General features: G+C 41.1%; 20 protein-coding genes and 6 non-coding genes across 34 annotated transcripts; 11 read left to right on the top strand and 15 right to left on the bottom strand.

The window, feature by feature from the left end:
* Window positions 1-3,022: 3,022 nt before the first annotated feature.
* LOC102716421 (calcium-binding protein KIC-like) lies at window positions 3,023-3,698 on the bottom strand. The gene has a single exon (XM_006656332.3). It carries the CDS (start codon window positions 3,601-3,603, stop codon window positions 3,214-3,216), a length of 390 nt encoding a protein of 129 aa, XP_006656395.1. The 5' UTR covers window positions 3,604-3,698; the 3' UTR covers window positions 3,023-3,213.
* Window positions 3,699-5,758: 2,060 nt separating this feature from the next.
* Window positions 5,759-10,233, bottom strand: LOC102715949 (beta-glucosidase 25). 3 transcript variants are annotated; one of them, XM_006656330.3, is made up of 14 exons: window positions 10,058-10,233; window positions 9,904-9,970; window positions 9,758-9,816; window positions 9,006-9,081; window positions 8,858-8,929; window positions 8,670-8,757; window positions 8,322-8,577; window positions 8,113-8,228; window positions 7,797-8,020; window positions 7,681-7,712; window positions 7,458-7,560; window positions 7,266-7,374; window positions 6,615-6,801; window positions 5,759-6,439 (listed from the first exon to the last, which is right to left on the bottom strand). In XM_006656330.3, exons 1-13 carry the CDS (start codon window positions 10,172-10,174, stop codon window positions 6,615-6,617), a joined length of 1,506 nt encoding a protein of 501 aa, XP_006656393.1. In that variant the 5' UTR covers window positions 10,175-10,233; the 3' UTR covers window positions 5,759-6,439. The 3 variants fall into 3 exon arrangements, with proteins under 3 accessions (XP_006656393.1, XP_015694129.1, XP_006656394.1); XM_015838643.2 differs by lacking the exons at window positions 9,904-9,970; window positions 10,058-10,233 and having other exon boundaries at window positions 5,760-6,801; window positions 9,006-9,077; window positions 9,758-9,808; XM_006656331.2 differs by lacking the exons at window positions 9,758-9,816; window positions 9,904-9,970; window positions 10,058-10,233 and adding an exon at window positions 9,523-9,591 and having other exon boundaries at window positions 5,760-6,801.
* Window positions 10,234-12,111: 1,878 nt separating this feature from the next.
* On the top strand, window positions 12,112-14,291 carry LOC102715672 (50S ribosomal protein L24, chloroplastic). Its single transcript, XM_006656329.3, has 4 exons — window positions 12,112-12,304; window positions 13,518-13,556; window positions 13,646-13,873; window positions 13,970-14,291. Exons 1-4 carry the CDS (start codon window positions 12,182-12,184, stop codon window positions 14,159-14,161), a joined length of 582 nt encoding a protein of 193 aa, XP_006656392.1. The 5' UTR covers window positions 12,112-12,181; the 3' UTR covers window positions 14,162-14,291.
* A 685-nt stretch (window positions 14,292-14,976) lies between these two features.
* LOC102714200 (putative anthocyanidin reductase) lies at window positions 14,977-17,330 on the top strand. The gene is made up of 6 exons (XM_040525367.1): window positions 14,977-15,243; window positions 15,365-15,535; window positions 15,844-16,067; window positions 16,157-16,316; window positions 16,622-16,835; window positions 16,957-17,330. The coding sequence occupies exons 1-6, from the start codon at window positions 15,087-15,089 to the stop codon at window positions 17,117-17,119; spliced, it is 1,089 nt and encodes a 362-aa protein (XP_040381301.1). The 5' UTR covers window positions 14,977-15,086; the 3' UTR covers window positions 17,120-17,330.
* A 968-nt stretch (window positions 17,331-18,298) lies between these two features.
* LOC102713921 lies at window positions 18,299-19,902 on the bottom strand (the record flags this gene model as incomplete). The annotated part of the gene is made up of 2 exons (XM_006657195.3): window positions 18,299-19,094; window positions 19,191-19,902. Coding segments are annotated over 2 exons (1,371 nt in total), but the record flags the coding sequence as incomplete, so codon positions are not given.
* Window positions 19,903-22,569: 2,667 nt separating this feature from the next.
* Window positions 22,570-25,111, top strand: LOC102715398 (protein HEAT-STRESS-ASSOCIATED 32). The gene is made up of 5 exons (XM_006656328.2): window positions 22,570-22,867; window positions 23,736-23,927; window positions 24,021-24,231; window positions 24,399-24,622; window positions 24,754-25,111. Exons 1-5 carry the CDS (start codon window positions 22,697-22,699, stop codon window positions 24,871-24,873), a joined length of 918 nt encoding a protein of 305 aa, XP_006656391.1. The 5' UTR covers window positions 22,570-22,696; the 3' UTR covers window positions 24,874-25,111.
* A 560-nt stretch (window positions 25,112-25,671) lies between these two features.
* Window positions 25,672-31,577, top strand: LOC102714928 (zinc finger CCCH domain-containing protein 13-like). Of its 3 annotated transcripts, none has more exons than XM_006656326.3 (10): window positions 25,672-25,860; window positions 27,726-27,860; window positions 27,962-27,995; window positions 28,594-28,729; window positions 28,821-28,877; window positions 29,438-29,535; window positions 29,664-29,735; window positions 29,852-30,051; window positions 30,203-30,399; window positions 30,882-31,577. In XM_006656326.3, exons 1-10 carry the CDS (start codon window positions 25,692-25,694, stop codon window positions 30,915-30,917), a joined length of 1,134 nt encoding a protein of 377 aa, XP_006656389.2. In that variant the 5' UTR covers window positions 25,672-25,691; the 3' UTR covers window positions 30,918-31,577. The 3 variants fall into 3 exon arrangements, with proteins under 3 accessions (XP_006656389.2, XP_006656390.1, XP_015694268.1); XM_006656327.3 differs by having other exon boundaries at window positions 25,788-27,612; window positions 30,882-31,573; XM_015838782.2 differs by having other exon boundaries at window positions 25,788-27,625; window positions 30,882-31,572.
* A 1,153-nt stretch (window positions 31,578-32,730) lies between these two features.
* LOC102713647 (calcium homeostasis endoplasmic reticulum protein) lies at window positions 32,731-36,564 on the top strand. The gene is made up of 3 exons (XM_015838198.2): window positions 32,731-33,783; window positions 34,603-34,868; window positions 35,424-36,564. Exons 1-3 carry the CDS (start codon window positions 32,849-32,851, stop codon window positions 36,158-36,160), a joined length of 1,938 nt encoding a protein of 645 aa, XP_015693684.2. The 5' UTR covers window positions 32,731-32,848; the 3' UTR covers window positions 36,161-36,564.
* Window positions 36,565-37,699: 1,135 nt separating this feature from the next.
* Window positions 37,700-38,974, top strand: LOC107304450 (vegetative cell wall protein gp1-like). The gene is made up of 3 exons (XM_015838538.2): window positions 37,700-38,492; window positions 38,589-38,671; window positions 38,778-38,974. The coding sequence occupies exons 1-2, from the start codon at window positions 37,736-37,738 to the stop codon at window positions 38,645-38,647; spliced, it is 816 nt and encodes a 271-aa protein (XP_015694024.1). The 5' UTR covers window positions 37,700-37,735; the 3' UTR covers window positions 38,648-38,671; window positions 38,778-38,974.
* Window positions 38,975-40,175: 1,201 nt separating this feature from the next.
* Window positions 40,176-40,268, bottom strand: LOC121054838. Its single transcript, XR_005812122.1, has one exon. It is a non-coding gene; the product is annotated as a small nucleolar RNA snoR20a (small nucleolar RNA).
* Window positions 40,269-40,355: 87 nt separating this feature from the next.
* Window positions 40,356-40,449, bottom strand: LOC121054828. The gene has a single exon (XR_005812112.1). It is a non-coding gene; the product is annotated as a small nucleolar RNA R38 (small nucleolar RNA).
* Window positions 40,450-40,667: 218 nt separating this feature from the next.
* LOC121054840 lies at window positions 40,668-40,803 on the bottom strand. The gene has a single exon (XR_005812124.1). It is a non-coding gene; the product is annotated as a small nucleolar RNA snoR80 (small nucleolar RNA).
* An 87-nt stretch (window positions 40,804-40,890) lies between these two features.
* Window positions 40,891-40,989, bottom strand: LOC121054831. The gene has a single exon (XR_005812115.1). It is a non-coding gene; the product is annotated as a small nucleolar RNA Z157/R69/R10 (small nucleolar RNA).
* A 74-nt stretch (window positions 40,990-41,063) lies between these two features.
* LOC121054832 lies at window positions 41,064-41,161 on the bottom strand. The gene has a single exon (XR_005812116.1). It is a non-coding gene; the product is annotated as a small nucleolar RNA Z157/R69/R10 (small nucleolar RNA).
* Window positions 41,162-60,827: 19,666 nt separating this feature from the next.
* LOC102714470 (uncharacterized vacuolar membrane protein YML018C) lies at window positions 60,828-63,582 on the bottom strand. Of its 3 annotated transcripts, XM_040525603.1 has the most exons (5): window positions 63,281-63,582; window positions 62,897-63,043; window positions 62,222-62,799; window positions 61,707-62,130; window positions 60,828-61,520 (listed from the first exon to the last, which is right to left on the bottom strand). In XM_040525603.1, the coding sequence occupies exons 3-5, from the start codon at window positions 62,792-62,794 to the stop codon at window positions 61,213-61,215; spliced, it is 1,305 nt and encodes a 434-aa protein (XP_040381537.1). In that variant the 5' UTR covers window positions 62,795-62,799; window positions 62,897-63,043; window positions 63,281-63,582; the 3' UTR covers window positions 60,828-61,212. The 3 variants fall into 3 exon arrangements, with proteins under 3 accessions (XP_040381537.1, XP_006656387.1, XP_006656388.1); XM_006656324.3 differs by lacking the exon at window positions 62,897-63,043; XM_006656325.3 differs by lacking the exon at window positions 63,281-63,582 and having other exon boundaries at window positions 62,897-63,194.
* Window positions 63,583-66,599: 3,017 nt separating this feature from the next.
* Window positions 66,600-70,242, bottom strand: LOC102714195 (peroxidase 3-like). Its single transcript, XM_006656323.3, has 4 exons — window positions 69,962-70,242; window positions 69,654-69,845; window positions 69,387-69,549; window positions 66,600-67,261 (listed from the first exon to the last, which is right to left on the bottom strand). The coding sequence occupies exons 1-4, from the start codon at window positions 70,181-70,183 to the stop codon at window positions 66,831-66,833; spliced, it is 1,008 nt and encodes a 335-aa protein (XP_006656386.1). The 5' UTR covers window positions 70,184-70,242; the 3' UTR covers window positions 66,600-66,830.
* A 7,455-nt stretch (window positions 70,243-77,697) lies between these two features.
* On the bottom strand, window positions 77,698-79,025 carry LOC107304448 (vegetative cell wall protein gp1-like). Its single transcript, XM_015838533.1, has 3 exons — window positions 78,285-79,025; window positions 78,105-78,187; window positions 77,698-77,998 (listed from the first exon to the last, which is right to left on the bottom strand). Exons 1-2 carry the CDS (start codon window positions 78,976-78,978, stop codon window positions 78,129-78,131), a joined length of 753 nt encoding a protein of 250 aa, XP_015694019.1. The 5' UTR covers window positions 78,979-79,025; the 3' UTR covers window positions 77,698-77,998; window positions 78,105-78,128.
* A 2,576-nt stretch (window positions 79,026-81,601) lies between these two features.
* LOC102713917 (polyubiquitin) lies at window positions 81,602-84,179 on the bottom strand. Its single transcript, XM_006656322.3, has 2 exons — window positions 84,072-84,179; window positions 81,602-83,234 (listed from the first exon to the last, which is right to left on the bottom strand). Exon 2 carries the CDS (start codon window positions 83,232-83,234, stop codon window positions 81,861-81,863), a length of 1,374 nt encoding a protein of 457 aa, XP_006656385.2. The 5' UTR covers window positions 84,072-84,179; the 3' UTR covers window positions 81,602-81,860.
* Window positions 84,180-92,912: 8,733 nt separating this feature from the next.
* On the top strand, window positions 92,913-96,825 carry LOC102713643 (CRIB domain-containing protein RIC10-like). Of its 2 annotated transcripts, none has more exons than XM_015837938.2 (5): window positions 92,913-93,094; window positions 94,753-95,139; window positions 95,317-95,414; window positions 95,528-95,621; window positions 96,348-96,825. In XM_015837938.2, the coding sequence occupies exons 2-5, from the start codon at window positions 95,082-95,084 to the stop codon at window positions 96,590-96,592; spliced, it is 495 nt and encodes a 164-aa protein (XP_015693424.1). In that variant the 5' UTR covers window positions 92,913-93,094; window positions 94,753-95,081; the 3' UTR covers window positions 96,593-96,825. The 2 variants fall into 2 exon arrangements, with proteins under 2 accessions (XP_015693424.1, XP_015693425.1); XM_015837939.2 differs by lacking the exon at window positions 92,913-93,094 and having other exon boundaries at window positions 94,651-94,854; window positions 95,034-95,139.
* Window positions 96,826-99,121: 2,296 nt separating this feature from the next.
* On the top strand, window positions 99,122-100,279 carry LOC102713372 (early nodulin-like protein 3). The gene is made up of 2 exons (XM_006656320.3): window positions 99,122-99,350; window positions 99,454-100,279. Exons 1-2 carry the CDS (start codon window positions 99,170-99,172, stop codon window positions 100,095-100,097), a joined length of 825 nt encoding a protein of 274 aa, XP_006656383.1. The 5' UTR covers window positions 99,122-99,169; the 3' UTR covers window positions 100,098-100,279.
* Window positions 100,280-100,682: 403 nt separating this feature from the next.
* On the bottom strand, window positions 100,683-100,754 carry TRNAH-GUG. Its single transcript has one exon. It is a non-coding gene; the product is annotated as a tRNA-His (tRNA).
* A 1,770-nt stretch (window positions 100,755-102,524) lies between these two features.
* On the top strand, window positions 102,525-109,518 carry LOC102713376. 2 transcript variants are annotated; one of them, XM_015838482.2, is made up of 10 exons: window positions 102,525-104,126; window positions 104,309-104,416; window positions 104,516-104,687; window positions 105,175-105,290; window positions 105,399-105,608; window positions 106,918-107,193; window positions 107,288-107,414; window positions 107,659-107,792; window positions 109,046-109,126; window positions 109,216-109,518. In XM_015838482.2, exons 1-10 carry the CDS (start codon window positions 102,525-102,527, stop codon window positions 109,300-109,302), a joined length of 2,913 nt encoding a protein of 970 aa, XP_015693968.2. In that variant the 3' UTR covers window positions 109,303-109,518. The 2 variants fall into 2 exon arrangements, with proteins under 2 accessions (XP_015693968.2, XP_015693969.2); XM_015838483.2 differs by lacking the exon at window positions 109,046-109,126.
* A 653-nt stretch (window positions 109,519-110,171) lies between these two features.
* LOC102713093 lies at window positions 110,172-112,453 on the top strand. The gene is made up of 4 exons (XM_006656319.2): window positions 110,172-110,281; window positions 110,390-110,513; window positions 111,385-111,464; window positions 112,233-112,453. Exons 2-4 carry the CDS (start codon window positions 110,400-110,402, stop codon window positions 112,303-112,305), a joined length of 267 nt encoding a protein of 88 aa, XP_006656382.1. The 5' UTR covers window positions 110,172-110,281; window positions 110,390-110,399; the 3' UTR covers window positions 112,306-112,453.
* A 441-nt stretch (window positions 112,454-112,894) lies between these two features.
* LOC102712825 (probable glycosyltransferase At5g20260) lies at window positions 112,895-117,459 on the top strand. Its single transcript, XM_040524737.1, has 5 exons — window positions 112,895-113,139; window positions 113,306-113,664; window positions 113,876-114,030; window positions 115,303-115,666; window positions 116,344-117,459. The coding sequence occupies exons 2-5, from the start codon at window positions 113,464-113,466 to the stop codon at window positions 117,010-117,012; spliced, it is 1,389 nt and encodes a 462-aa protein (XP_040380671.1). The 5' UTR covers window positions 112,895-113,139; window positions 113,306-113,463; the 3' UTR covers window positions 117,013-117,459.
* A 5,499-nt stretch (window positions 117,460-122,958) lies between these two features.
* On the bottom strand, window positions 122,959-126,274 carry LOC102712548 (cytochrome P450 77A3). The gene is made up of 2 exons (XM_006657192.3): window positions 124,796-126,274; window positions 122,959-123,774 (listed from the first exon to the last, which is right to left on the bottom strand). The coding sequence occupies exons 1-2, from the start codon at window positions 125,903-125,905 to the stop codon at window positions 123,295-123,297; spliced, it is 1,590 nt and encodes a 529-aa protein (XP_006657255.1). The 5' UTR covers window positions 125,906-126,274; the 3' UTR covers window positions 122,959-123,294.
* Window positions 126,275-128,049: 1,775 nt separating this feature from the next.
* Window positions 128,050-133,546, bottom strand: LOC102712270 (glutamate receptor 3.5). The gene is made up of 6 exons (XM_006657191.3): window positions 132,935-133,546; window positions 130,178-131,523; window positions 129,823-130,100; window positions 129,581-129,612; window positions 129,085-129,491; window positions 128,050-128,937 (listed from the first exon to the last, which is right to left on the bottom strand). Exons 1-6 carry the CDS (start codon window positions 133,188-133,190, stop codon window positions 128,455-128,457), a joined length of 2,802 nt encoding a protein of 933 aa, XP_006657254.1. The 5' UTR covers window positions 133,191-133,546; the 3' UTR covers window positions 128,050-128,454.
* Between the last annotated feature and the right edge of the window lie 3,288 nt (window positions 133,547-136,834).

Here is a 136,834-nt window from a genome sequence, read left to right as displayed (position 1 = left end):
CGCGATGGACAGCTCACCAATCTGACTCAATCTGACTCTGATCACCACCCAATTTGCACTAACAAAACCTTTAATACTAATTATGTTTTAAAATATAAATATTTATAGTTTATTTATCATATAATATGAAAAATATATTTTTCATGTTGCTTTAGTGGTTAAAATTTTGAATTCTGGGCATCTTTTGGCTCTAAAATCGTTGAAATGATTAAAACCATGACAATCAATATAGAATGTTTGTGTTATAGTGTAAATTTGAATCTTGAAAATATTTATATTTTTAAAATCGTGAGTTTTCTTTCTCACGGGAGGCAAGGGTCACGTGTGCGTCGACAGATCACGGCGTGGAGAGAACACAAGCCCAGCGTGCGGTTGCTTTGACCGGCCAAGTTTATTCGTGGCGTGGCCGAGCCGATCGATCGATCTGGTGGTGGATTAATCAGATGATGCCGCTGCGGCTGCGCCCTGCCGCAAGCCGCGGGCGCTGCCGCCACCGGCAGGGGGACATCGTGCCGAGAATCTTAGGCGCAGCAGGCAGGTTGCAGCAGGTTTTTTTTTTTTTCTCTCGAACACTTCAAGTTGAGAGGAGAGTAGAACAACCGAGAAATTGCCTGCCGTGAGGGTAGGTGCACAGGCAGCACAGCTCAGTGCCAATCACCCAACGGATTTACTGATAAAATAGTGACCATTTCGAAGGCGTGGCAGATCAGTGCAGTAATGCCAAACATTAGAAGATGTCGAGGAGCCAGGCCAAGCCGGCAACAGCTCATGACCTGGCAACAGTTCATGGTGGACACCTCAGCATCTACCGGGAATCCTACTCCCGTCCACATCAATCAGCTCCATGAGATCACTGAACCAATCATCAATTCATCGTCCGATCAATGTGGGCCAGTTCAAGTGCAACGCACCCGGGATACATCCCGGGTGAATTCACCGCACCGGCGCCAAGAAACGTCAGGACGGGTCTCCGGCCGGTTCGCTGCACCTCCACGTTCGATCGATCTCCCCAAGTCGCCGTCGGCGCTGGGCCAAAAATATCCCCGGAGCAAGCCACGCTGACGCCCCCCCCCCCCCCCCCCCCCCCACACACGCACACGCTTCCGATATCGCATCAAATCAAACACGCACGTACTATGGTTCTCCCTCCCTAGTCAATATTATCCGGCGTTTCAGACAACAGAATTGCACTAAATCACTTATTAACCGCTTATTAGTTTTTGTGTCCTATAATATAAGGGGCTGTTTAGTTCCAAAAAATTTTCGCCTAAAAACATCACATCAAATTTTTGAACACCTAGATAGAGTATTAAACATAGATAAAATCAAAAACTAATTACACAGCTATGTAAGAAATCACAAGATGAATCTTTTGAGCCTAGTTAGTACGTGATTAGCCATAAGTGCTACAGTCCTCACATGCACTAATGATAGATTAATTAGGTTTAAAAGATTCGTCTTGCAATTTACAGTCCAACCGTAAAATTCGTTTTTTTATTCGTGTCCGAAAATCTCTTTCGATGTTCAGTCAAATGTCTAATGTGACATCCAAAAATTTTTATTTCACCAATTGAACACCCTCTAAAAGTAACGGGAGGGAGTACTATATGTACGCATGGTACACAAGGAAAGAAAAAATTGTACTGGGTTGGCAGTAGAGAGTCAACCGGAGGAAACTCCGTGTGAAGCCTAGGGTTCACATTTCCGATATGGGGTAAAACTCGCATTCAAATGTTTTCTTAATGAAATCATAGAGGAATACTACCTCCATCCCATATTAAATTTATTTTTAGTTTTTAATATAATATTTTAACTATTCATCTTATTTAAAATCTTATTCATGATTAATATTTTTATTGTTACCAGATGATAAAACATGAATAATAATTTATGCTTGACTAATTTTTTAAAGTTTTTTATATTTTTTCAAATAAGATAAATGGTCAAACTTACTTTAGATACAGAAATCGAAAAATAAAGTTATTATAGGATAAAGCTAGTGGTAAAACCTAAATTTAGTTTATCTTCTTAATATGATTGAAAAATAATAAATAGGTTATGTTACTACGGTGACGAATGCCGTTGATACATGAGCACGATGGTGATAGCACCAGTGAAAAAACAGCTCCAATTGTTTTTCTTTTACCTATGCTTATTCATACAACTTATTTGTGAAAAAAAGTAATTATTGATAAGACTTTGATATACATGTAGTTACTAATTAATTCAAAATCAAATGTTATAAAATAAACTTTTAGTAAAAAAAACTACAATAATCTTATGATCATCTTTTAAAATGTAAATTCTAACTTATATATAAATAGAGGGTAAGAGTACAGTGGCATACTGGCACGGTGGTGCAGGGGTGAGATACCGTTGTTTTGACCGCGATGCGCGCGGAGGAGGCAATCGAACGAACGAACGAACCTGGAGATCAAAATCCGTCGCTTTCCGGCTCCTTTTCTCCCGCAATCTCCCTGCGGCTTTTGAAGCTTCCGGCCACCTTTTCGGAAGCTCCCGGCCCATCTTACCGCTGAAAAATAATCTTCTCATATCCACCTCGTAAATTCCTTTGCTCACAAAAAATTACAAAAAATTCAAAATTCTGATGATTTGGATGCAACTCCGACGACGCAGCGGATCAATCTGAGCGAGACCGGGTAAAACACACTAGCTATATATGCGAGTGACGAAGCGCCAGTGAAAATTGACGATTTTGACATCGCCGCCTTCGCCGTGTTGAATCGGGCGTTTTGTTCTTCGCCGCGGGTTTGACCTCGCCGTCGCCACCACCACCACCGGAAAGCGGAGGCTGCTAATGCCTGGTTAGTCTTAGCACGTCAGGAAGAAAATGAGTGGAAGTGTGGAAGAAGAAGAAGTAGTACTTGCTGATACAGTGAGTCTTCGGAGGACGACGACCGTTTGCCAAATTGGTCATACTGGCTCCAATCTGTGAATCGATCGGCTGATTGTGTAATGCGTTGTGGTACGGATGCATGGAGAGTTGCGAGAAGAAGAAGAAGAAGAAGCTTGCTGATCAATTAATTCAGATTCCAGCTGGGAGCGAAGAACGAGCAGAGTACATGAGTAGTACACATTTGTGATGGAATCCGTGAACCAATGAGCAGTGCCTCGATGATGAATCCTCATGCTATGAACAACGAGAAGAAGAAGAAGAAAAAGAAGATTCCTATCCATGTCGAAGCTAATAATCTAGCTGGTGAAGAGGAACTGGGAGGCCTGGGAGACGGCGTCGTCGAGCCACCGGCGCGGCTCGTCCATGAGGTCGGGGCTGAGGCGGACCATGAGGACGCAGAACTCCATCTCGCTGAGCGCGCCGTCGCCGTCGAAGTCGCCCTCGGCGAGCATCCCGCGGAGGTCGTCGTCGGACATGCCGCCGAGGCCAAGCAGCGGCGCGTTGCGGCGGAGGCTGTCGAAGGTGATGAGGCCCGAGGCCGGGTCCATGAGCAGGCGGAAGCCGCTGGCCAGCTCCTGCATGAGGCCCTCCTCGCCGAGCCGCTCCGCCATCACCGGCAGGTAGTCCTCGAACCCCACCCCGGCGCCCGCGCCCGCCTGCTGCATCTGCCTCTGCTCCGCCGCCATGATCGATCGAGTGGTGGATTCGATTGGTTGATTGGTTTTTGGTTCTTGCCGATGCTTGCGAGGAGAGACGGAGATGAATGGGATGCGTTTGTGAGAGGAGGAGGGGGAGGGGGAATAAATAGGGAGGGGAAGGGAAGGGGAGGTTGGTTTCAGAGAAGTTGCGGAGGGGGAGGGCGCGAGGAGAAAAGGATGTGGTGTGGTACTCGTCTCGTTGCGCGGGATCTCAGCACGGTCACGGACGCGGGGTGGGGCGGAGGAGAGACAGGTTGGGCGTGGGCTGGAATGAGCGAGCGGGGGGGGCTTCCTGGGCGCTTCGGCTCGGGTCGGGTCGGTTCGGTGGTCGGCGGGAGCGGGAGCGGGAGCGGGAGCGGGAGCGCGAGCGCGTGTGGGCCGTGTGGGTTTCGGGGCGGAGCCGCGCCGACGCGGTGACGTGTACGTGCCTAGTACGCGGGGACGGGAGTGTTGGGTTGGGGTTGGGTTGGGTGATGCGTATCACGTCACGGTTTCGGGTGGTGTCGGAGGGCGGGTTGCGTGGATAGCAGGGCTTGTTTTTTTTTTTAACAGCTAATCGATGACTTACGGACTACGGCGGACATACCATTGTTAATGCTGCATTTTTTTTGTCAAATATAAATTCATTGATAATTTTTGCAATTTAGCATAGACTATATAATATAATATGTGTATATATATGTATTTGTTTTAAAATATATTTATTTTTAGATTATTTTCCATACACTAAGAAAATATTAAAAATTCTTGTTTAGTCACTTCATTGATCAATTTTTACATTTTGAATTAATTATATTCATTTTTAAGCATCTGATTGCTTTGAAATCATGAAAAACCAATACAGAAATACTTATACTGTGATATATAATTTGAATCTTACAAATGCTTATATATTGGAACCGAAAAGTACTATGATTATAGTGGCAATCACACTGTAATATTATGTAACCATACTGTAAATTTTGAACTCCGACATGGGCAGCTTCGATCAACCCATGATTCTTGGGAAGTTCTACGAACTTCACGACAAACTCAGACTTTGATTTGGTCAGGAGAGCGATTCACGATTTTGAGTTTTATAGGGTGAAGTTCTAACAGGATTCGTAATGTTCGTTGGACCTCCTCTGCTGCGTCGACCTGACTTGCTTAGGTCTGATTGTGGTCACGATTAAGAAGTTTCGTGTCCCGTTTTTTGGTCGCCCATGCTGGGCACGTTTTTAGCCGTAACAAGACGAAGTGTCACACATCCTTTAGCCAAAGTTTCCATGGAAGCTTCGGTTAGAAGCCCCAAAAATTATTTATGACACCCAACGGAAGATCCATACTTTACTTCCACATCGCTTTCTCGACTCCAAGTCGTTTGCTGGCTGTTCTGTTCCTACTTGGGGGTATCTCGTACGGTTCAGTTTCTTGCCCAAATCGCTTTCGGATGCCTTTAATTGAGTTTTAGGGTAGGATCGGTTGGTTCAATCCGTTTATCCACTTCAATCTATTCATAATATGCTTTAATAAATTTAAAATGGTGTTCCTAAATTTTAAATGGGTTAAATAGTTCTTACCTTAAGAACCTAGATCCATGGATGGATCCTTCTTGCTGTCATGCACACTTTGCGCACTTTAGCACGTATAAACTCAGAAATAGAATTATTAAACTCATGTTCACACTACAAAAAATTGTTAAAATTGACTGAAATTTGGTAGAACGGTTTATCATGTAAAAGATCAACTTTGTATAAATTTTGATCTATTTTTACATACGGAAACCATGTATGTCTCTTGTTTTAACAACTGGGTTACCCATTTAGTTATCCATAGATAACCTATCTATGCCGTATGGATTGACTTTATTGAATCGTATATTCATGAACTCAAAAAAATATTTAGGTATATCTATATCGAGAGAAAAATAAGATACGTAAAAAGATGTTAGTCATTAGCGTGTGATTCATTGCATATTAATTATTTTAAACTTGAAAAATGTTTAATATGATTTTTAAACAGCTTTTATATAAAATTTCTTTTGTAAAAGGCGTACTCGGTTAATAGTTAAAAAAACATGCTTACGAGAAACCAGAGGAATTATCTCCCTATCTACCAATCTCAAAGCTGTGACCAACTCTAATTCTACTAAATAAACTAAAATTTACTTTGAAAATATAATCATAAATTCATGGGCCAACCCAAACCATAACTAGTTACTCGTACCAGCCGCCGGGCCTATCTTACTTCATTTTCTGACTTTGACATCTCGACTCCAACCTCCATATTTTCCATGTGTCTTTCCTCTCTGACTACTACGTCTATCTTTTTGATGATTCTGTCACTTTCATACTGAAGCTCAGCTTAAGGTCCATTTGGTGACAACTTTAGTGAATAACTTTGCCAATTTGGCTACTATATTGCACTCGATGACTCAAAGGAAACAGGAAGATACAGCACACTTACAAAAGAAGTTAGGCTGGATAGCCAAATCTGAATGTGAAACTGCACTTGAGATGGATAGAAACAGTCACACACACACATAGAAACCCATCAGGAGACACCTCAACATTTTACTTGGAAGCACAAAGGTTGGAGCTGGAAATTTCAGAGAGAGCTGGAAATTTCAGGGAGAGGACCATTCTGACCTGAACTGAACCTGATGGGGTAAGCCCAAAGGCAGCTACCCAAATTTCCTGTCTTCATAACTAGTACTAGTACACCTTTTAAGGATCTGTCTTCACCCGAGCTAAAGTTCAGTCCCAGAAGAAAGTTCAGTCGCGGAAGTTGCCAGTAGGCTCTTCAACGCGATGCGGCAACATGGGCATAATTTTCCTGTTGAATTCTGTCACAAGAATGGCAGATTGTAGTGTATCAAAGGCAGTCAACAGCGTTGTTGACGGTCATATCAGATAATCCTATGACACATTTTACTGTTACTCCTAACGAATGCAAATATATGTGCAAAGGTTGGTAATTATGTACACTTTATGGCCATTCCTGAACCATTTATGCTCTACCTATATGATAGCCGTCTTCTGGGCTAAGACCTGGCTGAACCATTGGACTGATGCTTTGGGTATCCTTGTCAGGTTGTTCTTGTAGTCAATGTAGTAAAGGCCGAAGCGCACCGTGTATCCTGAGTTCCATTCCCAGTTATCGAGCAGTGACCATACAAAGTAACCATGGACGCTGCAACCTTCCTTCCTGCAGTATTCAAGTCAGTGTTCTTAACTGTATGCAGTCATGCTAACTGTAGAGATGTATGCAATCATGCTGGTGTGTAACTAGCTTCTCCGTGTCATTCTGGCCTGCATGTGGTGATTCTGTGAATATTTGGGAGAAGGCAGATGCAGATGTGATCATGTGGATACTACTGTTCCTGTTGTTGTCTCAGGAACTAGAGTGCTATATGTATAGTTTCTCAGATTCTTGCATCTGGTTTGCACATATGGATGCAGATTGGCGGAATAAGCTAATTTGCACCTGGTAGCAACCAACAAGGGCAGTGATCCTACTGCTGTCGTTCCCTTGTGGCGTATCTATGTGCCAATTATAGGTCCCCTATGATGGAAAATAAGCTTTTGGCATCCCCTCTCAAAACAAGATGAACTGCTGATGATTTATATGTTCCAATATATGTACTGATGTACACAGAAGTGAAACTTCACCTTATAGCATCCAGAAGATTAGACATGTAGTCATTGTGGTACTGTATTCTTTTATCATCTTGCAGGACATCTTCTAATCTAGAAAATGGATGGTTAGCATCATCCATACCTGCCATAAATTGTTAGCTATTATTATAGACTCCTTTAAGGAAAGAAATCTTATCTACAGTTAATAATCTCCAGCCAACGTACCATTTTCGGTAATGATCACAGGTGGATTCCCATACTTCTCTTTCACATGTTTCATCAACTTGAACATACCCCAAGGAACTATGTGCAGCCAACTTGATGCTGCCTGAAAGTTGATTGGACAAATTTTATTTTCAATCAATCATTTGACTAGAAATGGCATAAATGAAAGGATAGGTAATGACAAGTTTTAATCAAGAGAAAGAAACAGATAAGAAAATTTTACCGTTTCTCCTATTTTCTTCCCATGCCTATAAGCTGCCATAGTCCATGCAGAGAAGAAGTCAATAATACTGGAAATATACCAGGGTGTTTAGAATCTGTTTGTTTATCAAGACTGACCAGTTGGTATGACAGCAGAATCAGTTGAAGCATCATTCATTACAAGTTTCCTGATACGCATTCTGTCATTTCTAGCATATAATGTAGTGTAGTGGTTTATACCAACAAAATCTAGCGATCCAGATACCAATTTTGATGCCTGAGTTGAAAATTGAGGCAGCCTGTCGCCTGCAAGTTTCTGCATAGAAGGAGGATAGTGGCCAAACATTAAGGGATCCAAGAACCTGTATCCACACTAGCAAAATGTCATAATTAATATATAACCACTGGCTTTTAGTGTAATTATACAGAAATTTGATCTATGTTGATGTATCACCATCCAAGCTCAAAGTCCATTGCTCGTGCTGCTGCTTCTCTGTCTTCATCAGCACTTGAGAACGGTTCATACCATCTAGAATTAAGCGCAATCCCAATGGAGCCTCCTTGTTCTTTCTGCAATCCATACATAAAGATATGCATATTATTGTCTTTATTGCTTCTATTTTCAAGAGAAACATTACTAGAAAATTTATTCACATGGATTACCTTGAAATGTTGTTCATAAGTACGAAAAGCACCAGCATGAGCTAAAAGTACGTTGTGAGCTACAATATATGGTTCAGTTGATGATTTACCCTCTCTACAGAACACATGTGACAGAATAGAACATCTTCCAGGTGCTTGGATGCCAAGGTCATAGCCATCAATCGCAAAGTTATAGGGCTCATTAAAAGTGATCCAATGCTTCACTCTATCTCCAAATTCCTTGAAGCAAGTAAAGGCATATTGAACAAAATCCTCGCTGCATAATTAAGTTGTCAGAATCACTCAAAATGAATATAAAGAGAAATGATTATGTCAGCTAAAAAATGATGATCTGGTAGTTTTCCATACATGATTTTTGAGTTTAACCAGCCTTCGTATCTGTCTTCGAGTGCTTGGGGGAGGTCCCAGTGGAAGAGAGTTACGTATGGTTCTATGCCTGACCCACAAATATAGAGAGCACCAAGGGAAAACAGTCATAAATGTCAGTTGGAAACAGTTTGCATTACGCAGACACTGAACAGTAGAACACAGTATACCTTTGTCTAACAGAGTGTCTATGAGGCTGTTATAGTAACTCAATCCTTCTTCATTTGGTTCGCCTGTTCCATCTGGCAAGATGCATGCTGATATTAGTGAACAGTAACAAAAAGGATAGATATTACACATAATTTACTTAATGCATACTTGGAAAGATGCGTGACCATGAGATAGAGAAGCGGTACGCATCCATGCCGATGCCCTTCATTAACTCCACATCTTCCTGCCAGTTTATCCATTTAGTTGATGCCCTTGTTTCATTACAGACTTAGTCCAAGAAATAGAATCGAATGAACAAGAAGAAATGCTCCATCCAGAAAGCTTTCTTGCTGCTCTAAATGGCATCATGCATTTGGAAAGATCTCAGAAAAAGTCTTCCTGCTATCTTAATTTTGGAAGTAGCATGCCAGAGAACTTGCACAAAGTATAGTAGATAAACAGTTTAGCACACCTACAGTCTACACACCTAAATTGGAAATGGACCAGATAAAATCTGCACCGGAACAATTACCAGACAATCTAATAAACCGAATATTGATGCTTGGAGACATGAAATGAGCATGGAACGGATTAGCAATTAGTTTTTACAGAATTCTCGAAGTTGTTCAATGGAAGGTTGCCAAAATTTTGACATAACTTTCAGGTTGCATGGATTTTATCATACCTTGTTAAATGATCAGTTCAGGTTTCTTTGAAAATAATGAATTTAGGTTCCATTCGATCATCCGTAAGGCTGTAATTCAAATTTAAAATCTCAAAGTAATTGGTCAAGGCAAAGTTCACATTTAAAATCTCAACGTATTTAGTCAAGCAAAGTCCACTTCCCAGATTGCATATCAGAAACAATTGAAGAAAATAACATAAGAGATACAGAAATTCATCAATTATGGATAACTCACCTTGTAGCGATGGTAGTGATCAACAGCAACATCAGCATTGCTGAAATCAATCACCCGACCTGAAGAAGGATTGCATTGCTCATATTTCAGTCATATTTTGCACCTCAGATTAGAGTACTTCTAGAAACAAGTCCCCATTACTACACCTGGTCTTTTCGTGAGAGTATCCCATATAGTAGGTCCACGTTGGCCCTCATTCACAGCACCTTCATACTGGTAATATATTGACCAGAAACATCCATCACACATACAGCTAAAAGCATTCGGCCAAAACTAGAGATTCTTTTGGTGACACTATACCTGGTAGGCTGAAGAAGCCGTGCCGAAGACAAAACCGGGAGGGAAGTCTGCTCTGCTTATAGCTTCAGCACAGGACAAAAAGCTGACAAGGATATGAACTAGTGTTAAGAGACTCATGGCCTTCCCCTCAGTAGGTAACACTAACTACTAATGTCCATAGCCTATAGATAACTAGCAGACAGGTTAGTAAGGTATATATAGACTTTGTTGAGCTGGTGAGGTGTGGGAAGCAACAAAAGGCTGAGTTTCACTTGTCTTGGAAACCAACGTTTGTCTCTGCTAAGCAACTTTTGTGGAGGTGACGGGGTGCGATATCTCTATCACATTGGACATTTGATCAACAAAGGAAGGAAACTAATTGACATGTCCAACTCTGAAGTGTGTGAGTGTAGTAAACTAAAGCTTTACTTGAGTGCAACAATTCCAGACGCATTAAGGATTTCGCAGGATTCCAGCATTTATACTAATAAAACTTGCATAACTAAGCCAGTGTTTAAGAAGCTAAACAAGTTTGAGAGGAGTGCAAGCAACATGGACGAAACGCTGCGCTAATATCATCATAGCACATTTCATTCCAAAAATACCACCCTGCAGTATTGACCCTTTTCTTTTTCTCATGCCATGATGTTATAAGTGATAACGATGACAAGGAGCTTCGAAAAAATTATAATCAGGAAAATGCAGTGGTTTATCCAATATATTAGGAGTCTTTGTCATCTAACTAGTTTGGCAGCAGGACAAACCAACAAACAAGTAGTAGTCATTATTGATCACAACATTTGCTGCATTGGTTTAATGAGTGGATAAACCAAATCCATAGCTACGGTTAGGGCTAAATTTGTCCTGAGAATCACACTGTCACACACTTATCCTATTGGAAAGGAAGCCGTTTGCTTGCACGGCAGAGCCTTTCACAAATCAATTGAACAGATCCAATGATAGTCACACGAAAGGGACATGAGCGATTTGGTGATAGTGACCAGTAGAACATGCAAGAATGTAGTGCATGTGTTATCCATGAAATCCCTCACATATAGTACGGTTTATCACGAAATACAGCACCGCACAAATACACAATTCATACACAAGCGTAGACTTTGGAGTCAACAGCTTTGTTTATCAGAGGAGACACAGCAACACGCAAACACACTATTCATAGAAACGTGGACTTTTGGAGTCAAAGATGCTGGATGTCTCAGAATCTTAGGTGAAAAAGCTTTGAATCTTATAGTATAATGACCACTGTCAATTTGCTACCATTTGAGGTGCATTGGCTCTCAACCTCCTCATGTGGATATTAGTTTTCGATTCGAAGTGCCATCTTCGATTCACATCGACGACATCCACACCTACCCATACCCACCGCCCACCCTATCACCGAAACGAGATTGCAACCCCCTAAAGAGAAGAAAACGGCCGCAGAAATGGCGACGTCTCGATCCCCACGCAGCGTAACGGGCAACAACTCCTCAGGCGTACGCGCATCAGTAGAATCGTCACCGCGAAAGCGCCTAGGAGAGAGGGGGAATGGGTCCCAGAAAAGCCCAGAAAAGCGCAAAAAGGGACGGAAGAGAACCGGGGGGTTGCTTGCCTCCGCAACTGTCGCTTGGCTTGTGCGTCCCGCCGCCGGCGACGACGGCGACGTCGAAGCCGCCGGAAGCCGGGAAGCGCCCGCCTGCCCCCCGCCGAAGCAGCATCTCGCGGCGCGTGACGTGGTGATCCGATGCGTGCGCGGTGCGCCTCCTCGGTGTGGAGACGAAGCCGAGCGACGCGACGAGGAAGACGACGACGCGCGTGTGCTGGGCCTCATCTTCTCGGCCCATCTCAACTAAATACGTGCGGCCCACATGTTAGACCTGAGGCCCAATAAACCTGGGCCTAAACTGCGGTACGGCCCATTAAAGTTGGGCTTATGTACGTTGGGCCGGAAAGGAGTACGATTGCGTGCGGCCCATTATAATTGGGCCCAAGGTACTTTTAGGTGGGCCTTTTTGTTCGGCCGCGAGGCCCACATGTCATGTAGAAAAGCGGTTCGTCCATTATCCTGTCCGCGAGCACAGGAGGCGTTCATTATCCTCTTGCGTTTGAGCGAGCGAGCGAGCGTGCGAGAGGAGGAAGACGACGATGGCTGGGGTGGCGGCGCTGCAGGGCGCGATGGCGTCCCTCTCCGTCTCGGCGCCCGGCGCGGCGAGCACCAGCAGCTTCTGGGGGCACCCGCTCTCCACCTCCTCCGCCGCGCCGGCAGGGGTTTGTGCCGCCTCCCGATTCCGATTCTCATTTTTTTTGTGTCCCCCCTTTCCTTTCTGTTGCTCTGCACTTATTGCTTGCTGGAGATGCCGTCTTGCATTGGGATTTAGGATTTTTAGAGCTCTCTAACAGCGTGGCATTGCACTGGTGGTGATGTCTGCCTCGCTTCACACTATTGTGTTGCCTTCAGGTCCAGCATTCAGGGCTTGAACCTCGACATTGTGCTATTTTTTAACCTCGGTGGGTACTGTAAGGAGCGTTTGGATGAATCAATGAATGGTTGAAATCTCAAGGTTGAATATTTCAACTGAGGGAATCCAGAAATCGTGCTGTTTACTATGAAATGGGGATTATTGTGTTTCAGTTTAAACCTGAATATTGTTTTACATGAATGACTGAACATTTTTTTGCGTTTTACTTATGGCAGTATAAACGGTGAAGATAAAATATTTGACCTTTTAAGCAGAGGATTATTTTCTAAAATAAATGTCTACTAGTGAGACAGAGACCACCTTTTGTTATAATCTGCTGTATATATCACCTTTTGCTGGTCAGAAACAATTGCCTAAGTTTAAATAACTCGATGATGGGAAAATAAGCTCATTTCGCTCAATAGAATGCAGCAAATGATTTGCACATAGTATTATCTCCGTCATATTATAAGATGTCCGGACCTTCTTTAGATTCTTATAGATGCTAATGAATCTGGATACTAATATAAAACATATTTATTGATCATGGATAAATTTAGGTAGGGCCAAATCATCTAATAATATGGAACAAAGGGATTGTACTTTATTAGGCTGAACTCATTTTTGTCTCATCTATATTCTCTGTGGTGTCTCTTAACTCTTCTACGTAGCTGCCTACTGTACTTTGTCCTAAAAAATCACTCTTAACTAATTACTAGCAAATAACAAAAGGAGGGTATAGACCAACTTACCTGGAAAATAGCAATGGCAGAAAAAATGGTGTTGAATGAAGTGATAGAGCTATATATTGTGGTTGTACTATGATTTATATAAAATGTTGCTACCACAGGAAAGAGGAAATAAAATTGTACTAAAAGATCAAAGATGATTCTCTAGTTTCTGGCCTAAAGCATTATGACCGCTATGCATGATTCATGTCATATCTTAGAAGCAGCTGATATCACATTGTCAATCTCTTGTATATGAAGCTCTGACAAGATATACATAAATTTGATATGCAGATTAGATTTATGATCAAGACATGCCCAATTCAAATGAGGGTGAGTACAAACAATTCTTTTTTAGTCTAACATCACTCGCAGTTTTCTATTTACTCTCTAATGCCTGAAATTTCTCTTTTGCAATGCAGCTTAAGCGATGGGAAAGAAAGAAGTGTAAACCAAACAGCCTTCCCGTTCTGCACAAGATGCATGTTAGGATAGGCGATACAGTACAAATCATCGCAGGGCGTGAGAAAGGTAAAGTCGGTGAAGTTACACGACTTTTTAAGCACAACAGCACTGTGATAGTGAAGGACTTGAACTTGAAGTCCAAGCACAAGAAAGGCACAGAAGATGAACCGGGTGAAATTGTCATGGTCAGCATTTTTTTTCCTTTGAAACTTATTTCTGTGTTACTTGTTTTCAGAAAACTGATTGTTAACCCGTCAGACTTAATATTTTGCTTTGATCAGATTGAAGGTCCCATTCACAGCTCAAATGTGATGCTCTACTCAAAGGAAAAGAATGTGGCGAGTAGGGTTGGACACAAATTCCTCGAGGATGGAACCAAGGTTCGTTACCTGGTCAAGACGGGTGAAGTAATTGATAGTGCTGAGAATTGGCTGAAGGTATTCAAGGAAGGAGGTTCGGAGGGATCATCTTAGCATGGAAAGTGTACCCACGTTCTGAACTCTGCTTGCCTCTTGTATTATGCCCAAATGAGTTGATGTTTTTCTAGATTCTGAGTCTTCTCTTGTAAATTTTTATACAGTTGCAGCATTTTTGCATCCATGACATGCTTGTCCAGTTACCAGCCCTTATTAATGGTCCCATCTTTTCGTTTATAAGTTAAAATTTGAATTTTTAACTTTAAATTTAGAGTTGATTTCATGATTTTTTATCGTAGTTTATTTTTCAATATTTGTTTTTGGTTGCTAATAACACGTATATAAAAAATTTATTTATAAATTATTATTCGTTTATAAATATGTTATTTGTTTTTTTTCTTAAGAAAGCGAAACAAACACATATGTTAGCTGAGGAGCTTGTGCTGACCGCTGAGAATCAACAGAGCAGATATGGCACGCAATATCAAATAATCAAATCAGGCAGTCGTAAGCGAAGAAACCGGACACCTGTCCAGGTTCCAGAACATAGTATGGTTCTAGAATCTATAGAATCGTAGCGTATATCCGGGTGTTTTTTTTTCTTATAAAATTAAATAGTATATTTAAAAAGAAATAATTTGTCGAATTTTTTTTAATACGTTCTTTCTTATCTTATCGATATAAAAGTTAAGGATAAAATATAAACTTACTCTATATTAAAGTTAAAATTTTAAATTTCTTAAGTAAAGAAAAATAATTTCTATGGGAGAAAAAAAAGAAAACTCTAACTTTTTATTAACTATAATACATTTATAATATATAAAAATATATAAATTAGATCCACCAAGCTTATTATCCACGTGCGACTAAAATGGTAAACAACAAATCAGATCAGACGCTGTCCAAAGTCACGAAAACAACGGCAAGTCGGCAACCTGTGCTGTGCACACCGCAGGCAGCCAGATCTAACTAGCTAGTGGAGATGGGCAGCATCGGCGGCGGCGGCTCGCCGGAGGAGCGCGCGGCGGCGGGCGGCGGGCCGGTGTGCGTGACGGGGTCGACCGGCTACGTCGGCTCGTGGCTCGTCCGCACCCTGCTCCGCCGTGGCTACCGCGTCCACGCCACCGCCCGGGACCCAGGTACGTCGACGAGCTCGGCAGCATCTCCGACCATGGCCGGCCGCTCGTATATGAATACATCGTCGGCGACATGGCTGTGAGGTGTGAGCTGACGATCATGGCGGCCGAGGCTCGGCGACAGCCAAGGCGTGGCAGGTGTTCTCGGCGGTGGACGAGAAGGAGCAGCTGCGGGTGTTCCGGGCGGACATGGCCGACGAGGGCAGCTTCGACACCGCCGCGAGCGGCTGCGTGGCGCTCTTCCATGTCGCCGCCTCCATGGACCTCCACGTCTCACCCGACGTCGACAACATCGGTAACCACTAATCAAACCACTGTCCTCTCGATCTCGCCGTGTAATTTACGAAGTTTAATCTCTGGTAAGTCAAGATTTGTACGACCGGAGATGGATTTTTGAACTATTAATTGAACATCCACTCATCTCTTAAATGTTACAGTATATAGTTATAATTTTTTTTTAAAAAAATAAGATAAATTACTATAAAATATATCGCACCATAAATATGCACGTTTATAATATTGAAACCACGAAAGCACTGAAAGTCTGAAACCATTGGCCATAATTAATCGATTTTGCGTGTGCTTGGTTGAACTCTCTTGAAGAGGAGCATGTGAGGACACGGGCGCTGGAGCCGGCGACGAGGGGGACCATCAACGTGCTGCAGTCATGCGTCCGCGCGGGGAGCGTCCGCAGGGTCGTCTTCACCTCGTCCATCAGCACGATGACGGCGGCGGCGGCGGAGGACGGCCGCTGGCGCAAGGCCGTCGTCGACGAGTCCTGCCTGCGCGCCGCCGCCGACGTCTGGACCGCCAAGCCCATCGGCTGGGTGCGTACTACACGACCGTAATGTACACCTGACATGCTACACTTCATGAATTCTCTGAGCTTGTGCACCATGGATGGATCATCTCGCAGGTGTACATTCTGACGAAGCTGGTGACGGAGGAGGCGGCGTTCGGGTTCGCGAGGGAGAACGGCATCAACCTGGCGTCGCTCGTGCTGCCGACGGTGGCCGGGCCGTTCTTGACGCCGGCCGTCCCTACCAGCATCCAGCTCCTCCTTTCACCCGTTACAGGCAACAAGTTCGACCCTGAAATTAAGCATTATTAACAATAAAAAATAAATAACTTTCATACAAAACTTTTATATACGTGTTCTCAACGATCTAAATACAAAAACCGAAAAATAAACTAAAATAAAACACTCTCCTAAAATCAACTTTAAATTAATTTTTAAAATTTAAATTTTAACTTATAAGCACGAACGAATGGATGGTTCGTGTTCATTTTCACACGAGCACATACAGATTGTGGTAGTCTTGCAATAATCAACAGCAACATAAATTGTACTGCAAATTAATTTGTGTTCGTCTACAAGCAGGTGATCCGAAGCTGTATTCGTTGCTGGCTTCCGTGCACTCCAGGTTCGGGTGCGTACCGCTCGCACACATCCAGGACGTGTGCGACGCGCACGTGTTCTTGATGGAGAACGAGCAAGCGGATGGACGGTATCTGTGCGCCGGAGGGAGCTATCCGATGGCCCAGATCGCCCAGCTGCTGTCCTTGCACTATTCACCTTTCAAGCCTGCAGAAAGGCAAACACAACCACACATATCTCGCTCAGATTTTTGCTCTTTTTTTCTTCTTTCATTCAGGTGTTTGATTAACTGATCTTTTCTTGATATGATGTCTTTGCGTGATCGATGTTAATTGCAGGTTAAACAAGGATTTCCATGGCTCGAACCCGTCAGTGGTGTCGTCCAAACGGCTGACGGATTTGGGGTTCAGGTTCGAGCATGATGTGGATGAAATAATCAAGAACAGCGTTGCACAGTGCGTTGATCATGGATTCCTGGAGGACGCTGACAGCTCCAATTAGTAGCTGGCCAGGCTGCTGCCTGGGTTGTCTGATTGGTCCGAAGGATGAATACTTAGGCCAGAAAAGCATCTTCTTGCGTGTTATACTGGTTTCCTAATTTGGGCCGATTTGAAGTACCCATTTAAATTCAGTAATGTACTGTACTGAAAAGAGATTAAGCCATTAAGGGGGTATGAATTCGATCTTTCAGAACAAACCAGCACTTTCAGTACGACCCCTGTCCTAAATCAAATCTATTGAAGTTTGATCAACTTCGTAAAAAGATACAATATTTTCAACATAAGATAAATATACTATAAAAATATATTGAATATTAGATTTAATGAAACTAATTTTATGTTCTGGATATTAGTATACTGTTCTACCAGTTTGGTCAAATTTAAATAGGTTTGACTTAGTGCACCCTGAAGGAAGTGTAGAGCATCACAAGAACTCAATTAGCTATACATATTGTTCCATGCAACTGAATTTTGATAATTAGACTAGAAAATATATTTTCAACAAATTCTTAAGTCTATTCTCAATATTTATACATACTTAAAATTATCTAACTTATTTAGTTTTGGGCTTATTTTGAACGATGATGTAATTTTTATGTTCAATATTTATTCGTTGAAACTAATATAATTTATTGAAAAGTAAAATATTAGTGTTTCTTGAAGATGCTGTTAAAGCATCCCAACAAAGTATCTATCTCGTCATACATTAAAAAATAGAGAATGATAGGTAAAAATTATACTTCAGCAGAACATCTATCCTATCTCTAGATAATCCACTGGAGTACAAAGAGATATAGAAAATAAAACTATTTTAGATAATTATCTAAAAAAATATAAAAACCAAATTTAAATGAGCTGTGCTATGCTAGTGTAGCACAAGGATGGCGAGGGCTGAGGGAAGTCCCAACAAGAAGGGAACAGACAGAGATAAATCTATGCGACCAAGCAATACGAAACAGGGGAGTAAAAAAATTAGGAGTGCTCTACAATTTACCACCCTATAGATGTATATGACACGACTCCATACATGCCACGTGCCTACTCACCACAAAAAGGGATGCTAAACACGTCTTTGCAAATCTATTTCGAAACAGAAGCAAACAGCTAGTAAAACAATTGTTATTTTTTTTCAAGAAGAAACAATAGCAAAATGTACAGAAAAAAAATCGCCATCATCTAACAAAAGTTACAGAACAGAACAACACCTGGATCAGAATAATCATCAGATCATCACTCAAAACAAATGATTCCCGAGAACTAAGCCGAATCTTATGCAAACAAAGTATGATTCTTGATTCTTAAACACGTCGCAGATCATCAAGATTTACAGATCACGACGAAGCAGGGGAGAAGAGCTCTCGGGTTGAGCAGGTACAGCTCCTCGATGCTGGCGTAGGCGCCCACCTTGCCGGCGACGGAGTCGAAGCCCGGCTGCGCGGCCACGTCCTGGAGGTTCTCCAGTGGCCGGTGGATCCTCCCGGCGACCACCCTGCACACCAGCAGCGCCTTCCTCACGCCCGCGTTCGCCGCCTCGGCCTCGTCTCCGGCGCCGGCGCCGGTTTCTTGGATGCACTCCAGCGCGCGCTTGCTCGTGGACGTGGTGAACACGCCGACGCCGTCCCTGACCTCCCTCGTCGCCGAGAAGCCGTGGCGGATGATGCGGCACACGCTGCAGCTCCCCGACGTGCAGATGCTGGAGGAGTCGCCGGCGCCGAGGGAGCAGGAGAGCGTCGTGGCGTGGAACCGGAGCAGCTCGTTGCCGTCGGCGAGGCAGCGCGGGTGCTTCTTGGGCAGCCTCGCTGCCCGGCCCTTCACCGTCTCCCTGAACTCCTCGAACCGCGCCACCGATCTCTCCGCGTTGTGCACCTTGAGCACCCGCTCGACGCGGCCCAGTGCGTTCTCCGACTTCGGCCACCCGGCCTTGCAGATGATCTCCACCACCTTCCTCGACGAGTCGCCTTCCACCAGCTCGGTCACTGCAAGAACGCGCCGGCCGACCGCCATGGATGATGAAAGTTGAAACAGGGCAAAGCTTAGCTTGACTCGTCCATGGTGTTCGGTACTCTACTCACCGGCGTGTCTGGAGAGGTGATGCGACTCCAGGGAGTCGTGGTTGGCGAAGCGGTCGCCGCAGCGGTGGCACCGGACGCCGACTTCGCAGGAGGCCCTGGCGGGAGCGGGCGACGGCGCCTCGGCCCCGTCGTCGTCATCGGCGACGGTGCCGGAGCGGAGCGGCGACATGGCAGACGGGGACTTCCTCGTCGAGACAGGGGTGGTGCTGCACCGCAGCAGGAGCGGGCTGTGCGGGAACGGCACCCCGCCGCCCCACGCGCCGCGGCCGGGGGTGCTGATCCGGAGCTCGCACTTGGCATCCGGCCCTGCGGCGAGCAGCACGTCGTGGGTCACCGGGTTCAGCACGTCACTGCTCCCTATCGACCTCGGGCTACCGCACTCCCCTCCACCACCGGCGACGGCGGCGGCGGCGGCAACCTCCTGCCTCCGGCTGCCACCGTACTGGCTGTGGATCACGTCCCTCAGGTTGGCGATGGACCGCGAGCACCCCGACCTGCGCAGCGCCGGCGCCGGCGGCGCCGCCGCCGCCTTCTTCCCGCCTGTCACGACGCCCTGAGACTCCTCCCGCTCGATCACACCGCAAGAATCCCCCGACTTGCAGTTGAGTGACTTCTTGAGCGCCGCCCACACCGTGGGCATCTTCTCCTCCTCCGGCGGCTCCCCTTTCTCGCCGGACAATGAAACTGCTGCCAAAGTAAAGCTACTCCATTTTCAACAATACACACATCTCACATTCTATGATTCTATCTCTAGCCAACAAAAGAGAAATCCAAAACAGATACTAATCACTCAACAAAAAAAAAAGATCATCTACAAGATGAACAGAGAGAGTAGAAAAACCTGAACACTGCAATGACTGCAGTTCACCTCATCATGGCTTTCTTCTACCTTCAGCTAGCTAGATTGTCTCCATGGATGCAAAGTTCAAACTGAGTGGGTCGCAATGGCACATGCAAGTATGCAACTAGCTGGAGGATGGCATTATCTTGTATGACAGATAGTAAAAACAATTGGGACTGGGTGGCCTCTGAAATTGCTCTTTGGTTTTATGCATGGACTGCGTCAGTGACATGGGCACACTCTTCAGTCTTCAGACGTTTTGCTACTTCCAAGGGGACCAGAAACGGACGAACGGATCGTAAATAGGAGAATCTTTGGCACTGGGTACAATGCACTCTGTTCTAATCTTTGAACAAAATACTGTAATAATACTACTGGGCTATGGGGATTAAAAAAAGTTCGAGCAAATAAACCATTGGCAGCGAGATGGGCAGCTGATCAGTAACAGTTCAGTTCGTGCCAATGGAACTATAGCTATGGCTTGATTGATTGACAACGGCACTGAATGCGGCAGTTTTTTTTGTTCATTTGTCATCGAATAATGGCATGATCCAACTACGAGTGGCCGTTAGCAAATCCTAGGATACCATTCACCAGCGATGATGCGATGTGATGCTCAGGTTAGCAGCAAGAGCTGATCAGGGTGGCTATTTTAAAACATTTTTAAATAAATCCGCCAAAACTTTATGAGTACCAGAGTGAATCAAACTACCCTTAGGCATGTTGTGTTGTTGATCACCCAAATTGTTAAATTTGACAAATATTTTTTCAAAGTAAAACCCGTACCAAACAAGAGTATTTTCATCATTCTTGGAGGGCTACGTCAAACTATACGCATCCAAATCATGAACTAGTTGGAAAACTATGGTGTTGTTTGTTTCTATAAGTCCTAAAACAAAAAATTAGTCCTAGGACTAAAACTAAGTCTTTTTTAGTCCTACTCTGTTTGTTTAGATGGACTAAAAGAGAATAAAACTTCATTAAATGACCTACTCTATAGTACACAGCACACATACATAGCTATAGGTATAGGTTTAAAGTAGTAGAGTAGGTGTACTATAGGCCTTTAGTCCCTTTTAGCACCTCCCCTAGGGACTTATGGAACTAGATAGTTTTAGTACCTCCTGTTTGATATTTTAGAGACTAAACGAGACTAAAATGAAGGATTTATGGATTAGTCCCTCCAAACAAACAACCCCTATATAAGAAAACACAATCCAAGTTGAACTTGGGCGATGTTTGGGTAGCTCAAGATTTTGAGAAATTGTTAATGAGTAGCCAGCTGCCGAGACTATTCAAGAGCCAGATTTCTCGCATTTCCCAAAATCTAATGAAAATCTATAGTATTTTGGGGAGTCGGAGATTATGGACAAATGTTTTTTCAAACATAGCCTTGTACATGTTCCGAACAAATCCGAGAGGCTAGCGTGCGCGTGCAACGGGACACTAATCTGCTTAACTATAATCACCATCATTACTTATTAGTGCTTAATGATTTTTTAATCATAAATAATAAATAATAATTTGAGTTGAAAGTTTTCCAAGGTTGAGTTCAAAGTTTTGAACTGAGTTGAAAGTTTCAAATAATTGTAGTTGACAGATTCAAGTCTAAGTATGTTCAAATCTAAACCGAAAGTTTTGAAATTTGAATCTGAGTTGAAAGTTTCGAATTGGAGGTGATGGAAGTGTACAACTGGTCGTTAAAGTTTGATCTAGGAAGTTCCAATATGAAATTAATAGCTCTGATTTGAAGTTAAAAGTTTTGGTTCACACGTGTGCCCCTCTAACACGAACTTATAAAAGGCCTAATTAGCCAAACCCCAAGCAAATTCCCTCATGCTTTGCAATCAGATTGGGCTTTCCATGTACAAAGGCCCAGTAGATTGTATTTGCCCATAATTAATTAGCCCGGCCCACACCTACTAAAGTTGGATGAATTTTTGGAATTTTATTTATTAAATAATTTACCAATTTAATTTTGCGTTTTAAAAAATCACAAAACTAACCTCCTGCCGCCCTTTAGGAGACCGGAAAGGTGACGTGGCAAACAGTCATTCGGTCGCAACGAACGGTACGAAACGGTGGCACCACAAATTTTGCATTTAGGTGAGGGCGGAAAGGGCCTAAATACAAAATTTACCGTGCCACCCGGAAATTTTTCTATTGAAACGAGAATTTTTTGATCGAAGTTAGATACGTATATGTATAACATATGTAATTTTTTAATCACAATTATTATCGTAGCTTAGTGTATCATAGCTTAGTGGTCATTGACCCACTCTTCTGTCCAGGAGACCAAAGGTTGAGTCTCGGTAGCAACATATTTTATTTGGGCCGTTCGTCGCGAACGAGTGGCCGTTTGCCACGTCACCTTTCCGCCATCCAGAGAACGGCAGGAGGTTAGTTTTGTAATTTTTTAAAATGCAAAATTACATTGGTAAATTATTTAATAAATAAAATTAAAAATTCAATAAATTCCAAGTTGGATAAGCGTCCCGACATGGGCCCCACCTGTCAGGCCACGCGTCGTCAGTCACCATGGCCGCCGGTCCGCTTCCAGAAGGAGCGGCAAGTTTCCGTCTCCTTCCTCCCCCTTCGCCTTTTTATTTGCTCGATCAGGTGGCCGGCGACAGTGGCAGAGAGAGAGGGGAAGGCGACGGCGGAGATGGAGATGAGGCGGTGGAGGGAGGACGTGGTGGCGCTGTCGCTGCGCGGGTGCGGCTTCGGCGACGGGGACGACGACGACGACGACCGGCCGGAGAAGCCGCGGCGGTACGGGGTGACGGAGATGAGGAGCCCCCTCTACGCCTTCCGCCCCGCCCGCCACGCGCTGCAGGTTCACCCTCGCCTCTTCCATCGTCCCCATTTGTGTTTATGCTTTGTGTGGATCGATGCTGGACTGTTGAATTATGCCTTAGGTTGGTTGCCCTTTTGGTTCCGGACTCGCCACCGGATCACATGATAGTATGATAATTGCACGATTCTGTTTGAAAATGAAGCACTATTTTGGTGCTCAATTTCATCGTGCCTTAAGTGAATAGTAGTAGCTAATTTATAAACAGAGCTGGCACGCTGGAAACTTCAGTTTATGCGATTACCAATTACCGTCGGTTTGTGTATCATTTGGTATATTTGTGGAACTCAGAATGTACATCAGCTAGGTTTATCAGTGACTCTATCCCTTCCAAAATATAAGCACTTCTAGGATTCAATACATTCATTCCTGCTCTGTTTTTCATGATTCACATCATTTAATGATTCCTCAGCTAATCAGTTGCTTGAAAAAGGAATCAAATAATTCAAAATTAAAAAAATTGATCACTCATGTGACTAAGGAAGTATCTTTTGACCTAACCATAGTATTTGCTTAAAAAAATACTAGAAATGTTTATAATTTTGGAAGAGAGAGAATAGATTATTAAGCAGGCTTTCCCTCTTATGTCTCCGTAAGTACATAGCATGAACTTTCTTGTTGCGTTATTGCTGCATTGAAGATTTGAAGCCATCACTAGGAAGATTTTAGATTACTGTTTCCTTTTCAAACAAATAAAATTCTAGAATCTAGATTCATCGTTAAGAGAAAAAAAATGAGCCTATTGGGATAGGGGAATAAATATGCATTAGTGATTGTGCTGGTTCTTTTCACCATCCTAGACATCAGCTAAGGCTCATTCTGAAGGGTGCCATTTCCTTTTTGATTTTAGGAAATATTGGATTCTCTAAGTCCCTTTGTTGATGGTTTGAAGTTTACTGGTGGATCTCATAGTTTGATGGGAAAAGAACTGGTTAGAGAGATTACTGATTTAGCACACAAGCATGACATATATGTGAGTACAGGCGATTGGGCAGAGCATCTTCTGCGGCAAGGACCTTCTTTTTTTAAGCAATATGTCGAGGTATGCAGACATTTTGTTTGTTTTGGTGTACATTTTGACATGGTCCGTAAAAATTCTGAAACCACATACATAATAGTTGATATTCTGTTGCAGGAGTGCAAGGCACTAGGATTTGACAACATTGAGCTTAATGCTGGATCTCTCAAGCTCCCAGAAGAAGCTCTCCTTAGATTAGTCAGGCTCATCAAGACCAGCGGTTTGCGAGCAAAGCCCATTTTCTCACTGAAGTTTGACAGTTCTGATATTCCTCCATCGGGAGATAGGGCATTTGGGGCATACATAGCTCCAGTGAAGCAGAGTTCAGGTAACTATAAGCTTGAGTGTTCTCATGCACTTGTTTATATGCACTACTTTTCCGTGTAACATTGTTCAGCGTACATGTGTCAACGTCAGTTTTTTCTTTCTTTTTTACTATTGCATGTCTGAGATCATAATACGTTTTCCTATGATGCATTCTTTGATGTGGTGCAGAAAGAGTTGAGAATGTTGACCTGTTGATAAGGAGGGCCGAGAGGTGCTTGGAAGCAGGCGCAGACATGATCATGATCGATGCCGACGACATTTGCCAGCGCGCTGACTCTCTACGGGCAGACATCATCGCCAAGATCGTAGGCCGGCTTGGGCTCGAGAAGACCATGTTCGAGGCATCCAACGCCAACACCTCCGAGTGGTTCGTCAGAAGATACGGGCCACGGGTAATTGAATCTTCACTTCACCCCCTTAAGCTGCACAATTCTGATAAGACCGTTTTGCAAGCAGCAGCCAGCACTCGTTTATGATTGCATTTCCATTGTGTTTACCTAATCGTGTTGCCCTGCGAATGTAGGTAAATCTCTTCGTGGACCACTCTGATGTGATGAACCTGGAGCGTCTCCGAGGCTTCAACATGCGCGGAAGCAGCAACTCTCCCTTGCTCGGAATCGGCTCGCCCTTCTTCCTGATGTGAAGAGACCTTCTTGGGTTCTCCTGATGTAACGACCTTTCTGAATTCTGCTGCGTGTCCTTTTGCGCATGTAATAATGTTTGTCTTGTGTGCACATGGTGGTGATAAAGGTGATGTCTTCCTGCACCTTGAATAACCAGATGATGTGTAGTATTTGTCTATGGGATATAGTATCTACTAGAGACAGATTACTCGTGTATCCTGTGTGCAATTAGCAATATACAGATTCGTTCATGCTGTAGTTGTCAGCAGAGTCTGTTCGTTCATCCTGTAGTATTTGCGGCAGGATTTACATTACCGGTTGACCGCCGGATTTCTGACTCCTGGCGGTATCACGGTTATCGATAAATTTAGGCCGGTTATGGATAAATTTGGACTGAATTTTGATCAAATCTACTGTTTAACACTTGAATTTATCATCAAACGTTCCAAATTCTAACCAAAATTTCGAACCACGTCCAGAAACCGCGAAAACCTATCGACCTTCCTGGGCTCCGCGAACCGCAAATTTTCCGGTCGTTGAAAATGTACTTTCTCACCGCAAACAAATACTAGTAATAAAAAAAAAGAGCAAGCTCTTTCTCATGGGCTGGGCCGGATGGTTGGGCTTTGTTGGGCCGCTCATGAAGAGGCAGATCACACATATTCATGGATGGCTTGTCCTATTGTAGGGCTCATTTCGTCCTCGCCTCGCCGCCGTCCTCCCTTCCGCCGCCCCGTGCTCGTCGTGCTGCTCTCCTCTCCCCCCACTCTCGCCGCCGTCTCGTCTCGTCGTCGTCGCTCTCGCCGCCGCGGAGAAACCGAGCGGAGGGGGGGGGGTGATGAGGGAGATGATGGGTCCTCCTCGCCGCGGCCCGGCGTACAAGACGAAGCTGTGCGCGCTGTGGAGGCGCGGCGACTGCACCCGCGCCTCCTGCAGCTTCGCCCACGGCGACGCCGAGCTCCGCGGCCCGCCGCCCCATTCCTCCTTCCCGCCTCGTACTGGACCTGGTATGCGCCCCCCCCCTCTCCCTACCCCTCACGCTGCTCCCCTCCCATCGGCTTCTCTATTGTTCTCCGGCTGCTCGGCGGTTGCCATATGCGCTCGATCCGCATCTAGGTGGTTCTAATATGTTCTTCTGCAATGGATTACTGTCTACGTCGAGGTTTTGTTGCGTACGAGTCCACCGATTGTTCACAGGAAATTATATTCAGTCAGAAAATGAAACTGGGTCTCTGCGGGATTTACTATCAGTTTGGAAGGCTGATATGATCTACGGATTTTTCAGAAGATTCACGGTGTATTATGACGGCCTCAAGAAAGGAACAGCGTATTCTTTTGAAATGTACACCCTTTCACATGTTTATGTTGGATTTTGTTTATAGTCTTCAGAGGATTGGCTGCAAGTGGGGAATGTGGCAGAGTGTGGGATGTTTTGGTTGTACATCAAAGTGGAAGTGCTACTAGTGCCATCTGATCTGTGTGTTTTCTGCAGAACCTTTGGAAATGCTGTGGAACTGAGCTAGTAATAAGAGAAAATATCTAAAAGAACACCAACAATGGTAACATCTGACAAGAGCTCCCTTGTAAGATATACAGATCATTGTGGTTGTTAGCAGCTGACAACCTGGTTTCTATCTCTGGCTACTTGTTGGAAGATATAAACTCTACATCCTACACCTGGTACTCATGTGATATCATGCAAGTTTGGCACTAGGACCATTTATATACAGAACTAAGAGCGCAAATAATTCCATTTGTTTGTGTCATATCTTTTGTTCTACTGTTTTATCACCGATATATTATCCTTTTCATAGAGTGATATACTACCTCCGTCCCAATATGTTTCATTTCTAGATTGTTTAGTAGAGATTAAGGTTGTGAAGAAAATACTACGTTGCTCCTTAATAAATGGAGAATAAATGGGGGTGTGAGTGTAGTTGGGAATAAAATGGAAATAATTTGAAATGAGAAGTGACTGATGAGACAAGTAGTACTGTGAATGATGCTAGAAATGCTTATATTTTGGTATAAGATTGAAATCCTAAAAATACTGACATTTTGGAACGGAGGGAGTAGTACTTAACTACCAAAGTTTCTTGAACAATGTGACATGCCTGCTAATCATTTTTTGCTACTGTACAAATTAGCTTTCCCCAAAGAGGATTTGGTCGAACTGACCACTTGCAGAAGATGACACATCCTATTTCCGTTGCATTCCTTTTCAGTCGGTAATCAGACATTTTATGGCCTCTGGAATGCTTATCTTGTTACGGAAGATTTCCTGAGGGATATTATGTGGATCCTTGTCTCAATCAGATGCATATTATCCTTAATGTGCTAAGCACTTAGAAATATATTTGTTGAATACACAGCGTCAAGGTTTCTTCTTGGGCTTTATTCTTGCCTGCCATTTCAAGTATGATCACAGAACAATAACTTTTGAAGTCAATACCAACAATATCTGGACAAGTGACATTAGACTTATTTGGTGACGTTGGACTTTGGAAGATCATTCTTGGTGGTAATCTCAGTTTTCTGTCAAAATTTGGGTACTCCCATCAATTATCCACCTCACATGACTGATATTATGAAGTGCTGGATTTATGTTTTAAGTGGTGCATCATACACGTAAATACGTGATCATATATTGGTCTCTCATGCATTAGTCTCGTTGGATCTTCTCTTTTATTCCCTCTGGGGTTATCTTGGTGCCTCTGCTACTTCTTGCTAATTGAATAATCATATGGCTCAAGGTTGTGGTAAGCTTAATGGGTCTGTGAGCTGCCTCACCTGTGTATGGTCCCATCCATCTTTTGTGGCGTATTGCTTCATTGTACATACATATATGTAAATATACCATACTGAATTGTAGGGAGACGGGACCATAGACCTGATGACTTTAGGGGCAGGCATCTGAGAAGATACTCACCTCATAGGAGGAATTCCCCTGAAAGAGATGCCAGGGGTCATTTCTTCCGTGATCAGAGACCACACTCTCGAGATAGGGGTAATCTGCCTCTAAGAAAGTTCATCATTCTAACTAGTCCATTCTATCTCTAAACTTCTTTACAATATCTGAACTTCTGTATATTGAAATCTCCTCTGTAGGTTCTAGTCATTCAAGATCTCCCATCAGGAAGAGGTATGGGGCAAGAGTACACTACACATGCATCTTTGTAATGGAGGCCTTATGTGTGGTTATGCTTATTTTTGTCTATTTTACTGGGCATATATTCTTATTTTTACATGACGTATGACTTGGTTCTTGCTAATTTTTAATGTCCTTTGCTTGTGATGCATCCATGGTATTGGCAGGTGGCCTGCGACATGCTTATGTTCAAGGCACTTTTGCTTGTTGATACACTTATTGTCACATCTATAGTGTTTTGAGTATAAATTACAATCTACACAACCACACAATCATCAGCCAAAGATTAGCATGCTGCTCTTAGGTGGTCTGTACAAGTGATTATGTTCACTGGACTATTTTGTTCTTTAAATGAGAGCTGTGCAAGTGTGTACGGTGATCCTCTCACACAAATGATACTTCAAGGTTATCAAGAAGATTATTTTCTGCACCCTTGTGTTTATACAACAATCTACTGTGGAGTATAATACTATCTTATCTAGATGTGTTTAAGGAGGGAACCCTTTGGGTTTGTTGTTTTACAAAAGATAGTTCTATTGCAATTTGGTGGTTTATGCAATTATCTTCATGTATGCTTCTCTGGTTCTTTCAGTGAGGGAAGGCATAGAAAGAAGATTGATAGCGGAAAAACTGATTCATCAGAAAGTTTGAACACCTCTGACAATGATGATAGAAAAAAGGATGATATATCCAATAATGCTGATGATAAACATGATAATGAAGCACAGGTTTGATCTGTCCAATCCATCTTGCTAGTAAACAGATATAGTTGTCCCAATGCTACTGGATCTGTTTTATATATTTATTTATGTTATGCAGCTGCAACACATTCAACTGGATATGGAAGCATTACGAGAGGAGAAATCTACACTGGAGGTATGATGTCTTCCATCCACATGTATCTGGCACAGTTATCAGTTAATTCTGATTTGTAATTATATGCAGACACATATTGAAATTTTGATTCCTGCATTACATATGTTGTTTTGACCACTTGGCTACTTAGCTGCAATTTATATTTAGTTTATATAAAATATGGACTAGTCCAATTTTTATATTTTGTTGTCCTGCCGTAACTATAATTGTTATATCTCGAAATTTTTGTGGTGAGTAAAATTAAAATTTTGAAGTTCACGGGGTGTCCAATACATTCAGAGATAATCAGATTCACCAAATATTGATGAGAAGAGCCATGATCTGGCAAATATTGGCATTACCTTATGCTATAATTGTACAGATCGATGGTCTACTTTATCCCTTTTAAGTGACAAATAAGATGCCCTTTTGAATTCCTTTAATTGCCTTATGCACTTTCTTATTGTACGCTTGATTGAGGTTTCTCAAATTCCCCTTACCAAGTTACAGTTGCTTGTTCATTCTTTCCTGTATGTTGATATTGCACCCTATGTGATTTATCTTTCTTCCTTGTATTGCAGATGATGCTGAATGGCAAGATCAATGAAGCATCTGCACTTTCTAGCAGGATAGCCGATCTTGAATCACAATTGAGCGAAGAGAAAGATGCTTGCCAAAGGTTTTCCATTTCTACGAAACATGAGCATATCCTCCCTTTTTTTTTGAAAAAGAATCAGTTGGTGGAATCTCCAGCTGATTAAAAAACTCATATCTTCTGACTATTCATAATACTGATCTGCATTTTAGGATGGCCTCAAAAACAAAGAAACTCATCAAAGCACATGCACGCTATGTGAAAGCTCAGGATGATTTAAAAAGGCAGGTTTCCTTTTGTCACACATATGATCTACATACTTCTATTTGTCTGAATCAGAAGATGACTGGTTATTTTAGTCTTTACATCTATTAGCGTTAACACATTAATGGGGTTGCAGGTCCCAAGCTCGTTTTGAGAGGCTCGCTGATTTGCTTGCTTCAGATACCTTGAAGCCATGTAGCAAGGATCAGGGTTCTAGTGCTGCTAAGGAAGATACGTATAATGCTTATGATATGAGTCCAAGTGATCAACGACAGAATCATGAAGCAGCTAGAAAAAGATCCATTGCCCTCTCAACAAGCGAAGAAGGAAGAAGTGGTAAGAACCAGATGAGATGTTTGCAGAAATCGATTTTATTGTGGAATGATTTCTCTGTATTAACTCTGCCTAACTAGATATTAAACAATCTCCATGATTTCCCTCTCGTCGGTATGATTGACATCTTTATTACTCTCACATGTGGCTTCAGCGAAGAAGAAGAGGGAGAGTTATGACAACTCAATTCCCATGTCAGGGAAATATAGACCGGAAGATGCTCTAGAACCTTTTCAAAGCAGCAAGGGAACTGAGACAGAAGAAGTTTTACCTGTGAAGAGGAATTTAGGGGAGGGTGACAACAATGAGGAAGTGAACATTGTTTCCTCTGGCAATGTTTTTACAGATAGGGTGAGATGCTTTCTTGCTTATTCTCTTTACGTTCTCTGTGATTGCTCTAACTTTGCAAGTTCTAGTGGTTGCTCATTGTTATTTCTCAGTAAACATTAACTAATGTTATGATCCAAAGTTGTTTTTGTTCTCAAATCAGGTAACTCACTTAGCTAGAATAAAATCTGATAATAATGTTATAGTCCATTTTTCAAGGTCTGCTGATTGATTCTTGCTTTACCTTTTATGTCTGTCTGTATTATTTGTGTTCTATAATCCAACAGCTCTGTTATAGCATATGGTAGTTGCTTGATTTTCTTTTATTTGGTGATCTCTTTCCATATTTTTAAAGCCTTTTCTTTCAATATTAAATACATCCCCCCCCCCTTCTCTCTCTTCACAAGGTCCACTGTATTATGCATTTATGCTTCTGTTCCCAGACATCAACCTTGAACTTTTCCGAGTGCTTCATCCTGACATTTTATGCCCTATTTTGCCTACAGTATGAGGGTGGCGACGACGACGTTCTTGTGTGCTAGTATATTCATGCAGATGGAGCTTGACGAAGATTTCAACATTACGGAGAAGCGTGAAGTATGAGGGTGGCGACGACGACGTTCTTGTGTGTTCATTGCCATGCCAGTTGGGTTTTCACAAATTAGCACTGAAATTGTGGCTGGCAGCCGGTTATTATCTTCATGTATAATTTATACATCTGGCATTAGGAATTAAGCATCTCGACAATCTCTTTGAAGACAAGTTGCATTGTTCTCAAACAGATTATTATTGTCGCATTAGTGCAAACTGTCGGTCGTTATTACCCTGGATTCAAGTGGCTTGTATGGATAATGTGAGGCGGCCTATTCAAGTAATGTTTGGTATTCAGTATATGGATTAATTAGTGTTATGGTGCTGTCATCATTTATATCTAAACGCATGCAGTGGTTTAGCTCGGCATCATGGAGCATATGTTGGCAGCTAGCTCAAGGGAACTATCTTGAAATCAAGTTGAAGTGCTGATACTTAGAGGATTTCTGTAGGATTTCTATTTCTTCACATGTTATGTATAATCTTCTTCGTATCTGCGGCTGTCTGCTCCCTTGTATCACTCTTTTCTTGGCAGGGGTGTATCCTGTGACATCGGCGAGCCCAAACCAAGAATAACATTTCTTGGTCGATAATATTTCATAGGTATTTTTTCTAATCTATACCATACTAAAAAGATAGTGAATCTGCCACCACCACTACTTTTAATGACGTGTGGGCCTGAAAAAACGCTGCAAAGAGGGGAGGGAGTACTGACTACGACCACCATTGGAGAGGGGCGGCGAGGAGGCCGGCCGATGCGCCATCGCACCGGGTCGTCGGGCCGCTGCTCCGTCCCGGCGCCACGTGGGTCTCCGTGCCGCTGCCCTGCCGACTCGCCGTACCGCCGCCGCAAAGAGAGAGGAGGGAGTCCTGCCACCGTCGGTCGCTACCATCTACTTCTACTTGTGGAACACTGGGAGATGAACATAGCTACTTCTACTTGACTACCCAGCTTCTCGTCAAGGTTCATATATAGGCCAATAACCTAGACATATAAAAATTATATATACTAATTAATAGATAAATTTAGATAAGAAAGAAAAAATCTTACAATAAGAGGTATTGGGTATGCCTTACCATTTACTTTTGGTTTTAGCCTCGCAGGCCTCAGTATTCTTGTTTTAAATATTTAATTTTACTCTATATACTTAGGTCTGAAGCTCCCAATATCAAGGGCCAAGAGTCATCGTAATCTTATATTTTACATTTATTATTACAAGCTATGGTTCCAGTGCCATTTTAAACATGAAGGAATATTTATATGCCTACGCCGTTTTATGTTATAAATTTTTTGGCTATGTCTGTATTTATATATTGTTTAATATTATATATACATGTAATTTATTGTCAACAATATTAATCTAGACAATATTAAAGTTTACATCATGAATGGAAGTGTCAAAATATACTACACACCCACAACAGGACCAGGATTCTTTTAAAAAAGAACTATAGAAAGTTCTAAGTTTAAGGTTGTAGATTTTATTTAGTACAAATTCATAATACAACTAGGGTTATTTTTAGAAGCTAGGGATGATTGTCTGGGTGTTTCATGAAAAAAACCAAAATACATATTTATGAATAAAAGAAATAATTTTTGATAAATATTTTATATACGTATTTTTAGTGGGTGAAAAATAAACTTCGGTGAAAAACCCTTAAAATTACCTTCAAATTTAAGTTGAAAAATATAAATTTTGATTTATAAACTTAAAAAATGGAGTGTTTAGTAACCAGGGCTGTTTGTGTAATTTCATCCAAAGAAAAGGGTACAAGCTCGAGCTATCTCAGAGTCTCGGGAATCCTCTCCCCTCCGCCGCCGCCGCCATCACCGGCGCTCCGAGCCATACCTCCCTCCCTCCCCTCCAGACCCGGCCCTCTCATGGACCGGCAAGCCCAGGACTACGCAGCCGCGGCCATGGCGTACGCGCAGGCGCAGCAGCAACAGCAGCAGCAACCTCCTCCGCAGTACGGCTTCCACCCTCAGGCGCCGCCGCCGCAGTACCCGCACCACCCGCACGCCGCGCCGCCCTTCGGCGCGCCGCTCCCGCAGTACGCGCCCTACCCGCGCGCCATGCCGGCCCAGCAGCTCTACCCGCACCTCCCGCCGCACCAGCAGGCTCCCCCCTTCGCGGCGCACCCGTCGCACGCCATGCCGTCGCCCTCCCCGCCGCCGCCGCACCCCTACATGCACCCGCCGCCGTTCGACTCCGCGCCTCCCCCGGCCGCCCCGCCCCCGTCCGACCCGGAGCTCCAGAAGCGCATCGACAAGGTCGTCGAGTACATCGCGAAGAACGGGCCGGAGTTCGAGGTCGTGATCCGTGACAAGCAGCACGACAACCCGGACTACGCCTTCATCTTCGGCGGGGAAGGCCACGCCTACTACAGGTACAAGCTCTGGGTCTCGCCGCGGCCGCCGGTGGCGCCGTACCCTCCCGGATCAATGCACATGATGCCGCCGCTAGGTCCGATGATGCGGGGGCCGCCGCCGATGCACCAGCCGGGTTACCCGACGTTCTACGACCAGCACCAGCAGCATTTTGCTGCTCACGGCCATGGCGAGTATGACGCCGCGCCGCAATCCTTCAAGGGCCTCTCCGGCCCGCTTCCGGTGGATGTCGCAGCTGAGCTGCACGAGGTGCTTACCAATCTCAATGGCACCAAGGAGTCGATAAAGGGTGCCAAGACATGGTTCATGCAAAGATCACCATTTGCGCCGGCTCTGGCTGAAGCTCTTAAGGATAGAGTGTTTGCTCTAGAGGATTCAGAGAGGCAGCTCCACATTATTTTCCTGGTTAATGATATTCTTTTCGAAAGGTACGGCTTCGATTGAACATATGCTTTTGTATAGAAACCGTTACTATCATGCCTTACTGCCCTTTTGTGAAGGACATAGTTCTTCAGTCGATCTATTTCTCTGCTTATGTGAAATGAAGGCGAACTGTATGATGTGATTAACTGTATAAATCACGTACTCAAAGGGAAAAAAAAACAATTCCTTGGTTCGCCTGTTCCTGCTCTGAAGATATCTAGTTGCCTAATATTTAGCAAGTCCCTTTTCGTTGCTAGTTAGGACTACCTTTTTAATTATTTGTCCCTGCCAAGTCTTTAGGCATTTTTGGTCCTTCAAAAACTTTGTGATGAACTGTGGTTTGTCCCTAATAGATGTGTGATGTGCTTTATCTAAAAGTCAATTCTATTTTAGCTTGTGCTTATAGGCCATATGGCCCATATCCATTTGTCAGGAGGGTCGTAAACTCATAATCAGACGTTAGCTTCTATGTAATGTAAATTAGCATTAGAATAACTCGATTCATCAAAGCGATTGCAAAATCAGCTCATTGCAAGCAACAGTGTTGAAGTCGGCATTTGAGGATAAAATACAAATGCAATGCATGGATTAAAAATGATAGCTTGATGATGTTATTTCTGCTATATGCTGTAAGTGTTCGATAATATGTAATATGAATCAAATAAAGTAGATCGATATGATTCCTATCACTCATCATACTGTTTTGTTGATACTTCCTGTGCATTTGATCTGGAGAAACTAATTAGTGTCATGAGCACATGACCTTCGATTGTTTGTTTTAATATATTCCTAGTGCTTTCCTGAGGATGTTCCATTTTCTGCAGCTTACAAAGACGAAGTAATGCTCGGGACCTTGACAATGAGGCTTTGGCTTTTAGATCTGTGCTGGGATCTATGCTTGCCAGGATATATAGCAATCCACAGAGCAAAGATGATAATCAGATGCGCCTTGAGAAAATCCTGCAGTTCTGGGGTTCAAAGGAAGTTTATGACCAGGAGACCATCGCTAACCTTGAAAGAGACATGAAAGGTGGGGTATCATATCCTTTGCAACCACGGCATGTTTCACCAGATCCATCAGCATTTTCAGGTGTGTCCTCTATCCATCTTTGTTAGTATTTATATTTGTACCTGTTGTCTACGTTGGCCACGTTGGCCAGCACTTTTTTTTTCTCATATGAGTTTGGAAAATTTTGAGGTGTTAGTTTTGACATAAGGTTTTTCCTTTTTTTTTTTTGCTATTTCCTTGCTTTGATCAGATAACTGTCATGACTATTATGTTTACAGGTTAATGCCAAACAATAGAAACTTTATAAGTTGGTACGTTTGAAATATATAGGCAGTTCACTGCATTTCACCTTGGGCAATTCAGCTGTTAAGATGTACAGTATGTTTGAACTATGCTATTGCCTTACCTACGAAGTTCACTCTCAAATCAACTACTAACTTCTTGATTGTTTCTATTTTCCTAATTAATCTACTGTACAAACTGATTCTTTACATTTTCCTAATTAAACCATTCTACAAATTAATTCTCTGTTGTTACAACTTACATCATCTTTTTGCAATACTAATTTTTAATCTGTACACAATGGACCTTTTGCTTTTGGAGGTAAACCTAAATACAGTGATGATATCATTTCAGGATCAGTGCAGCAGCCCTCGAAATGGTCCTCAGATCCACAGGAGGAGCATCCTGTTTCTATTCCACCCCAACCAGTGCCTCCTGCACAATTTCCAATAAACCAACTTCCAGCTGGTGTTTACCCTCCTGTAGGTCAAACTGCATTTCCAGGATCTTTGCCAGTTCAAACCCCCACTGTGCTTCCTCAAACCGCTGTTACTCCCGCTACCACAAATGATCCAAATCCACCTCCTTATCCACTATTCCCCCCTGGTTTGATTCCAGGAATGGTGCGAAAGATGCAAATTGGGAGTGGAGTGCCATACTCCCCCTTGAGTCCACTTGACATCCCTACCATGATTCCACCATCCACTATTCCAGAGTCTGAGATCCTTGAACGTGTATCGAAGTTCTTTAAGGAGATTGGGGAGGTAAACCCATCGGAAGGGCCAATGAAGCAAAGTGAGCCTGATGATTATGATAACTACGACAGGGACAACTATGAGAGGGACCTTCCTGCTCGTAAGGGTGGTGCATGTATTCCGCCACCGCCCAACTTGCTTGTAAACCCTGAGACTGGGATGCGGGCAGACGGTTCGGTTGATAGTAAACCAGGGTCAACCGGTCGATTGGGTCTTGGAGCTTCTGCTGACCCAAATGAGATTGGCCAGTATGATGATGTCTATTCTTCATATCGCAAACAGAGGAGCAGTACATACCACTCTTCCATCAGTGCTCGCTCTACAGTGCCAAAGTAAACGGCAGAAGCCTCATGAACCACCTTTCATCTGCTGTGGTTGAGATTGGCTGTATTACTGTACTTAGTGAACAGAATTGACTTATCAAATGATTGTACCATGCAACTGTGTATTATCAGTAGCAGAAAATGATGTCTCTTTCAGTATCTTCTTGTAGGCGGTGTTTTGATCAAGCTGATTTTGTTGGTGTTTCTAGTTCAGACTTCAGATTTGGAGTTGAGTTGATATTCTTTCCTAGCTTCCATAGTCCTAAAATGTGGCTTCAGCATTGGGGCTGGATTGCTGCTCAGAATATGTTTTCTCATGTACAAAAAACTTGTATCCTAGTGAGGTTAGGCCTTTTCATCAAAGGATATTTTCATACCGTACTTTAATTTCCACGACTAAATTCAAATACATATCAGTTGTCAAAGCTGCATACTGACTACCTAAAATAAAATTCTTCCTAGAATTCTGATCAGAAGTATGAGCTCCAGTCTTCACCACGCATATGCCGTAAGCCCGTAAAATGCATATCATATCCAAATAATGAGATGCCACTTTAATTTATTTATTCATATCAGCTCTCGACAATGACAAGGAATACTTTGCGGTTTATCTTGAAAAAAAGAAGTTTTATGTTCTCAATATAAGCATAAATTCTAAACTATTACTAATTAATCCCTCCATTCCAAAGTAAATAAATCTGTCACTTTTTACTTACAATGACTTTTCGTCTTATTTAATTTTTTTTGCGATTAACATTTTTATTTTTATTAGATGATAAATCATGAATAATATTTTAAGCGTGACTATTTTTTTAATTTCTTAAAAAAAATTTAAATAAAACGGATGGTCAACCGCTGTAAAGGGAAACTGAAAGTTTGTCTTATCCAGGTTGGAGGGAGTATTTACCACTACGAGATATATTATTTCCTCGAGCAAGCAAAACCAGGGACAGAACTTCATACTGTTGGACTCGTTGAAATTCTTCAGCGTTGTCCTGAATTCAGATTATTATTACGAACTGAAGTGTCAGCTTCGGACTTCACGATGCATATGTGCCGTGACGATGGCATTCTCCTATTTGTGATGTAAACAACGTCAAACTTTCGAAATCTGGCTATTTTTATCTGAAAAAAAGTGGATAGTTTCATGTACCTGAGATTGTCAGGACTCGGTATTGAACGCTTCACCAGAATCTCTTGCAGCCAAAAGAGACCACGTTGGACTCGTCAGTTCTTTGGATTTACGTATCCCTGCTTAATTACGTACGGAAAAAAATCTAAACTACAATCACGTTATCTCATTATTAACTTACAAGAACACTTAAAAATAAAATCTGCTTCACGTATTTACTGGCTTAATGACGTATGAAACTTGATCCAGATTCCAGAATCCAGTCCCATCACATGAATGTTCAACTGAAATCTTCTCCACGATTGAAAATTAATCCAGAGTCCAATCTTATTACACGAAGAATCAAAACTCCAAATCTCTACACGAGGATCGCTATAAATTGCGAGGGATTCCTCGTTGCTCAATCAGCCAAGGCGCAACACCACACCTGACCCTGGCCAAGCCACGACGAGAGAGATGGCGCCGTCGTCCAAGCTCACCGCCCTCTTCTTCGCCTTCGCCCTCGTGGCGGCGACGCTGGCGCCGCCCGCGGACGCGAGGGTCCGAGGCTTCAACCAGGAAGCTGCTTCCGAGCCGGCCGTTGCCGGGGAATCCAAAATTGCCACCGGAGGCCCGGGACTCCTCGGCATACTGTTCCCGTTCCTGATGTTCCCGTTCCTTGGCGGCGGAGGCGGTGCCGGTGCTCCGCCGTCGGCTGGCGGGTTCCCGATCCCTGCGGCTGGCTCGTCGGGGTCGTCTGGGTCTGGCTTCCAGTTCCCGTTTCCTCTGCCTCTCCCGCACCCTAGCTCGCCCGGAGCTCCGCCGTCCACTGGTTCTGGCTTCCCGTTCCCGATGCCGTTCCCGTTCCCGTTCCAGCAACCTAGCTCGCCGGGAACCCCACCGTCTCAACCATCGCCCGCCTCCCCCAGCTCGCCGTCGTCGAGCGCGCCGCCGCCATCGCCGGCGCCGGAGCAGCCAAAGGAGTGCTTGACGCCAATGATGTCGATGATGCCATGCGCGGAGTACCTGACGAACAGCACAATGCAGACGCCGCCGGCGACCTGCTGCGAGGGGTTCAAGTCCCTGGCGAACAAGGCGGCCATCTGCCTGTGCCACGGCATCAACGGCGACCTGAGCAAGCTCCTCCCCCTGCCCTTGGACCTCATGAAGATGATGACGCTCCCCAACACCTGCCGCGCCACGGTTCCTCTTCAGACCTTCTCCTTGTGCAACAGTATGCTCATTAACCATGCTTATTATTATTTATTTTTACTGCATTGTTTGTTCGAAGAGATTGATTAATGTAATTAATCTGGTGACGATTTGACAGCGCCTGCTGTGCCGCCATTGATGCCTCCGAGCCCTTCAGCTCCAGCACCTGCTAATTAACACCCCGTCGTCGTAGATCTTCAGGTATATTCATATTCGAAACTTTATATGAATTTTGAACAATCTGTCAAATTTCGTGGTCTGATTCTCATGCAGCACGTACCTGTCCTTCTGATTTTGTTTTCGGCAGGTGTTGACCGTAGTCTATCTGCTGCTTCACCACAGCAGGCCGTCGTAATCGTCTTTATCTTTGGATGTCAGTAAATGTTAGTCTAGGGTTTTAGGAGTTGATAAATGTTAGTTTAGGGTTTTAGGATGTGAGTAAGACATTATAGATTAAGTACATTCTATGTATTTTTTGTGGTACATGGAAAATATCAAATAAATAATGTTTAGTGAATTTGGATTTTTCTCACGTGCTATACTGATAATATAATTAATGATCTTCTGCCGTTGTTCGTTCAAAAAAGGACCTAGGCCTCATTCGTTTCCTTTCTGCTTAATTAACTTACCTCTCGTTTCGCGCATTTATATATTTTTTAATATTTTTCTATAGAAAAATAATTTTAAAAAAAATCATATTAATTTATTTTATATTTTTTAATAATTAATAATTAATTAATTATATACGTTTTCTGCGGCCCTGTAGATAGTGTAAGGTACGATCCACGTATATTTTTTTCGGTTGGAATAAACATGTTTATTAGTTCAGTGAAAGGTTGGCCCCTCAATAAATTATACATATAAAGGCTCATAATAATTTCCGACCGTACGCCAATGCAATCATCCATCCCGCAAGTTGATTAATTTTTCAACCAACGAACAAAGTAGCTTTCATCTGCAGATATTAAAAAAGGGCAATTTTTTTAAAAGGATGTCATTGATGGATTAGTGAAGTTTGTCTTGTTAGTAAGAAATCAAATAGGTTGGGGTAGTGCGAATTTCGGTTTGAAAGCAAAATAAAGGCTCACATTAGAACTCTTCGCAATCTGAACGATCCAATCTTATTTTAGAATACAATGGAGACAGTTCTTTTTTGCACGGCCTCCGTGCGCAGACTCAATCTTAAGATAGCCTAAAGCTCAATCCAGAGCATCCGATCGATCCAATGACCGGGATGGGCAATTTAATGTATTTTCAAGGATAAAAACAACAATCCTAAGACCTATAAATAGAGGTGAAAGGCTAAAATTTCAAATATAAACTCGACATTCCACCTCTATTTATAAACCTAAAATGACTAGTTTCGCATTTGAATAAATTAAATTAACTTCAAAACATAACCCATACATAACCCATCTCAGCCATGATACTTGCTCTGGATTAAGCCACATAGTCATTTATCAGATCTGCCGCAGGGGATCCACAAGCCACAAAAGATCCATGCCTTCAGTTTTACCAGCCACAGAAGATGCACAGAATCAAGTCCATTCTCCGTTGTTCACTTGCTGCAACAATCGCCAATGTTGCCCGAGGACAGCATTACCATCTATTTGCTAATATGACAATATGACCACTGATAAGCGAAGACAGCAAACAGCAAAGACAAAACCATGCAAGCAAAAGAACATAACAAACCGTTGGAAAGGCCTCAGACCGTCCTAGTTCATGAGTAATATCAACACGATTCTGGCTAACAACAATGTGCGCCAGTTTCTGAAACCATCAAGTCATCAATGGCCTAATTTCCATTAATTCAAAACGAAGAAAATGGTTTACTACCCTGCAAACCTAGGGTACAATGACACGTGAAAAATAGATTCAACGCTAATGTGTCAGATTCTTAAGTTTTCTCAGCACCCTTATCAAAGGAATCAGACAGGGATAACTGTATTTTACTTGTGATTTCGTCATCCACATCTGAAATAAAAGCACCACACATAAAATTTATACAAAACCGGAGCAAAACTTCAAAAAAAATCTAAAGATTATACAACTAGGAATCTATCAGATCTTCCTATTCAATATGAAAGAACTGTCATGGTACGCCACAATCCACAGATTTGGCGCTTTCCCTTTCAAATGTTTCGCATCACGTAGATCCCCAAAAGACAACTTACAGAGAAAAAGTGTGTTATGCAAATATATGTGGCGTTTCCAGGATTAGACTGGCACCAAGAACGCCATCAATCAGGATATGACCACACATCAGAAGAATATCATCTGGCGTCCGAGCCATTATACCGTGAGGAACTGTGAAGTCCTCCGGAATTGGTAATGGACGCATCCAATGAAGAGATCTGAGATCCCATCGAGGGGTAAACACCAACCTAATCTACGAGCAACAGCTTGATTCGCGAGATCTGGAAGCTCAGACAGCCAAGGGTTTGGTCTTCAGCTACCCCAGAGTAGCAGTATCAGAAACTCTAGTCCAAATAAAAATTGCTCATCACCGCTCCAAAATCTCAAATCAGCTGTTGCAAACCAAAAACACTAACAATCTTAACCTCAGATGCTTTCGCTGCAATCAGATAGAACGGGAGGCTCAGACAGCCAAGGGTTTGGTCTTCAAATACTACCGAGGTAGTATCAGAAACTCTAGTCCACAAAAAATTTGCTCATCACCGCTCCAACATCTCAAATCCAATATCGCAACGAGCAGCTAAGGTAAATCCAGCCATCGCAATGAAAAAAGTAAGAGAAATCAAATCGAAAATCAGAGCGAGATTCTGACGAAAAGAGATCGCAAACGGTAGGAGATGAGGGATACAGGGCATGTCGGAGGAGCTGTGCGATTCTACTGCGGCTCGGCGGCTCTCGCAGGATTTTATAGAGAGGGACAGCGTTTCTAGGGTTTCTTCGCGGGGGAAACGCAGATGGGCCAGGCCCACGTAGAAAATAGGGCGTAGGCATGGTCCCGGCCCATTAACCCTCGGGCGATTGCAAATAGAACAAGTTCACTTGAGGCCCCTTAACTGGGAGCGAGTTCGATTTTCGTCCCTGACCACAGTGTCACGTACAATAGGTAACTGTCAAAATCATTGCATAATAAATCCTAAGGCAGTTTGAGCAATGATTTCGACTAACGTGGCATCCGCGTGGTTGGTCTGACTTGATCATCGTCCTACGTGGCATTGAAAGCAAAATTTATTTTTTTTTAGAAAAAATGTGCGTCCCTGTATTGATACGCTTCACCAAATCGACTTTCCCATTCTTCAGTGAATTCGTGTGCACAGATAAGAGAAGGGATGAGGTGGAGGAAGTGGGGCCCACCGATATGTGAGTCTCACTATTTTTTAATTTTATTATTTGACTGCCACGTGGGCCCACATATTTTTTTTGTTTTTAAATTATTAAATTTTTCTTTAATTATTAAATTTTTCTTCAAGTGTCACGTCATGATGAGTAACGAGTCAAACTAACCATATAGAAGCCACGTCAGCCAAAGTCACCGTCCAAACCGCCTTAGGACTTATTTTACATCGGTTTTGACAGTTGAGGGACCCGTTATATCTGATTTTTTGGTTGGAGGACCAAAATCAGATTCGTTGATAGAACAAGGGACCTCATATGAACGTAGTTCATTGCAAATTCACAGGATGGGCCTTTTTGGATTCTACCCTACCAATTCATCAGTGTCAAGACTTTGACAAATTTTAGCACTGCCAAAGAATTAGTAGGTAATACGGTATTTCATATATGATTATATTTGGTTGCTACTAATACATAGCCAAAATATAAATTTGTGGTGAAGAATGTTACAGGTTAACGTCGTATCTATTATGAGTATTACTAATACATTGGCTTTTAAACAAAAGCATTATGATACCGCAACGCTAGCACGGATATATTGCTAGTTATTTGAGTAGCAATCCAAATAGGCCATATACAGGCGGGTAAACAAACAGCTTGTTGTATAAAATAGTTTTTTTTTTTTACTTTATGGCATTCTCTTCGTTGGTGTACTCCTAAATGCATCACCTTTTTCAATAACTTTGGTATTTTGGCATCATAGAGAGGATTCGTTGCATCCATCTTTAGACATGGCCCAAGAAACGATATACTCCCTCTTTTCCTAAATGTTTGATGCTATTGATTTTTCTATACACGTTTGACTATTCGTCTTATTAAAAAAATATAATTATTAATTGTTTTATATCATTTTATTTATTGTTAAATATACTTTTATGCATATATATAGCTTTACATATTTGACAACAATTTTGAATAAGACGAATAGTCAAATATTTATAAAAAAGTCAACGACGTCAAACATTTAGGAAATGAGGTAGTATTTGTAAATAAAAAATTCATGAAAAATTTTTTGTATATATGTTTATTCATAGTAATTTAAAAACAAAGACCGAAAAATAAACTAAATGAAAAACTGTAAAATTAAATTTTGTCGTGTTAGTATAAACCGAAACGAAAATGTAAGTATGAAAGTGGAGTGCGGATCAAAACTAGTGAGTAGTTAGGTCATTCTCAATGCAAATTTTATGGATACGATTACCTAGAGTGACATGTCATCTAAAAAGTTTGAAACTAGAATAAAACACCCCTCTCTCGATGCATAGTTTCATCTATTGTTGTTTTCTAGGTTACATGCAAAACACAAGCTGTCTAGGTAACAGTGCATAGAAGGTTTCATCCCTATGAAACTCATTTCATCTCTCTTCATTAATATTTTGCGACATCATCAAAAATACCTACATGGTACCCTATTTATTTTCCATGAAACTTTTATTAAGATTGGTCTTAGTGCAGGGCAGGGGCAGAAGACAGAACATATATGGTCTTCTTGGTGCCGCGTCGATGTGCCCTTGAGCTCGCTTAGCCGACTAGAGGCATTGCGCCGGCAACAAGCTTGGAGACGACGAGGACCGGACAGTGGGTGTCAAGATGGACGACGACGAGGAGGACATCGCTGCTCGTGGCGTCGAACATGTCGCTTGGGATCGAAACACCATGGTAGCTCTACCGGCGAAGAGCTGGTTGTACGGTTTCGAGGGCCCTAGCCGAACTCGGTAGTTTGGGTCATTTAGGCTAAATATATTTTACTTATATTTCAGATATAGTGTATAATTCATTTAGCATATAAAGTGATAAAAATAAATAGGTGATGCTACGGTATGGTATACCGTTTGGAACGGTATAGCGTTACTTTGTCTAAGTAACATGATACTTCCCAGGTAATATGATACCTCAAATTATCAGACATGGTACTATGTCTAGGTAACACGGTATCTCACATGCATCGTGTATGATATTTCAATGTAGCATGCTCAGGTAATATAATACCTTTCAGTAACATGGAACCTCACATGTACCATGTACGATACCTGAGCAATATCATATCTGGTACTAGTGGTATCATAAACAGTATCATATCACCGGTATCAAATCCTCGTCGTCGTCGCCACCGTCGTCACCGAGCTCACTGCGCTGCCGTTGTCGAGCACGTCGTGTTGCCATCACCATGGCCAAGCTTGTCGCTGTCGCTGTCGCCGTCGCCAAGCTCATCGCCATCACCGTCTTCCTCACCGGCACCGGTAGGTACCGCTACAAGCAAAGCTCTAGAAGCCCCATCGTGCACATCCTCTAGGTGGTCGTCGCTGCCACTCGGAAGCAAGGGCTCAAGCAGGCAAGCAGCCCCTCACAGCCACCGCGTTCTACAAGGACACTACGTACATCCGGATCCCACGCACCACCCTGGACACTACGTGTCTCGTCGTGGATGGTATACCAGAACGTAGTATTCCCGAAATAAATGTCATTAACATGATGGGTAGCAGGTAGTAACTCTCAAGAGTTGTTAGTTCTTGGTACGGATATATGACATTGATACTACCGTTGAAAATCTAAAATAAAGCACAACAATGAAAAAAAAGCAAATAAACAAAAAAATAATTTATTAGTAAAAACTTTAATTATGGTCATAGCGATTTGAAAAGCTTGTTTTTGAAAATAAACTACAATAGTAGCACCTTAAAATTAACTCTATTTTTTTTTCAATTTGTCAACGGCTGGAAGCCCACAAAGTAAACAATATAGCTGCTAACCTGATAATATATTTAGTATTCGCAAGCTAAGCAATAACCTAATTTTAAAGTACTCCAAAAAAAATCGTGAAAGAGCTATGCGATTTTTTCTTTCCAAAGAAACAGTATATTCTTTCTTAATTAAAATACCTTCCATATAAAAAAGCATAGCAAAAACAATATATTCCTCGCACATATATATGCATATATATACGCTACGCCACGGCAATCTTTGCGTTCGTTTCAGATCTAAATTATGCCCCCCAAATCCTATTCGTGAACCATCGTGTGATGAGATGGGCAGAGCCGTCTACGTCGGCCTCGTGCTTCTGAGCTGCTGCTTCCTCCCGCTTCTTATTATTTCCTCTGCTGCTGGCAATGGAGACCGGCGGCTCTTTTGGCCGAACCAAGCAGTATGGCACAGCGCATCGTTGCTTTTTTTTCTTTTTTGCTTCGTTTTGAAAGATTTTGCTTGTTTTTCTTCGTATGCATCGATGCGTTTCTGTTTTGTACAAACCATGATACATACACTTGGGATTGGGTTCATCAGGAGAAATGTGGTGAGATGGGTGAAACTGAAACTGCGTTCTGCAGAAGGCTCGTTAACGGATCAAACTGGGTGCAGCGCCAGCAAGCGGACAACGACGCTCAAAATAACACAATCTTTCACGTGAGTCCTTTTTTTTAATATCTAAAACGAATCTCCCTAGTTTGCATGCTAAACCTAAAATTATGCAACGTATATAACAATTTTAGGTTTGTCCTATCAGTAAATTTGTTATTGTTTATGGCTTACTTTCTTATCCGAGTTTGAATAAATTTATATGTATTTTTTTCTCTATTTTTGTGAATTGTAAATTTATTTCGTGTTAAGGCCAGTGCAATTTATCGTTTAAACTTGATTATGAAATAACGAACTTGTTTTGAATAATTATTAATTAATACTAGGAGTGATGTGAGCCATTGGATTTCCATCAAGGGTAGGATAAGTGATCGCATTAGAAATACATCTCACGTTTTGCTATAGACAATTTTATTTTGCATACAATTACATTGGTCAAACGTTATAATCTGATCCCATTATAATTAGCTGTATTTATCGTTATATTATGTGGTGGCTTTTATGTTCGTTGACTCATACATCGTCATCTTTCTGTTTTTGCTTATGCTTATAAGGTAAAATTTAAATTTTAAAACTTAAACTTGGAGATAATTTTAAGTTTTTTTATCGTAGTTTATTTGTTAGTATTGACTTTTAGATCGCTAAAACACTTATATAAAAATTTTATTCATAAATTATTTTTCATTTGCCAATATGTTATTTGACTTTTTCCCTAAATTAAATAGCCAAACAATTGCCCCAGTAGAGCATATATGGTTCATTTTAGTTTTTTCTTTATAATGAATAGATAGATTGATATCTAAATATTAATATTGTCTGGCGTAGTGTATTATTTTTTTAGGAAACTCTTAATTTGTGTTCTCTCAACATTTTTTTACTATATCTTCCATACCCTGAGTTTCATGTGTTCTTGTTTTGATATACTCTATACCCACTACAGATTTTTTTCATGACTATATTACCTCTCGCTTACACATAAAAGTTACTAACTTGAAAAGCAAAATTCTCAAGAAGAATTTTTTTAGATTAAAGGCAAAGGGGATAATTATATTACCTTAAATTTAAATTTAGAAATGAATTTTAATAAATTTGATGAAATTTAATTTTAAATGGTATTTTACCTTCTCTCTCCATGGAGATCTCTTCAAATTTGGTTGAAGTTGTTTAGAAGAATACAGTATTTGGGTTCTAAGAAGAGGCAAATTAGGAGAATCAAATGCTTATTTGTGCAATTCCCTCTTTGAAATTTCATTGAAATTGGTTATAATCCTTTAAAAAGCTTTAAAGTCCGATTTGTCAAACAGTTCTCTCCCTTCAATTAATTATAACCGAAGCTTTCCCCTTCGTAATCAAATCATGTTTTATAAAGCAGCTTGCTCTCCTCTAGAAAGGAGGGGTAATATAGTTAATTTAAAAATCTTAACGATCAATTTATGGTCAACTAGGAATTAATAGAGTGGATTAAAATGAAAACTTAGATGTACAAGAGGGATAGGACAAGTAATTCAGAGAGTAAAAGTATCCTATTACTTTTACTTATTTATGTACCCAATGTGTTATTATTTATTTATTCAGGAGGCAGGGTATATAACGAAAACATATGAAGGTGGCCGTTACGGATTTATAGCGACGATGGACGTTTACGGCTTCCCGTTAAGCCCAGGTCAATTGGTCAGTTATGGTTCAGCTTGGATCATCACTGATAATACTGCTGATGTTATTAAGTCCGATTTAGAAGCCATTCAAATCGGTTGGAGGGTAGGTTTCTTGGTTTGTCTCTCTCTATTTTTTTCCTTAACAGTTTCTTGATCCTTTTAATACCCTCACAGGTCAGACCATGTGATGCACGCCCTATTTTCGACCTCTTTTGCATGGTGAGTGATTTTTTATTTACGCATCCATAATATCATGCCTTTATGTCTTGTTTAATCAACTCTTGCAGCTACTAAGAAAACTTATAATTTATCTTTTCACATAAAGACATCGGATCCCAGCTCTTCATCAATAGATTCCGACTGCGCTGGTTTTCAACCTGAGAATGGCACAATCATACACCCTGGGGATCCTATCCCTGATTTCTCCCAACCAAATGGGACCAAGCACAAGAACAATCTTATGTATCTACATGACACAAAAAATAAACCATTAATGTATTTTTCTCCTTGCAAATGATGCACAGGATGCTGTTTCAGGGGATTGGTTGCTGCACTATGGATTCAACCAGGATCCTCAGCTCATCGGCCGCATCCCCATGTCATTCTTCAGAATCTTGTCCGACTCAGCCACCAACATCTGGTTTGGAGGCATGGTGGGTTACTGATCCAACGGTTCCGCCGACTCCTCTTCCGCCGCCAATGGGAAGCGGTTACATGGCGGTTGGCAATGGCAACATGGCAGCATCCATGAAAAACCTTCAGTTCATCGATGAGCAAGGTCAACCCTGGTCAGCGGCAAAAGATTTGGTTGGCTTCTCTACCATGAAGGATAGCTACACTTTCACCCCTATGGTTGACGACCAGTTTTTCTACGGTGGCCCCGTGATGCCGATGAGCTCCGATGCCATGTCACACAGTTATGCTATTTACTCGTTTTTGCTTGTTTCGTTTGTTTACTATCTTTTTTCTTAGCAAACTTTGTCTTAGGCTGAACAATAAATTAGATCACAATTACTGGAATAAATTTGATCTGCTATAATATATAGTTTTTATTAACAGGGTGTAAAACTTAACATGCAAACATATTGTGTCATTACCCACTAGTTGTTCCCACCAGGTTTAGACTAAGTTTTTTTAGGCATGGCCCAAAGCCCGACTCAATCCGGCACTTGGTGTAGACGCGTAGTTGAAGATGATCAGTGACAAGGTGTCGTCATAGCCGAGCACTTGAATGGGTGATCAGTCCATCGATGCGCGGGGCGGGACGATATAGTCGAAGCATAGTCGATGCCAATGTCGGAGACACATAGCTGTCGACAAGGCGGTGGGCGACGCAAACCCGATCTTTGATTGGGAAGGAAAAGAAAAAAATGGTGGCAGCTCCTGAGAGATCAGATCGCTACTCCGCCCGCTCTGATACCATGTTGGATGGTAGAGGAGGAAGAGAATACTGTGAATATTGGATCTAGCCTCAGGAGGCCAATATATATAGATATACATTGGGAAGAGATAAAGAATGATTACAAATATAGAAGGAGTCCACATAAATCAACCTTATCCTAATATGACTCTAACTACCATATCTCTAGCATCCCTCTACAGTCCAAGCGTGAGCAGCGTGGACACTTGGACTGGGGAAGAAATCGATAAGGACATGTATAGTTCAAAGAAATTTCACATGATAGCAAGTATTCCTCCACATTTAGGATGATCTGTATAAAGAGGTCCAACCTATCTTTACAATTCCTTTTCGTTGCACTCTTTCTCTTCCTCTTCCTCTTCCTCTCCCTCTCCCTCTCTCCCCATTCTCTCTTGTAATAAATTTCATGGATTTTTCTTAGAGACATCCAAACAACCAATTTGTACAATTCTTGTGATTTTGTTTCATGGAGCCGTCCATCATCTCCTCCCTCAGAATGCAACCGTCGAAGGCTATATTCTATTTATGACGAAATATTATATAATCTTTTATAGCTATTTAATAACATAAACGATTAAATTAGCTAATATAAAAATAAAAATCTACTTTATAAATGTGAGATGATAAATTTCTATATAGAAATATTTCGCAGTAAATACATTATTTAGTAGTTCAAAAATCGTACGAGAAAAATTCGAGAAATAATTTGGCTAAAAGAAAACAGCCAAAGTGCCTTAATAAACCGTTGTAAACCAAATGAGGACGTAGGCTTGGTGGGTTAATTAATCATCGCATAAAACATAGCAACATATTAATATATAATTAATTAATGATTAGCTATAAAAAATTAAAAGGTGGACTGATATCATTTCTTGAAATAAACTTTCGTATATAAAAGTCTTAAAAAAATAATGTTTAGCAGTTCAGAAAATTTGCACGTGAAAAACGAGATAATCTGGTTTACTTATGGCTAATCATGCCCCGTTCAGTTGGGTAAACTTTTTGCACGCGAAAATTTGCCCTGTTAAGTTGGGAAATTTTTTTGAGAGAGATGTCACATCGATGCGTACGGTCACACATTTGATTTATTAAACGTTAATCTAATTAAAAAATAAATTTCAGATTCTGCCTGAAAACCGCGAGACGAATCTTTTGAGTCTAATTAATCCACCATTAGCACATGTTGGGTACTGTAGCACTTATGGCTAATTATGCACTAATTAAACTCAAAAGATTCGTGAAACGATTTCTCCCATAACTGTGTAATTAGTTTTAACGTTCATATATTTAATGCTTTATTTATGTATCAAAGATTCGATGTGATGTTTTTTTAAAAAAATTTTGGAACTAAGGCCTTGTTTAGTTCCCAAAATTTTTTTTCCAAAAACATCACATCGAATTTTTGGACACCTAAATAAAGCATTAAATATAGATAAACCAAAAAACTAATTGTACAGGTAAGGAAGAAATCTTGAGACGAATCTTTTGAGTCTAATTAATCCATGATTAGTCATAAGTGCTACATTAACCAACATGTGCTAATGATAGATTAATTAGGCTCAAAAGATTTATCTCGCGGTTTCCAGGCCAGCCGTAAAATTCATGTTGAAACTATAAGCACATAATGATTTAATCTATCGCGTAAATAAATCATGACATTGTAAAGCGAAAGCATAGCAACACATAGATCAACCAACATGTACAGTTCTAATCTAAACATGTATGCGAAATAGCTACACACGAATAGATTAAATAGATGCAAAACTAGATTAAACATAATTGACATGTACCGAAGGTTGTTTTGAAGCGGATTGGAAGCAGCACGAACGACTCGCGGCGTAGGATGTTAACGACGGCGAGCCGCGACCGATCGACAGGGAAGACGAGCCGTCGTTGACGAACATCAAGCAGTCGCGCAGAGCGCTTCCCAAAAACCTTATTCGCCCTCTCCCGGTGCAGGACTTCACAAGGACGACGGTTCCGAAGACCTGCTTTCTCGATCGCTGGTGCACGCCGGCGAAGGGGATGGAGTAGACGACAGTGGCGGCGTAGCACAGAGGAGAGGCAAACTCTAGATTGGTTTTCACGTACGTTGCAACGAGATAGCGGTTCGGTATTTATAGGACGTGTGATCAGCACGCCCACCACGTCGTAACCGAACCGGATAGGCCGCGCGTAACCTATTTGGACTAACCGTTGTCTCGCGCAAGAAAGAATCTGATACGATAAGTTTCCAAAACTGATCACCGGAATTTTCGTTTCACGCAGCAAAACAAAACTGCAAAAAAAAAGCCGCATCCGCGCAAGCACGAGGAGCCAATTTTGGCGGACCATTCACACGCATATCGTGCGCGCGCGCCACCCGGCCCGGCCTGAGCCAGGCGAGACGAGCGAGCGTGCGCGTGTGTTGCTCTATTTTCTTCTTGCTCAAGAGGCTAGAGAGCACTTTCCTATTTAAGTAGGTCTCACTCTCATAAAACTAGCAAAGTGGTACTAAATGTTCTCATGCATGCTTCCATGAGGTGGACTTTTGTGATTTTTCTAGAAATTATTTTACATATGAGCATTAGCCCAATTAATAATTCCAACGATTCGTTTGACCCACTCGTGTCAACATGGGTAAACAGGGACCGGACGGGTCACACACGCAAGAGGAACTCTTTCTTTGACCCACCTGTGTGATGTGTACACTGGCCGTCACCTCTCCACTACTCGAGCACTACCTATATAAGTGTTCGTCGTCGAGCTCGATCAATCGATCCAGCATGCAGCTGCGCCAGAGAACTCAACTCGTACAAGTAGAGGACAATACAACAGCGCTGCAGATATCCACCTCCTCCCATCCCATTCTACACGCGTGACATCTCCTTCTCTGCATGGGCTCCCCTCGCTGCCTGCACCGGCGAATGGTGGTGGTGGCGATCCCCATCACGTCATTGTGTGCGAAGCAGACCGAGACACCATGGTGGGTGGTGGCAGACGCTCCTTACGTCAGTTGTAGCTACATAATTATACTAACATATATTTTGAGATGCAAAACAAGGTTTGATATAACTTTACGAAAAAAAAGTGTTCGATATAACTATTAGTTAACACCTAGCTCTAGCTTATAGTTGGCCATAAGGTTCGACTTCTAAATTTCCATGGGTAAAAACAGCTTGAGTTTGGAGAATATTTGGAAAAGTTCGTGGAACGAATATAAAGCTCATCGTAATTTTGTTTCTTTCATTGTAATGTACATGCATTTTTTTCAAATATAAATATTTAAGAAAGCATCTCTAGATACTAAAATTTTGATTTTAGGTACAAAGAAGTTGATGATAAAATTACTCGTACTAGCATATAAAACAGATGTGTTTGCTAGTGTTGGCAAGTGTTCGATGATGTTCATGGTCGTCTTGGTGAGATTCTGTCCAGGACATCCACCGGAACGCCTTCCATTTTGTTCATATGTTCCATTTTTGTGCTTATTATTGCAGACGGAGGTATTGTAATCTAAGTCGTCCATCATCCTCTTGCTGCTCCAGTTTGACATACTTTAATTTGGGCTTCGCGTTTACTCTCTCCAGTTCCAAAATTATTCTTTTTTGATAATGTTAAACTTTTAAAATTTTAACTACTAATAATTTTTAAAATATTTAGTTTGCAAACACTAGGACAACATGTATATATAAATCATAAAAGTACTTTAATAAAAACAAACATTTATTTTCTTTATATATATTTTCTAATAGACAATTATAGTTAAAGATAAATTTAGATAACAATGTCGTTATCCAAAATGATAAGAAACAACAAACCGAAGGGAATGTATATATTGGGCAGGAGAGGCTAAAAATGTTAATTACATGGCACGCTGCCTACCAGAACGTAAATGGGCAGCACAAATATTATTGCACCGCCAAATCCTGTGCCATTTTTATGAGTTTGTGCTAAATTACTCCGTATTTTTTTTACAGAAAAAGCTCTGTGAACTTTTCTTTAGAAGGAAACGTGTGAGTGTGTGTGTCTATATATATATATATATACTTTCTTTTTTTAAAAACACCTTCCATATAACAAATATATATACCAAAAGTTATATATATTCCCCACAATTAATACCGGTGGTGTGGCAACTATATATATACATTAAGCCGCAGCAGCAACCCTTGCGTTGACCGAGATGCAGAAGGTCTCGATCGAAGGCTTAATCACACGACGGTCGCCTATCGAGATGGCGACAATCTTCGCCGTCGTCGTGCTCCTGACCTGCTCCGCGCTTCTTTCCTCTGCAGCAGGACGCAATGGAAGCATGCTCGTTTCGACTAACCAATCGGTACGATACTACTTTTTTTTTATTTAATATCGTTAATTTTTTAATCTACACTTAATCATTCGTCTTCTTGATCATTATTTTTTTCATGAATTTTATATAAATATAAAAAATTATAAGTCGTGTTTAAAGATTGTCAGTAATAAATCAAATTATAATAAAAAAATTAATAATTGTATATATTTAAATAAGATATATCGTATTTAAAAGTCAACCCCGTTAATAAAAAAACAAAACGGAGGGAGTACAACTAGCCGATTTCTATTGGACTTTTTTTTTCACGAACGAGCATGCATGCATGTCTGCATACACTTACGGTTTGCATGCAGTATCGATCTGTTCCTATTTCTACAAATTAATCATATACTGTTGAGATATATATGACCTATTGCCTATTGGGATATACCAAATTTTTTTACGGTTAATTTTAGTATCTATAAATAGAATATTGATATTTAAAGGTATTTTTTTCAAAGATGATAAAATTGTTCATATACATATTATTTTGGTTTATCAGGACAATTTCGGTGCAACGATGGGAGACACAACACTCTCGAAAGATCTCGTTAACGGATCAAACCGGGGACAGCAATTCAAACACATCATTCGTGAAGTACTTCGTCACGACACAGACTCTGAGGTGAGTTCTTTCATTTGTAAGAACGAACAGGTTGAATTCACCGCATAATTTTGCATGGAGCAAGACTAAAGTTAGCCATGTACATATTTACAGTTTGGATACAATATAATTATAGTGATCAAATGTCATAATCTGATCCTACCAAGTTAGCTATGTATATTTATTTATTTTTGATAATGCGGCAAGTTTATAATGCTCCTAAGAGTATATATGGTGTCCGTTTTAGGCCGCATCCATTTGTCCGGCTAAATAATCCATATTCTCTTGTTTTCACCGGTATACATTCCAAACTGTTAAACGCTATATTTTTTTTAAAAAATTATATATGAAAACTGATTTAGAAAATCATATTAATCTATTTTTTATTTTTTATAGCTATTAATTAATTAATCATATGTTAATCTACTGTTGCGTTTTCCGCACCGGTTAACTCACCCATAAATAAACATAAACGAACGCAGCCTTAGCCTTCACTGTTTATAATATAATAATAGATATATTGACATGAAAAAGGCTGTGTATTGTTTGATCTGCTCCATTATTTTTTACTCATCTGTCTACCTCGCTTCTTTTCAGAATGCAGGGTATACGACGAAATCATATGTTGGCCATTACGGATTTATGGCGACGATGGACGTCTATGGCTTCCCGCTGAGCCCTGGCCAAATGTTCAGTTATGCCTCCGTTTGGATCATAACTGATGACGCTGATGGTACAACGGACAATTTGGAAGGCCTTCATATTGGTTGGAGTGTATGTTTCTTAATTACATTTTTCCTTAAAATAATTTCTCTTAACGATCATATATATATATATATATATATATATATATATATATATATATATATATATATCAAGTTGATCATGAGAATATATATCCTCATATATATATATATATAGGTCACAGCAGGTGATGAACGCCCTGTTTTCAACCTTGCTTGCATGGTGGGTAAAGATCTTTTACGTACATCCTTTTGTATTAGGTTCAGTTCTACTTTTTGCTGCTGGTACTAAAAATGTTATCTCTACACAAAAAAGACATCGGGCTCTGGCTCTCCATTAGCAGATCCCTCCCATGTGGACAAAGACTGTCCTGGTTTCCAACCCGAGGTGAACGCATCCACTCGCCCTGGTGACCCTATCCCCGGCGTCTCCCAACCAAATGGAACCAAGCAATACATCACAGTCAAAATGTTCAAGGTGAGATTGTAAAAAAACTTTGTATTTTCTCCCCTCGTCTTAATATATTTGGTAGGCTATCTTAGCCTACCCGGCAAAAAAATGTTCAAAGGTTGCCTTTTTTTTTTAAGTGGGCAAGATTGCTTTTGTACTTGACAATTCCGTCTATTCGTTTTGCTCATGTTTTTAAGCTAAAATCTAAAATTTTAACTTTAAATTTGGAGCTGATTTTAGGGTTTTTTTCACCGAAGTTTATTCGCTAAGGATAAATATATAAATTTTTTAATCACTAATTTATTTTTTATTTATAAATATGTTGTTTGACAATTACCCCTTACCTGATAACTAAAAACCAAGATAGATTAATGCCTTCCTTAATATCTATTTCTTGCATGCATGTACAGGATACTTCTTCAGGGAATTGGCTGGTGTACTATGGGTTCAACAGGGATGAGCCTGAACTCATTGGTCGCATCCCCATGTCGTTCTTCGCAAGCCTGTCTAGCTCAGCCACCAACATCTGGTTTGGGGGCATGGTGTTCGCCAACCTGACGACTGAGCCAGCTCCTCCTCCCGTCCCAATGGGCAGTGGCTACATGGTAGCTGACGGCGGCGACATGGCGGCGTCCATGAAGAACCTTCAGTTCATGGATGAGCAGGGGCGGCCATGGCCGGCGGTGGACGACCTGGCCGGCTACTCCACCAAGGAGGATGTTTACGCCTACTCGCCCATCGTCGACGGCCGGTTCTTCTACGGTGGCCCCTTGAGCTCGGCAGCCATGTCGTGCACCGACGCTATTTACTCCCTTTTAATTTCTAGCGGCTTTGGTTTACTGTATTTTCTCATAGTAATTATCTTGGCTTAGGCTGGAGAATAATTTAGATGCAGCTATCGAGGATTTTTTTTTTTAGTGTACTCCAAATATGTTTTGAACCGTTCATCCGGCCAGCCATGATCTGACAGTGGTAGCTGTATTACCTCATTAGAGGTAATACTTCATAATAAGGAAATAATAATACCTTTCGCATGCCATTAAAAATATCATTTTGCATATGCATGGTTTGACTATTAACATGATATCATATATTGTCTTTTAAATTTTAAATTATGGTATGCAAAAACTTATTTATATAAAACAAACATATGTAAAAACTATTGTGAGATCTTATGTTAAAATTTTAAATTTCACATCAAATCATATTTCTAGCTTGCAAAATAAATTATTTCTAATTTAAAACTACAGTAACAATATTGAAGAATTCATACATTTGTAACATCTTTGTTTGAATACCATGAACTATAAATTTAGGAATTCAAACTAACATGCAAAACCATTAATGGTAGGCCGAATATTTCCAAATTGATTGCTATCCATCTGAACCATGCATGGTTATATTTGGAAAGAACATAACGTGTGGTGTTCCTTACCATTACCATTCATGCTTTCCTCATTAATTACTGAAAGCATGCAAGTACATTTTTATTACTAAAATGATATTAATAACCAACGGTTGAGATTTTCATGTGCTCTTACCCCTATGGTGGTAAGATGGAACACCTTAAAATGACTCAGCTATCGAAATAAATTCGCGCTATGCTGTATTTTAAAGAATTATTGTTTGGTTCTTTGTAATAGTTTCATATAATAATTGTTTAGTCAACATTACGGCTACAGTTACGATGTTATATATTACACTGTCAACAAGACAAGATTTTTGGTTAAGCCACATCAGCAAGTAATCATTGGCCGCACCCTTAGATAAATAATGTGAAGTTACAAATCATCAGATCATTTTTAGAACTAAATGGATTTTGTTTCAAGAATTAGAAGCACAATATATACATGCATGTGTTAAAGTATGGAGGCACTGAAACAGCCTTTCGATCAGACTACTAGCATTACGCAGAGCAAAGTGACAACTATTATGGCAATCATAGCAAGGTGAACTCACAACTTGGTGTCGTCCTAGCTTCCTTCTGTAAGGCGATTAATTTCTCTAGGAAATCCAGCTTCCTTAATTGCAGAAGGCTCTCGGGCAGCGAATTATTCATTGACAGGGTTCCTCCTGAGAATTATTCTTTTAATTTGTGTCGTCGAGGCAACGGTCATACTATATCATCATCAGTTAAGAAAGGTAACACATCCACATGTGAAGTTCAAAAAAATGGCAACCTTAACGCCAACAGTAAGGCAAGAAATTCAGCCTGCAAAGGTGAATCTGCAACATCGCCTCAGGCCTAATAATTGGGCAACTCTCTACTACCCTAAAAAAATAGTACTTTTGTACTTTGTTAATTATTTAATTAGCAGTATTTTGTAATTTTATTTTTTTCAATAAAGATCATAATAAAAAAAGTACGACATTACCCTTTAAATTTCTACTACATCTAATATTGTTGGTAGTATAATTTAGTCACATTAGTCCAATAAAAATATATCAATGATGTGAATTAAATTCACTAGTAATATACTAATAATTTTATGAAAAAAGAGCAGCGTGAGTATTGGTCATATCTAAGTGCCCTTTTGGATGAGTTTAGCTATGCCACTTAATTATCCATAGCATACATACATATATCCTTTGCCCTCATTGTTTGGCACCTTCTTCTCCTTGTCGTGGGTGCAGGTGCTCATTACGGTGGCCGTGTCGCTGTTCTCTGCTTGCGGCGGCGCCTACGTTTGCAAGAGCTGCTGGAAGAGGAAGAAGCAGCACGCGCCGCCGCCACCTCTTCCCCTGCACCGTGCGCGCCGGGCTGACCCAACCGCCGAGGAGGAGGGTCGGAAGCATGACCACGTCGGCAGCAGCAGCGGCAGCGACGGCGACGGCAGCGGCACCGGCGACGGCAACAGCAGCGGCACCGGTGGTGGCGTCTACAGCGTTAGCAACGACGGCTTCTACGGCGGCTACTACGACGCAGCCTCCGACGCGGCGGCGCCGTGCAACATCATGTAGCCACCGGCGGCGGCGGGCGTTCTGCACCGGCACCGGCACGGACGGGCCAAGACGGCGGACGTTCAGCATGGCGGTGGACTCGCGTGCGTGCGTTGATCACCTAGACTTAATCATCATGTAGCTCGTTTAGTTTAATAATTTCAACAAGGCTTAGTTATTAATGCATGGCTCGATTTAGTCATCACATGCATAAAACCAAATGACACTAATTAATTTTTCACCGGGAAGCGTGAGTGCTTAATTTCCACTAATTACTCTTCCAGTACTTGATTTTTCAGTTAGGACTACATGTCATATAAATCAATCAGCATTCAACAAATAACCTGAGACAATTGTAATACACAAAATCAAGTAGCCATTCCAGATCCAGCTACAGATCGCTGTAAACAAGCACAAGCAGCTACCAAAATCTCAAGTCCCAGGTTTAAATATATCCGTAACTATTTTTTAGGAGGTTATATATAGCTGCGACTATTTTCTAAACAGAAAAAAACAAATCACTGGTTGCGCTAGTCGCGGTGAGACAACGTTAATTGGTGGATCACCACATTTTCTTGCGCGCTTCGACGACTTACCTTGTGCGCTTACTCTTCATTTCATATCATAAGTTGATTTATATAGATTTTTCTATTAATCAATATATATATATATATTATGTATCTAGATTTATTAATGCATATGAGTATATATATATGTATTATGAAAATATTATAATATAAAAAGGATGGAAGAGAGTACGTAAAACACTGCGACTACGGTCTACGGCGCGTAAGCAAGCAGAGTTGCCTGCATCCGCCATTGCCTGCAACGTCGACTGTCGAAGCCTTCCTTTTTGCATGCAGTCTTTAGAAAAAAAAAAAAGGGGCTAATGATGATTGATCGTATCGATATCGTCTTCCCAATTTTTAGTACGTAGACTAGCACTTTCCTCCTAACCAATGACATGGAGCATAGACGGGACCACAGCACAGCACCTGAGCTTCTGCTTTGTGTCATTGTGTCTGTGGATTAAAACGGTTCTCAAACGAAAGAAAACCATCTTTATTATTTCCGTTTTCATATCTTTTTCGAATTCTGAATCAGAAATATCATATACTAAAACATAATCAAATATTATATATACAAAGACGGGAGAATACGGATTGGAACAAATATAGTAACGAAAATTTATCATGTTTCATAAAACCCTCAAACCGAGCTTTCAATTTATTTTCTAAAATTATGGATTAAAACTTTAAAACATTAGCAACTAACCGTACTACTTTTTATCATTATAACCAAGTTCACGGTTCACTTTATTAATGATTGTTTCGATAACGAATAAAAATTATGGTTTACATATTATTATTATTATAAATTAAAGTACACATCATACACATCATTACAAGCTAAAGTGTTTGCGTATATGTTTGACTATTTATGGGCTTAAGTTAACTTGTTGAAGTGAATTGGGCTATTTGGACCGATATTGTGGATTTATGGCATACGGGCTTGCAGAAATTTCGAAAAAAAAGTCCGAAAAGTTTTCGAGAAAAAGTCTAGAAGGTTTTCGACTTCCGACAAATAGCGCTCTTACCGTATCCGTTTCTGTTTTCGATAATTTTCAAAAAAAAATTGACTAAAGATTTCGGTTTTCCAAAACTAGTCCGGAATCTGGAAAGTTTCCGAATTGCTTTCATCCCTAACTGTGTGCACTTCCTCTACTTAATAATTTACTGGTTCATCCACGCTAATTACAGACACGTTCATTGAATAAGCAAGCTTCTAAGTAGAAATTTGACAAAAAAAAACCCTTGAATTTCGTCTAAAATCACTAGAAAATTTTAGTTGAATGATGAAAAGTACACCAAGAGACTGAAAATTTTAGCCTAAGCCTAGGAAAGCTAGTTGTTCCGACCATGTTTAGACTTAGGTTTTTTTAGGCCTGGCATTTGAGCATGTATAGTTCAAAGAAATTTCACATGATAGCAGGTTTTCCTCCACATTTTGGAGGATCAGTACGGTCCTCTTGATTCAAATTAAATTCATAAAAATTTAAGAGGATTTCATTCCTATAAAAAAATATCGACAAAGTCTTTTGAATCAAATAAATGAATCCTATGAAACCCTATAAAATTTCTATGGAATGTCTCTTCCACAAGTTTTGGAGGAAATTTAAACCTTATGGAAAAAAATCATTTGAGTCTTTATCTCTCCTTAAATTCAATTAAACGGTCATTCTTATGTTTTTCCTGTGTTTTGCAACCCTATGTTTTACATTTACATTTAGGTTAGAATCGTATGTTTTCCTATTCCTCAGTTTTTTCATTCATGTGATTCAAAGGACCCTACAAAGATGTCCAACATATCTTTATAATTCCTTTGAAATGTTTAGTGCACTCTTTCTCTTCCGCTCTCCATTTTCTCTTGTAATAGATCAACATATTAACGTTAAATTTCAAGTATTTTTCCTAGAGACATCCAAACAACCACTTTGTACAATACTTGTGATTTTGTTTCACAGAGCCGTCCATCATCTCCTCCCTAAGAACGCAACTGTCGAAGGCTAGGTCCTTTCTCCGATGAAACACAAAAGATTATATATATATATATATATATATATATATATCTTATGTAATTACTTAGGCCGGGTTCGTTGCCACCCGTAAGTTAACTTATACCCTTCGTTTTCACGCGCACGTTTTCTGAACTGCTAAACATAGTATTTTTTATAAAAATTTTCTATAGGAAAGTTGTTTTAAAAATCATATTAATCTATTTTATATTTTTTTAATAATTAATAATTAATTAATCATGTACTAATTTATTACTATGTTTTTCGTGGCAAGGATATGTTAACTTATCCCTTCAAACCGAACGCGGCTTTAATAGTATAAACAATGAAATTAGCAAATACAAAACTAAAATCTTCCTTACAAATATGAGGTGACAAAATTCTATGTAGAAATATTTTATAAAAAAATACATCGTTTAATAATTTAGAAACCATGCGTGTAGAAGCTAAGAAATAATCTGGCTAAAAGAACACAATAGATGAAGCGCCCTGACAAAATGTTGCAATCCAAATAAGAATGTAGGCTGGTCAAATAAGGGCGTACTGTCATGGTCGTCACCCCACCCACAGCCGTTACATTCCTTTTGCGGCTAGAGTCAACATGTGTAAGCAGGGACCGAAGGCCACAGAAGAGGAGCTCTTTCTTTTGCCCGTTTGTGTGATGTGTACACTATCACCTCTCCACTACCCCGGCTCTACCTATACAAGTGTTTTCTTTTTCTAATGATGCTTTGTAAACATCCTTTGACCCTCCTAATATATCGAAGAAGAGTACTTACCGGGATGATGCCAGCAGATACCCGTCGTAGCAGCTGTTGTAGTTAATCCTACATGACATGCTGCAAGCCTGCAACCACTCCAGTTTGAATAAAATATGAATATGAAAGGCAAATGGATGGCACAGATGTGATTCCATAGTTAAATGCTACAACATTTTGAGTGTGTACAAGTATTGCATACGATATTCTTATATTAATCGATAGCAAATTAACAATGTCTCACCCTGTACAGGCAATTACAACGGTGTATGGCCTCTTGAAAGGCAGACACCAAAAAACTATAAATAGCAATTGAATCACTTGATCCGTATGCGGCGACTCAGTTACAAGCATTACAAGTGTAATATGCTCAAAATTTAGAGCAGGCATGCCAAATTGCTAATCTAAGTTCAATCCATGTCTATCTCTTTTGATGTGATTTCATGGCAAGGGAAAACAATTATAATGGCTTTACCGGTCTCACCATCCTTATACATTGCTTGTTCATTGTACATCGTAACGAGCTCCAAAACCAGGGCACTCCTATTAAACAGCACCAGTAGGGTTTTCATCACTTGGTAAATGGGTTGGGTCATCAACCATGCTAACAATAGGAGCTTCCTGCTCTTGTGGAGAAGCCTGCGGAGTACCTACTGGAATGTTGATGCCAGCAAAACCGACCAACACAGCAGCTGCTCCAATATAGTCTAATAGATGAGGAGCATGACCAGTCAGTGTGTCCACAATGGCAGCAATTGGAACTTGGATTGTGAGACCAGCTGTAGCAACTGTTGTAGTTGTGAGGAGGATTGCTTTTGCCCACAAGTAATCGCTCAAAACATTATCCAACAGACCTGTAAGCATAACAGGTTGCAGTTAGTGGCAGATACATATAGTTTGATTGTTTCGTGATCTTTTACAGGCTATTTCAATTATGACTTCTTGCAATGTTATATTAAAAATAGCGTGATGGTTAACACATATGAACATGATGCATTATTATAGCTCACATTATGGCCATGTGCTAATAGCAAACCTACCTTTTCCGACAATAAGACCAACTTGCTCCCATGTTAACCTGTGGAACGGCTCCAGCTTGGTGAAATTCAACACCAATGCAACAGGAAGGAAAAATAGCATATTAAACAGCCCCAGGAATCCCAGAAACTGAGCCATGCTCACTTCGCCTTGACCTTCTTTCTCATCGGGCAGCTTTTTCCGTATCAAGGTGATATAAACAGAATATAAGCCAGCTGAAGCAATAGAAAGGATGTCTCCAAGAAGAGGATTTGTGGCAATGGAATTTGCTGTATTACTACTTGAATCTGCCAAGCTAACAATAACTGTTCCTCCCATGCAGAGAAGTACACTGACTAGCTTCAACCATGTGAATGTTTCTCCAAGAAATACTAATGCAACCAAGAAAGTGAAGAGGCTAGACGTGCTGCTCAATATTGTATTTGACTACAGGTACAAAAAATCAAAGACATGTTAGAGACCAACAAGTGACAGGAGCAAATTAAAATAGTGGAGTGGATGGAGAATACAGTCTTACTGTAACAGTGGTGTATCTTAGAGACAGGTTGAACGTAAGCTGAGCAAGAAACCAAAAAGGGCAAACAACCATGCTAACTCTGGCCACACGAGCACGTGTCCAGCGCCCTTTTGCATCCAACCCTTTGCTGCTAGCTGCTAAACTTAGCTGTTCCTGGCCAGGGAATACTGTATCTGAAGCCAATATGTCTTCAGGTAAACTTGATGGTGAGGTTGCATTGCCCTCCTGTTCACTACTATGGAGAAGATTTATACTCTCCAGATCCGTAGACTGCTGCGGGTCTGCAACATCCTTGACTTTCAACTTTGTCCAAAAGTTGTTGATAGAATCCTCAAAGTATCGTGCAACCTCAACTATTGGGATGTAAATCACAAAGAGAGAATTGCATATGTAGGTAATCAAGAACGGAGAAACACCAGCATCCACAACTGACTGAACAATGTAGCTTGCAGCAATCCATATACCCGCAACAGTAACGATGTAAATCAATCCTAAACACCACTTCCACGAGTCTGTGCTCATCATTTTGGCCCACCTACTGCCACTGCTGCTAGGGCCATCATCAACCTTCATGCTTCCTACCAATGTGAAAATTTTAAAATTTAGCAAGGGTGCATGACACAACAAACAACAGTTTCAGGTGGAAAGTGGAAACTATGGCTTTGGTTATCTAACCCTGAAAGGAACTTTGAATGTAGAAGGAAGAGATAGCAGTTCATGCGCATCATTTGTGTCACAGAGTTAATACTAGCAACCTTAATTCCGACCGTGTTTCTAAGTTTATCACAACTCTTGCATCAGTATTCAGAAACAACTTTTTCCCTGCGCAAGAAGCATAATCAATTCAATGAATTCACATACGCCATATTTTCCCACTAGTTAGACATCAACTACCAATTAATTTTGCAGCTGCAAGCCGGTGCAGAGCAAAATTAGGCCAAGGGGTTCAGCTCAACCCTAAATTTTCTCCGGCCAAGTCCGGACGGATCTCCAACCTGCGCCGGCACATGAGGTGGCCCGCGGGATGAGGAGGGAGCGCTACGCGAGAAGAACGAGTACCTCCAGTTCAATTCGAGCCGAGACGAAGGCCGGTGGAAGGAGGCCGGGCGGGGGCGCGTCGCCCTTGAGGCCTGCTCACCGACCGCCGCCCGCCCGAGGGTGACGCTAGCGGAGCACGAGGCAAGGGCGCGATTGAGGGGGAAGTGAGGCTGCCGTCCACCTCGCTTGCTCGTCTGCTCGCCGGGCGCCGCGGGTGCGAGCCGGGGTCTCGGCGGCCGGCGGCGCCTCCGCCCCTCCGCGCGCGGCTCAGGCGAGAGGAGGAGAGATGGAGAACCGGGAGAGCAGAGAGGGGAAGGAGAAGGGTGGAGTCAAAGGGATTGGAGCGTTTGGTGATTCTCCACTTTGGTTTAAATCGGTCTTCTAGTATCATCAATTTTCATACGTATCTGTCAAATTTTAAAATTTTTGGATATATGATCTTCTAGTAAATATTTAAACTAGACACGTGAAAGTCACACGTGTAAATTTGTCTTGAAAAATATATTTTTCGTTATAGTGTATTTTTTGTTAGTTTTATGAAGGGAGTGATTGTCTGGACAATATATTTGTAAACGAAAAATAATTCGTAAACAAAATTTGTATATACGTACGGAAAATAAACTTTGGTGAAAAAAACCCTAAAATTAATTCTAAATTTAAGGCTAAAAATTTAAATTTTGGCTTATAAGTATAAAAAGAACCGAAAAAATGAAGGTGAATATTTTCTCACAGAAATTTGTGATGGTGAAAGTTCTCGAGAAGGAAAATTCATAATGCACCTAAATATTATAATACATCTGTTTTACAATATTAAAAGCTAGTACTAAATACAATATTAGAATTATGACCCTGTTTGGCATAGTTGTAGGCACAAATCTCAACTTACTCATACTCGGAGTTGTGCAAAAGACACAAATTATCTATTCTTTGAAGGAAGTTAGCATAGTTGCTGCTAGAAATGAACTACAACACGGAGATAGGTTTGTGTTGCTTCACAGCTCCACTACACCCCAAAATACCCGCTAGCTTTTTGATATAATTACGTGAGAATATCACTTAACTATCCATGACAAACATATGAGATCTCCAAACATATTGCAGGACCGAAACATAGAAACCAAGGTTACAGAGGAAGAGAATGTTAGAAATACAAGAAAAGCAATCTTTTTAATGGAATTAAAAAGAATTCTCTAACCTGATGAAGCCGTCGTCCTTGGCTCGCCAACAAAAACACAATTTGAATATGCGTATAAGTAGATCAATCTTATTGTGTCAAGTTGTATTTATAAACTGCATACAAAATACTCCTTTCAAACTCTAATTTTTTTAGACAAAATCTATATCTCTAATGTCTCAATCATTATCTATTTATACATAAAAACTTCATCACCGGCTAGGAGTACGAACTTCAAGCACTTATGGAACTCGATCTTCAATTGCCAAACCTATTACAAATTTCTAAATTACTTTCTTCCGTATCCATATCCGGCAGCCACAGCTGCCGCAGCGTCGGATTTGTTCTTACGCTCCAACCTATTTCTACTCGGTCTCAGCCTGCATACTCTACCGCCACCACATGGACCCACTAATTTTCTAGCCTTCGTACGTACACATACACATGAATAGTGCGCATACATGTACGCATACATATATGCCTACCACAGTACACCGAATGCTGTAGGCTGTAGCAGCAACCAATGACAGCCATATTCATTCTCTTCTTCGATTTTCTCCACGATTTCGGCGCTTGCGCACAAAAATTGTAAAGCCATTTACGAATCCATTAACAAAAGGTATATGTCCGCCGTACGTCATCTTATATTTAATATTAGTGTTTTTGACCGTTTAGATGTTAGCTTCTCTCTAAACCTAGTCCCGATGATCTATTGGCCGATATCGACCTTTAAGGATCCTAACCTCTAGTCTAATAATATCACGTAGCATCCCGATCGTACTAGAACTCAATTTCTTCTCAAATCTAGTCTCGATCCTTGCTATTGACCGTGGCTTAGCTCTAATTCACATTAATATTTTTTTATCATTAATCACTTCTCATTTATTTATTTATTTTTATTTTATCCCATCCTATCCTATCGCGTCCATCTATTTCTCATTTGTTACTGAGGCTTTTTTTTTCTTTGTAATCTTAATCCTTAGTGAACCATATATAAATATTTACATTTTAGCACAGATCAAGTAAATACTTTGGCAGTTTTACGAACCACACCCAGACGATAGACAATATTTCTCCTAAGCTTTTTTTTTTGAAATGTCACCCGGGGGTGAGCTTCCCCGCCTGATATTTATCCTACGCTTTTAAGGTTGCATTCGGCGGCACAGATTTATTTGTTTTCCGCGCATAAATTTCCCGAACTACTAAACGGGTATTCTATAAAACAATTTTATAGGAAAGTTATTTTAAAATATTATATTAATCTATTTTATATATTTTTTTAATAATTAATAATTAATTATGTTTTTCGTGCTAATTAACTAACCCAAGCCGAACACGGCATAAGCAGTTGTTTACATCATCGTTGGGAACGAGTGAAACATCAAGCCCCGTAAAGAGGAATCGAAAAAACTTTTTATTAACAAAGATGGAAAGTGTAATGTTCAGGTGTCATTAGCCTCATTGCACAAAAATTAATCTTCACGATTAACAAAAAAAACATGAGCATTTTTCTGATTCTTGAGGAGGTACCATAAGATATCACTGTTTTCTATATAAAATTTGGTATATTCTAATGTTTAAGGTGCTAAAAAATACTAAATTTTATATAAAAAATAATTGTATATCATAGTATAGCTATTAAAGGATGGAAAAAATGCTCAGAAAACATTGAATTAGCCTATGTAAAGTGGTTCGTTGCTTCAACCCCGTTCCGGGTGGCCTACCTACCTGGCTACCTCCTTGTCAAGAAGGCAGACGGCGACCGCCACCGCGTGGGGTTGGCCGCGCCGACGACGAGGATCACGTGTGGATTAGATATAAGAGAAGTGTTCATGGTATTATGAGATTAGTTTAAACTAAATCTCCTTAATTTTTTAAAGAAAAAAATAAGCATTTGAATTTTTGAAAAATATATTATTGATGGTCGAGATTCAAAAGTTTAACCATATTTTATCTTTAGACATCAAATATTTATCATCATTTTAGAGTTCATTTTTTGTATCCTACCGTGTCCGGCCAATGTTCTGTTTCCTGTCCTATTGAACTTATTTTCTACAATTGATTGATACGGATACGAAATATCCCGTGCCTATATATACACGATCATCGTATTCAATTATGCGTTTGAACTAATCTCTCCAACACATGAGATGATTTATATTATCACCATGTATATATTATTTTCTTATAATTGTTGAATAGTTCGTGAACACATAAAATAGTTACAGTTGCTCCAAAATAAACAGTTGCAATTGAAAAACAAAATAAAATAAAACCACAGAGAAAATACACAAGATGAAGTTACATACACAGAAGAGAATTTCCAGAACACTAGTGTAATAAAACCTCTATGAAATTTGATCATGCAAACAAGAAGATCGAGAAGAAGATGAAGTGCTAGTAGTGGGTGTTGACGAGGGCGCAGTGCTTCCTGATCTCCCCCTCGGAGCCGGTCTTGACGTCGACCATGCCCAGCTTCACCATGGACCTCGCGAACACCTGGAAGAACACCTCCGGCGGGCTGCCCACCACGCTGGCGATGTTGGCCTTCGCCGCCGCGTCGGTGACGAGCGCCGCGTCGGACTGGAACAGGCCCCGGCGCTTGAGCAGGCCCCGGTAGTAGCTCAGGTCGAAGGTGAGGAAGCTGCCCGGGTCCATCTCCACGATCGTCGTGTTGTCCGTCGGCGTCCGGCACTTGGTCCGCCGGAGGTTCGCCGCGTACTCCATGTCCAGCGACGGGTCGGCGTCCTGGGGCCCGCCCTTCCCGGTGAAGTTGTACAGCCGCTCGCTGAACGAGTTGCAGTGCGCGATGCCGATCGTGTGCGCCCCTGCAGAGTTCAGAAGCAACAGTTCAGTTAATTCAGTGACAAAACTGAAAGTTGGAATCTTTTTCTTTTTTGCGGGAAACAAGAGTTCAGTTTAGTTTCTCTGGAATTTCTGCCAAAAACCATTCATGCTTTCTCCAAATCTTCAACTGAATTCGAATAGGTAGATGGTTGTTCAGCAATTTGCAAGTTTTTCATTAAATGGTCAGACATTCAGTGCTCTGCAATTTATTCGAGAAAACGAGATGCACTGGATACTGCAAAAAACCATTCATGCTTTCTCCAAATCTTCAACTGAACTCGAATAGGTAGATGGTTGTTCAGCAGTTTGCAAGTTTTTCATTAAATGGTCAGACATTCAGTACTCTGCAATTTATTCGAGAAAACGAGATCTACTGGATATCTGTCTGCCCAGGACCATTCAAGTACAAGATATATTCAGTGCTCCTGCAATGGATTGCACGTAGTGTTGTCATCTAGCTAGGAACCTCTAGTGTGTGGACGGTAGCTAGCTAGGATTATCTTAAGTAGAATATGTATGCAGTGTAGCAGGAATGCAACGTTGTAACCTTCTTCAGAGACATCAAGTTAACGCTGACGAGTACGTGACTACATCAACACATGGGTGTAATTAGCTGTTGTCATTCAGATTCAGGTCTAAATCAGAAATGATCATTGCTCACTGGTATCTACATTTGTGTGAAAAACATGTGAGAATCAATGATAGAGTGCATGCCCTCAGCACATCATATGTGTATACATATTTCCAGCTTCTATACATGAAATACAATGTAAATCATTCCTTGATCTTCCAAATTAAGGATTGGTAAAATAATCACTCGCACCCTCGTTGTTTGACTTTTTTGTTTCGAAAGCCAAACGACATATTTATAAAATAAAAAATAATTTTTGAATAAACTTTATATATGTATATATTTTTCTTAGCGACCTAAAAACAAATGTTGAAAAATAAACAACGATGCACAGGCTCTAAAACTAACTCTAAATTTAAGATTAAAAATTTAAATTTTAGCTTATAGACATTAAAAAACGTGAAAAGATAGACCTTGATGAGCCAGGTAGGAGGCCAGTTACATCACACTTCCTTTTTTAGAGTTGTATATCGAGTCATTTTACCTGCTACTAACTCCAAGTACGGGACAGGACATAAGAACTGAATCTTTGTCTTGGCGGTTTTTGCACGTCGTTAACCACTAAACTTAATAAAAATCTCGGCAGTTAGCGTGTCAGTATCTGTGCCACACTCTCTAAAATACACTGTGCTGCATTTCATTTTATTGCACTGAACAGACTAGTCATCCTTCAATTAATTAAAAGGCCTCCTTATCTGTTGGTAGATTCATTATATACCTACTAAACTGTTTTTTAACTTTGATGTGACTGCGACGTGCCCTTGAACAAATTCAGCTAAAGCTTTGGCCTTCTATGAATTTGTTAGAGTCAAGCCCTCTGACAGATGGAAGGCATGCTTCTGTAGTCTACTGTACAGAAGTCTGTTCAGTTCTGGTTCTCATAGATAATGTACACTCGGTAGTCAGTTCTAGATTCCTATTGGGAGGCTGTTTGTTGTTGTACATTGCAATTGGTGAGTTTGAAGTGATATTTCTTCTGAATCTTTGGAGATACAACCTGCTTCAGGGCAGCAGTTTTACTGGTGAAATGGTGATGTGAGTGGCTGAGAGTGAGAGCGTGTCATAGTTGCCGACTGAACACACAAAGAATTTGCCAAAGTTCACTCATCACTAAAACTATCGTTCTCTGCATATTGCATCACACATCACCAATTCACTATTTGTCGGTGGCTTGTAGCGCCACGTGTATCAGCTAGATCAAGCCAGATAAAACACCAAACCTGAATTCTTCTTTACTCCTGAAGAGTACTAGTCAGTATGCTTAGGATAATCTTAGGTAACAGTTTGTGTCCAGTTAATCGATCATTAGGTGAATAATTTGTTTTTTAGAGAGAGAGAAGAGACGATTTTGTCATTAGGTGAAACTGGGCTTTTGATGAACTGCAATTAATACTAACGGTGAAACTGAAATCTGAACTCTGAACTCTGAAGTACGTGGATGGTAAAATGGAAGAGTGGATGATCGGATTGTTTACCTGACAACCAGACGAGGTCGGCGAGGTCGAGGCCCTTGCTCTGGAAGGCGGAGAGGAGGTCGGTGAAGTTCATGGTGGGCGCCGGGATCTGGTCCAGCGCCTCCTGCTTGATCGACACCGTGCCGTCGCGCCGCCCCGTCGGCACCCGCCAGAACGGCCCACCCTGCATATCATCTCGCCGTCAGCTCGACCGCCGGCGATCGCAATGCAAGTGCGTGGGTAGGTGGGAGGACCGAGGAGGAGGAGGAGCGGAGTGGAGAAGCTTACGACGACGGAGATGGCGTCGCGGGTGGCGAGCGCGAGGATGTCGGCGCAGGAGACGACGCCGGGGCACTCGTGCTCGAGGATGCTCTTGATGCGGTCGATGAAGGCGAACCCCCGCAGCGTCAGGTTCGGCGCCGCGTCCCTCTCCGCCTCCGCGCCGTCCGTCCCGTTCAGCAGCACCGACGCGTCGCACCCCTGCAAAACCCAACACCACCACCACGCCGCCGGCGGCGAGCGGGGCCGTCAGCTTACGCCACGAACGCCGGCGAGCAACGTACCTAGGCTACGGCCGGCGAAGCTAGCACACGTACCCTGACGAAGCAGTCGTGGAAGTGGGTGCGGATGAGGGTGGCGGCGATGGATGGCGCGAGGGGGATGTGCTGCCCCACGTAGTGCTTCACGATCTCCTCCGCGCGTGGGCAGCTGTGCTCGTAGAACCCTTCCTTCAGCACCCACGCCTGCGCGCCGCCGGCGACCGAGACCGCCACCGTCACCACCACCACCATCACCAACGTCGTCAATGGCGCGGCCATGGCACTCTAGCTAGCTAGCTCAAGATAGCTGCTTTTTCTTCCCTGACAGTCTATGAGAGTGCACTCGGCTATATATAGAGACAGTGAGAAAAGGCAGTGTCCAATCCAGTGTGATAGCATGAGCTGAGCTTACATACGTTGCCATAGGATTTCAATACCAGTATTATTGTTGGTGGACGAATATTAACACCATGTTTAGTTGTGAGAAATTTTTGGGTTTGATTGTCACAACATATATACCGATACACATTTAAAGTAGTCTAATACTTTCTCCATATTTTTTTATATGACACTGTTGACTTTTAGATCCACGTTTGACCATTCGTCTTATTAAAAAAATTATATAATTATTAATTATTTTGTTATAATATGATTTATTATTATAGAAACTTTAATTATGCATTACAATTTTGCATATTTGGATATAAATTTTGAATAAGACGAATGATCAAACGTGATTCTAAAAGTCAACGGTGTCATACATATTAATATGGAGGGAGTAACAAAAAAATTACAGATTCTGTCAGAAAACTGCGAGACGAATTTATTAAGCCTAATAAATCTGTCATTAGCATATGTTTACTGTAGCACCACTTTGTCGAATCATGGTGCAACTAGACTTAAAAGATTCGTCTTGCAATTTATACGCAATTTATGTAATTGTTTTTTCGTACATTTAATATTTCATATATGTGTCCGAATATTCAATGTGACAATATGAAAAATTTTGTTTTGGGAATTAGACAGGGCCTAACAATTGATATATAGTTTTACTTGATAATTGATAATTGATATGATAGTATAAAGAAATATGATTCATTAGATTAGAAAAAAAATAATTGGTAAAGATCGTCAGTAGAGAGTACCGTAGAACACCTAGACTAGCATTGGCCTACGTGGCGATTGATGTTTTAGTTTGATTTTTTTAAGATAATGTTCAGTTTGGTACGTATTTGTATTTAAGTTGGGTTTGGTTTAGGATCCATTATTTGGGGAGTTACGCAACTGAAAAAAAAAATACGATCGAGTTAGTAGGTGGAGAAGGACGTACGTACACACACATAACAGAAGTTTGGTAATGGACAGCTTCGTTAGCATCTAGTAGGTGACTCAGTCACCAATGGCATCTGAGATAGGCCATGTACTGGCCTGTTCTTGTTTGGTTGTTTTCGTCAAATTTGATGGAAATTTGAACTGTTAATTTCGTCTGAATTTCTTACTTTCTGAATATGTTTGATTTTTTACCCGCCAGACAATACATTCAGACATTATCTTGAAAAAAAAGACAATACATTCAGAATTGAGGTTTGCTTCCGTCCAATAAAAAGTAATAAAAAGTATCTCGAGGTATCAGTACCTCATGGTATCAAATCGTTTCTGATCATTGGATCTAACAGTGCACATCCTACCCAGCTAGAATCAATGGTGAGAAACGATTTGGTACCTTAAGATAGCGGTATCTTGAGTTACTTTTTGTTGGACCGAGACAAATCTCTTCAGAATTTCATATTCAGACAAAGTGTCTGGTGCAGTGATATTGGTCAAGGTCGCAATGCATGCCCTGATAGGCCTCATCACAAGCTGCAAGCTTTTTTGCAACACTTTCTATCCCTCCTCTGTCTGCATCTAGCATGATTCAGCTCCCCATCCATCATCCACATCCAGTAAAGCTTGAAGAAGAGAGGGGGAGAAGAATGAACGGTCCACATGAGCACACATTAAATCGCCACCCAATGTGCATGAACAACTGTGATGAACATTTGCATTCCTGCACTTTCTTTTGGCACTTGCTACAGCATAGTTGCTACACCCTCCCATTCATCAGAAGCTCAGATTGCAGCATCATGTGCAGTTGCTCACTTTGTACGGCACAAAGCTGTATCATATTGTATATACAAACAGTCAGTACTGGAGTAGAAGCAGCAAATTGCAGCAGCAGCAGATTTGGTGATCAGAAGGATATGCTACCTGTTACCATTGAAAACTGAGTAGCAGTATCAAGGACAAGTATGACAGCAGGAGTAGATGATGCATGGCTCACATGTGTCTATAATAATTCATTATATATATGGGTAGGGATGCATGAGAGGCCTAGTTGGAATCTGAATATCTATCTGATCGGCTTGCAAGGATGGACGAAAAATCCAGCTCCAACTGGGGATGCTGTTCCTGCTCAATAAGTTTCTTTGCTCCAATCTTTTCTGTTACAATGGCAGTGTCTGTACCTAATCGATCAATGTGCCCATGAAAATTTTTGGTTAGGTTAAAGGCCATGTCATTGCTTACCACATTGCTATGTTCTTGTCGAGCACCGACAGCCTAGTCTGATTGCTACCGGTTGTCCTGACAATCCAGGTAGCCAAAGGGGTTGGTTTAGCATCACAAATTTTGTAGTAGTACTTGATTTTTATGTATATATCACTAGTGATGATTGAGTGGATAAATGCAAGATGAAAAGCAACTGAGAATTCAGCTCTTTTAGTCGACATTTTGGCATCACATTATTGTCTTCACGGGCATGATCTCTCCTTTGAGTTAAGAGAGATCGAGATAAGGTTGGTAAACAAGGCTTTACAGAGGGAAAAGATAGTGAAGCCATCAAAAGCAACGGCCTCTAGTTTTCACATCTTTAGTTGGCTACCTAGAATGCAGCCTACAGATCTCTTTTAAGTTCAGAGAATCGAAACAACTTTTGGAATAACTTGCCAACAACAAAAATTACAGTGGCGAGCTAGCTATGGAACACACGCAATGCCAATCTATGTAGTGTTTTTTTTAGCAACTCTCCGGTGCATTTTACTTGTAGTATTATACTACCAGTAGAAAAAATATATTTTTGTACTTTGTTAATTAGTATTTTTTTAATAAAGATCATAATAAAAAGGATGATATTATCCTTGAAATTTCTACTACACCTTATATTGTTGGTAGTATAATTTAATTACAGTTATCTAATAAAAATAGATCAACGATATGGATTAAATTTTACTACCAGTAAAATACATGAAGTCGTTTTTTTTTGAGGTTATGAACAGACCACTAGGTTCAGTTAGTTCTGAGTTATTTCAATGCAGTTCAGGACCACGTACTGTAGAATCTACACGTTCATCTTTATTCTCAAGAGAGAACAGAATCAACAAAACATCTGATTACTGATTAGTCCATACGGACCATATAAAGCAAGAGCAATGCGTATGTTCCATGTAGTGAAAGGTTTTGAGCTAGTTACATTGATGATACGGCCATGATGCCAGCAGTCATATCAACAAGGAAGGTATAATTTAGGCTGAGAAATGTTTTGGTCTAAGAGATCCCCATTGATTGCTATCAACATTGATATACCGTTTTTTCGTTTCTATTTATGCTTATAAACCAAAATTAACTTTTTTTCGTGAAAAAAACCAAACAATCGTCTAAGTTGGCAGACTACTGATGTGAAGCAGCAATTACTTGCGTGTATTTAAATTATATGAACTTATGGCTGAGAATTAAAATTCCAACTGATTCGGTTTTCATTTTCTTTTGTTTATTGTTGGAGGTACAACATAATCCTACTTTCTGGTTTTCACTTTGGTGCCTCTGAAGTGATTTTGAGATGTTGGATGAAGAACAGTAGAGTGGCCTTCCTACTTTGTCCGGTGAACATGTGTTCCTAACTCACATGAAGACAGCACCGTTTCCTAACTCACATGAAGGCATCATACTTCATTTAATACATTCGGTACATCCTCCTTGTACATACTAAGAGCAGACATAATAGTAGTCTATAAGCCAGCTATAAATATATTTTTTAAAAAATATAAGAGAAGAGAGAAGAATAGTGAACTATTAATTTATAGTCAGCTGTAGCACGAGCTCTAAGACGAAATGTGTGTATGATATGTGAGTCCATGTATAATGTTTTGTAGATAACTATTGTATAAATTGATTATTAAATTTAGTATAGATGATTTAGAGCCAGTAGTTGGCTATACTATTTAACTTGTTCTCATAGTAGTGTATTTGGTGCACACACACCCAAGAGTTCAATCTTATCCCTCTGCCCAGAACTCCAGATGCAGAATTCAATCAGAGAGGTCAAGTGGTATAGTTTGGCTCTGCTTGGCACACCATTTTAAATGTAAAAGATTAAAATTAGTTGTATGAAATTATTTTTTTGAGAATATTCTGCCATGTTCGCTCCAAATAAATAAATGGCTCCTAGCATTAAGTCCACAATTATTACCTTTGTTCTAAAATGTAAGTATTTTAAAATATAAATTTTATATCATAATATAAGTATCCATGCGCCAATTCCTATTGCTCTTATCAATTTAATGATTCCTTAACCAATCAGCTGCTTGTAAAAGATATCTTCATAATTCTAAATTGGAAAATTGATCACAGGATTGATTAAAAGGATATATTTTGACAACAACTCAATATTTGCTAAATAATCTGAAAATGTGTATATTTTTGGAATGGAATGAGTAAGCCCGTAAGCAGAAGAAACTAGACTCCGAGTAATTTTTTGAATGATTTTCAAAATTTCAAATTTGAAACAGTAAAACTCAATAAAATGAAATCGAGATTTGGCGAAAACTGTTATATCGTTGAGGTTGAGGTTGGTATCCGCCACTCAATCGCAAGGCGAATCTGGCGAAATTTTCTAAGAAATAACATTATTTTAATGGAAAATCGCAAGATTAAAGGTCATCCGTGGAAAAATCGTAATTTTAGCACTCTGTTGAACGGTGGGTGTTAGTGTTCGATTGGGCCCTGTCGAATTGCTACTGTTTGACAGATGACCCTATCGAACACCCACCGTTCGACAGGGCCCACCATCTAGCGCCGAGAGGCCTGTCGAACTGCTGACGATCAACAACCCCCCACCGCTCGAGTCGAACTATGCTGGTGTTCGAGAACCTGTCGAACTGCCCCTGTTCGATAGGCCCTGTCGAACACACTCGTCGTTCGATAGGTGGCTTGTCGAACTACGGAAAATTACGATTTTCCACTGATGATTTTTAATCTTGCGATTTTCTATTAAAATAATGTTATTTCTAAAAAAGTTTGAACCTGACCTTATACTTGCCTAAGAGTGAAGTGCATCAGCGGTCTCTAAACTTGTATGCATGTGTCATCTAGGTCCCTGAACTCTCAAAATGCATTTTTAGGTCTCCGAACTTGTCCAGGAATGTCATATAGGTCCAACGAGCTCTAACCCGCTCCATCTGTTGGCGTGGCATGCCACGGTGACACCTACGTGTTGGTGGTGTTACATGGGTCCCACATGTCAGTTTCTCTCTCTCCTCCTTATTCTTTTCTCTCCCTTCTCGTAGGCGCCACCGTGACATGCCACGTCATCAGATGGAGCGGGTTAGAGCTCGTTGGATCTATATGACACCCCCGGACAAGTTTGTGTACCTAAAAATACATTTTGAGAGTTCAGAGATCTAGATGACACATACATATAAGTTTAGAGACCACTGTTGCACTTCACTCCTTGCCTAATTACAGCTCATCGTAGCTGCCCAGCTCCATAGTGACATGACAACTGACAGGCTGAGGACACTGTCAACTGACCGGGTCAAATATTACTTTTAGATGGTCACTGCAGATTGCAACTGTGTTTAGAGTACCAGACTTGAGTAATTAACAAGATCCAATTAACAATCTGCCGTCAGGTTTATTTTCTGAACCTTGTTCGTCTTGTCTGTTCTCATCATTGCAGGCTCACTTCAGTAAGTAGGTATTTGGGACAATGTCACTCCCATATCATATTCTGTAGAGTAGTAGACCCAGCCCCTTTTCTGACTAGTACAAGATACCTGCGAGGATCACTTGCAAGGGCAAACAAGAACAACTTCACATTGGCATTTTCTGCCCAAGAAAAAGGTCAGCAATAGTACTACTGCTACTTTGCATGGCATGCCCCTTTGTGCATGGGCGAATCCTTGGAAATGACCTTCATCTTTACATCTCTTTCAGAGATTGGTTGTCAATTACACCTCTCACTTTCAGCTTTGGGAGCCCCCTAAAGATAGATGATTACAGTTACTAACAGAAACATATTCCACGGTAGGTTTGTGCTAATCATTTCATAGCTGTAATTAAGTAGTGAACCTAAAGATTCTTTACATTCCTTATTTGCAGTCATTCCAAAGAATGTTTGTATGGTTATCTTTTACCATGTGTTTTGGGTGGATACAAGGGGAAACCAAAATTCTAAAATGCATGGTCATGCTTGCGGTTGTGTTCTATTTCCCTGGTCTATTACGTGTGTCTTTCCTAACTGCTAAATTTTATATATTTTACAAAAAGTTTGTATATAAAAGTTTATCATCTTATATTTCTAAGTAGTAATAAATTTCATCATTTATATCATTAAATATGCATCACAAAATTCAAAAAAAAATTATCTTCATCTAGCAGAAAGAACACAGTGCGGGAAAGATGACAAAAGGAAGAGACCCCATCCATCCATAATAATAATCCATCATCCAAACAACACTAGAAAAGACACTTAAGAGTTAAGATCGATCAAGAAACGAACAAAAAGGGAGATGAAATCAAGTGATTATTCCATTGTTCAAACTATCAATGGTACCATGAGCATGAGCTGAGGTTCGTAGTTGGTACACACTGCCACGCCCGTGAATATAATCATTGCCGTCGATGAACTCCAATGCAGTATAATACATGAATGAATGAATATACCAATGTCTAAGTGGATCAATTGGTTATGCATCAGACATACACGTCACCAGGACAGCAATGACTGTTCTAGAAGGTTTTGGTGTTGGTTGCGACGTTGCCATCTGACGAGACGGCATCGTTTTCGTAGGGCAACAATCAGGATTTTACTTATTGAGTTATCATGATTATTGGTGATAATCGTGGCAATCACAATGAAAAACATATGAATTTAAATTTATTTTTTTGATTAAAGCCATCGTGCCTTTTGTACTGACTACAGGGCCAGCTCACATATCAGTCACATAAGTTGCTTCCTAATACTACACGATTTCTCGAGGTTAATTAATATTTGACAGAATATAATTATATGGATTTTTATAAGAACTTTTTAAAATATTTGACAATGTTCATGAAGCATATGTATGCCACTCCATAAATTTATAATCTGAACTCAGCTCTCACACGGAAGCACATGGAAAAATATAAAATCACAACATAACACATGAAAAAAAATACAAATCACAACACATAAATCGTACAAATATTATTCATGTTTGAATGTATTTATTTAGATGGACTTTTAATTTGAAGAAAACATAGTAACAAATTATTATACCACTAATTAATTATTAACTATAAAAATTAGAAAATATATTAATTTTATTTTTTAAAGCAACTATATATATATATCATTTAGCAGTTTGATAAGCTTCGTGTGGAAAATAAGGAAATATGATACGTGACCTTATACTATTCCACTCTCCGTGGGCTCTCCATGGGGAAAGGCCCAGTATGAAAAGGACCGATTTGACCTGGCTCTCGATTTAGTTACGAGCCCAGCACGTGAGAACATGAGCCCAATCATTAACTATATCAACAGTTTGAAAGTGAGGAAAATCAAATTTCACTAAACATTATTTATTTGATATTTCCATGGACCACAAAAAAAATACATAGAATGTACTTAATCTATAATTTCTTACTCACATCCTAAAACCCTAAACTTATATCTAAAACACTAAACTAACATTTATCAACTCCTAAAACCCTAAACTAACATTTACTGACATCCAAAGATAACTAAGACGATTACGACGGTCGGCTGTGGTGAAGCAGCAGATAGACTACGGTCAACACCTGCCAAAAACAAAATCAGAAGGACAGGTACGTGCTGCATGAGAATCAGACCACGAAATTTGACAGATTGTTCAAAATTCATATAAAGTTTCGAATATGAATATACCTGACGATCTACGACGACGGGGTGTTAATTAGCAGGTGCTGGAGCTGAAGGGCTCGGAGGCATCAATGGTGGCACCGCAGGCGCTGTCAAGTCATCACCAGATTAATTACGTTAATCAATCTCTTCAAACGAAGACTGCACTAAAAATAAATAATTAATAAGCATGGTTAATGAGCATACTGTTGCACAAGGAGAAGATCTGAAGAGGAACCGTGGCGCCGCAGGTGTTGGGGAGCGTCATCATCTTCATGAGGTCCAAGGGCAGGGGGAGGAGCTTGCTCAGGTCGCCGTTGATGCCGTGGCACAGGCAGATGGCCGCCTTGTCCGCCAGGGACTTGAACCCCGCGCAGCAGGTGTCCGGTGGCGTCTGCATTGTGCTGTTCGTCAGGTACTCCGCGCATGGCATCATCGACATCATTGGCGTCAAGCACTCCTTTGGCTGCTCCGGCGCCGGCGATGGCGGCGGTGCGCTCGACGACGGCGAGCTGGGGGAAGCGGGCGATGGTTGAGTCGGTGGGGTTCCCGGCGAGCTGGGTTGCTGGAACGGGAAGGGGAACGGCATCGGGAACGGGAAGCCAGAACCAGCCGACCCCGACGAGCCAGCCGCAGGGATCGGAAGCGGGAACGGGAACCGGAAGCCAGACCCGCCAGCCGATGGCGGAGCACCGGCGCCGCCTCCGCCGCCAAGGAACGGGAACAGTATGCCGAGGACTCCCGGCCCTCCGGTGGCAGCTTTGGATTCTCCGGCAATGGCCGGCTCGGAAGCAGCTTCCTGGTTGAAGCCTTGGACCCTCGCGTCCGCGGGCGGCGCCAGCGTCGCCGCCACGAGGGCGAAGGCGAAGAAGAGGGCGGTGAGCTTGGACGGCGGCGCCATCTCTCTCGTCGTGGAGATCAGGAGCGGTGGCTTGGCTACGTGTGTTGTTGCGCCTTGGCTGATTGCTGTGCAGAGCAGCGTGGGATCCATCACAATTTATAGCGACCATCGTATAGAGATTTGGGGTTTGAATTTTCGTGTAACAAGATTGGACTCTCAACTCTGGATTAAGAAGACTGGGTTAACTAATAATTTTCATACGTAATTAAGCTGGTAAACAGGTAAACATATATCCGGTGAACTTACAAGTTCAAAGCGTCTTATGTTTTTAATCTCTTCTTTCGTTAGGAGAATACAGCTTCCAATTCTGTCTGTCTCAAGTAAATGAGTGAAACTTTTCGCTGTTTTTCAGATAAAAGTATGCAGCCTTTTAAAAGTTTGCGTTTTTTCATCCTAAAGAAGAAGAGAACGTAAAGTCTGTGGGCTCGGTGGCTAATAATAGTACTCTGGATTCAGATCTACGCTGAAGAATTTTAACAGAGTCCAGTTAGCATAAATCTGTGTCTATTATCGTTTGCCTTGAAGAGATATCAGAGTCCGTTATAATTTCTGAATTTGTGTTGATATTGATAGCATAGAACTCGTTTTTTTTTTCAGATAAATCGGAGAGTATGCCACAATTAACCGCTAATACTTCAGTTTGAGGATTACGCCGAGTCCAACGTATTTGATTCTTCTTCCGCTCGTCTGTCAGGATGTAAGAGGACACAGCATGCAATTCTGCTGATCTCAAGTACTCCACCCAGTTTAATAATTCTATTCTTTTGAATATAATGCAGGTTTTTAAATATATCTTTGGCCATAATTTTCTACTAAAACATATGCAATAAGTAAATAGGTGTTTACGGTGTTTAATTTTATTGAATTACACTTTACAACTCATCTACAAACGTCCTAGTAATTTCAAACTACATATTTAAATATTGTTAATAGTCAAATTTTTAAAAGATTACTCTTATCTTCGTCTAAAACAAGAAGAAAAATAAAACTAGGCGTACATGAAACTCTCCACTTCTTTTAAGATAAAGAAAATCCAGATTTTGGAAAATGGCATAGCGATATATATAGACGGTCCAAATAGTGTGAAGGTCCGCCTCTGCTTTCACTGCTACTAGAGAATTATGAAACTATCGATCTCTTTTCAGATAAACTGAAGAGTATCCATGTTTACACCTAAAAAAGGGAGTCGACACACGTTGATTCCTCGGTTTGTAAGGGGCTATTCATGTCATATCGGATGTTTGGACACTAATTTAAAGTATTAAACATAGACTAATAAAAAAACTAATTTTATAAATAAGAGCTAATCCAATTTTTTAAATCTAATTAATCCATAATTAGTACTTCTTCCTCCGTCGACTTTTTTATACGCGTTTGACCATTCGTCTTATTAAAAAAATTTGTCAAATATGTAAAGTTATATATATGTATAAAAATATATTCAACAATACACGAAATGATATGAAAATAATTAATAATTAAGTAAATTTTTTGAATAAGACGAATGGTCAAACAGGTATAAAAAAGTCAACGGCATCAAACATTTAGGGATGGAGGGAGTAAATGTTTACTGTAGCATCACATAGGCTAATCATGGATTAGTTAGGCTCATTAGATTCGTCTCGCGAATTAATCCAAGATTATGGATGAGTTTTATTAATAGTCTACGTTTACTATTTATAATAAATATCCAAACATCCGACGTGACTAGGGGCTAAAGTTTTATCCTTAGAAACAAACACCCCTAATTAATCCAAAGCTGATATTTTCAGCTTGTAATTATCAGTATTATACTGAAGACATGGGACTCTGCATTGAGTCCTGAATAAATTCAAATGATATATGCTAAAATTTAAATAGCAAACCTTAAATTTAAAGTTAATTTTAAGTGTTTTTTATCGCAGTTAGTTTATAGCTTTGGCTAATAAATCAAAAAACACATATACAAAAATTTTATTTATAAATTATTTTGCGTTTGTAAATTATATCATAAAAAGCCAAATAATTGCATGCAATCTAAAGCTCCAAACGTTCATTGTACTTTGCTTTACCCTGGATGCCTGGACTAATCATAGTCCATACAGAGAGCAGATTGGTTTGTCGGATATCTTAGATGGAACTTGCAAATTTTAGAATGAATAACATTTAGTTTCGAATGATATAATTACATTTAGTTTCGAATGCTATGATTAGAACTACGAAACGATATGTTTAACTCTTTGGGTTTAAAGAGAAGTACAAAAGAAAATATGGGACAGCTCAAAAAATAACTAGATACGCTAGCTTGCAGAAGGATAATATGTGAATGGCCAGCTTTTGGTCTGCACCATAACAATGGCAACAACAGCACAATTAAAATGCATTCAAAAGACTAGTTCCCTTAAGAAAAATCAACAAGCATTGCCGTAGATGATCAACAGATGCTAATATGGGCAACAAAGATGCTAAGATGAACATAACTGAGGCCATAGCCACCAAATGTGCAAACAGCAACCGCGCCTTATCTGCAAACATCCTTCTAGCTCAGAAACTGCTCCATTTGATGGAACCAAAAAATCAGAGCAGAAACATATCAGGGTACACAAAAATCAGAAAATAGTAGACAATAGCAGAAGCTGAGTAATAAAACGACACAATGATTAGGGCTCACTTATTCATTATATTATAGATCTTCCAAGCTGCTCCATCGCAGCATTGTAGCAACATGTTCAGACACCACCAAATCATACTTAACGGATACACATTACAGCTAAATAGCACACAATGAAACGAGACAAGATTTAGACATAGCGGGCAAAGACCAGATATGCAGAACTCCATCGGCGAAGACAATGGTCAGACCTGTGAACCCTAGAACAGCAGCTCCTCCATGGCCAAAGGACTTACTGGCCACCACGGAGGCGGAGCACCAAATGGAGGGTGGACTCCTTCTGGATGTTGTAATCCGCAAGGGTCCGCCCATCCTCAAGCTGCTTGCCGGCAAAGATCAGACGCTGCTGGTCCGGGGGAATACCCTCCTTGTCCTGGATCTTGGCCTTCACGTTGTCGATCGTGTCCGAGGACTCAACCTCCAAGGTGATGGTCTTGCCAGTAAGGGTCTTGACAAAGATCTGCATACCACCCCTGAGCCTGAGCACCAGGTGGAGGGTGGATTCCTTCTGTATGTTGTAGTCAGCCAGTGTGCGGCCATCCTCGAGCTGCTTGCCGGCAAAGATGAGACGCTGCTGGTCCGGGGGGATACCCTCCTTGTCCTGGATCTTGGCCTTCACGTTGTCAATCGTGTCCGAGGACTCGACCTCAAGTGTGATGGTCTTGCCAGTAAGGGTCTTGACGAAGATCTGCATGCCTCCCCTGAGCCTGAGCACAAGATGGAGGGTGGATTCCTTCTGGATGTTGTAGTCAGCCAGGGTGCGGCCATCCTCGAGCTGCTTGCCAGCGAAGATGAGACGCTGCTGATCCGGAGGGATGCCCTCCTTGTCCTGGATCTTGGCCTTCACGTTGTCGATCGTGTCCGAGGACTCGACCTCAAGAGTGATGGTCTTGCCGGTCAGGGTCTTGACGAAGATCTGCATGCCTCCCCTGAGCCTGAGCACAAGGTGGAGGGTGGATTCCTTCTGGATGTTGTAGTCAGCCAGGGTGCGGCCATCCTCAAGCTGCTTGCCAGCGAAGATGAGACGCTGCTGGTCCGGAGGGATGCCCTCCTTGTCCTGGATCTTGGCCTTCACGTTGTCGATCGTGTCTGAGGACTCGACCTCAAGAGTGATGGTCTTTCCGGTCAGGGTCTTGACGAAGATCTGCATGCCTCCCCTGAGCCTGAGCACAAGGTGGAGGGTAGATTCCTTCTGGATGTTGTAGTCAGCCAGGGTGCGGCCATCCTCAAGCTGCTTGCCAGCGAAGATGAGACGCTGCTGGTCTGGAGGGATGCCCTCCTTGTCCTGGATCTTGGCCTTCACGTTGTCGATCGTGTCCGAGGACTCGACCTCAAGCGTGATGGTCTTGCCGGTCAGGGTTTTGACGAAGATCTGCATACCTCCCCTGAGCCTCAGCACCAGGTGAAGGGTGGACTCCTTCTGGATGTTGTAGTCAGCCAGGGTGCGGCCATCCTCAAGCTGCTTGCCAGCGAAGATGAGACGCTGCTGGTCTGGGGGAATGCCCTCCTTGTCCTGGATCTTGGCTTTGACGTTGTCAATGGTATCCGAGGACTCCACCTCAAGGGTGATGGTCTTGCCGGTGAGTGTCTTCACAAAAATCTGCATCTGCACGCACAAAATTACCAAGCATGGTCAGCCACTGTAAACATGAAATTTAACAACATAAAGTAACAGATCAACAGGAAGGATTAGCAGAATTCAGTTATCAAAACAACGTATACTAAGATGTTAGGTGACATCTGAACTGCAAGATTCAGACGCACATCAAAACCATGACAGCATCCGTATACTTGACACAACAGCAGCCTAACCAACTAACAACCATGCAGAATACTCCACCGAACGAAACTAATCTGCAGGTCTATGAAACAAAAGGAGTTTGGACCACTAGAATTGCAAAGAAAAACTGATTTAATACCTAGTATCATCTCAATTGCACCGCAAGTTATTAACATACAGGCTATCAGATTCCAGATGCAACATTTGATAAGGTTGGCCTAGGCGCTATGTAATCAGAAATAGCAGGAACAAATAATACTTCATCAACCGACTCACTCACAGCCCTAGATTGAGCATGTAACATAAACCGAGTAGATCTATGCACCTAGATGAACTGAGTCAGAAATAATCTAAGCAAAAACACCCCGCCTCGCCGCACAGATCAACGGGGGAAAAGGGAATAAATCATTTCCTAAATCCTACTCATGAACAGATCCGACCATATCACAACCTAGATCCGAACCAATCCTTCTCACATCAACAAGATAGCCAGCAGCACATATACTGATATACATACCACGCGCAAATCAAACACGACGACCGAAAAAGCCGTCTCACCGCCATCTTACCCACCCAACTACCACGGCAATCTCACAGTTCACAAAGCACGAACAGAACGGAATCGAACGCGGAACGATCAGGGGGGAAAAATCGCGGCGGTACCTTGAGAGGAGGAGGATTCGACGACTTGCTTCGATTGGGAGGAGAATTTTTTCTGTTCCTCTTGCGATTCGGGTTTCGATGGACGAGGGAATAGGCGAGGAGGGATTGGGGATTTATAGGCGGGGAGGAGGAGCCGGCGGCCTCTCTGGCTCCGATGACTCTCGTGAGGCTACCGCGGTGGGTGGGGCCCAATGGGAAATGACAAATAGTAGTACATACGGAATATTAATACTCCGTATTATTTCTTTATTGGTTTTTTACGATGTTAACTTTTAGTCCGTTTGAATATACATCTTATTAAAAATATATATAATTATTATTTATTGTGTTTTATTATAATTTTTTATTATAGAAATTTTAAGTATGTCTTACCATTTAAATAAAACAGACATCCAAACATTAAACATTAGCTTTAAAAATCAAAAGGTGACGAATAAATAAAAATGAAGGAATCATTAGGCCGTGTTTAGTTTCTAAAAACATCACATCGAATTTTTAGACACCTAACGAAGCATTAAATATATATATGAATATCAAAACTAATTATATAGTTATGGAGGAAATCGTGAGACGAATCTTTTAAGCCTAATTAGGACGTGATTAGTCATAAGTGCTACAATAACCAATATATGTTAATGACGAATTAATTAGACTCAAAAGATTCGTCTCGCGGTTTCCATGCTGAATCTAAAATTTGTTCCATAATTATACTGAATTTAATACTCCAAAAATTTGATGTGATATTTTTATAAATTTTTTTTAAACTAAACAAAGCCTTATTTATATACTGAGAGAAAGGCGGTGCGCCAGGCACGTTCCCACCACGCAAAATCCGGGCGCTCGCGGAGCTATCGAGGAGGTGGACCTGACGCCGTTTTGTTACAGGGTTGGTGGCCGTTAGGGACAACGTCACGCTGTTATTGTCATGGATGATCGTCTATCTGTGCTCTGCTTGGGTCAGGAAACAGTTTTTAGCAACGGATGCATATCCATCCGTGTATCTTTATGTTTTTTTGCTACAACTTATAAAAAAAATTTAAACTTATATGTTTGTAGAGTGATATAACTTATATTAATTTATCTTATAATTTTTTTTATATTTTTAATAACTATTTAGATAATATGCAACTAACAGGTGAACATCCACCCGTATGCTAGGAAAACTGTTTCCCAATAAAAGCCCAAAAGTGTTTTGTCCAGCGTATTACGCTGCAGTAAATAGGTAATACTCACCCGGTAATTCCTCAGTTAGTTCTACGTCGCAAAGACTTTTTAAAGTTAGCTAGATTTATTAATTAATTAATAGAAATAGTTTATTTATATATGTATTATTCATGAGGTAGGCAAGTTTGAAAATTTTGGGAACGAAGTACTTAACATAAGAGTATTTGTATGGTAATTCTTATTGTTTTTGTCGTTGCACAATCTTATTTTTCCTATGGTAATATTAATATCAGTAGTAGTGCTACCCGCGGTATGCTATACAATATGTCTACTTTATTACTATTCCATACCAAATAAACCCTACCAAGAATATCAAAATATCTATGGTATACTCGTCTCAAACCTAGTTAAATCGGTCTGGTGTATTCCAAAAATATCTTCTTAATTTCTCGCGAAGAAAAGTGACCCCTATCAATTCGCCATTCATCAGGTCGGCATCGCTGATGGCACGGCACGTATGTGGGCACGCCGCAAGGCGACGTGATAACGGAGGAGGCGACGCGCCTTGGCCTTGCCGACGTCCTCTCCTCCACGCGCCGTGGCGCCCGCGCGTGTCCGTTGCTTGCGGTCCAACCCACACGTCGGCGTCGCGCTCGCTCTCTCTCCTCAATTTTTCTTTCGATTTTCTTCAAAAGCTGCATGATTTTGGGCCTTTGGCCACACGTTGGTACTGGTACTACCCCCCAGGACAGCCAGGACCATTCTTTATTTCTTTTCTTATGGCAGAGAGAAAAAATCAAAAGAGAAAAAAAAACGAGAGGCAGACACAGGCTCCGGTTTCTTGCAAAAGCGGTTTCCTTCTTATCCGCTGGTTTCATTTCTCTCTCGTCGTCGTCTTCCTCGCGCAGGAATCACGGCGACCTGCAATTGCAAGAGACAGACAGAGAGAGACGTGCAGGGAAAGTGAGATAGATTCCTATCTTTCTTGTTTTGTACAGATGCTTAGGGTGTCATTGTATTGTTTTTTCATAAAAAAAGTTTATAAATAAAAATTATATATATTTTTTCTTAGCATCTTACAACTAAGTCGAAAAAATAAACTTCGATAAAAAATATTAAAATCAACTATAAATTTATGGTTTAAAATCTAAATTTTGATTTATAAACATAAGTAGAAGAAAAAGACGGGACGTTCGTAGAACAAGATCAAATTTTAAGGCCTGTTTAGTTGTCAAAATTTTTTGATAAAATGATCACGTCGAACGTTTGATCAGACGTCGGAAAGAGCTTTTCGAACACGAATGAAAAAACAAATTTCAAATTTCGCATGAAAACCGCGAGACGTATCTTTTGAGTCTAATTAATCTATCATTAGCACATGTCGGTTACTATATCACTTATGACTAATCATATCCTAATTAGGCTCAAAAGATTCGTCTTATGATTTTTCTTATAATTGTATAATTAGTTTTAATGTTCATATATATTTAATGTTTTATTTATATATCTAAATATTCGATATGGTATTTTTGGGAAAAGTTTTTATAACTAAACAGTCGGGCTGGGTTTTTTTTCTCACTGCAAGGAAAGGATAGCCATGTTCATGTATTGAAAGTGTCTGAAACTTGGCGTGCCGTGTTCTGTTCGGTTTGCGTTGTGTGCGCCAAAGGCAAAGTAGGGTTAAGGTGGTGTTTAGTTGAGAAAATTTTCGGGAGAAGTGACATAATGTTTGACCGGATGTCGGAAGGGGTTTTCGGACACGAATGAAAAAACGAATTTCACGGCTAGTCTAGAAACCGCGAGACGAATCTTTTGAGCCTAATTAATCCATCATTAGCACATGTTGGTTACTGTAGCACTTATGGCTAATTATGGGCTAATTAGTCTCAACAGATTCGTCTCAAGATTTCTTTCATAACTGTGTAATTAGTTATTTGGTTCATCTATGTTTAATGTTTTATTTAGATGTTCAAAAATTCGATGTGATGTTTTTGGAAAAAAATTTGTGAACTAAACAACGCCTAAATCAACCCGTGTTAAACCTGAAGCTGGCATTATCCTGGAGTTGCTGTCATGTCACCATGCTTGCAAGTTCCAAACTGTACTAGATTTTGTTAGTTTTTGATAGTTTACTCACATGCGTAAGCTGAAAGGAGCCGTTTTCTGAAACTGATCACGAGAATATTAATTTTCATGACAGCCCTTAAGTCAGCAGCCAATTGCTTCATGCACACTTGCAGGTAAACAAAACACCCAATGCATAATTGACTTGGTAGGATCACTCGACGACTCCGTCGTAAGCCCAGTTGAAAACGACTCTGCAGCTACTGCCAAACCACTGATGACATGTGTTTAGTTGAAACTAATCTCGTGACTCTCAACTAATATAGTAGTTAAACGTTTGGCGAAATGGCGATTAGAACTATGCTTAATGGCGAGTAGGATAAGAACAAGATGGGTGTTATTCTGACTGGGCAGGAGGACACGCGGGCGCCGTTCGTTACGTTTGGTTGCTCTATTAATTCGGGCGGTGCATGCAAACATGTCGAATATGACTATTATGAGCCTCCAAGCCGGAATTATGTGGATGTTTCAGAAGAGATCTTTCTTATGCATTGAATGTTCCATGATCTAGAAGGGCCGTTCCAGGACAATGTAGAAGCTTCCTGATGTGGGCTGAGCGGCTTTTACTCACATTTTTTCGTGTTTATTTAAAGTATTTATATATAGAGGTTTATCTTTTTTTAATTTTATAGTAGTTAATTTTATCGTATTGTTAAATAACTATCAAAAATCATATAATATTTCATCAATTAAAAGAACACACAGTAAAGGGATCGCAGTATTAAGATGGGAGTGTCTTTTACTAAAGCTTTCTTGCTCACATTATCTGGACAGCAAAAGCTTACTGTAACTTCTCAGTCAGATAATAATGCCCTAAAAACAATGTCAAAATGCCACATGTATTAGGGGTGATTGTTTGATTTTTTAAAGTAAAAAAACCAAATGATATATCTGCAAACGAAAAATAAATTATGAATAAAACTCATACATGTTCATCACGATCAATAAGCCAAGACTGAAAAATAAACGATAAAAAACTTCAAAATCGACTTCAAATTGAAAATTTAAAATTAGACTTATATTTATAAATATAAGCAGACACATTGTAACAATGATGATGTTACTGTCTACGTTAGAATTATGCCCTTGTGGCGATCATTTCCCATCTCATCCCTCCCCGAGACCTCAAGGCGTGGTCAAAGCCCTCGTGTCGGGGAAAGGCAGTGAATAGGCAGGTTACCATTACCCCTTCCCCCTCCGCTCCTCACTGCGGCCCGAGCAGCTTGTTGGTAAGCTGTGTGGCGGCACCGGGCTCCCACCACCCCCCCAGTGAGGATGCAGCCTTAAAGGGTGGAGATAACGTGGATACGGAGTTTTCATAGGCAATGATATCACGTGTTTTGTGAAATCAGAGCCATGGTGCTGTGTTTATGGCAAAACCAAACAACCATTTCTTGTGAAAGGCTCCATCAAGTTATGTGTTATTCATGCATGAGGTGTTACCGATCATGGATTTTTTTCCTTTTTCTATTTTTACTATTCTTAATTAAAGTATAATTGATAATTCTTTTGCCGGTATAGTTTTTTCTTTAAAAAAAGTGAATTATGCACTTGTCCACTTCTTTTGCCTCATCTTCAGCATCCAGATACTGAGCAAGGAGAGGGAAAGGAAAAACAAAGCTTCAGTAACTTTTTCAACTCAGATTTTTCGAACTCATTTGCTTGTCTTTTACTGTTATGCTACACCTTTTTTTTTTCTGAATACAGGAGATGTGCTATTGCCTGGCAAGAGAGCTAAAAAGTCTAGCTCAACATTCTTAATTATTTATTAGAATTAACAACATATTTATAAATAAAAATAATAATTTGTTAATAAAATTTTTATATACGCGTTCTTCGCGATCACTGGAAAATAAGCTATAGCGAAAAACATTAAAATATACTTTAAATTTAAAGGTTATAAATTTAAAATTTATTTTATATGTAAAGGCAAAAGTGAAAAGATGACAGACATGCTGCATCAATGCAGCTTGCTTACCTACGTAGGCTCCCAAAGGACAATAAAGAAAACTTGAATTATAGAAACAGTCACAAATTACAACTTCTTCGGAGTTCACACACTGAGCCACCGAGAAGAAGGAAAACAACGACGCTTCAGTAATTTTCTGGATATTATTTTTAGAACACAGCTATTTTGTTGTTATTGCCTGCACATTTAGGAAGCATTCTGTTAGTACTCCGTATTTACTAGGATGAGAGCTACAGAACTTCAGCATTTCTTGTGGGGGGAATTGAGGCTGCGTTCGTCCCCCATGTTAAATAACTTATCTCTCTCGTTTTCCACGCGCACGCTTCCTGAACCGCTAAACGGTGTAAATCATATTAATCTATTTTATATTTTTTTTAATAATTAATAATTAATTAATCATGTACTAATCTATTACTACGTTTTCCGCGCGGGCTAAGTTATCTTACCAACGTTTCAAACGAACGCAGCCCGAGTAGTACACCTTCCGTTTTTCTTGCATGACGCCATAAACTTTCAGGGTTTATGTTTAACTATTCGTTTTATTTAAAATATTATACAATTGTTGATTATTTTATTATAATATGATTTTGTTATTATAGAAATTTTAAATATAACTTATAATTTTATATATTTAAATAAAAATTTTAAATAAGATAAATGATTAAACAGACCAAAAGTCGATAACATACTATAACAAACAACAAAGGGAGTAGCCATTAAGGAACACAAGGGGCTAGAAGATTCTAGACGCTAGGAAGAGGAAGGAGGGTAGGGAATGAGATGGACAAGAAGCCTGGAAGTGCAACATCTCTTCTTTGCTAAACTATAGTTCTTCCTTGGGCTTGCTTGGGCCAAGTATTGGGCTGGACCGCTGGAGTAGTTGCTAAGCTGGGCAAAAGTTTGGACTGACTTAAATTAGTGTGATTAAAAAAAGACCAACAGTAAATTGCATTCCCTCCGTTTTATATTACTTTCCCATTTTATATTATAATATATTTTAATTTTATCTATATTTATCTTAGATGATGTATATGTTTTATATGTGCTCAAATTTACCATTTATATAAATCTAGAATCTAGAGAGGTAGAACATTAATGTGAAAATTAAGGTAATATAGTTTTTTTTTTATTTTGTCTAAAGGTTTTGTACATATGTCAGATTCATTAAGATTCATATAAATCTAAAAAAAGTCAGAAGTTCTTATAACATGAAACGAATGGAGTGGTATTATTAACTTCAATGTTTATGGATCAATGGATATTTTTTTCCTTTTAAAAGACAATCTATAAACTATTAAGATCGCTACCAATGGAACTGTGCAAGTGACCCAAACCGAGATTTATTTTTCTGAAAAAAAAGGTTAAGATCACTATAGAATGACAACGATCCTAAAATGGACTAGCTTTTTATGATACATGTACCAAGGGACCTATCTGTAAAACATTATCCAACCACAGCCCTAGATAGTAAAGACCAAAGACCATACATCTGTACGTTGGATCAAACATGTACGGCCCCGATTGAGTGGCGGAACAGATGTGCATTTTCTGTGAAGGCCCCCGCACTATTTTTAATTTCGAACCCTTCCTTGTTGATGCCAACCTCGCCCCTCCCCTCGACGGCGAGAAGCTCCGGCGAGCCTGGAGCAGGATGGGTTTTGCGCACCGGCGGCCGGCCTCGCCCTATCGAATCGCCGTAGGTATTCCTTCCATTCACGCATTGCCTCCGTGCGCCGGCTAGACGGCCTCCACCGCTGCCGCTGCCGCTGCCGGCCATCTCCGCGGCGCGGCGGTGGGGTAGGCTCAAGCTGTAGTCGACCGACGAGGCCCCGGTACCCCCCATATCCCACGGCCCGCAGATGTTCGTACAGTGCTCCAAATGCAGCTGATTTAACCCATGGCCAGTGATTTTCTCCTTCTGAATTTTTTTTGTGTGTGTTATTTACAGATTTTTCTCCTCTCACACTATGGATGGAAGGATGGAACTGAGAGCAGACAACCAAGCTTCAGGTACTTTCTGAAACTTCCAACCTTACCATGCTGCAGCTTTCTTACCAACATTCAGTTATAGGGCTCTGAAAGATGCACTGAACAAAAAGTTGGGGGGAAGATGTGAGTTTACTCTGTTGCTTCAACCTTCATTATAATGCTCACCTAAGCAGCATGTTAATGTACCAACCAATACTAGCACACTTGACAGGTTGACATGACGTGGTGATCAATGACAACTACTGTAACTTTTTTATATGCTATCACCTCCGTCCCGAAATAAGATTATTTTTGATACAATGTTTTGACTTTACATCTTATTTGAAATTTTTTTACGATTAATATTTTTATTCTTACTAGATGATAAAACATAAATAATACTTTATGCGTGACTAATTTTTTTAAAGTTTTTTAACAAATTTTTCAAATAAAACGAATGATTAAACGTTGGACACGGAAAAATGAAAAATAAAATTATTATGGGACGGAGGTGTTAGTATTTTGGTTTCACGTTATAAGATGCACATGTATAAACATACATTGATTCGTGTATAAATCTTGATAGAGCCAAACAGTCTTAGTCTTATAATATGACTGATTGTTAATGCTGCTGTATGCAATAACACTATAACAGATAGATGCGGTGTGATAGTGTGAGCGAGGGACCGCATCTGCAAGGATTTGGTCCAGGCAGGCATCCACCATAAGGTTAAGTATATTGCCCACGTCCTAAATTATGAGCAATGTTGGTGGTTGGGTAGGTGCAAGGCAGGGTCTTTCAGATTAGATCTCAGCTTCAGAAAAAAACGAAAACAAAAGATGAGATGCATGTTTTGCTTTTGGATGCCGTCATCATCAACTTTGTATCTATGTTTGTTTGTGAAATTCTTACACATGGCAAAAACCCTAACATCGTCTGCAAGAAACTGCATCTTTCTATTGTTTGCATGAAGTTCCACGAAAATTAGCATAGCTTCTGATTACCTGCAAGAAAGTTAGTTATTGTGTTGTATTAACTATGTATATTACAGTATTTCCCAGCAAAAATGAAATGAAAGTAGAAGTTAATATCTTCCTTGTCCCAACAACTCTGATGTAGCTGGCAAGAAACTGCATATCAAAAAATATCTACCGAGGTTAATTTTATCATCCTTTAGAAAGTATCAAAAAATACCACATTTCTAGTATAAAACTTCGGTACCTCGAGATACTAAGTATCTAAAGATACCAAAATTTTACACTAAAACTTTAGCACCTCCAGGTACTTTCTTAAGGACCATAAAATTTCCACTCTACTGAAACTTTGAAATATGAACATCTTTTATGGAAAAGAGCTTAGTGGTGATGAACCTTCAACAGTCTTAGTTAGCATTTCGTTCATCCCAAAATGAAGCTAGTTGTAATACTCATGCTTTGTCGCAAAATGAAGTTGTTTCTCCACCCATCCTCTCATCTCAACCAATCACAGTCACCCTTCATTAATTTTTTCACCTACATTAACAAATCGTAACCTTTATTCAATCATTTCCACATACTTTCTCAATTCCCGTGCACAGCTTCAGAAATGTTTGTATTTATGTTGGAAAATGAGATTTTATGTTACATGTGTCCTTTTGTTGATTGGCATTTGTCTCAAGGGTAAGCAGGTCACATCACTGTGCAAATGAGGGCCAATGAGATTCTGAAATCTGTTCTGTATATGCAACCTTTATATTTGCAAGGTACCTTCGGCATATGAAGCCTGAAATCCCAGCAAAGTACTAATGAAGACAAGCAGGTGCATAAAGTCCTTACCTAACGACCTATTTTCTTAATGAGAGTGTGCAAGTTTCTTATCTGTTACACCTTTAATATCTCAACTAGACAACAAGTATGGATTTAATAGGCAAATCCAGAGAAGTAAAACCCAAGAAAATTGTCATAGATGTTGAACTGTCAGCAATAATGAGACTATAGGTAAGCAAAACCCCATGGCCCATAGGAATAAGTAGTCTGCTTACAACTAAACTTAGGTGGCAAAACTATGCCACTACATGACCCTAAATTTAATTTAAGTTGAGAAAAAGATAAAGTACGATAATGTTATGAAAACATGTTAGCTGAAAATGCTTATACAGTTTACCTATATCGAATTACATGATTGAGATGATATTTTGGTCCAAATCTAATGTGGTTTGAGTACATGCATGCGCGCTAGGACGAGGTAGCAGTATTTTTTGTGTAATTATTAATGATTGTCATTTGTTTTATACAAGCTTTATCTTCAGTATTATGAGTCTATAATGTCCTTCGTTCCAATGTATTCTGCCTGAAATGATTAGGCATGGCCAGGTACATAAAGGTAATTACTTCTAACTTTTACGGTTCAAGATCAACACCATACTTTATAACCAAACCATCTGGTCGTTTGATGATTAAAAAGCAATAGGACCATCAGACCCCATGCATTAATAGAGGACAGAGTTGAGCAAAAACTCAGCCTTTAAGGACCTAATCTACCCCAAGCGAGGCTGTTTTCTCTTTTCATGGCAAGTGAAAACTAGACAGGTGTTAACCTGTGTAAGATGCACTTGCTTTGACACTTAATTTTCCTCCATACTTCGTCTAACTTGCTTGGATGCTTTTTAGTAAATTTATGATGTAATTGGAATATTGGATGGTACAAAGTTATTCAGTTAGATCAAGTACTGTGCATGTAAAATGTGTACTCGATCTAGTTCCATAATTCTTGTCGTTTTGGATAAGGTTGTTATCAAACCTTTAAATTTTTGACTAATAATAACTTTTAGAATTTTTAGTTTGAAAACATTAGGATAACATGTACATATGATTCATAAATAGTACCTTTCATAAAAGTAAACATTTATTTACTTTTTGTACATATTTTATTAGAAAATCATAGTTAAAGATAGATTTAGAAGCCGTGTTGTTGTCCAAAACAATGCAAATTATTAAACTAGAGGGAGTATCACATGGATCCAACATTTCATTCCCTATTATTTGGTGGAGGCTGGCCCAGCATACTTATGGTAACTTGTCAAAGACAGTAGCATGTGAGAGAAACTATTCAACGCATCTTTTGCACTGGTAATATACAGCTATCTTGAGCAGATCATGCAGAAATTAAGCACTAACAAGAAATAATATAAGGAGGAAATAGCACATTTAAGTTCACAATAAAGTAATCCTTGAACATTAAGATCAAGATACAGCTAAAACATCGCAGGTTATCAAATAGACAGCTGTCTTACGAAATAGCCCAATTGAGATGATAGTAGACTTTTAGAATAGGAAAAGCCAACTAACTTGTTACCTTTATTTAAGCAATCTTGAGCTGCTCCTATTCTCATTCTCAGACACCCATTCTGTTCCTCCTTATCTCATAACCAAAATTTGTTCATAGAAAGATCTCTCATCCTTCTCTCTGGTTTGCAGTACAATACTTTGGAAGCAGAGCTGCTTGCTTCTTCGACAGGAGAAGATTGCAAAACAGTGTAGGGGCAAAAGTGGCTGCCTGCTGACAAGTTCTTTTTCATAGTCAGTAAAGCCATTCATCTTGGTGGTTGCTTCCTCTTCTGATCACTCGTACACAAATCATGCAGTTTATGATCTTGGTCTCCATGCATGAACTGTATTACTCCACATTCTTAAGATGAGAAAATGCTTAGATATGCACATGTAAAAGGAATACACTAGTTTATGAGTATTTCCTTCAGGATTCTTCTGCCCATTCTTTTGTTTCTGGAGTACTGAGGCACCTCATAATGGAGATAAAGATGAAAGGAATCTTCAAAGGTCTGAAGATAATATCTCAAATATTCGGTAAGAGACATTTGTTCATCTTTACTGCATGTACATCCGCTTTCATTTTTTGATGAATTGCTGATCCACAAGAGCAATGTACAATTGCTATACATATTTTGAGAATGCCAATTTCTATACAATTGATTATCTCAGAATGACCATTGCTTACATGGTTTTGCCCCCTTTGGTTTCTAGCAATGCACAAGCAGCATGAGATGGAAATTGGGTGCCCCACAGATGTGAGGCATGTGTCTCACATAGGTGTGGGCGCTAGTGATTCATGTCCAAGCTGGGTAAGGATCTCAATAACTTATAACTAGAAGATTTCCTCAAAGTAATCTTCTTTGTAAGGGCCGGAACATTTTCTAGTCTCCGGTTCTGATTTTGTGGATGTCCATTTTACTAGATGAGTGAATTCAGAGGATTGGAAAAGTTGTCAGCAGGCTCCATGACCATGAGCTCCTTTTCGAAGTCAAGACAGACCTCCTGGGCATCTCAAGGCAAGTAGATCGCTTCCTTCTTTCTGCTTATATGTTCGTTTTCAGCTTTTGTTCTTCATGAAGTTTTCTGTTGGGGGGCTAATGATGTTTGAAACCTTTGGCTCATGCCAGAAAGCATCACCAATAATGAGTCCACCTAGTTGATTAAGAATCTGCAAACTCCAGTACAAGCTTGAGAATCTTCTGTTCTACATCTCCTGTGGCTAATTTTCTACTGGCTGTAGTGGCATACCATACCATACCATTGCCCCGTCTGCTCTTCTCCATCAATTCCAGTTTTGCAAAACTTCAGATTAGTTGGCGTCAAGGTAGACTTGATTGTCATATCAGTATTTGTTACTTGTCTACGATCATCTGTCCCCGTCTTTGCTGGAATGCGATGTTCAGACTTGTAGTATCGCCCTTTGCTGACTAACTCCCGATGTGTGATACGTCGGATCTTTTCGTGGAAAATCTCGTGTTGTCAGGGTACCAAACGTCGGTGAGTGAGGTGACGTGCTTCTCTAAAGCTCCATCCATTGATGCGGCTCCTGACTGAGTTTTATGACTGAACAGTGAACATGCCTTTCTCTTCATGCTTTTAGTGTGTTATGATGTTAAACCCTGCACAATTTGCCTGATATTGCCTGATCCTTTCGGCAATCAAAACCATACCATGCTTTAACAAATCATGTCACCCTACTTCCCTCTCATTTTCAGTATGCTTTTTTCGTTGAATTGCTGCAGATTTTGAGCAACCACCAAGAACCACGTTTCCCACAGGATCCTGCCCAGAGAACTCCGGCCAGGAGGCCGCCGGCTGCTGCCATGACACCCCAAGAGGCCCCAAGAACCCGAGGAGGAAGAAGGCGGCAAGAGCATCATCCTTCTCCTCGTCCGCGACTTCCTTCATGTCAAGGTCAAGGTCGTCCTCGTTCGCAACAGCATGCGGCGATTTCGGCCAGCTGCGTGGCGGCCTCCAAGTCGCCTAGTCTGAATGAGCTCCTAGTTTGCCGTATGCTTTTCTTGTGCTGTTCAAGCAGGAGCACAATAAAATTGCTTGAAAAGGATCAGATGAACATTGCTGATGTATGCTAAGCTTCTAGATTAGGGGCACGTGTAAGTGTGATGTGTCCATGACTGAACAAACCATGTTTTGTACTACTAGTATGCTTGAGTTTTAGCTATTCTCAAGAAGTTTGACCCAGAAATTATGGACACGATGCATCTTCGTCTGAACAATTATTCTCTCAGGACTGCATTGTCAGATTTTGTGGCTCTATGACTATGGTCATGTTTAGTTTTTAAAAACTTTTTCCAAATACATCCCATCGAATCTTTAGATATGTAAATAAAACATTAAATATATATAAACATTAAAACTAATTATACAGTTATGAAGAAAATCGTGAGACGAATCTTTTAAGCCTAATTAGAACATGATTAGGCATAAGTGCTATAGTAACTAATATGTGCTAATGATGAATTAATTAGACTCAAAAGATCCGTCTCGCGGTTTCCAGGCAGAATCTGAAATTTGTTTTATAATTAGATTACGTTTAATATTTTAAATATGTGTCTAAAAGTTTGATGTGATGTTTTTTTAAATTTTTTTACAAACTAAACAACGCCTATGATCCAGCCTTCTTTGGCAGCCCTGTCTTGGAGCATTCTAGGAGAATGCAAGAGCTCCTACCAAATCAATTTCTTCCCGAGTCCATGTATCCATCAATAAAGAAAACTTTGAAAGTAGCCACCATCGTTTATTCCGAGGCTATGAAATTCTCACGTTAATAAAAAAAAGAAAAAGATTTCAACCGATGGATAGTAATGGGTCAAATTATAAGGTGTACACTCCGAGGCTATGAAATTCTCACATTAATAAAAAAAGAAAAAGATTTCAACGTGTGGATACTAATGGGTTTAAATTATAAGGTGTAGATTTATCAATGTAAATTATAGGGTGTCGATTGATTGATGGGTCTAAATTATAAGGTGTAGATTGATCGATATAAATTATAGTGTGTCGATTGATTGATGTAATTGTATATAAAATACAACTGTATCTATAAAAAAAATAGAAGCTCAAGAGTATGCATGAAAACCTGAAACAGAAAGATCCAACTCTATTTTCCCTTTTAAGAGTTGTATATAAAATCCAATTATATTTTTAGTTATATATACACACACTATATACATTATGTGTGTATATATGTGTTGTACACTAAATGTAATTATATTTTCTATGTAGTTTCGTGAAAATTTACTTAGAGAATCTCCTACTTCCTCTATCACAAAATAAGTTCTTTTTTCACTTTTAGATATAATGCTTGACTCTTCGTTTTATTTGAATTATTTTTGTGATTAATATTTTTATTGTTACTAGATAATAAAATATAGATAATTTTTTATTGTTAATAGTACTTTATGCGTGACTATTTTTTAAAAAGTTTTTCTAAAAGTTTTTTAAATAAAACGGACGGTCAAACGTTAAACATATAAACTGAAAAATGAAGTTTTTTTGGGAACGAGCATAGCAGTTTTTACTGGAAAGCTAAACCAATGCTATTTAGAGATACCTCTCACAATGGTCCAACACACCACTCTATTCGATCCAGGAGGCTTCTGAACCTCTCTATGGCATGAATGATTATCTTTTCTAGACAAGACGAACTCAAATTCTTTTCTAAATTTCTCTCTGGATCATGCCGATTGGACTACACCAATAGATAAACATTAGCCACGCCGCCTACGCGGAGAATTCGCGAGCGAATGCTGCCGACCCAACGCAGAGCAGCATGGTCGACGCCTCAAGCCTCGCCATGTGTGTGGTCTTACATCTCGAGTCATCACTCCTCCGAAAACGACGTTGGGTACGTATCCAAATCGAAGAAACAAACTCTGAATTTTCAGAGAGCACTTGTCACTTCGTCGGTACATCACCAGGGCAACACAAATATGCCAATGCAAAGCACAAAGCCATCTCTTTTATTCAGTTACTAATTCCCTGACCTGATCAGGCAACTTATCAGCTTGTGTGCAGACTTAAGCGTCAGGTAATTAGTAATCAAAGTGACAACCTGTGTGCCAAGTGCTAACTCCTTGTAAAGTGACACGTCCATTGCATTCAGACAGAGCCTCTGAACCTGCAGAAAGTACTATACTGCCAAGTCTCTGATTCAGGGTGTGTTTAGAGACTAATTATAAAACTAATTACAGAAGAGCTAATTTGCGTGACAAATTTTTAAAGTCTAATTAATCTATAATTAGAATATGTTTACTGTAGCATCACATAGGTTAATCATGAATTAATTAGGCTCAATAGATTCGTCTCATAAATTAGTCCAAGATAATAGATAAGTTTTATTAATAGTCTACGTTCACTATATTTATAATAAGTATCCAAGGATAACAGACTAAAATTAAAGTTTAGTACTTTATCCCAAACACCATTCAATTTCAGATCACCGCTACAAATACCCAAACAACCCCAGCTTAACTGTCTCAAAAGATCAGGAACAGCATTGCAGCAGGTTGTTGCAAGCTTCTGCAGTGTAATAATCGCAGAAATGGCAGGAGCTGCGGCATCTGTCGGTGTGGCGCTTGCATGGCTGGGTCTCATGGCCGCAGCGGCGAGTGCCACGCAGTTCAGGGTCGGAGGAGGCAGAGGCTGGAGCGTGCCGGACGCCAACGCCGAGCCGTACAACTCGTGGGCCGGGAGGATGAGGTTTCAGATCGGCGACCAGCTGCGTAAGTAGCCGCCGGCGCCGTCGCCGTCGCCGAAGAAGATGGCTGCTGACCGGCGAGAGGATCTTGCCGTGCACACGATCTCATGATTTCGTTTTTGTTGCAGTGTTCGTGTACCCGAAGGAGACGGACGCGGTGCTGGTGGTGGACCAGGGGGCGTACAACGCGTGCAACACGTCGGCGGCGGCGACCGCCGGCGGCAGGTTCGACGACGGCAGAACGGTGTTCACGTTCGACCGGTCGGGGCCCTTCTTCTTCATCAGCGGCAACGAGTCCAACTGCCGCGCCGGGGAGAAGCTCATTGTCGTCGTCATGGCAAATCGCAGCGGCCGCCACGCCATGCCACCGTCGCCTGCGCCAGCGGCCACCCCGAGCCTAGCACCGTCTCCGGCAGCATCGGCTCCGAGCCCGTCGACGTCGTCGTCGCCTGCTCCGTCGGTTTCACCTATGGTGCCGGCCCCTGCAGCCACCCCGGGCTCTGCACCACCGTCGCCGGGAGCTCTCGCACCTGCACCTGCCCCAACGACGACTCCGAGCTCGCCGCCGGCGCCGGCGGCCATGGCGCCGTCACCGTCAACTACGCCTGGTGGAACCGTGCCACAGCCGCCGCCTGGAACTGACGGGGCGAACGCGACCACGCCGGCGGCGCCTACAGCCAACGACCGGAGCGGCGGTGCTCCGGCGGTGGTGGCAGGCGCCCTGACGTCGCTGGGAGCATGCATCATCGGTTTCGCCATGCTAGCTATCTGAAGCATTCAGCTTGTGCAGTGACGTGTTCTTCTTTTGTGCAGTGTAAATTAAGTTAAACTGAGTATGCATATTACAGATACTGTGAAGAGGATTTAATTACTGTCTCTGAATTTGTTTTTTTTTACATTGGTAGAATAATGAAAGTGAAATAAAATGTGGTTGTATTCAAAAAAGAATTAAAGATGTGGTTGATTCTTCATGTTTTCCTTGAGTTCAAAGAACTCTTGCATGTTTTTTGGCGAAGATGTTGACAAAGCTTAGTATTTTTGATGAATTTTATGCAAAACTTTGGGAGGATAAAATTAAAGGTCGTGCAATAGATCATCCATAAAACCTCCTACAAAAGAATTCCTGAACCAATAACAAGAAATATAACCACTACAGAAAAGCTCGCTTTTGCATAACTATGACAAATAAACCCCTAATGATTTGCCCAACAACATTAGCATCTAGGGATAAAATTCATTTAAATACCGAATTATTTCATCAAAAATAAATCGACCAACTTTGCTATGGGCGAGCCCTTGAGGTGAAAATGAAAAACAAATGAAAATCTTTAGGTGAAGATTGAAAAAAATTGTAAACTGTGGCTGCTGGGATTCGAGCCCAGGTCTCCACGGCCACAACGTGGAATTCTCACCACTAAACTACAGCCACTTTGTGTGTTTGAATGTCTACATGAATAGTTGAACGGCTCACCCATCGATACAAACATTCTCCCAATCTCGTCCAACTGCCTAACTTCCTCAAACATTAGGTTGCTGAGTAATGTAACAAGTCAATAAAACGATCCATTAAATCCATTAAACGGCCAAAAAAATATTTTCTCTGTTATATGTTATAAGATTTTCTGGTTTACTCCCTCCGGTTGAAATACAGGGGTTCCGGTAAAACGAGTGATTTCAAAATTGAGCTCAGATTTCTAGTCTGTTTTCGACTTTTTTACCGTCATGCATGGACGTTCTGATATTTCCGAGCTTTGATGCATGCACCGCCACACCTCTTCTTCTTCCTTGTTGCTGCGCTGCTCTCTCCTCTTCTTCCTTGTTGCTGTGCTGCCCTCTCCTCTTGCTCGCCAGCGCCGGTGCTTGCTGCTCCGCCTCTCTCGCTCGCCACACGACGTCGCTTTCTGCGCGTCGTTCCCAACTGACGGGAGCCTGAAGGTCGTCGCGCCGGCATTCGTCGAGGCAGGTTCCATGGATGGAAGCTTGTAGATCATGGCATGCAAAATTCACTTAAGTCGCAAAGCATTGGAATTTGGAATCAAATCACGACCTCATCGATTCAGCCATGCTGCGCTAGCCAGTCAAGTGAATGGAAGTTGGTGTATGGTAGCAGCTCCGAGGTGTATTTAATATGGGTAAAGATGGAAAAATAATCTCAGACTAAGAGCAAGTATAATAGCAGGCTATAAGTTGAGTATATGCTTATGTAAAGGAGAGATGGTATAAAAGAGAGTGTACTAGCTTGGATACATGAACCAAAAAACTCCGTGAGAGTGACAAGTGGGTCCTGTATTAATGATGAAGAGCTAACTAGTATATGTGTGGATTAAAAGAAGAAGTCTTATAGTCAGCTTATTAGCTATATTATTAGTCTTGCTCTAATGACTTCTTTGTATGCTAATCATGGTCCTAAATGCCCCTGTATTTCAGAATCTGAGCAAGTTTTTGTGTACCGATAAATCTAGTATCTAAACGCTCACTTTGGTTTTTTTTTTTGGAAAGGAACCCTTTGTGTTTGTTTGGATAATGGGAACTAGCAAATCTTTACCCACCTTCTAAGGGCCTCTTTGGTTTGAAGGATGTTTAAGAAAAATGAAAGAATTGAATTGTTTCGTCTGAAAATTTTATAAAATTTATGTGATCCAAAGATCCTACCCATTATCCATTGATTCTTCGTCACTCTTTTACACTCCATTTATTTTGATTTTGCTTTTACTTATAAGTTAAAATTTGAACTTTTTAATCTTAAATTTATAGGTGATTCTGAAACTTTTTCATCGAAGTTTATTTCATAATGTCATCTAGACATCTAGTATGAAATGCTGGGAGTAGCAATTTTTCTTAACAAATATTCCACAGTAAAGCCCGAAGTATATCCTCTAGTTAATGACAAATTTATCAGCCTTTTAGTTAACCATAATCTTTTCGTATTTATCACTCTTATCTAAGATAAAATCGCCAACAAACTCTCCAGGGATCTAGCTCTGCGTCCCCCGCACCGAAGGCTTTAAAACGAAAACGAAACACCCTTCGCCCCGCGCCTCCTTTCCGGTTTCCGCCGCCGCCGCCGCCGCCGCCTCCTCCTCAAGTCCCCGTCGCCGCTGAGGCATTCCGACGAACACCTCGCGCGCGCGCGTGCGTCGCCGCGGCATCTCCACCAGCACCTCGATCTCTCGCTTCGCTTGCTCTCGCACCCGGGGTGATGGGAAGGCGCAGAGCCCAGCAGCAGCGCAAGGAGGCCGAGGCGGAGGCGGCTGCACGGGGGGAGGGGGAGGAGCGGCGCCTCCGCGAGGCGAGTGCCCTGCGCAAGGAGGCCGTGGCGGCGTATAAGATGTATCTCGAGGGCCGCCACGACGAGGCGATCGCCCGCGCCGAGGAGCTCGCGACCAAGAACCCGGAGTCCGTTCCGATGGTCCACCTCGCCGCGGGCCTCCACAACAACGCCTGCTCCCGCGCCGTCGCCTCCGGTGGCTTCGACTGCCAGTGCAAGGTCACGGCGATGCACATCGCCCGCGCGCGTGACTTCTACATGCAGGCCAAGCTGCTCGCCCCCAACTGCATCCAGATCGCCACTGGCCTCGCCATGGCGCTTCTCTTCAGCGACAAGGACTACGAGCCGGACCGCGAGATCAAGCGTGCCATAGAAATCATCTCCCCCACCGATCCGGCGGAGACCAACGTCGCATTCGACCTGGAGATCACCGGGTCCCTGAGCACCGCCATGGACAGGTTGGCGAAGGCGAGGGAGGATGCCCGCATCCTCCATGACCAGATCATGCACCACATGTTCACCAAGAGTATTCCCGATGCCGTCGTCTACGTGCTCGACATCTACAACCGCGAGGGGGCGGCCAAGGCGAACGAGGAAGCGAAGAAGCTCGCCGCTCGCTACGACTACTCGGCGCGCGCGCACTTGACCCGCGCGTACATCAGCTTGCAGTTCGCGCGCTGCCTCGACCCGAACATTGACAAGAAGATGTTTCTGAATCGCGTCCTCGATATCTTGAACAATGTGGTTTACAAGTTCCGCGAGTCGCTCGAGATTGCCATGTTCCGCGCGAAGCTCTGCTTCGTCCTGGAGATGTATTATGCTGTGGAAGCCGAGTGCGACCGGGTGTTCTTGATGGAGAATCCTACTGATCCCGGAGAGGAGGACGTACCTCCTGGATCAATCCCTGGAGATAAGCCTGGAGATAGGAAATCTTTCATCAGCAGAGAGTTGCAACGTTTACTCCAGAAACTTGTCTTGGCGACTAGAGATTACTGGTGCTCCTTGACGGTCGAGAAGCAGGAGAGTTTTAGAGTTGTGGGACTCAAGTCTTTGCATCAACACTTCGTTGATGTCTATGAACATTTCCCAGAGGCTGCAAAGACCATATCTGATGCACTCAATTTTGTCAAGAAAAACCGTTCATGGAGGTTCTGGATTTGCCCCTATTGTGTTGGCAAGAAGTTCCTGGGCATTGATTCGCTAGTGCAACACATGCGCAACAAGCACCCCGAAGGGAATTTCTGGCCGAAGCTACTGTCAGTTTTAGACCCGAGATCAGTTTCTGATACACCTGAGGATGATTATTTATTGGACAATGTAACTATCTCTCAAGATTCAGAGGAGCAGTATGTCTTCCGTTTCAAAAGGATGGATGATATTTTCAAATTCTTGTTTCTTCGGGCATCTAACAAAACTGATGAAGAAAAGCAATTGCCTGAAGTACGTGAGGAAAAATGCAGAAAAGCAGGTTTTATCCTTGATAAGATCAAGCTAAATCTGAAGAATGTCTCCACAGATAATTTAAGCACTGAGGTTTGACAATCTTTTGTTTTGCATGGTCTTGTTTCAACATTGTTTTATTTTATCCACTCTCATACTGATTTTTAGATAATGGAGGTTTTGTTGAACTCGATCAATTTCATCAAGTTGATACTATTATTCTGAGAACAATTCCAGCCACTCTCATACTGATAGCCATCTTTATTATGTTGCAGCTCAAAGAGGCTTGTGTGGAAATCCGAGCCATGTGGCATTCTTTTCTTGATATATCTCTTCTGGATTATGGTGTAGTCATCTCACCGTTTGCAATATCTTTTATATCAGTACGTTTACATCTGGAGATGTTTATGTATACTTATCTGTCTGTTTGCCCTTTACTGTGTGTTCTTATCTATAAGTCTATAATCTTAAGTTCTTAACAGGACCGGTTACTTGAATGCATGACTGAAGATAAAAGGGCTGCCAATAATAGTATTGATGGTGCTGTTATTGATGCAGTATTTCCTTTTGTTGATGTCCTTCCTGATATTGATGAAATATTCCCTAACGTTGAGGATGTCCCTGACAGCAATGATGCTGATACATCAACAACAGGTTATTCAAAATTTCGGATCCTCTTTCAATGCAAACTGTCTTGCTTTGATACATATTTTGTTATATTCATGAATCCCAAATTATGTATATAACATGACTTCAAATAAGCATCATATAGACATTTTATTAAAACCATTCTAGTTATTTTGCGGATCTGTGAATATGGTAGTATTAACACTAAATAGTTGCTTTGTTTTCAGGAGAACTTTAACATTCCCTATCCAAAAGGTAACTATTACATGATCTAATCATTCTTGAAAACAGATAAACCTCTTTCAATTATTAGTTGTGCTTATGTTTTCTTTGTTAATGTGAACAGATTAATCTGTTTCTTTGGTTTCTTTGGTTTCTTTGTTAGTGGACATAGTAATCTTGTCATAATTACATGTCAGGATCCATACATGTCATAGCAAAACAATCTGCACCCATTTCTCAATCTTGTTATGTAATGTGATTTTTGTGTATTCTTATGGGTAATCTCATCCAGTAACTTATGGCCAATCGACTGAGGAAATGGAAAGCGCCACCAGATATCAATGTTTCGATGTTTTCAACAAAGAAAACACGGATAAAGACCTGTTCATCTTGTATTTGATCATACAGGTAGTCGAAACTGCATGTAGTTATGTGTTTGTCATGTGCTACCTTTTGAGTTCTGATTTCCCTTTTTTTTTGGTTGGGAGAGTTCTGATTTCCTATAAACATGTGCAGTCATTGTGGAATTTGAGGTGCTTCAGAGATGAGTTTTTAAGGGCACCACCTGCAAGGATCCTACATATCAATGAGAACTGCTGCATTGCTGACCTAATCTGTAGAATCTTCTTTGCTTGGGAGAAAAATGAACACAATCAAGTGAATGTTTTACTGACTTCTGTCAAGGCTAATCTCTGTAAAATTGCAGATGGTAACATGTTTGAGAAGGTAGTATGTGGGTACTACCATTGTATTTTACTATTCTTTTGCATGATCAGTTTATTCAAGTAATAATTATTACTCTCTCCATTGCCTTAATACAAGGAGGCCATGTATTTCCATATTCAGACAATAATATTTTTTGGACAATTAAGTCGGCTTTCATATGGCCATGGTTTTGTAATCATTGCCAGTATAATATGAAAGAAATATATTGTCAAAGTTCAACTTTGTAGACAATGCCTTAAAAGAATAAATGGATGGTTGAAATTCTTAGTTTGCACTATGCCTTGTAAAAATAATTGTAGGGACTGAAGTTTTACTGCATCCTATGAAAGTTACTATAATTCTTACTTTCTATTTTCTAGAGATCATGGAGCTTTGTGATTGCTACCTTTGATTGACTACATCCTGCTGATTACCTTTATTTCTATTTTCTACTACATCCTCTTGATTTCTTACTTTCTATTTTCTAGAGATCATGGAGCATTGGAGCTTTGTGATTGCTACCTTTGATTGACACATCCTCTTGATTCCATACTTTCTATTTCTTTGATTGACTACATCCTCTTGATTCCTTAATTGAGATAATGGAGTTGAGATCATGGAGCTTTGTGATTACTTTTAGTATGGGACCCGGACTCCAGTGTGTCCCTCTGTTTTCATTCTAGTAATTTGTTTTTTGCCAGGTCGGCTTGAAAGGCCGACCAATTTTCATTAAGATGAGAGGAAAAAATACAGAAAAGGGCAGGTTACAACACAGCATTAGAATGCTGTGAAACCTGGAAGGAAAAAAACCAGGAAGTTAGGAAACCAAAAACAGAGAACTACACTGTTGGCCTCACGCCGCGCCATTGAATTCTGTTTTCATTCTAGTAGTTTGAAACTTTGGAAGCACCGGAGTGCCAACATCTTTGATTACTTTGAAAGGGTCTAGCCCAAGCGTTCAGGTGGTCCTGTGGTGTTGGGCTGGGGCTTCTGCTTTGCACAAGTTCCTCCTAAGGTTGCTCTCTCTGGCCACTTAAGTTTTTATAAGCCTCTCTCCTTGTAATTTCTCTCTTCTTAATGAAATTACATGCAGCTCAGCAGCTCTCTTGCGTGTTCAAGAAAAAAAAAGATAATGAATCATATTAGGAGGTATATTTTGTTGGCAAACTCTATTATTAATTACATTTTTGTTGCTTTTACTCTGATTAACACATAACATGTCAAACTAACCATCAGATACTACAAGCATATTCATTCTGCTTAAGTCTTATTTTATTCTTTATGTAATGTTTTCTGCCTTCACAAGGTAAACCTGGTGAATCAATTTCAGCTGCAGGCTGGAAAAACTTTTGCTTCTGAGGTTCTGGCAACGATTCTTCAAGGATTGCACATGTCAGAAACTCCTTTGCATTTTGATTTCAACAGTGAGATTGAGGATTTAGAAGTACGTCCTGTCAGCTGCAAAGATTGCATATGCCGAACACATAATCTGTTTGGGATCAGTTTCCATGTGCAAATGAGCTGCATGTGTGGGAAGTGTTTTGATGAGAAAGAACATACTGCAATTTTCTATAGACTTGATGCAGATTGCCCTCAAACAACAGAGGTGCGTCAGATCAATTTTTTTACGAGAAAGTACATACTGCAATTTACAGTGTATCCTAAAAAGTAGTTACTGGCTTGCTGCCGGTTTTTTGCAGATCAAATCCTTTGCAGATCTTCCGGTTATATATGAGCAGCTATGCTTTGAGGACAATTGTGAGCATTGTGGAAGTCTGAAGAACGTTGATGTTTCTCCTTCAAGCACATCACATTGCTTTATAATAGGTAAATGTTCTTCTCTACAATAGTATATTTCGTGTCCTTTTTCTCCCACCTATACAGAAAATGATATGGAGATATGCATGCTCAAAACATATCTTGAAACTTGAAGGCTAGCTTCTTAACTACAACAACACTGAAGTCACCATTACTAACTTAAAGAGGCTTTCTCTCTGTTCTTCTTTTTGTTTGGTTCCTAAAGTTAATATTAAAATATGTCTCTTTTTTTGCTGTTGCCATTATGTTGCAGGTTTAGACTGGTTTGGTGACTGTGAAAACAAGGTTCAGCTATCTGAAGTTATGGTTGGAATTGCACATCCCCTTGATATTAAACTTCTTTGCAAGGGTGTTCACTCCGCGGCAAACTATTCTCTGGCCTCAATGGTATGTGCACAGAAAACCTTTCAGTTTGATTAATTAAATTATTGACATGATAGAGAAGTAATGCTACCCTTGATTGTTATGGTGTTGGTTGATATCAATTATCCACTGTCCTGAGAGTTCTATGTGTCGTTGTGTTCCTTGACTGGTATTGTATCTAATTGTAGTTATCACAAAATATCTAGATTATACTCATAAGGTGAGAGAGGTCACAGGGACATTACATAGTGTTAGCAAATTAGCATGAAAAAAAAGGAGGTTTTACTAGAATTAAACGAACCAAGCTTATTGGTGGTCTTTACCCGGTTCAAGCTATGATCCATAATATTCTCTAAGTTGTCCGTATAGCATTTTGGGGAATATTTGCAAGTTAACAATGTTCCTGTGGGTGGACTTATTCGTCCTAAAACCATACTGACCTCCAACATTGGGAAGTTTTACGAAAAGTATTTGGGTAAAAGTTTGAGTTGCCGATACTGTTGTAGTTATTATGACAATAACAGAGAGGGCAACTCTCCGATGCATTTTACTGGTAGTATTATACTACCAGTAGAAAAAGAGTATTTTTGTACTTTGTTAATAACTTGATTAGCAGTATTTTGTAATTTTATTTTTTGCAATAAAGATCACAATAAAAAGGACAATATCACCCCTTCAAATATCTAATACACTAGTATAATTAAATCACAGTCGTTCAATAAAAATAAATTAATAATATGGATTAAATATTATACTACCAGTAAAATGCACCGGAATCAACAACCCCTAATAGAGAATGTTTGTGCGGGTGGAATTATTCGTCCTAAAACCATGCCGGTCTCCAACATCTGGGAAGTTTCAAGGAAGGTATTTGTGCAAAAGTTTGAGTTGGTTGTCTGTGTAGACAGTAGTGACAAGCAGAGAACATCTTGAGTGATTTTTCACTATCTCTGTGAAGCTTTAAAATGAAGTACCACGTCGGGGTAATCTTTATTGGACTTGTTTTGATTTCTGTTATTCCCCTTTTGTCTTGATATAGTTTTCCTTTGCTTTATATCTCAACTCTGAAGTATAACCATTAGAAATTATATGCAGTTTTTCTGTTTCAATAAATTTATTCCCATGCTCTATTCAGTTTTGCTTCAGGTCTTCTGCAAAATTTGTTTGGATGCTCCTTAATCTGCCTGCTCATACTTGCCAACATAACCATGTCTAGCAAATATATTACACTTGCATACGCCAACCTTATTCATTCCCTGTTATTCAAAACCCTGCAGATCACCTATGCCGATGGGCACTATATCTGCTTTGTTCGCGACCAGCATAAATGGCTCATCTGTGATGCCGATACTGTTGTGGTAGATAACTACATATGGCCTCTGCTTCAGCCATGTAGGCTTCTTGATTCTGATTTGCTTTCTAATTCTGAGCTGCTCACTCTGTACAGGCTGAAGATTCCTGGGAGCAGCTGCTTGAACACTTCAAAGACTGCAGGCTCCAACCTGAAGTTCTCTTCTTCGAGGTCATTAAGTAGATAAGATGGATTGCTTGGAAGAACCCTGTCATAGAATTGTATTCGTAACTTTGAGTTAATTCTGACATTTGTGGATATCAAAGAAAGGCCTTCTGGTTGACCTTAAAAGATATGGATAGGACGAACTGTGGATTCATGTCCTCTCAACTTGTAGTCCGCCCAACTTGTATCATGACATTGCATTGGCAATTTCTTAATGTCATTTTATTTCCTCATATCATGGAAAATGAATGCTTGAGATTGAGTGAAACTATTTTGCCATCAGGCTATTTGTAAACCAGTAATAAGTCTGTAGGCTTTAGTGGCTGTTTAGATTCAAGGATTTTTTTTTGTCTCTTGTCACATCGGATATTTGAACGTTAATTAGGAGTATTAAATATAGACTGATAACAAAACTAATTGTATAAATAAAGGCTATTTCGTTAGACAAATATTTTAAGCCTAATTAATTCACGATTAGCAAATATTTACTGTAGCATCACATTCGCTAATTATGGACTAATTAGGCTCAATAGATTCGTCTCGCGAAATAATCCAGAATATGAGGTGAGTTTTATTAATAGACTATATTTAATACTTCTAATTAGTGTCCAAACATTCAATGTGACAGGGACTTAAAAAAAAGTTGAGAGAATCCAAACACCCCCTTAATTTGTAGTCAAGACATGAGACATTGTAGCATATATGTGCATTCATTAAATTTTTTTGTAACTCACATGATATTTGTTGGAATTTCATAATGGACAAATATGTGGACGGGATACACGGCAAGGTTGGACTTGTAATTCGAAGGCCAGCTCGTAATGGGCCGAAAAGGTTGGGCCGGCTGACGTGGCACCGAACAAATTATTGGGCCGGATTTTCTCCACTAGGCATCTTCGTCTACCCGTCGCCTCCGCCGCCGCTCGCCGGCTCCTCTTGGGATCGCACGCGGCGCGCAGGGAGAGAGTTGGGGCCTTGGGGGGCCGTTCGGTGCTTGGTGAGTCAGCAGCCTCTGATCTCTCCCTCGTCGCGTTGATACGTTCTCGGGATTCATGGGTGGATGCCTCGTGCTGGTGGATTTGAGCCATTTTAATCTCCTTTGCAGCGAAGAGAGGATGGGCGAGGAGAGGCCGGTGCCGAGGAGGGAGAGCCCCTGGGGCTTGCCGGAGGGAGACAAGCGGGAGCCCAAGGCGCACCGCTGCAACGACCGCGCCGAGGACGTCGTCCAGGTTCTTCCCCTCGCTACCTCCTCATTCGCTAATCCCAACCGGCCTACAACCTGATTGATTCTCGTATCACTCTCATATTCCAACCCGATGAATTAGTAATGGAGATCGCCAAATTCATAGCTGCCTGGATGATACTTTTGCGGAGGAGAATCTCCCATCCCTTAATTCTGATTGCTGATTTGGATCTTGGTAGTTGCTGTTTCGGCATCAGTAGCCACATTCCCCTAAATGTTTCTCTTCGTGGTACACTAACAAGATACATGCTGCCCTCGACTCACCAGCCAGGCAGCCACCATGGCACAGGCAGGAGCCATGACTGAGCCAGGATGGTTCCTGCCTGTGGCATTGTTGCTGTTTTCTTGCTTAGGTGGTATTTCCATGCCTGATCCCGAAACCATGTTTAGGAATCACCTAGATGGCAACCATGTTACTATGCTTACCAGGATGAAGTAAACCTTGGTAATGAGCCCATAGAGCACAAATAGGAATGGCAGGAATAAGACAGCAGGTTTGGTGAAGTTCAGAAAAAGTAGTTACCGATCAACACAGTTTGAGAAATACCCGATGTTTACAACAAAGTACAACTGTACAACGTAAAATCTATCAATGAGATGGAATTGTCCTAACTTCATCTAGCATGCTGGTTCCACTAACACTGAACCTGCCAGGGCCCAAAATTCTTCGTCCTGTCCGGGATTTTCAGTAAAGGGTTTTCATCAGTTATCAGCGGCTGCTATGTATTGCCTAAGAATGCTGACGAATTTTGCTCGTTGCCATTTATGTTGAACTATTTTATGTTGATCATGCGATTGTTAGGTCTTAAATTCTTGGCCATATTTATGTTGAACTATTTTCTTTATTTCTGTTGCAGGCTTGCTTTGAAGGGAACCCATTCAAGACAGTTCCAGGTCCATTCAAGCTCTTTTGGCAATGCATGCGTTCAAAACCTGGGTATGTGCAGCTTCTTATGTTTTGTGCTTTTGTTCACATCATCTATTCCCTGTGATATGAGGCAACATGCCTTTCAATATGTCTAACACAATAAACACTAAACCTGATTGGTAAAGGACAGAGGAATTATCTGCTTGAAGGGGATATTAAGTTAGGAGTACTGATGCTATTTGCCTGGGAGCATCAGCTTCAAACAGGCCTGCTAGAAGTCTTTGGCCTCATCTTTTTGCTTTTGCTTCTTACAAGGCAAAAGTTAAATTTTAAGTCTTAAATTTGGAGTTGATTTTGGGGGGTTTTTATTATAGTTTATTTTTCAGTCTTTGCTTTTAGATCGCTAAAAACACGTATATAAAAGTTTTAATCACAAATTACTTTTCATTTGCAAATATGTCATTGTTTTTCCCCTCAAAAAGCAAAATGGTAATCACCTACCACTGAACTTGACCAATAGCCATGAAGTGAGCAATGGAAGTATTCTTGCTAGTTGCTACCATACCTTGGGTAACAACTTGGGTGCCCTTTGGATCAGTATATGTGACATTTGTTTCCCAAAGAAGTTTTTGTACTTCAGAAAACTGTCGCTATTTATTTAGCACATTGAAATATGAATCTGTGTGCATTCTGTGGTTATGATGGAATATACTTGTGGGCGACTAGTAGCTAGTTCCATACGCAAATACTTCAACACTGCAGTGAGATCTTTAATCTGAATATTTATCTCTTTCGTTTGAATCTGAAGTTTTTCATGTACCAACCTGTTATTTACAGGGAGGAACCAACGGAACCATATACTTACCTGCAGCTGGATCCTCCAAAGAGAGCGGAAGTCAAGCTAGAGTAAACAACACCCAAATCGTTCACAAATGTGTTTAGTTTATTTCCTACTGGTTTGCCTTTGAAACAACGCTTTATCTCCTAGGGATCGTGTTGTGCACAGTGCCTTATCTTTGGGTATCCAATAAAAATAGAACTTGTCAAACCCTGATCCAGAAAACTGCCTTGCCTGGAGGTGATGTCACTTGAAATTGCTGTTGCTGATGTGAAGATTTCCCTCCCTTTCCTGATGCTGTACTAAAATGATGTCTGTACACTGTACTTTCGAGCGGGCAAGGGCTCTGCTCATCTATACGTAGTATTTCTTTTCTGACCCCACGAGGAAGAGTGAAACGGTTTATGATAGTGTCTACTTGCTGCAGAGCTCTGTACTGTAGAAGAGTAGCATGAATGCACTACTGTTCCACTGTGTAGAGTCAGTGACTTGTTTACTGCAATTGTCAGGTACAGGCCCATAATGATAATAATCTGCTTCTGTATCACAAAAATCTGCCATGATCTCCGTAATCGGCCTCCTGTTTCCATTGCTGTTTGGCATGTCTTTTTCTTATGATTATAAGTTAAAATTTGGATTTTAAAACTTAATTTCATAGTTAGATTTTGGAGTTTCTTTTTTCATAGTTTATTTTCTATCTTCTACTTTTATATCGCAAAGAAAAAAACGCATACACAAGTGTGGAAACATGTCCCACAAATCAGTTTTTAATGACTAATAAGTTCTTTTGCTCATGCTTTTAACAAGTGAAAACGTGTTGATTGTTCTACAGATTTACTGCTACTGCAGCTAGCACATGGTGATGGGTCCAGGCACGCATCAAAGCTAGAGACCGTGCCGTCCACGGTGAGTCTCTCTGTTAATCTATCGCCTCAATGCACAATTACCACAATGCCTTGGCACACACCCTACCTCTGCATTGCATATTTGCAACTGTGCAGGTAACTAATCCAACTCCTAGGTTGCAGATCCAAAGCTGCAATTATCTGAACTCGAAAACTGTTGCGTGCAGATCCCCATCATCACGCATCGATCGACCTGGGACGACTGTCATCTATCCATGGCCTTGATTCTTGTAGCGTAGAGACTACATCATCGTCTGCTACATATAGCCCTGAAATGCACCAATGCATGAGCGATCAGCTCACCTGAAACTGAAACTGACCATACATGGCGTCCAAGAACGGCTGCGCCTGCCACTGCGTCCTCGTCAACTTGGCCTCGTGCCTCCTCCTCGCCGCCGCCGCCGTCTCCGTCCTCGCCGCTGGCCGCGTCAGGTCTCCCGCCGCCGTCCATCACCATTCCCTCTCGTCGGCGTCACCATTGTCACGCGCTGCTCATGCCGCCCGGGAACTCGTGAACCGTCACCAAGTACGTACACACTGTCACTCACTCACAGGGTCACAGCGTTGTGCAGTGATGTGATCAGTAATGGCCATTACTACTACCATGCATGCAGCATTGCAGCGTCGTGCAGCTGCAGATATCAATGCAAAAAAACCAAAAAAAAAAAAAGAGTCACCTGCACCATGTATACGTTTTGGCAATTTTTTGTTTTAATTTTGTTTTGTTCGTGTGTCAGGTGCAGGTCAGGAGCTTGGAGGCCGGGCTCGCCGAGGCGCGGGCGTCCATCCGGCGAGCCAGCCGCACGCGCAGCTGCACGCCGGACGCCGGCTCCGGTGCCGGCGGCTTCGTCCCCAGCGGCGCCGTGTACCGCGACGCCTACGCCTTCCACCAGTTCAGTAATTTACCACTCCGTTTCCCCCTTCCACCAGTTTTGCAAGCATGCAAAAATATAAGTCATGCAAAAAGTTAAGTTAATTATAAAACAATTCATAACAAAATAAATGATAATTATATAATTTTTATAATTTTTAAACAGGACAAATCCGTAACATCACTAAGTTCCTAGTGAAAACGCACCAATGTTTACACACACTTGTCCCGTTGGCCAATCCATATCTGACCATGCAAATCCAAGTAGCAACCAAAAGCTAGCGTAAATTGGGCAGCAACTGGCCACTACTAGTTGCCGGCTAAGCTAGGATACGCATGCGTCGAGACCCAAGAAGCATTAACACGCCTTCCTCGCCGATTTGGACGCCAAAGCATGGACTGAAAATATAAATAACGATGAAAAACATCTTAAAATTAATTTTAAACTTTATCTTATAAACATAAATAAAAAGATAACGCTACGGCGAATGGACATACGTACGGATATATCGGACCGTCTGTGATTGATCGATCGCTTGTTGGCTGGTTGACGGGTGCATGCTTGGGCTTTTGGGTTTGCATTGCTCTTTGCATGTTTGGTCAGACAATGCATGCTTAATTTGTGACGGCAACGCCCAGCTAATCTTACAGGCAGAGCACACTGGTCCATAATTAGGGCGTCAGTTCATCGTCACCAGCCGTCTTCTAGATGCATCATTTCAGTAATTAATTACTACTACTCTTTGCTCAAACTATATATAATAGCGTGTGGACCTAGTTAAGTCGTAGCCTACATGCACGTACATATTCACATAATGCACCTGTACTGTACTAGAGATTATGAGTACTATAATACGTACTCCAGTACTATAATATGGTATACGGTTTTTTTTTTCTGTTACTTGCAATTAAATAGCACTCTACTTACGTACGCGGTACATAATTTTGCTACTAACTATCTTATCAGTACACTGTAGTACTGTACAACCAGTAGAGGTTAATTAATCGAATGTTCATGATTAATTAACAGGCATTAAGGGATAATCTTTTTCATTTTTTTAAAAACCTAACTGCATATTGCACACGAAAAATAATTATGAATATGACTTTTATATATGTGTTCTTGGCGATATAAAAACCAAGACGGAAAAATAAACTGCTATAAAAAATCTTAAAATCAACTCTAAATTTAATGTTGAAAATTTAAAATTTGACTTATATGCATAAAAAAGTAAAAAAATGGGTGTGTAATTAACTAACGCATGCATCATTTGATCATTGATAACATGTCAGGAGTTACACTGAGATGGAGAAGAGGTTCAAGGTGTGGGCGTACAGGGAGGGCGAGCCGCCGGCCGTGGTGCACAAGGGCGGCGCCGCCGTGACCGGCGCCGACGGCATCGAGGGCCACCTCATCGCCGAGCTGGAAGGCGGCGGCGGGCGGCTCCGGGCGCGCCACCCCGGCGAGGCGCACGCCTTCTTCCTCCCCATCAGCGTGGCCAACATCGTGAGCTACATCCACCGCCGCGACATGATCGACTACTGGGACCCCCAGCTCCGGCTCGTCGCCGGCTACGTCGACGGCCTCGCCGCCAAGTACCCCTTTTGGAACCGCAGCCGCGGCGCCGATCACTTCTTCGTCTCCTGCCACGAATGGGTAAGTCCTTCATTCTTGTTCTGTTGTTCAGATTTACTTAAAAAGCACGGACAAATGTTTATATTTTAGAATAAAGATAATATTATTCTTGCGAAATTTTCAATAGAATGTTCTAGCTTTGACAATATCATAGAAAATTTAATCCTGCACTCACACATCCAACCAGTGTAGTGTAGTGTAGCTAGTTCGTTAATATGTCAGTTGATCAGTTGCTTTCAAGTGTTTAATACAAACCGGCAAAAATTTCGTACTAGAAGTGATGCCCAAACAGGTTACGCATCCGCGTTTAATTAGCTGAGACGTCTCTGTCTCACGCATGGCATGCATGCAGAGACCAATTAGCAAGGTAGGGAGACATGATGACAATCATGAACAAGACGTAACCATTTGATCGTGACATGATCGAATAAAAAATGCTGGTTTTTTGGCCCCTCTTTTCACTTCTGATTATGTTTATAAGCTAAAATAATTTTTAAATATTAAATTTATAGTTGATTTTAAAATTTTTATTAAAATTTATTCTTCCGTCTTAATTTTTAGATTAATAAAAACACATATATAAAAGTTTTATTTATAGATTATTTATAAATATGACGTAAGATTTTTTATGAAAAAACACCCGTTTGTATAAGGGAAAGAATTAAAAAACAAAACTTGACACGCTGCAGCATGTGTAGGCCCCGATCCTGTCCGCCGCCAAGCCGGAGCTGCGCGCCAACGCCATCCGAGTCATGTGCAACGCCGACATGTCGGACGGCTTCGACCCCGCCACCGACGTCGCGCTGCCGGTGGTCAGCCGCCGCGAGCCGGCGCCGGCGTCGTCGGAAAGGACGGTGCTCGCGCTCTTCGCCGGCGGCGTCGCGCGCGGCGGCGCAGTGCGGGAGGCGCTGCTCGCGCGGTGGGAGGGGCGGGACGACCGGGTGGTGGTGTACGGGCGGCTACCGGTGGGGCTTGACCACGGCGAGCTCATGGGCAGGGCGCGGTTCTGCCTGTGCCCGTGCGGCGGGCGCGAGGGGGCGGCGGCGGCGAGCCGCCGCGCCGTGGAGGCCATCTCCGCCGGGTGCGTGCCGGTGTTCGTCGCCGCCGGTGGCGACAGCTACTCGCCGCCGTTCAGCGACGTGCTCGACTGGCGCCGGTTCTCCGTCGCCGTCCCCGCGGACCGCGTCGGCGACATCAAGGACATCCTCGCCGGCATATCGGACCACCACTACGCCATGCTTCACCGCCGCGTGCTGCGCGTCCGGCGCCACTTCCGGCTGAACCGGCCGGCCAAGCGGTTCGACGTGGTCAACATGGTCATCCACTCCATCTGGCTCCGCCGCCTCAACTTGACCCTCCCCTACTAATTAAATTAACTCACTGAACAATGCTTATAACGCGAAAACACAATTACTCAAGAAATTAACAAAAGTTAGGTTCATGGTCTCATGGATGCTGAAAAAAAAATGTCCACGTTGCTACGAGAATCGAACTGTTTCATGTAAAGATTCTCTCTCCCACAGGATACCTAGCTTGACGGTGAAATGTGCCAGGGTGAAGATGAACACTGTAACCTTCGAGAATTATTTCATGTAAAGACTCTCTCCCCCAAAAGATAACTAGCCTGACGATGGTGAAATGTGTTAGGATGGAGATAAACACTATAAATTCTCTCTTCCAAATGATACCTACCGTGACGACGGTGAAATGTGTCAGGGTACTATACCTTTGCATATATATGTAGTAGCTCAAACGATTATAACTGTTATATGTGTATTTTTTTTAAAAGAAAATATGCTATATAATATTGGATAAGGTGGTGTTTAGATTGAGAAAATTTTTGGGAGAAGTGTCACGTCAAATGTTTGACCAGATATCGAAAGGGGTTTTGGACACAAATAAAAAAACGAATTTCACGGCTAGCCTAGAAACGCGAGACGAATGTTTTGAGCCTAATTAATCTGTTATTAACACATGTTGGTTACTGCAGCACTTATGGCTAATCATGGACTAATTAGGCTCAAAAGATTCGTCTCAAAATTTCTTTCATAACTGTGCAATTAGTTTTTTGGTTCATCTATGTTTAATGCTTTATTTAGATGTTCAAAAATTCGATGTGATGTTTTTGAAAAAAATTTGAAGAACTAAACAAGGCCTAAGATATCACATGTACAACGAAGCTGGAAGAGCATTTTGAGACGGAATGTGGTGGCAGTGAACATTGGTAAGTTTGGACAGGATGTGGTCAAGATTAACGGCAATTCTGCAGAGATGTGGATCACGGCCGGCTGGGAGGAGCGCCGGAGTTAACTCTGGTGGTCCAGTCCCAGCTTCAATTCCGCACCTGCCCATTTCTACCGTTCTACTGCTGCATGCTACTGCTACTAGTAGGTGCAGAGAAAGAACTGAAAAGAAGGGAGCAATTCAATGCCCCCCTTTGTCTTGAAACTGAAAAAGATTTGCACACAGAGATCAGAGATCAGAGATCAGATCAGGATCAGATCGATGGATGATGCACCATGGCCTTGGACGAATGGTTTTAGAGAAGGATAATAATATAGCCAGCAAAAGTCGTTAATACATGATCCACTTATTTCTTATATAGGTGATTCTTATGTCTAATCTAGTTGTAACTTGGTTGTAAGCTTACAGTTTGTTTCTTTTTCTCTCCTCACATCTTTCCTCCATCTCAGCATTTAGATGACTTAGGCTGTTTGAATCCAATGACTTTTCTATAGTCCCTTATCACATCGGATGTTTGGATGTTAATTAGGAGTATTAAATATATACTGATAATAAAACTAATTGCATAAATAAAGACTATTTTATTAGACAAATTTTTTAAGCTTAATTAAGCTACGATTAGCAAATGTTTACTGTATCATCACATTCGCTAATCATGTTCTAATTAGACTCAATAGATTCATCTCACAAAATAGTCCAGAGTATAGGGTGTGTTTTATTAATAGTCTATATTTAATACTTTTAGTTAGTGTCCAAACATTCGATGTGACAAGAACTTAAAAAAGGTTGTGGGAAACAAACACCCTATTAATATTATACTTGCTCCTAATTGGGATGGATGAATTGAATTTAGGTGGTGTTTAGATTGAGAAAATTTTTGGGAGAAGCGTCACGTCAAATGTTTAACCGGATGTCGGAAGAGGTTTTCGGACACGAATGAAAAAACGAATTTCACGACTAGCCTAGAAACCACGAGACGAATCTTTTGAGCCTAATTAATCCGTCATTAGCACATGTTGGTTACTGTAGCACTTATGACTAATCATGGGCTAATTAGGCTCAAAAGATTCGTCTCAAGATTTCTTCCATAACTGTGAAATTAGTTTTTTTGGCTCATCTATGTTTAATGCTTTATTTAGGTGTCCAAAAATTCGATGTGATGTTTTTGAAAAAAAATTTTGGAAACTAAGGTGGGCCCCTTGTCCCATCGGATGTTTGGACACGTATTATAAATAGTAAATGTATACTATTAATAAAACTCATCTATAATCTTGGGCTAATTCACGAGACGAATCTAATGAGTCTAATTAATCCATGATTAGCCTATGTGATGCTACAGTAAATATTTGCTAATTATAGATTAATTAGGTTTAAAAAATTCGTCTCGCGGATTAGCTCTCATTTATGAAATTATTTTTTTATTAGTCTATATTTAATACTTCAAATTAGTATCCAAATATCCGATATAACATAGGGCTAAAAAATTTAACCCCATCTAAACAACCCCTCAACAAGGCCTTATTGGTGGGTGCATGGTTTCATTGCAGTTAATTTCTGCACCAGGGTTATTGAATGTAGGCATGTGAAGTCTCTGCGCTTGGCCGGCCAGGTCACCGGCAAGCCTCGCCGGCGCCAGCTTGGCCGGCATCCGAGCCGATTCTTCTCCTACACTAGTCCTCTTGTCCACATCTCTATAGGTGATATATATAGGACACGGATCCTTTACCGTACTCTTTATGCGGAGGCAGCCGCTAATAGATGGCCCCGGCTCTACAGGTCAGCGACTGACTGACTGCGGAGTACATCTCTAAATACCTCTACATACGACTTAAATTCTACTGAACAACGTAGGACGTAATTGTTTGACTTATCCAGTAAAAAAGTCAAATGGTATATTTATAAATGAAAAGTAATTTATGAATAAAATGTTACTAGCCATCTAAAAGTCAAGGCTAAAATATAAATAAAAAACCCTTAAAATCAACTTTAAATTTAATATTAAAAATTTAAATTATTAGGGTACACCTATGATCGAAGTACCGTAAAAGTGGTCGACTCTTTTAAACATTTAAGGGCATATCCTTATAGATGTTTGCATGTTAATATGTCATCTAAATAGCTATTTTTTTTAAAAAAAAATTAACAAGATATGTTAATGTATGATATATCACTTGCAAGGTCAAATTTGATTTATATAGATTATAAAAAATAAATATGACCAATGTGTATACTACTCAAAATATATAATCTGTTCCTTTTATTATAATTTGCAGAGATCGAATTTAAACCTACATATTTATGTGATGACATCTCACATGTTAATCTATCTTGGATTTTTTTATAATCATTTAAATACCATAAAAAGTAAGGAGATATTTTCTGGGGGACTAAAATCCATTTCCAGGAGTGGTCGTCGTATCATAGTGCTTCTGGTGCGTGTGGGGTGCACTCAAGCTGGCAACAGTCATATAACTCTGTACGTTCTTACACTACACCAGTGGAGTATGTACAACGGCACAAGTTTTGATTCCGAAGTCATAATTTCAACACAGGAATTGCTACTCATTCATATTCAAATAAACACATATCTTACGAAAGTTTTCATCCATGGACACAGTGTCAGAGTTAGCGTCGCTGTCGAGCCAAAGTGATAAATATTATTTTCTTAATTAGTAGCTGACCACTTTTTACGGACACAATCGATTATCCTAGAGACACAGTCATGAAAACAAATAAGTTGTAAAAGGCTAAAAAGATCCTCATATGTGAGAATGACATATGTAGGAGGGTAAATCTTCCTTAACGGGAAGCTGCCGGACTCCATTTGTTAGTTTGGCTAGGGTGTGGGTGAGAGCTAGGGCATCAATGAAAGAAGATATGGTTGCTGGGACGCAAGAAATTACGTTTAAGTCGGGGCTTAGCGATGAAGTGTGCTAAGTCCTTTGTAGTTTTTTTTTCGGAGAGAGCCCTCCTTTTACCTTAGGCAAGGACCTACTTTAATACTGTAGGGAACTTCCATACATGCCTTATCACACGTCCTAAGGAAAAAAGAAAATACATAACTTAGGGCTTTTAGTGCCTATCTAATCTGAGGCGTGCGGCGACCGCACAACCTTTTCATGTGTGGGACACGTCTTGTCATGACTTGGGCGGAGCGGTCGACTTCTCTTCCGCATTAAATGCTGAAGGCCCCCCGTTAATTCTTATCCAAGGCACGACTGAAGCAATGATAGGTTGTCTCGAAAATGGAGTGCTATCTCCTCCTCGAGAGGAGAGGTGAAAACCTCTTCATTAATGGTTGACAAGACATGGCTTACACGAATTCTATACCCTACAAGGGCAGACACATACCTCTGACATGCTTTCGGTCTGTCGTCGTGTCGGTCAGTCCACCGGCGACTTACCGCGTCACTCGCAAGACACATTAAATACGGCACCACACGAGTGACTGACAGGGCGCATTAAATACGACGGAAGGATGCCCGCACGCCGGGCCCCTCAGTCTCACGCGTCGCTTGACACGCAGACCGAGGGTCAGGGCTGCCCGACCCCTCCACGAGAGGGTGGATGCCTCTCAGATCCTAGGTCGGATCCCCCTCAGGGTGTGCCACATGGATCCGAGACGGTCTCTTTCATGTAATGAGGGTTATAGGTCAAAGTTTGCACTGGAGCACTTTTGACCTTTTCATCAAAAGGACGTAGTAACATGTTGGACGACATGTTCCCTTCAAATTAACAGTATACCCTCGGGCCCATTTTACCGAGGACAGATCTATATGTCCACAAAATACATGATAGTATTTTCTAACTCCATAATTAATATTTTTTTGATGATACCAAGCAAACCGGTCCAATGCAAAACGTTGTTGCCCTGTTAGACCAGACAGTGGAGTACTGCAAATTAAAGCTCTAATCAATTGGAAATTTGGAATCCAAAACTGAAACTGCTACTCATTTAAGCAAGTTATGCCGTATAGTACTTTTTGATCACTGTGGCTGCTTCCCAACCGTTTAGGGAAATTGAGCTTCTAGAACGTTGGGTAGAGTACGTCTTTAAAGAGGGCGATTGTCCTTTTTATATAAAAAACAAACAATATATTTATAAAAGAAAAAATAATTTATAAATAAAATATATATATATTTATTCTTATAGTGATTTAAAGCCAGATTGAAAAATAAACTTTGGTGAAAAAAATCATAAATCTATTCCAAACCGTATATTGCAACGAAATACATTGACCCCATCTTATCATTTCTGATGATGTTTATTGGCCAAAATTTAAAATTTCAAACTTAAATTTGAAGTTGATATTGAGTTTTTTACCAAACTTTATTTTATAGTCTTGGCTTTTAGATCGCTAAGTTTACGTATATAGTTTTGTTCATAATTTATTTTTCCTTTTCAAATATGTCGTTTGACTCGATCACCCCATACATATTTTATTATTTTTACCTGAATGATTTGGACACCGCCACAATCTCCTACATATGCTTTATAGCTATTTTCATAATATTTATAAAAATTATATGTGACTACATGAACGTCTTTTATATAAATCTTGTAATATCACATATCAATCTTATACCATGTTTGGCATGAAGGTTTTTAAAAGGAATTATAAACTGTAGTATTTTTCATCAATGGATGTGTCATGAATATAGGAATCAAGTCAAATATTACTTTGGAGACTTTTCCTGAGATTTTCTATTCTTTGGTTCAAAGGAAAGAAAAAAAATGAAGTGACGACTAAGCGAAATTTTCCCGTGGAAATGACAGCAAAGGAGGCTAATGTTGAAGTAATTGTTGTATTTAAGCAACATTATGGTTTCTAAATACTAGAGAGAAGGACGGGTAAGATTTCTGTAGAGTATAAATAAAAATGAATTAGCACTAAGCATACAAGATTATTGTTTAATTTCTAAGATTCCTGTGTTCCAAACACCTATATTTTTTATTGGAACACATATATTTTTTATTTAACAATCGTCTGTTTTACATGTTTATATATATATATATATATATATATATATACATATATATTCCCGTATGTTCCTCCTAGTGTATTTTTTTTCTAATGTTGGATCGAGTCGATGCAATTAATTAACATGCTTATTTCTGAATTTGGCAACCAATATTTATATATGAGCAGATCAAGCAGCGGTAGGTACACTTAATCCTGGATTGAAAATAAAAGGAAGAGAAGGAGATATCACTAGTAAAAAAAAAGAGAAAAAGAGAAAAATTAAAGAAAGATATCAAACACTAGTAAAAATTAAGACATCATCTGCATATCCATCCGTCCGTCCATCCATCATCCAACGGACAGCAGCTACCCGAGTATTTATATCGCGGCCATAATTAATCCGTACTGTGGGAGAGAGAGAGAGAAAGAGAGAGAGTCTAATTAGGCAGAGGCGGCGACGGCGGCGAGGTCGCCGCGGCGGCGCTCGACGATGGCGGCGCGGAGAGGGTTCTTCATGACGACGGTGAAGGCGAAGGTCTCGGTGGGGTCGGGCGGCCCTTCGCCGGCGGGCGGGACCCAGCGGAACTCGCGCACCATGTTGGCGAGCATGAGCTGGATGTGGAGGACGCCGAGGGTGGCGGCGGGGCAGATCCGGCGGCCGGCGCCGAACGGCATCATGCGGAGCGCGCGGGTGCCGGTGATGTCGGTGTCGAAGCCCTCGCCGCCCTCCAGGAACCGCTCCGGCCGCCACGTCTCCGGGTCCGGCCACGTCTCCGGGTTCTCCGTCACCCACGCCGTGTAGAACTCCACGCTCGCGTCCGCCGGCACCCGGTACCCGCCCAGCTCCGTGTCCCTCGTCGCCGCGTGCGACAGCACGAAGTGGCTCGGCGGGTGTCGCCGGAACGTCTCCTTCACCACCGCCTGCAAACACGCCGCCGGCGAACCAATCAATCCCGGTTACCTATTCCATCCCCATCGCCTATAATATTTCTTTTTTCTGATTATACTATATAATGAAACGAATTTTGATCAATACTAATTTATTTTTCCAAAAAAGTTTTTTTTTCTGATTATACTATGAAATGAAACTAAGTTTTTTTTTTGTTATTGGTAGATGGGAGTTTTTATGCTGTTTAATTCTCATGGCATGTTTGTCTGCATGCACAATATGATGGGAACTTGTCACTGGCAGGAGGTTTTTTTTTTTGCAGAAATGCATGGAACAAATTAAAACGGCAACCTCAATCATGCAATTTTGGGTTCTACTTTGATCAAAACAATAATTCAGATATGTGTTTCTGGTTGATGAAATAAATAAATAAATACCGTACAGTGTATCATCCAAGCTGTTGTTTTTCTCTAGACAACTAACATGTCCTTTTCATGACATAAATAAAAAGCAAACATTTGTTCGTAGAAATATTATTTGGACAGCGGTTTGTTAATGCCAGATCAATTCCAAGGTGAACTATCCTTAATTAGTAGCCGCAATCTTGGTTTGCAGCTCGGGATTAGAAGAAAAAGAAATTAAACATGGGACTGATCGATTGACAGTGACAGTGACGCTCTGGTTAGTTGTGACAAAAATTTGGTTGGTAGCTGATCGGTCTGCCAATGATTGACACAAGGAACATTTGTCCATTTGACCATTAGTGAGTCCCACTAACTTTTTCTACTAAAAATTTCTACTGCGTGATTTTGCTGTAATAAGCCCGAATACATTCTTTTCTTCTTAAAAAAACATGTTTCAATTTGTTCATGAACAGTGGATTATGGTACATGGCAAAAAAATTCAATTCGTGCTAAGGAAAAAACAGTCAAACAATATGCAGCTACAATTATGTAATGGATCAATTACTAAACAAGAACACATGCAGCTAGAGTTGGGTAAATGGATTATTATAAGTAATTGTATAAAGCAGAATTTAATTAATAAGATTACCTGCAAGTAGGGCATGGTCTCGACGTCGGCCTCGGTGATGCGCGCCGTGGTGCCGACCTTGGAGACGACCTCGCCGTAGAGCTTCTCCTGGACGGCGGGGTCGAGGACGAGGTGCATCATGGCCCACTCCAGCGCGGTGGCGCTGGTGTCGGTGCCGGCGCTCATCACCTCGGAGCAGAGCGTCACCAGCTCGTCCTCGCCGAGCCGCTTGCCCCTCCCCGGCGGCTCGAGGTCGAAGAGCGAGTCGACGTAGGCCTCGCCGGGCGCGCTCATCATCTCGACGCCGCCGACCACCGTGTTGCCGTCGGCGTTCTTGGCGCCGCCGTCCTTGAGGAACTCCCGCCTGGCGCGCACCAGCGGCGCGAGGCAGCCAAGCTGGCGGCGGCGGAGGTTGCGCGCCTCGGTGAGCTGCTTCCTGAAGAGTGGCGTGAGGAGCGGGAGGAAGTCCGGCAGCTTGGGCATGGTCATCATCATCACGTCCTTGAGCACCTCCTCGATGTCGACGATGAGCTCGTCGGGGATCTTGGCGCCGAAGCAGATGCAGATGAGGATGCTGCAGATGGAGAGGCGGCAGTTGGCCATCATCCGGACGGCGCCGGTGGCGGCGAACTCGGCGCGGAGGCGGCGGAGGTGGCTGCCGACAGCCCACTCGCGGATCCACGAGAAGCCCTTCACCCGCGGCGGCGACACGATCTCAGCGACGAAGTTGCGGCGGAGCGCGCGCCAGAGGGGGCCATACGGCGCCGAGTTGACGGTGCACTTCCCGACGCTGAAGAGCAGCCGCGTCGGGCTGTCCTCCGGCCGGCTGGCGAACATGGGGCCCTGCTTGACGAGCGCCTCGTGGATGAGCTCGGCGTCGGTGACGACGATGAGCGTGCGCTGCCCCATCCGCATGGTGAAGATGGGGCCGTACTTCTCGCGGAGGTCACGCACCACGTACATGAACGGCCGCCGCTGCAAGATCACCTGGAACAGGTTCCCGACCACCGGCCACCCCGGTGGCCCCGGCGGGAGGCCATCCACCCCTCCCGTCTTGGAGCACCGCCGCCACCACATCGCCGCCAGCACCGCCGCCGACACCACCAGCAGGACATCGTTCATGTCCACCATCCTCGCCGCCGCCGCCGCCTCCACCACCAAACACTCTCACTCTCACCTCGTCGTCGTCGTGTCAGTGCAGTGGCCTAGCTGGCTAGCTCACCGGAGTGGTGGACGAGAGAGAGTGGGTGGGAGAGATATATAGCGGCGGAGCCATCTACACTGTGGCGGAGTAAATGCGCGCCATCTACCATCTGAAAGGGAGCCATGAATGCTCCACTGCGACATTAATGCCGAGCTCGTGAAAGCTCCCATGGACCGAGCTTGCCCTAACCCTAGCCGCGGAGTGAGGAAAGAAACCACCATCACCATCACCACCACCACCACCAGCAGCTGGCCCGTGAGCTAGCCTGGCCCCGGCCATGGCCGCTGCTGGTTTTTTCTTTTTTTTTTTTCCCCTACCCATCGTATTTGCATTTGCATTGCTTTGCTTCCCGCGCTTTAATGGCGCGCGCCAGTGCGTTCGGTTGGGAAGACAACCACACACGCACTGATCAAATCAGTACTGACGCGCTTGCAGATCAGCCAAGTGGCGGCTGCACACGGTTTTAGTTTTATGAACAGTGTGTTTTACCCGCTAAATTAATTCGCTAATTAAAGGGATCGTTTGGAACGCAGGAATTTCACATAAAAGAGTTCGGTTTGATGATGATGATGATGATATATATATATATACACACACAATACACCCTTCAATTTAAGGGGCGATTGTTTTATGATATATTTACAAACAAAAAATAATTTCAAATAAAACTTTTATATACGATATTTTTAGTTTTTTAAAAGTCAATGCAGAAAAATAAACCTTAGTGATAACATTCTAAAATCAACTTTAAATTTATGGTTAAAATTCAAATTTTGGCTTATCAGTATCACCAAAAAGATGAGACTGTAAAAGTTTTGGCCGATTCAAAATTGAGAGATCTTCATGCGTTCCAGACGGGTCATTGTAGAAGCTGCTCGTGTTTTCGGTTCGCTTGCTCTCACTGTCTCTTTATGTTGACACAAAGGGCTGAACCACTTCCCAACATTTCGGCATTAGAGGCAGCGAGCGAAATCGGTTACTCATCAGACACACACACGCCGTCTTCTCCCAGTCGCTGTCCATGGCGATTAAAGAGATCGGCCGAGTGAATCGAATCAATGGCTCATAAAGCCCTAGACCCTTCTGTTGTGATCTGATGGAGATGTGGGTGCTTCGATGCCAAAGCCAGCTGAGGAGGAAAGAACTCGATCAAATTCGCTACAAATTCAGACTGTAACAGCTCAAAAAGTTCAGAGTTTTAGACTGCAGAGTGGTAGACATACACATACTGACACACTAGTAGCGAGTACGTGTACCAGCAGGCTGCCACTGTAACTGTCCAGCTGCTGGTAGTTGAGTGTAAGGGAACCGGAGTAACTTGCTTGTCCTTTGGATCCAGCAAGCCCTTGACGACCAAGCTGCAGAAAAATGCAGAATTTGCTAGTGTTATCATGTACTGTTTGTGCTCAGTGCCATTACTGAATTTCAATCAATTGGGATGAGATGAGGTTTTGGTCTCCAAGACCAACACTGAAGCTGTTTTAAGTTTACTTGTTTGGGAGTAGGAGTGTTAGTTATGCTAAGTGGCAGTACTGGTACTGCCGTGTTCTGGTTCAGGCCTTGTTTAGTTTCTAAATTTTTTTTTCAAAAACATCACATCGAGTTTTTATGTCTAAATAAAGCATTAAACATAGATGAACCAAAAAACTAATTGCATAGTTATGGAAGAAATCTTGACACGAATCTTTTAAGCCTAATTAGCCCATGATAAGCCATAAGTGCTACAGTAACTAACATGTGCTAATGACGGATTAATTAGGTTCAAAAGATTCGTCTCGCGGTTTTTAGGCTAGCCATGAAATTCGTTTTTCCATTCGTGTCCGAAAACCCCTTCCGACATCCAATCAAACATTTGATATGACACTTCTCCCAAAAATTTTCTCAATCTAAACAAACACCTCAGGACCAGAGAGGTAGTGAGAATCATTATGGTTCTTGTGCCCACGCAAGACTGGCCAGATCTGGGCAATTGAGGCAGCTAACTGGTTTCCTTCTGAAAGTGCATGCCATAATTCAGGTTATTTGCTGGCAATAAAGATTCAGAAAAAGAACAGAAATTTGGTTTGTAAGATTGTCCCTTTTCTAGTATATATAGTATGGACTATGATGAAGCTCATTTTGCTTGGAAATTAATGCAGTTACAACATTGATCACAACTAAGTATTGCCAGTTAGACAATTCAGTAATTCACAAATCCATGTAAAAATGATACACTATTGCACAGCTTCTGGCATCATCAATTGAGAAAAGAAAATAAGAAAACAATTGCTGAGCACATACAAAGTATATATGAGACGGAAATAGAGTAATCCTGAGAAAAATGGATTTCTAGATTCTACATGTATACTGCTATTATCTACTAACTTAGTATGTTTTTCCTTTCTGTGCAAGAATGCTCGGTATGTCATAATACCTTGCAATGTCCAGAACTAAGCTTTGTCATCTGAAGGCTGAATTCTGAAAGACGATTTCATGGCTAAGGCACTGACTGCGAGTCTGAAGACCCCATGGCCTGATTATCTTTTTCACTTGGTCTCCGCTTCATCGATCTCCTAACTTCATTTTCCTTTTTGTCAACAAACTGTATCAGTTCTTTGAAGCTACCAAGGCGCTTTGGTTTTCTCCGCTGTATTTCAGCAACTTCGTCTTGGCCTGTGGTGGTGGCAGCAGAATCATCGCTGGGCTCATGAGCATCTTCAGAACCTGAGTACTTGTAGTACTGCCAGCAGACTCTTGCGAAGAACACAACGAGAGCGAATACACATATTAGAGCACACATAAGAAAGAGGCCCCAAAAACTTCCAAGGCCAAGCCTGGTTGCTCCCGTATCACTGTCATCAGAGCTGCAGCTCGACCGTGTGAACCACTCGTCGTGAATTCTTTGTAGCTGGCCACTCTCTGAAAGTTGAAGGATGGCAGTTGACATGTCTGCAGCAAGAGGAGAATCTCTCTGGAATGCCTGCAAAGAAGAACAAAGCAGATTAGATCGTTCTGTCCATAGTACAAGACATGGGCATTATCCTTAGTTCAGAGTTGAAATGAAAGGGCAGCATTGCCCAATAAAGAGTAAATGAAAGAAGAAATAAGATAAGGACAATGAACATACGAATCCCCATCCTTCCTTTGTGAATTCCTGTCCTACAATTCTGAAGTTGCAGTGGTATGACAGGAAGATCTCAATATATGGAATCTCATCAACGATTGCAGCAACACCGCCATATTTGGGTCCACGATTAAGGGCATCGGCATACTCATCAATTGTGCTTAGTGGTACTAACCGAGATTCAGGAACATTGAGTTCTTCAATCAGGTAATTTTTAGTAAACTTTCCAGCCTGGTATCCAATAGGTAAAGCACTTGAAATCAAACTGTCAATCCCAGTTATTCCAGTTGCAAGCTGTTGGACTGTGAGAATTGACGTGAGACTAGCCGTATAACTTGAATTGATGATCAGCACGACAAACAACCATATTATCAGCACAAACCGCCCTAGTGCACTTACGGTGTTCTGTCCTGAAGTGAGTGAGATAATAACAATTACATTAAGATGGGAAAGGAAGAATGGAAGAGTTAAAACACAATGATGCATCTAATGGACTTACTATGTGCAAAGAACATTGTTGAGAAACTAAACCTGAAAGGGGAGAAGAAAGTAATCTGTTAATTTCTTACTGTTACTGTTTACTCAAATCAACAAGATAAAAATATTACTCCACAAATTATTTGTTGTTTATAGAAAAAAAATCAATAAGATGATTTCTAGTTCTGTTTATGTTCCCATTCTCATTCCAAAAAAGATACTATGCTAATAAACATATCCTTATGAGGAGCAATGGAAACATACCAAAATATTGTTATCACCTGCCGTCTTGGAGAGCCTCGAAACTCCTCATTGGTCCGATGTTCAAGGATCCAAACAACTATTCCAACAAAAATAAAAAGAGCACCTGTTACACACCACATTTCTAGTGTGAAGGGTTTAAGGAATGCCCAAGCACTTGAATTTGCATCTTTCGTTGGCGCTACTATGACAAGCCCTGACTCAATATAAGGCTGTGTAAATTCTGCAATCTTTGTTCTGTTTCTCACAATAGCAAAGTCACCTACAGCTGCATCAAGGGACTACAAGAAAGTAAATACAAATCAGATGATTAAAAGCAAAATTTTCAAAGTAGAAAGAACAATGAGCAAGAACATACGTTGGTAGCAACCATATTAATAATGTCGTCATAGTTAGGATTCTTCGAACCATCCCCAATCATTATGAATTGGCAAGGAACTGGGTAAGGAAGCAGTTTTATTGCTGCGTTGAATATATCAATGCAGTAACCAGTCACATTATCAGGACCAGCAGAACGTGATACCAACTCATGAAAGCTTGCTTTATTTGGAACACCAACTCTCAGAGGCTGACCATTGTTTGGGAAAACCCACCCCTTAGGTTTAGAAGCAGGGTCACCTGGCCAAACCACATTGGACAGCTGCTGAGCATTTATAGATGTATTGGCCGGCTTCTCATACAAACTTTCAGGAGTAGTAACAGAAAGGCCAGAATAATTAGACCAATAGCCAACCAAATGTGACCCAGAACTGCCAATATTATGGATATCATATGCTGGGTGAACCAAATTGTGGTCTGAATCAAACTGAACCTGACCTGTTAGGCCTGTAAAGTTTGTGAGCAGAACTTGTTGTAGCAACTGCTCACCACCGTCAAATATCTTAAGAGTCGAGAAACTCAGTGCGCTGCCATTTGAATCATGCAACCTTGGATCTGCAGAGAAATTTATCTGCTGCCCACTATCGAGAAATTGATCGATAGCATGGGCAACTATCCAGACTGAGTCATAAGCATAAAAACCATATGCATTCAAGCCAGAAGCAATGCCCCTATTACGAGCCATGTTGTTCCATTTAGATACAAACTTCTTCTTGGCTTCAGAATCAGGAAAGTGTTGACGGAGGAAAATTAATCCTTGCATATAGCTCATGGTTCTAAGATCTCCAGCCCCTGAGGAGTCCAGGACAGCAGCTAGCCAATCGGTTACTATCCAGACGTAGCCACTGTCCATCATACGGAGCTTGTTAGCTATAGAAAATATTCTCATTCCTGTGTCAGGATTAACATGCACAACAAACACCCTTGATTCCATCATGTTTGCTCTAAACAGTACATTATTGATCGTTTCTACATTTGAATTTGGAGGAATCGCTGCTTTATATGAAATTCTTGCCCGCTGTAATGCAAGCGCATCACTAAGGGCTGACATCCCACCTCGCCCATAATCATCGTCAACAAAAACAGCAGTCACCTCTTTCCATTGATAGTAATCAACAATGCTAGCAACAGCTTGCATTTGGAAATAATCACTTATGGTACTCCTTAAAAAGTAAGGATACTCCGATGCTGAAAGAGTTGGATCAGTCGCTCCAAATGATAAAAGAGGAACGTGTAGCTCATTAACAACATGTGAAATAACATGGCCTATTCCAGAAGACTGTGGGCCAATGACAGCAATCACGCTTTTCTCCATTAATTGCAATGCTGCAATGAAATAATGTTTTATGAATCAGTTCGTGGAAAATTTTCAAGCGATTATCAGCTACAGCTAACCAATCAATGCTGAATTGCATGTAAGGCAAGAAAGGGCCACAGTTCCATTCTGTTCAAGAAGTTGAGTATAAGATCCTGCTATTAACTCGCGTTAAGCAGAAATTACTGTCTAACAGTAATAGGTAAAGTAGTTATAGTTTAAACATATGCTGGGTGGTATCCAGAATATATGCTCATGCTGATGCTCGTACAAATAAAATCTGTTGATGCTATTCAGTCACACATGCCACAAAGAGATAAAAGGAATCTTGTATTAGAAGAAAGTAAAGAATTGGATACTCCCCAATACATGTTTCTTGCATCTTAAGGAACACAAGCAATTCATAAGTTATGCCATTTGAGATGTCATTGTACCAGTATGCTTTTTGTCTGTTCTCCTTTTATTGCCAGGACAGTCAGGTTAGCAGAATTCTTAAGAAAGGACAATGCCATTGTAAGTTCAACAAAACAGTTGTTTTAAAACATACGAATCTTTCAAAACGCAAGTGAGGAAATTTATTTATTACATTAGGGTTAAGTGAACCTTGACCTAGTTTAGATTGAGACACCAAAGTGCTTATTATGCGCCACAACTGAATTGATTTGTCCTAGTCACTAGTCAACGTTATTAGTTCCTCTAAATTTGTTATGCACAACAAAAAGTGAATACATATACAAATAAGGACAATGACAGGAAAACTAAATTCACTACAAGTGAATAATCAGTATGATTATTTTAAAACAAATCGAATGGAACATGTTTATTCATACATGTGGATTGTGGCCGTAGGTCCAGTACTGTGCAATATGCTATCAAAAGCATCTAACCAAAGCTACTAATCGAATCCAACATGCAAGTTATGACATTTACTAGCAAGTAGCAAGTACTTTTAATTTTTAAAAGGGATTTCCAACTGCAGATGCAATAATTTACAAGAACCACCATACCTGGAAGCGGTGTGGTGGTCATATTGTGCTTCCCTCATCTCCACCACTATCATTCAGATTCAGTCTAATGCTAAAGTTGCCACAAAAGGGTAAAGGGAACAAACTGGCGAAGCAGATGAACAATCCAGACACAAGATTGATTTTTTTTTCCAGACACAAGATTGATTTTTTTTAAAGAAAAAAAAATTCAGATTAGTTTTGTTGGACCAGAGCAACTCACTTCTCCTCATTTGCAAATTGCAAGTAATTAATTTAAGCTCGATATTATTTATCAATCATCGTGATTGTAACTAGCTGGTTGGGATAAAGCAGTTGAGGATCAATCGAATCAGATTAGAAACACCAATTCACTGAAACCAAAGGTCATTACTTTGTCGAAGAGTTCCACATTTCGAGAAAGCAAATGGTTGCTAACCTTCGATGGTTCCAACAAACCCGCTGCAGTTGGTGTCATGGGAGATGAGCTTCAGCGTGGTCCCGGCCAGCACCGTGCCGTCGGCGTTCACGTCCTCGACGGCGAGCTCGGTGGCCAGCCGCGCGGCGCGGCCAATCACCGAGTCGTAGGTGTAGAGCGCGCCGATGGACACCTCGCTCGGCCGCGCCCCCGCCGCGCCGCCGCCGAGCGCCAGGCACAGAACCACCACCACCAGCACCGCCGCCGCGCCGCCCATTAATGCTCCCCCGCACTAGAGCACGCCCCCCCTCCTCGAACGGCGAAATCTTGGCGCCACTCGCATCGATTTCTTGGTCACAGTCACCACGACGGGGGAAGAATCCCAAGCGACAGCAGAGAAAGCTACAGTGGATTCTCAGGTGGATCACCAGCCACCGGAGGAGAGCACCAAGCGCGATTCTTTGGCTCGGACCGAAGCTACAGTTGCTCGCATCACCACCACAGGAGAGGCGTGGATGCGTGATTGGTTTCTGAGGCGGGCGTCGCGAGGAGGAAGAAGAGGCGGAGCTCTCGCCTCAGCTCCAGGCCGGGCTGCTTCAGGAATGATGGGCGAATTGACAAGTACACCAACTGCCACGGCAAAGTCCGCGAGCAGTCCAAGAATGGGGGTGTGCCGCGACAGCGCCGCGCGTGGATGGTGCCTCGCATGTGTGCATCGCCATTGTCACACTCACACACACACATGAGGAGAGAAGAGAGAGAGAGTGAGAGAGAGAGAGGAGGAGAGGGGACAGGGTGCTGTGCGATGGAGACGGAATCACTCAGGCCCTGTTTGGCTAAAAAATTATTGGCAAAAGACTCGTGTTTAATCGGTTGTCAAAATAAGTCTTCGATATAAATGAAAAAACGAATTTTATAACTCGGCTGAAAACTGTGAGACGAATCTTTTGAGCCTAATTAATCCGTCATTAGTATATGTTGGTTACTGTATTATTTAAGGCTAATCATACACTAATTAGACTTAAAAGATTCGTCTCACAATTTCTCCGTATAATTAGTTTTTATTTTTATCTATATTTAATACTCTATTTAAATGATTTAATGTGATATTTTTGAAAAAGTTTTGGGTAGCTAAACAGGCCTCAGGCAAAGGGAGGAATTTCACGTGGCGTGGTCGCTCAAGCAAAAGCGAAACCGCGAAAAAGAACAAAAAAAAAGGAGATATTTTTGGTATGGTACGTCGTGGATGGAGTACATTTTAGCATGGAGACCCTGCCCTTGAAGGGAAATTTAACACTTTGCTGCTCTTAAATTATCTCTCTAAGATTTGTTACGTAGTATTATTAGTGTGTTATATGAGCACAAACTTTCCTTTAACTATTTGGTATTTTTAACTACGTGACATGTCATCATAGAGGCAACGTGGACCTAACTAGTTAGCATTTTTCTTCTCCACCTTTCGTTCCATTTTGCTGAAAAATCCATCACCACACCAATAATGGTGATAATACCCATGCTCACAAAGCCGATGTCAAGTAGATAGTTGAAGGCATGACGGTCATGGCGATGTCTCTACTCTTTTGATTTCCCAACCGCTGTCACCGGACACGTACAGCAGATTTAAGAGAGGTAGCGAGGTTGGTGGTGATCCACTCGTCCTAGGACTGGGTCTTTCACAACAATACTCGTTACTAACGTCACTCATAGAAGTTGTAGCCGCGATACCCTAAAACACCACTATTGAGGAGTTGCCTCTTACCATCCTTCTCCCTAACGCTGATATCATTTTTCTTTGTAGGTCAAGTTTTTCTGCCGCTTACAAGTGAAAAGAGAAGGTTGTGGGGGTGTGCATTCTTTGTCGGGTTAGACTTGAGTCGACAGTAGCAGTGAGATGGGGAGTCGGTGCCCTTGCATGAATGAGGGAAGTGGCTCATTGGTGGGCTCCACACTAGCTTCTTCATTGGTGGAGAAGAAAATAGAAAGAAAAGAAGCTGACAGGTGGAGTTCATGTTGATTTTTACGATGATATGATACGTAGGTAAAAGTGACAAACAGTAAATGAATAACCCATATCTCTTATTAATTTTGCACGGATAAATATTAAAAGGACATTTAAGGAGTAAGCAGTGGCAAATAGTTAAATCCTCTGAAAAGAGAAAAAAAAATCTTCCCCAACATGACACTTTCAGTTGAGTACCATTATTTACTAAACATTATAGGGTAAGTCTATTTTGAACTCAAAGATTTATAAGAGTTTATTTTCACCATAAAGTATAAAAACCAACTATTTTTCAGAATATTAAAATCAAACAAACATAGCCCAGTTAAGACTCACATTGTTATTTTATTTTTTACGATTGCATGGCATACACGCATACACACATCTATATACACACCACCCTGCCACACATGTGAATGTGTTCCCTATCATACGCTAAAAAATGGGAACTAGTGTCTGATCTTACTAAATTTCTATTCAAAACAACGTGCGTGTAATATTCGTGGCCACCAGAATTTGAACAATATGTTATTTTTATGACATATCGGTAGCTAATTTGACATTCTCTTACATATCATGCGCTTAATATCTGTGTTCCTCCTTACTTCTCCCCTCTCACCACTATATTGTGTAGGAAAATAATAGGAAAATAAGTCTAGAGCTACTATCATATTTGTTGCAAGAATAGCATCCTAGGTATTGTTGCTTTTGACGTACTAAAAATTATCGTTAAATTAGTATTAGTTTGATAAATGATTTAATATTTAAAGTAAATAAAATAAACTTCGGTGAAAATTTGAGTGTTGGGTTTTAGCTAACTTTGTAGTTCCCTATCCTTTACTAGCCACGGACCCAATACATCATTCTCTTTTCTTTTGTCACATCTTCCCTAAACGTTGTGATAAATATGAAGACCATACTTTCTCGGTTTAATATCATAAATTTTTTTTTGGCTTGTTCCAAGTTAAATTTATTTAAGTTTGATAAAATTTACATAAAATGTGTAGAAATATTTAGAATTAGTTTAATTAATTATAACATTGATTATACTTTTATAGCATATTTATTTTGTGCTAGGAATATTCTATATTTCTCAATAAATTTGGTTCAACTTTAAAACATTTGCATTAGGACAAATGTAAAATTTCTTTATAGTATGGAACGAAAGGAGTCATGGAAAAATATGCGCTAAATTCCGTAGGTTTTTTCAAGGTAAAGAATGGCAGACTTCAACAATATAAAAATAATAAGAGTACTATGCAAGACAGAATCATAGAAGCAAGTAGTGTGTCATGCTGGAATAAAAACAATAAACATGGTATCACGTGCCAAAATACCCCTTTATTCTTTCTTGCTTTATTCCATTTAGCTACGTACTGTTCACATATTGTCTCGTACACAAAAAAAGCCTAATACCGGCAGCTCATCGTGGGCCCCATAAAAAGAGAGCTGGACATAGATAGGATTGGAGCTATCAGTGTGCAGCATCACTGCTAAACTTTTATCTGTTGTGTACGACACGCTGCTCATTCCCTATAACTCTTATAACTCTTTTCGTTTATTGTTATACTTATATTTATAAAATAAAATTTGAATTGTTAATTTAAATTATAGTTAATTTTAGAGTTTTTTTACTTTAAAGCTTTGTCTTTTAGATCGTTAAGAAAACACATATAAAAGTTTTATTTATAAATTATTTTCGTTTACAAATATATTATTTGGCTTTTTCGATGAAAAACCAAACAGTAACCCCTTAAGATCTTGTTACATACTCCGTATATCCTAATTTGGATCATGCTTTTGGCATCTATGCGTGAGAGTTATACCTTAATTGCAATAGAGCCATGAAGAAATGGCAAAAGCTACCAGCAGCAGCAGAAGCAATCATCTCTGTCCAGGAGAGCCATCTTTTGTCTCACCTT

The sequence above is a fragment of the Oryza brachyantha genome, chromosome 6, assembly GCF_000231095.2.
Source record: "Oryza brachyantha chromosome 6, ObraRS2, whole genome shotgun sequence".
Classification (NCBI taxonomy): domain Eukaryota; kingdom Viridiplantae; phylum Streptophyta; class Magnoliopsida; order Poales; family Poaceae; genus Oryza; species Oryza brachyantha.
Note: the sequence above shows the minus strand (reverse complement) of the source record. Positions and strands in the feature narration are given on the sequence as shown.

Bases quoted from the DNA above. Each gene is read 5' to 3' on its own strand.
- LOC102714200 (XM_040525367.1), top strand. From the start codon at position 15,087: ATGGGCAGCATCGGCGGCGGCGGCTCGCCGGAGGAGCGCGCGGCGGCG. The intron at 15,244-15,364 runs GTACGTCGACGA...GCTCGGCGACAG, and splicing joins CGCCACCGCCCGGGACCCAG to CCAAGGCGTGGCAGGTGTTC. The intron at 15,536-15,843 runs GTAACCACTAAT...ACTCTCTTGAAG, and splicing joins ACCCGACGTCGACAACATCG to AGGAGCATGTGAGGACACGG.
- LOC102714470 (XM_040525603.1), bottom strand. From the start codon at position 62,794: ATGAAGGTTGATGATGGCCCTAGCAGCAGTGGCAGTAGGTGGGCCAAA. The intron at 62,131-62,221 runs GTAAGACTGTAT...TTGTACCTGTAG, and splicing joins TAAGATACACCACTGTTACA to TCAAATACAATATTGAGCAG. The intron at 61,521-61,706 runs GTAGGTTTGCTA...TTATGCTTACAG, and splicing joins TGGTCTTATTGTCGGAAAAG to GTCTGTTGGATAATGTTTTG.
- LOC102715398 (XM_006656328.2), top strand. From the start codon at position 22,697: ATGGAGATGAGGCGGTGGAGGGAGGACGTGGTGGCGCTGTCGCTGCGC. The intron at 22,868-23,735 runs GTTCACCCTCGC...TTTTGATTTTAG, and splicing joins CCGCCCGCCACGCGCTGCAG to GAAATATTGGATTCTCTAAG. The intron at 23,928-24,020 runs GTATGCAGACAT...ATTCTGTTGCAG, and splicing joins TTTTTAAGCAATATGTCGAG to GAGTGCAAGGCACTAGGATT.
- LOC102713917 (XM_006656322.3), bottom strand. From the start codon at position 83,234: ATGCAGATTTTTGTGAAGACACTCACCGGCAAGACCATCACCCTTGAG.
- LOC102712825 (XM_040524737.1), top strand. From the start codon at position 113,464: ATGGCGTCCAAGAACGGCTGCGCCTGCCACTGCGTCCTCGTCAACTTG. The intron at 114,031-115,302 runs GTTCAGTAATTT...ATAACATGTCAG, and splicing joins GACGCCTACGCCTTCCACCA to GAGTTACACTGAGATGGAGA. The intron at 115,667-116,343 runs GTAAGTCCTTCA...CAGCATGTGTAG, and splicing joins TCGTCTCCTGCCACGAATGG to GCCCCGATCCTGTCCGCCGC.
- LOC102716421 (XM_006656332.3), bottom strand. From the start codon at position 3,603: ATGGCGGCGGAGCAGAGGCAGATGCAGCAGGCGGGCGCGGGCGCCGGG.
- LOC102713093 (XM_006656319.2), top strand. From the start codon at position 110,400: ATGGGCGAGGAGAGGCCGGTGCCGAGGAGGGAGAGCCCCTGGGGCTTG. The intron at 110,514-111,384 runs GTTCTTCCCCTC...TTTCTGTTGCAG, and splicing joins GCGCCGAGGACGTCGTCCAG to GCTTGCTTTGAAGGGAACCC. The intron at 111,465-112,232 runs GTATGTGCAGCT...TGTTATTTACAG, and splicing joins TGCATGCGTTCAAAACCTGG to GGAGGAACCAACGGAACCAT.
- LOC102714928 (XM_006656326.3), top strand. From the start codon at position 25,692: ATGAGGGAGATGATGGGTCCTCCTCGCCGCGGCCCGGCGTACAAGACG. The intron at 27,861-27,961 runs GTAATCTGCCTC...TCTCCTCTGTAG, and splicing joins ACCACACTCTCGAGATAGGG to GTTCTAGTCATTCAAGATCT. The intron at 30,052-30,202 runs GTAAGAACCAGA...ATGTGGCTTCAG, and splicing joins AAGCGAAGAAGGAAGAAGTG to CGAAGAAGAAGAGGGAGAGT.
- LOC102713372 (XM_006656320.3), top strand. From the start codon at position 99,170: ATGGCAGGAGCTGCGGCATCTGTCGGTGTGGCGCTTGCATGGCTGGGT. The intron at 99,351-99,453 runs GTAAGTAGCCGC...TTTTTGTTGCAG, and splicing joins TCAGATCGGCGACCAGCTGC to TGTTCGTGTACCCGAAGGAG.
- LOC102713376 (XM_015838482.2), top strand. From the start codon at position 102,525: ATGGGAAGGCGCAGAGCCCAGCAGCAGCGCAAGGAGGCCGAGGCGGAG. The intron at 104,417-104,515 runs GTACGTTTACAT...AGTTCTTAACAG, and splicing joins TTGCAATATCTTTTATATCA to GACCGGTTACTTGAATGCAT. The intron at 104,688-105,174 runs GTTATTCAAAAT...AATCTCATCCAG, and splicing joins TGCTGATACATCAACAACAG to TAACTTATGGCCAATCGACT.
- LOC102712548 (XM_006657192.3), bottom strand. From the start codon at position 125,905: ATGGTGGACATGAACGATGTCCTGCTGGTGGTGTCGGCGGCGGTGCTG. The intron at 123,775-124,795 runs GTAATCTTATTA...GCGTGTTTGCAG, and splicing joins AGACCATGCCCTACTTGCAG to GCGGTGGTGAAGGAGACGTT.
- LOC102715949 (XM_006656330.3), bottom strand. From the start codon at position 10,174: ATGAGTCTCTTAACACTAGTTCATATCCTTGTCAGCTTTTTGTCCTGT. The intron at 8,758-8,857 runs GTATACTGTGTT...TTTGTGGGTCAG, and splicing joins AGACACTCTGTTAGACAAAG to GCATAGAACCATACGTAACT. The intron at 8,021-8,112 runs GTGATACATCAA...GTGTGGATACAG, and splicing joins ATGGACTTTGAGCTTGGATG to GTTCTTGGATCCCTTAATGT.
- LOC102712270 (XM_006657191.3), bottom strand. From the start codon at position 133,190: ATGGGCGGCGCGGCGGCGGTGCTGGTGGTGGTGGTTCTGTGCCTGGCG. The intron at 129,613-129,822 runs GTATGTTTCCAT...CTCCCCTTTCAG, and splicing joins CAGGTGATAACAATATTTTG to GTTTAGTTTCTCAACAATGT. The intron at 129,492-129,580 runs GTAAGTCCATTA...CACTCACTTCAG, and splicing joins AACAATGTTCTTTGCACATA to GACAGAACACCGTAAGTGCA.
- LOC102713647 (XM_015838198.2), top strand. From the start codon at position 32,849: ATGGACCGGCAAGCCCAGGACTACGCAGCCGCGGCCATGGCGTACGCG. The intron at 33,784-34,602 runs GTACGGCTTCGA...CATTTTCTGCAG, and splicing joins AATGATATTCTTTTCGAAAG to CTTACAAAGACGAAGTAATG. The intron at 34,869-35,423 runs GTGTGTCCTCTA...ATATCATTTCAG, and splicing joins AGATCCATCAGCATTTTCAG to GATCAGTGCAGCAGCCCTCG.
- LOC102713643 (XM_015837938.2), top strand. From the start codon at position 95,082: ATGGAGATAAAGATGAAAGGAATCTTCAAAGGTCTGAAGATAATATCT. The intron at 95,415-95,527 runs GTAAGGATCTCA...CCATTTTACTAG, and splicing joins GTGATTCATGTCCAAGCTGG to ATGAGTGAATTCAGAGGATT. The intron at 95,622-96,347 runs GCAAGTAGATCG...GAATTGCTGCAG, and splicing joins GACCTCCTGGGCATCTCAAG to ATTTTGAGCAACCACCAAGA.
- LOC107304448 (XM_015838533.1), bottom strand. From the start codon at position 78,978: ATGGCGCCGCCGTCCAAGCTCACCGCCCTCTTCTTCGCCTTCGCCCTC. The intron at 78,188-78,284 runs GTATGCTCATTA...ATGACTTGACAG, and splicing joins GATCTTCTCCTTGTGCAACA to CGCCTGCGGTGCCACCATTG.
- LOC102714195 (XM_006656323.3), bottom strand. From the start codon at position 70,183: ATGGCCGCGCCATTGACGACGTTGGTGATGGTGGTGGTGGTGACGGTG. The intron at 69,846-69,961 runs GTACGTGTGCTA...TGGGTTTTGCAG, and splicing joins TCCACGACTGCTTCGTCAGG to GGGTGCGACGCGTCGGTGCT. The intron at 67,262-69,386 runs GTAAACAATCCG...TGAACTCTGCAG, and splicing joins CGACCTCGTCTGGTTGTCAG to GGGCGCACACGATCGGCATC.
- LOC102715672 (XM_006656329.3), top strand. From the start codon at position 12,182: ATGGCTGGGGTGGCGGCGCTGCAGGGCGCGATGGCGTCCCTCTCCGTC. The intron at 12,305-13,517 runs GTTTGTGCCGCC...TTTGATATGCAG, and splicing joins CCTCCGCCGCGCCGGCAGGG to ATTAGATTTATGATCAAGAC. The intron at 13,874-13,969 runs GTCAGCATTTTT...TGCTTTGATCAG, and splicing joins AACCGGGTGAAATTGTCATG to ATTGAAGGTCCCATTCACAG.
- LOC107304450 (XM_015838538.2), top strand. From the start codon at position 37,736: ATGGCGCCGTCGTCCAAGCTCACCGCCCTCTTCTTCGCCTTCGCCCTC. The intron at 38,493-38,588 runs GTATGCTCATTA...ACGATTTGACAG, and splicing joins GACCTTCTCCTTGTGCAACA to CGCCTGCTGTGCCGCCATTG.